This window comes from Pleuronectes platessa, chromosome 16 (assembly GCF_947347685.1).
Source record: "Pleuronectes platessa chromosome 16, fPlePla1.1, whole genome shotgun sequence".
NCBI lineage: Eukaryota > Metazoa > Chordata > Actinopteri > Pleuronectiformes > Pleuronectidae > Pleuronectes > Pleuronectes platessa.
In genome coordinates, this window is record NC_070641.1 from 18,356,291 (window position 1) to 18,500,149 (window position 143,859).

General features: G+C 41.7%; 6 protein-coding genes, 3 long non-coding RNA genes and 1 pseudogene across 19 annotated transcripts; 9 read left to right on the plus strand and 1 right to left on the minus strand.

Moving 5' to 3' along the window:
• Positions 1 to 238: 238 nt before the first annotated feature.
• On the minus strand, positions 239 to 783 carry LOC128457979 (uncharacterized). Its single transcript, XR_008341975.1, has 3 exons — positions 694 to 783; positions 419 to 464; positions 239 to 329 (listed from the first exon to the last, which is right to left on the minus strand). It is a non-coding gene; the product is annotated as an uncharacterized LOC128457979 (long non-coding RNA).
• Positions 784 to 17,478: 16,695 nt separating this feature from the next.
• LOC128457968 (interferon-induced protein 44-like) lies at positions 17,479 to 21,710 on the plus strand. Of its 2 annotated transcripts, none has more exons than XM_053442540.1 (8): positions 17,479 to 17,575; positions 18,655 to 18,713; positions 18,810 to 18,903; positions 19,103 to 19,301; positions 19,729 to 19,878; positions 20,244 to 20,415; positions 20,531 to 20,631; positions 20,736 to 21,710. In XM_053442540.1, the coding sequence occupies exons 2-8, from the start codon at positions 18,686 to 18,688 to the stop codon at positions 20,901 to 20,903; spliced, it is 912 nt and encodes a 303-aa protein (XP_053298515.1). In that variant the 5' UTR covers positions 17,479 to 17,575; positions 18,655 to 18,685; the 3' UTR covers positions 20,904 to 21,710. The 2 variants fall into 2 exon arrangements, with proteins under 2 accessions (XP_053298515.1, XP_053298516.1); XM_053442541.1 differs by having other exon boundaries at positions 17,509 to 17,608.
• Positions 21,711 to 31,769: 10,059 nt separating this feature from the next.
• On the plus strand, positions 31,770 to 66,022 carry LOC128457963 (uncharacterized). The gene is made up of 13 exons (XM_053442531.1): positions 31,770 to 31,928; positions 32,101 to 32,209; positions 54,803 to 55,001; positions 55,415 to 55,564; positions 56,080 to 56,251; positions 56,367 to 56,467; positions 57,834 to 57,864; positions 62,654 to 62,774; positions 62,971 to 63,169; positions 63,622 to 63,771; positions 64,159 to 64,330; positions 64,446 to 64,546; positions 64,652 to 66,022. Exons 1-13 carry the CDS (start codon positions 31,826 to 31,828, stop codon positions 64,817 to 64,819), a joined length of 1,776 nt encoding a protein of 591 aa, XP_053298506.1. The 5' UTR covers positions 31,770 to 31,825; the 3' UTR covers positions 64,820 to 66,022.
• Positions 40,544 to 44,866, plus strand: LOC128457965 (interferon-induced protein 44-like). The gene is made up of 8 exons (XM_053442533.1): positions 40,544 to 40,661; positions 41,943 to 41,954; positions 42,065 to 42,158; positions 42,359 to 42,557; positions 42,973 to 43,122; positions 43,448 to 43,619; positions 43,735 to 43,835; positions 43,941 to 44,866. Exons 1-8 carry the CDS (start codon positions 40,559 to 40,561, stop codon positions 44,100 to 44,102), a joined length of 993 nt encoding a protein of 330 aa, XP_053298508.1. The 5' UTR covers positions 40,544 to 40,558; the 3' UTR covers positions 44,103 to 44,866.
• Positions 53,022 to 54,472, plus strand: LOC128457978 (uncharacterized). The gene is made up of 3 exons (XR_008341974.1): positions 53,022 to 53,146; positions 53,641 to 53,671; positions 54,346 to 54,472. It is a non-coding gene; the product is annotated as an uncharacterized LOC128457978 (long non-coding RNA).
• LOC128457962 (uncharacterized) lies at positions 58,541 to 62,408 on the plus strand. Its single transcript, XM_053442530.1, has 2 exons — positions 58,541 to 61,478; positions 61,693 to 62,408. Exon 1 carries the CDS (start codon positions 59,077 to 59,079, stop codon positions 61,474 to 61,476), a length of 2,400 nt encoding a protein of 799 aa, XP_053298505.1. The 5' UTR covers positions 58,541 to 59,076; the 3' UTR covers positions 61,477 to 61,478; positions 61,693 to 62,408.
• A 1,069-nt stretch (positions 66,023 to 67,091) lies between the features above and the next one.
• Positions 67,092 to 74,059, plus strand: LOC128457970 (interferon-induced protein 44-like; annotated as a pseudogene).
• A 2,351-nt stretch (positions 74,060 to 76,410) lies between these two features.
• On the plus strand, positions 76,411 to 80,459 carry LOC128457977 (uncharacterized). Its single transcript, XR_008341973.1, has 3 exons — positions 76,411 to 76,460; positions 79,201 to 79,280; positions 79,522 to 80,459. It is a non-coding gene; the product is annotated as an uncharacterized LOC128457977 (long non-coding RNA).
• Positions 80,460 to 83,914: 3,455 nt separating this feature from the next.
• Positions 83,915 to 88,605, plus strand: LOC128457967 (interferon-induced protein 44-like). Of its 5 annotated transcripts, none has more exons than XM_053442536.1 (9): positions 83,915 to 84,110; positions 84,634 to 84,664; positions 85,325 to 85,450; positions 85,562 to 85,604; positions 85,796 to 85,997; positions 86,461 to 86,610; positions 86,922 to 87,093; positions 87,180 to 87,280; positions 87,373 to 88,605. In XM_053442536.1, the coding sequence occupies exons 3-9, from the start codon at positions 85,441 to 85,443 to the stop codon at positions 87,538 to 87,540; spliced, it is 846 nt and encodes a 281-aa protein (XP_053298511.1). In that variant the 5' UTR covers positions 83,915 to 84,110; positions 84,634 to 84,664; positions 85,325 to 85,440; the 3' UTR covers positions 87,541 to 88,605. The 5 variants fall into 5 exon arrangements, with proteins under 5 accessions (XP_053298511.1, XP_053298512.1, XP_053298509.1 ...); XM_053442537.1 differs by having other exon boundaries at positions 83,916 to 84,110; positions 85,439 to 85,450; XM_053442534.1 differs by lacking the exon at positions 83,915 to 84,110 and adding an exon at positions 84,427 to 84,507 and having other exon boundaries at positions 85,439 to 85,450.
• A 550-nt stretch (positions 88,606 to 89,155) lies between these two features.
• On the plus strand, positions 89,156 to 111,400 carry spag9a (sperm associated antigen 9a). Of its 6 annotated transcripts, none has more exons than XM_053442523.1 (31): positions 89,156 to 89,686; positions 93,117 to 93,237; positions 94,778 to 94,848; positions 94,947 to 95,035; positions 95,611 to 95,761; positions 98,261 to 98,347; positions 99,538 to 99,673; positions 99,864 to 99,957; positions 100,047 to 100,168; positions 100,680 to 100,691; positions 101,501 to 101,558; positions 101,818 to 101,970; positions 102,223 to 102,274; positions 102,373 to 102,503; positions 102,619 to 102,675; positions 103,539 to 103,703; positions 103,906 to 104,035; positions 104,651 to 104,740; positions 104,815 to 104,922; positions 105,050 to 105,236; positions 105,356 to 105,571; positions 105,679 to 105,889; positions 106,389 to 106,505; positions 106,648 to 106,728; positions 106,818 to 106,885; positions 107,003 to 107,154; positions 107,577 to 107,748; positions 107,942 to 108,055; positions 108,659 to 108,835; positions 109,189 to 109,326; positions 109,472 to 111,400. In XM_053442523.1, exons 1-31 carry the CDS (start codon positions 89,387 to 89,389, stop codon positions 109,588 to 109,590), a joined length of 3,879 nt encoding a protein of 1,292 aa, XP_053298498.1. In that variant the 5' UTR covers positions 89,156 to 89,386; the 3' UTR covers positions 109,591 to 111,400. The 6 variants fall into 6 exon arrangements, with proteins under 6 accessions (XP_053298498.1, XP_053298499.1, XP_053298501.1 ...); XM_053442524.1 differs by having other exon boundaries at positions 107,006 to 107,154; XM_053442526.1 differs by lacking the exon at positions 100,680 to 100,691 and having other exon boundaries at positions 89,157 to 89,686.
• The last annotated feature ends 32,459 nt before the right edge of the window (positions 111,401 to 143,859 follow it).

The window sequence follows — 143,859 nt, forward strand, 5'->3', positions numbered from 1 at the left end:
TGAATCTAACCTTACCCTCCTTCTCCTGAACTCCTCAATGCTGATGCAAGGTCCGGTTGGATGTACGGAAGCTCCTTCATACTGGCTCACAGTGGTTACGTCATAGTACCGGCAGCTGGAAAACAACATGAGTAACATGAGTTTATTATTAATAAATGGAAAATAGCCTCGCTGCATCACCGTTGGAAGATCCAAAGCAAAATTCCCCCCAAAAACTCCTAAACAGATACTTACGTACAATGGCGTCGTTTTCCCGCACTGCAAATGTGGACTTTCAGCGAGTCTCGGCGTAATGTGCAGTAACTGTCTCCTTGTGTGCTTGAATCAGGCTGTGAAAACACAACGATGAAAAAGATCAGATAAAGTAAACTGGAGAATGTGTTTTAAACAGCACAGCACATCTCTTCTTAAATCATACCCTCGCCGGCCATTTTCATCAGAGCTGTGAAGAGACGGAGAACTTCCTACAAAAATACAAACAGAGAAAAAAGTCAAGTTTATGAAAAAATGTACAGAGAACAAACTGTTCGATTTAATTAGTTCATACCTATTTAAACATGCACTAGTTCCATTTGAGCACTCAATGCTTTATTCTACTTTTAGCAACTTTTGCGCTAATCCCACAGCTGTTTTTTCAAATCTGAGAGTTAGCTTAGCAGTTAGCAATGGCTTCGCTCGTTGGCTGGGTCCCACCTTAATTTAGGGACTGTGCGCCCGTGTTCTCCGCCTCAACTCCTCCACACCGGACCCGCGGCTTTGCTTTCCCAGGCACTCATCTTCTCCTCCAGGGAAACAACATCGTGTCGACTTCAGCAAGTTATTTAAACCAAAAACAGTCACTCATATGAAACAAGCTTAACACGAAATAATGTGCATTGTTTCAATTTTTTTCATAGCATTGATTTTGCTCGTGGTATACAAAGTAATTAATTATAGCACACTTACTTACTTAAGAACAATTTACAATTTCAGGTTTTATATTTATTTTAAGCCTGGTGTACTTTCGCAAGATAGTTTAGAAAAAGGTGTTATCTGCTCAGAGGGAAACTGTCCTGATTTGCATTTGTAAAGCGCAGAGCATTGTCATTTGCATGTTAAAAGCCTCCCCTAGGCTTAGGAGAAGGGGGTCACCTCCCAACCTTCTCAGGCTTGAAAAACTGCAAGAAGCTGGTAACAGAAATTTCTCCAGGAATTTCCTACGACATGTTCTGGCACAAATTCTTCTTTTCATGCAGTGACTAGAGGGCACATTGGAGAATTCAGACCGTGTAGGACTACTGGAATTGCATGACATAAAAAATAGCATGCGACAATCGAGGAGGTTCCTGTTTTGTTAATTTTTAAGATTTACACAAACCCGCTGAGTGTGGCAGCGATTGATTCGCCATATTAGCGGGGAAAAAATACGATCCCCTGATCAAATTAACGCTGTAATGCAGCCTCTGCTGGTCTTGTTGAGTCAGTGCAGTGAGGAGTTCCAACGGAAATGATTCCTACATAAAGCAAAAGCATGTGTTTAATTGCAAAAACAAAACAAATACACAAACACAACAGAACTTCTACTGTGTGCATAGTGTGTAATGCGTTGGATCCAAGGGGCAACATCCTGGGCTGAGCGATGAGGCCGATACGGAAGTGTAAAAAGCTGCAGTTCACTGGGTGGCCACTTGAGGCTGGCTCCAAGAAACAGAAAGTCTCTTTGACTCCAATGTTAAAATGCCCAACTTTAGAGCAGATTTAAACCTGGTTACAGCATGGTTCAACCTCTGGTTTTAGTCTCAATCGCGAGGTTCTTCAGTCATGACAACTCTGAGGGGGGTGAATTTTTTTCTAACTCCCCCGTTTAAGCGATATTGAGGATTAAAAGTACGCATAATTAGGGGCGTGTCTATTGATTGACACCTGGGCACAGGCTACGATGCGGGCACAGCATGTTCTCATCAGGATTTATTTCAACTGAAAATTATAACAACAATATACATACAAGTTCTAGACACACAAAATAAGATAGTTTGTCTTTTGTTTACAGCCTGCACAGCAGTGTTAATTTTGGCAGCTATTTTTGATTTAGTCTTAGTCTTAGTCTTTTGACGAAAATGCATATTAGTTTTAGTCACCTTTTAGTCATTTTAATCCTTCTTAGTTTTAGTCTAGTTTTAGTCGACGAAAACAAATTCCATTTTAGTCTAGTTTTAGTCGACGAAAACAAATTCCATTTTAGTCTAGTTTTAGTCGACGAAAACTAATTCCATTTTAGTCTAGTTTTAGTCACATTTAATAGCCACATTAAACTCCTTTTCTATAAAAACATATAACTGCAGCCTAATAGCTTAAAAATATATATTTAATTTTAAATGTGAAAACAAAAAGGGAGAGCAGGTCAGACTGGAGCCGGACACAGAAACTGAACATCGGTACAAACCAACTGCAGCTTCTGCTCTGATGAAGAAGCTGAAGCGCTGATCTCTGAGCAGCTGAGACCAGAGAAACTCTGGTTTTCACTGTTTCCACTGTTAAGAAGCAGTCGGTCACTGAGAGGCTGCTCCACGAGAACGAGCTCTGCTTTCACTGTGTCTCTCTGAGCGAGTGCGCGAGGCGGGGGGCGGAGCTACGGACCGGAGCGCTATCTGGGGCGCACACACACACATACACAGACACACACAGACACACTCACTCGCCCGCTCCTGATACTTCATGACGGCCTGATACGATGATGTTTTAAAAATTATTGTGACTTAGTCAACCACCAACATTTTCGTCTCGTCTCGTCTCGTCAACGAAAATTAAAATAGATTTCGTCATAGTTTTTATTTTCAAAGATTCGTTTTCGTTACGTCTTCGTCTCGTCTTCGTCATGGAAAAAAGGTCGTTAACGAATATATTTCGTCATAGTCTTCGTCAACGAAATTAACACTGCTGCACAGTGCTAGTACAGAGAAGAAAAATCACTGGACACAGTCTTTTTTTTCTGCAAAATTTCAGACTGAATAATAAATACTGGACTGAACCGAGCTCCTGCATGAGCACCTGGATAGTTCTAAAGGGAATAAATGGATGGGGAATGTGCTCGTGTTTATTAAGTCCCTGAACTTTGTACACACATCGCTACTCCCCATTGGATGGTTAAGTGATGTCCTCAGATCGGCCCTGCCAGAGCCTGTCACGGCCCTGGCGGAGCGCTGAGAAGATGATCAAACTTGATTATCTAGAGGAAGTAAAACTCTTAACAAAGTTTCTGAAGTTGAACCTGCGGAGGGATCTTTACCCGTACAGCCTGCTCGACTCCGGTCTGCCAAGCTTCTCTCGAGGCAGGGGGCATGGGAGTGAGTGAGAGAGAGAGATGCGCCGTGCGTTGCTCCAGCCTCCACTGCTCAAGTAACAAGATAGTTTGAGAATCTGAGTATCTGAGAATCTGAATATCTGAGTTTAATAAGAGAAAATTGTGGGTCATCCAGTTTTTTATGTCCTTGACACATGCTCGAAGTTCAGTTAATTGATTACTTTGTTCAGGTTTTATTGACAAGTATAACTGGGTGTCATCCGCATAGCAGTGGAAATTTACCGAGTGTGTCCTGATAATGTTTCATAGTGGAAGCATATATAATGAGAATAAAATATGGCCGAGCACAGAGCCCTGTGGAACAGTATGGTTAACTTTGGTGCGCACAGATGACTCATCATTAATTTGCACGAATTGGGAGCGACCAGAAAAATAAGATTTAAACCAGTTAAGGGCGGTTCCTTTAATGTTTATTAACTGTTCTAGTCTCTGTAAAATGTAATGGTCAATTGTGTCTAATGCTGCACTGAGATCCAACAGAACGAGGACAGACACAAATCCCGGATCTGAGGCTATTAGAGGGTCATTAGTGACTTTTGCCAAGGCTGTCTCTGTACTGTGATTGGCTCTAAACCCTGACTGAAAGTCTTCATATATATTATTTACCTGGAGAAACTCACACAACTGATTGGCTACAACTTTTTCTAAGATTTTAGACATGAAGGGGAGATTGGATATTGGCCTGTAATTGGCTAAAACTATATATATTATATATTAACTATTTTGAGAAACAAATCCAGCAATGAAGAAACGCTGAATTCAGATAGGATGGTTAAAACACACTGACATGATTGTATGGATGTGTGCGTGTGTTTTCATGGCTGGCTACCACACATCACATGGCCTGAAAATAAAATCAGTCTTTCATTTATGCACAACTTATGTTTATTTGTTTTCTAGAGCCATTTTTATAAAGACAACAGCATTGGTAGCGTGTGTTTGATGCAAAGATATTCAACAACTACATGAACTATGGTTTTCCCCATTGTAAACATGGGCAACATATTTTTTCTGATATTATTAACCATCATATTCCACAGGAAAGGTAAGGATAAGGTTCAGAACGTTCAGTCACAGCATGAAGTGAAATGCAAAAAAAAATGTATTCTGTTGCTTGCTTGACCACCTGTATATTAAAGCATTTTTTTACCAAATATATGATGTATGAACGTAGGGGGAACCTGCATGTATCTCCTACTTACATTCCCTGGTCATCAAAGATGTCCAGAAGTCTTTTAAAAAAAAAACATTCTCTATGAAGTCTCTATGTCCCTGAAGTCTTTTCCAAGTGCTTCACGTGATCTGGACAGCTTTATCAACTGTGATGAGTGTGCGTCCAATGATAAAAACATTTCCTAATTCCACTTTAGTAATTCTAAAAAAGAGAGGATACAGTGTTCAAAGACATGTTAAATATGGTTGCTGCGGTGGTCAAGACAGACATTCTGATCACTTTCTCTTCACATATTACATGACAAAGAGATCAAAATGCATACAAATCGAAGATCTATTTAACTATTTTAATTTTAAAATCTTTTTAAAACTTCTTCCACAAGCAGCAGGTTCATTCACTCTCCAGTAACTGTAGTGAATGGGGGACACTGCAGGAGCTCTTTCACTTGAAGGTGAGACACTGGCTGCGATCCTGCTGCTGTGGCTCGGTGTGTTTCTGAATAATCCCTTAATTAGCAGGCACCTCTTACGAGAAACAAGTCTCACAAGTTTCTTAGAAGGAAACTGAATATTAGTTTTCAATAAAAACAACTCTAAAAATAGTCCAGGAACTGAAAGCTATTTTGTCTGAGACACACCTTGGATTCTCTCCATGCAGAACCTGAATGCAGCTAAGGGTGGGGGAATGAAATGAAAGTAAAGTGACACTCAATTTTTTATTGTGACATTATTCATCTAAAAGGAAAAAAAATCCCATAGGAACTAATTTGGTGCAAAAGAATAATTATGATTGCCAGTTTTATTGATGGATGTCGATAGAGGCTTTGCAGGGATCTATGTTGGAGCCTTCATTCAAACTATCTGTTCCCTTTAGATGTAGTAAAGTTATTGGTAAAAAACCTCAGTTTTTTGACCAGTATTTGATGCCCTGTTGAAGAGTCTTGAGGCTTCACTCTAACCTCTTAATACCAGCACCAGGTTTTATTTCCTGCAACGGCAACTTTTCAAACATATTTCAAAGCATCTGGGGAACATCACTAAAATGTTTTTTGGAATAAAGGTTTGACATTTGTAAAACGGGAGTAGCTTCGTCAAGCAGCACAGTGGTGGTATGGTAGTGTAAGAGCAAGTACCTGTGATGGAAATCTGGAGATACAAGAGGCTGGAAACAACAAAGTTATCTACGTGTATTTAATAAGGGGCTTTCTGCAGAAAGGATCAACACAGGGAGACCACAAGGATCTCAGAGTGAGGATGCAGAGCAGTCAAAAACACAGATCTTATATAGGAGGACTTAGGGCTGTCTCTCTGAACCAATCCAGACTGGTTCCATAGGATGGCGAAGGAGAGGAATCTAAACATTAGCAGCTGATTCACATGTGTTTCCTTAGGTGATAAGAAGTCATACACTCCTTCCTTTGATGGGTAATTAAGTCGTAAAAAGGTCTTTTACCTTATTCACGTTATAAACAGTTCCGACCATAAAACAGCTCAAGTCTTAAACATTTGGTGTATGTAAATACAAGTCATAAAAGTCTCTTACAAGGCTGCAAAAACTTACTATCCAAATACAAAATAGTTTGTCAACCATGTTTTGTTAATTTTTCTACTACATACCTGAAGGAAAAGGTACATTTTGGGGTTATTGCACAATGTCATTTTTCAGCATATAAGTCATGTTTGTTCATCGCTGTACGATAACTGATCAGCGTAAATGTTGTTACTTTGACTTAGGTTGAAAGGTTCCACCAGCTGCTGGGCCTTCCAATGAACTGCATCTTCCTTGTGAAGAACTACAGGGATGAAACTGAGTCAAATGACAAAATGAACGCTGTGACACTGTGTGCCCTGAAACAGAGTCTTTTGTATGGAGAAGAATTCCTCAACCACCTGGAAACATGAATACCTCTGAGGGGTTGGTTGTGCAGGCATAGACTGTATACAGGTTTTTCAGGTTGCGTAACCTTAAAGTGAAAGTTGTTAGATCCAAGTGTACAGCGTCAGTACAAAGTTCAAATATCCTCCCATGTTTGCAGGTCGGATGAAGTGTTTGTTGTTTTTAAGAATTTCTCCTCAGTGCACATTTTTGAGTCTTAGATTTTCTCTGTAGAAACAGAGAAAGTGTCCGCTTTCTCCGTTCTTTTGCTTGAAGGCTGAGGAGGGGGCTTCAACCTGTTGTGTAGAAGAACTGACCAACACCCTTGTCACATCTTATTTATACTCTCAAACTCTAAAGCTTACAAACTCATCAGTATGGAATGACTCACTACCTGTAGAAATGGCCGTTCTTGGACTAGGAACTAATATGGTAAAAATCCATTACTCTAAATAAGCAGACCAGCAATATAGTTGTACATGTTACTTTATGCTCTTATCTCATGTGTAAATGTCTATATATATATATATGTATAGACACATTTTAACGCATGTGCAAAATGACCCGCTCCCTGTACCCATATCCGTCCCCACTCAGTCGCTCCGAGTGACACATGCAGTGAGATCAGAGCTTGTTCCCGCTAAGCAGCCGGTTAGTGACTTTATAGAACAGGGGTCACTAACAGGCGGACTGCGGTCCGTGTCCGGACCCAGAAGCCGTCCCGTACGGAGTCGGACCTACAGCCAAAACAGAAGGTTATCATTTAAAACCTGACGGGGCGCTTCTATTTTTAACCGGCGTAGCTTTTTTTCTGCCGGTGAATTGCTTTGCAACACGCGCAACCCTTGGAGAACCATAAATTAAAACGAGTCCATTGACACAACTGCGTGAAAAGCCACAGCCGCTAGAGGCAAGTTACACATGAAAAGACGGTAGAAGGAAAATAATGATAGAAAACCAAGGGAGAGATTCAGACGACTGAACCGGAGAAAGGGAGAGAAACAGAGGAGTGAGACGGAGAAAATGAGAGAAACAGAAGAGTGAGACGGAGAAAGTGGAGAAACAGGAGTGACAGTGAAAATGAGAGAAACAGGAGTGAGACGGAGAAAATGAGAGAAGCAGGAGTGGGACGGAGAAAATGAGAGAAACAGGAGTGAGACGGAGAATGGGAGAGAAACAGAGAACTGACACGGAAAAGCTGAAACAAACAGGAGTGAGACAGAGAAAGGAAGAGAAGCAGAGGAGTGAGACGGAGAAACTGAGACAAACAGGAGTGAGACGGAGAAAGTGGAGAAACAGGAGTGAGACAGAGAATTGGAGAGAAACCCCCGTAGAAGTCATACCGAATCGCAGTCGTCTCTCAGCCACTGCCAGCCGGTACCACTCCAGCCTTCGAACCCACCACCACCGCTCCCCACCGAACAAGACAGCAAGCAGACTCGTTGCTGAGCTAGCAGCTTGTAGGCTCCACAGGCTAAACACAACAAACAACACTGAAGAAACACAGCAGCGTGGGATGCAAGGAAGAGAATGGGTCGTTGCACATTCCTCTTAGGATCATTACTGTTTGGGACCAGCAGATATGCTTCATTTCTAATGACGTGCCGTGTCGCTGTGCTCAGTACAAAGTAACCTAGATGTTACTCGTTACTCTGTGTTGAAACTCCTTTGTGAAACTCTGTACTGTAAGGACGGTGTAACTTACCATTCAGAAACATCCTGTTGTAACCGATGTAAATATATGGCTGTTTTTTTACAGAGTGACTTTCAGCTGTCTTTACAGCCAGAGATCGTCAAATGTGCCAGAATGAGACCAGTAATAGGCCTGGTCGCAGGGGCGGCTCCTGGCATATGCGACATAGGCGGTTTCCTAGGGCGCAAAATGCCAAGAGACGTGATACATATGTAAGCCCAGGCACATGCACAGACATTTGTGGGGGCAGATGCTCAAATAAAAAAAAAGGGCACCCATCGCCAAATTTTTTTATGAAATTTAAAATAATAATAAATAAAAAAAAGACACAGTAGGACATTTTCAACTTATATATTTATTTTTCTCAACAAACTAACTCAAATTGTCAAATTGAATAAATAAATGAATAACAGGCAAAACAGAAAAAACAAGGCCATATTGTATAATCAAATAATATCTTAAAAAATATGATTTATTTCGATGTCTTGCTCAATGGCAAGCAGGAGAAGGTCGGAGAGTCTTCCTTACCCCACAGAGACTCCTGAGCCTGTTCTTTATTATCTTCAGTTTTGAAGAGGATCTTTCCACTAAAGCTGTTGTCACTGGTAATGTTGCATAGATCCTTAGCATCTTCACAGATGTTGGAAAGATGAGCTGGCCAGTTTTCTCCTCCACACACATTTTTTTTTACTGTTTTCTGACAGAGTTGTTCTCACAAGAACTCAAATAAATGCCCCGTCAGATATCAAAACACATTTGGGGGGAATTGATGACAGAGAGAATCATTTTTTTCTTATATATTGTTTAATGAAGAAAAAATTGGGCTCCAACAGAAGGGGCACTTTTCTCATCCAGGGCAAAAGGGCTGGTGCTTGAGCACCACTAGGGGTCTATCTGTGCACATGCCTGTGTAAGCCTAACATACATAACATCACACCATCACCTGGAGACACAACGGAGGCAGAAGCACCACAAAGTGCCTCGAAAAGCTGTGCGCCTCCTTTCCACGCCCATGTTAATCAATCGGCACCGGCAGTGAAGCACCGGGAAGCTGATGAGGGGGTGAGGAGCCACAGGCAGCAGGTTCATTCACTCTCCAGTAACTGTAGTGAATGGGGGACACTGCAGGAGCTCTTTCACTTGAAGGTGAGACACTGGCTGGGATCTTGCTGCTGTGGCTCGGTGTGTTTCTGAATAATCCCTTTAATTAGCAGGCACCTCTTACGAGAAACAAGTCTCACAAGTTTCTTACAATGAAACTGAATATTAGGTTTCTATAAAAACAACTCTAAAAATAGTCCAGGAACTGAAAGCTATTTTGTCTGAGACACACCTTGGATTCTCTCCATGCAGAACCTGAATGCAGCTAAGGGTGGGGGAATGAAATGAAAGTAAATATTTTAATGGGCAAAGAGAAACGATTATAAAAATAACCATGACACTTGTTCACAGTGATGTCTCTTCTGTGCATCATACATGTACACATACAGTTAACCCATACATACATATGTTTGTTTTCTCTCATGTGTAGACTATTTTTTATTGATACGTTATTCATCTAAAAATAAATGAAATCCCATAGGAACTGATTTGGTGCAATAGAATAATTATTATTACCTGTTTTGTTGATAGAGGCTTTGCAGGGATCCATGTTAGAGCCTTCATTCAAACTATCTGTTCCTTTTAGATGTAGTCAAGTTATTGGTAAAAAATATTTGATGCCCTATTGAAGAGTCTTGAGGCTTCACTCTAACCTCCTAATACCCAGACACTGATCAAAGATGACATTAGAGAGCACCAGGTTTTATTTCGTGCAACGGCAACTTTCAAACATATTTCAAGGCTACTTAGGCACATCGCTAAAAGGTTTGTTAGAATAAAGGTTCGACATTTGTAAACAGGAAGTAGCTTCATCAAGCAGTACAGTGGTGGTATGGGAGGACTTCGTGTCTGTCGGGCCGTCAGTCCTCCAGGAACCTTCATCGCCATCTTGATCATTGACAGATGCTGGATTCCATGTTCAGAGAGCACCATGAAGTCTCTGTCCAAAATCTTGAACCATGAAGATCAGCCATAGAGCCTTCTCTCCTGCACAAACACACACACACACACACACGAGCAAAATGAAATCTCGCTATTGAAATACACATTGAATCCGTTTTTTCAAATTAAAACCAATGATTTATAATCTTCGGGGACAGATACCTAAAATTAAATCCCAGAAAAGGTATTAAATATGGGGCCTTGAAGTTAATTTTGTGTATTGGGAAATATCTCCTTATGCTATTATAACCTTAAATGTAATTGTTATTTCAGTGTAGTGCAATGATTCATTTGTTTAAACAACCCAATAAATAATGCTTTGTTTATGATGATGACTGTTTTGCTTTTTATTTATTTAGCTCCTTCAGCGCTCTTTTAGATGACATTGAGGGAGGTGTCACCTTCTTCAGCACTGTTAGAGCAGCCATGGAGGAAGGTGTCAGAGTGAGTTTGATCTAGCATTCAGCCAGTATAAACTCATCAGTATGCAATGACTCACTACCTATAGAAATGGCCATTCTTGGACCAGGAACTATTATGGTAAAGATCCATTACTGTATTAAACACGTTATTTTAAACATTATAAAAGGCTTAATAAGCAGACCAGAAATATAGGTCTACATGTTAATTTATGCTCTTAGCTCATGTGTATATACTATAAATATATACACACATGTATATGCAGCTGGTATTTACAATAGGAATTTGACAGAGGAATTTACTTATATAAAATATTTAATATTTATTAGGGCTTTCAAAATTTTAAAAATGTAACGCATGTGCAGAATGACCCGCTCCCTGTTCCCATATCCTTCTCCACTCAGTCGCTCAGAGCGACACAAGCAGTGAGATCAGAGCTCGTTCACGTTAAGCAGCCGGTCAGTGACTTTATAGAAGAACAGGGAAACACAGAGTTTCTCTGGTCTCAGCTGCACAGTGACCAGCTAGGTCATGATCAGAGCAGAAGCTACAGCTGGTTTGTACCGAGCTGGAGTTTATGTTTCCTCCTTCACTCTGCTCTCACTGGAACTAATAAACACTCATCACTGGTTATCAGGACCTGATGATTACATGAAGTAACTTAGTGTTTGTTTGATTCTCTCCAGAGTTTATGAGGCTGCATTTATATATCTTTTAGTTTGATTATATTTTATTTTTCAATCTTAATAACTATCATTTGGACTTGTTGTCAATAAAAAGTTAAATGTATATTTCAACCTTCTGTCATTTAATTTTCTTTTCCTACAACAATATATAGAGAAAATGGGAATTTTCGGGCATTTTGGAAATGGTGATTAATCGCGATTAATCACAGCTACCCTTTCATTAATCTGATTAAAAATTGTAATTGTTTTAAAGTCCTAATATTTATACAAAAACATTTACTTAAACAGAAAGAATACTCGGCTTTAACAAAACATAATAATGATAATAATTAATCTGAGACTCTAGAGATGAAACAAAACATGGGAGAAATATTCACTGGTTAAACAAGTTCTCCTGCTCTCTTTCTCTGGGCTGTGGCACAATGTCTTCCTCATTCTCTCCTTGCTGTTTCCCCATCTCCACATCCAACCCAAAACTTTCCAGCGGCTTTCCATGTGCAAAGAGCAAGTGGTAAGAAGGCCCAATTTACTATCGTAACATTCAGTATGCTGAATTGAACTTCCGGTCAGTCGCACTAACATCACACATCTCAAAGACTATGGAACGACTGCTTCTTCACATCCTCAGACCCCAGGTTCGCAATGCACTCGACCCGCTGCAGTTTGCCTACCAGGAGAAGGTGGGCGTGGAAGATGCCATCATCTACCTTATGCACAGGGCACACTCTTATCTGGACAAGGGGAAATGTGCTGTGAGAATCATGTTTTTTGATTTCTCCAGTGCCTTTAACACCATCCAGCCCCTTCGACTGAGTGACAAGCTCTTGCAGATGGTTGTGAACGTCCACCTGGTATCCTGGATCACTGACTACCTGACAGAGAGACCAAAGTTCGTCAGGCTGAAGGACTGCGTCTCTAAGACTGTGTTGTGCAGCTCCGGCGCTCTCACGAGTCCTGTTCACCCTGTACACATCTGACTTCAACTACAACTCGGAGTCATGCCACATCCAGAAGTTCTCTGATGACTCTGCTATTGTGGGATGTATCAGAGATAGCCAGGAGGGGGAGTACAGAAGCCAGGTGGATAACTTTGTGCAGTGGTGTACACATAAGAACCTGCAGCTGAACACCACTAAGACCAAGGAGATGGTGGTGGACTTTAGGAGGTCTCAGCCTCCTCTGCTCCAGTCTCCATCGAGGGGGTCAGTGTGGAGGTGGTCAACATCTTCAAATATTTAGGAGTCCATTTGGACAATAAACTGGACTGGTCAGCAAATGTGGATGCAATCTACAAAAAGGGTCAGAGCCGGCTCTACTTCTTGAGGAGGTTGAGGTCGTTTAATATATTCTGTGCAAAAAAAATAAAATCTTTGCTGAGAAGACGCAGCTTTACAGATATCCCTTTCTCTACTTAGTTTTCAATCAGTGTGGCAATCATGCTCTTATAATTTGTCTGTACTGTCCTAAATAAATTTCTTCTTCCGGGACCCTCTCAGTTTTACTTTCCTTCTTCCTGCATCAGCCAGGACCAGGCAGCTCCAGAAGAGACCTTCTTGTTAGTGGAAAGTCACAGGTAGGTACAGTAAAGCTTATTGAACACATTTGAAGCTATATAACGATGACATGCTGTTGCTATTTTGTTATTAGTTTGTGTGAGGGAGGCATAGTCATACACCCAGTTAGAATGATATATTCCACCACTGTGGAACAGATGTTGTCTGGATATATATATATATGTTTTTGTGTAAAAAGCATTAATCTATAGAATATATCTTATGATATTCATGACGCTGTATTTTCCAGCCTCACTTTATAAACAAAACATTGCGAGACACGAGTACTGTGGTGAATGAAAATGCATGTGGCTCATGTTGCTCTAATGGATTTGGATGGATTGATGACGAGACACAGGGACTGACTGGGCCTGTTCACCACGAGCACACTGAGCAGAATACACTGTGGCAATGCATTCTTCTGTATGATCCAAATACAGACTAAAGAAGCACTGATACACTAATAATACTGGTTCACTGAAGAAGTATCTGAGCAGGTCTCGGCTTCTACTCAGAACAATGTGCTTTCAGGCTCTGTTGCCCACAAAGGAAAGGACTCATAGAATCACTTACTGTTATCAACCGCTCACATCCGGCCGGAGCGAGACCGACTTTTCTTCAACGTTACAGATATCGTTCATGAGTTCAATGTTGAGGTATAGGTGCATGTAGTTCACTTTGTATTTCTACATCATGACATTAAACTACACTCCATCGATTTGACACCTTTAGTGAGACTTAAAGTAGCAATAAAACTACAACAGTGATTTGAAAATACCTTCATGGATTAAAGTAATACTTACAATAAAACTGTTTCAATGAGCCTCATCTTGACCAACTTAAATGCTGTTTACTCAAGGGAAGTTTTAATGAACTAAAATGTTATATAACAAAAAAGTACATTACCCACAGAAACCATTTTATACGTTTAGATACCTAAATACTTCACATTTCCAGGTTCTCCCACAGCTCTTTAATGTACAACATACATTATTGTCTATAAATGCTCACAAGTATGTGGATTGGAAAGAACAAAGGAGATATGTTTAAATCCCTCAGAAATGTTGATTGTTCTGAAAAGAGAACCTGTGGAAGCCTTCAGTTGTCACAAAAACACAAAATGTGTTTACTTTAAAATGCACTGTGAATGTGAGTGTCAGTTTGTGTACAGCATATACCGTCAGTACCTAATCCTGTATGTATTTGTTCAGGCAACAATACATTAGATTGATCTAATGAAATTAATATATAGTCAATAAAACCATTGTTGAACATTCAGATACAGCAGAGCTAACCCTGCTGCTGTCAACAGTGTAACTGCTGCACATTTACAAACTATTGTGTCAACAATGTTTAATTATGTTTGACGTTGCTGAGAGGTTTTGCAAATTAAGAATTTCATTGAACTGTGAGGCAGATTGTGTTTCCTGTACGTGTCATAAAATATAAATGAATTAAATTGAATTGAATACATTTGTACTTGTGGGAGAGTACCTTCACCTGCACCACAGAGGTGCCTCAAGAGGAGAGGAGAACTCAGACACTCAGGACTGAGAGCATCACAGGAGTGAGCTGTAAAGCTTGTCGCTTTAAATTTTAGTTTAGTTATGTTTGTTTAAGTGTGTTTGAGTAAATAAAAGATGTTAAAACATGAATGGTTTGTGTCTGGCTTCTGTGATGAGAGCACTGTGGCATGGTGAACTGCCACACACCCATTTAGATTTAAGGTTAACTCGTTCTAGAACTTGATACAAATCACCTGACCTCACCAAGTTCAAGTTTCCTTGGGTTGTCAGGCAGTTTCTCCAGCCTCCTGATCGGCCCACAGACAACTGCTGATATTTACTTTGATTCATTGATGTAAATAATTGCACCTTCTGCCTTACAGTACCATTGTTTTCAATGACATCATGAGCTTTGAGCAAGGATCTGACACTGGAGTCCCTGTGGAAGACGTCAAACAGGCCCTAAGAGGAAACGTGAAATATGGTTATGTTGTGCAATAGTAGGAGTAGAATTGACGTTGGCTAATTATTAATAATCATGAAATATGATTATTAAAAATAATCAAAAATGATAAAGCTATTAATTAAGAAATGTAACACATTTAATTAGAAATGATACGGTTATCCATTAATAATAGTTAAAATAATTAATGAAAACAATAAAATTATCAATTAAGAATAATACAAATCTGTAATCATTGCTTATTGTCGCGGGCCACCACCCTGGTTACAGGGACCAACGATTCAATCTTTAAATATCAGTCTCAATGATATAAGTTATATTAATAATCTCAATATTTTAGTATTAATGATTATATAATAAACAATGAAGGGTTTTAAGTTCGAGCACAGGCAATCATAATCCAGCTGCAATCACATACATATGCACAAATAATCACAGACTACAGATACTTTAATTACAAAAGCATTTATTAAAAAGGGGAAATAAAGTTATAATGTTATTCAATGATTCATCATTTTAACAAGCTCCGATATTTCAAAGATAAACACAGCAGCAGCACTTATCACAATTCAGAAAATACATGTAAAACCGGCGGTCTACCTATGTATGTCTGTCTCGGTGTGTGTGTGTGTGTCTGTGTCAAAGGGTCTCTCTGTGTGTGTGTGTCTATGTGTATGCATGTGAAATAAAGTTAGTGTTATTTAATGATTCATCATTTTAACAAACTCCCATATTTCAAAGATAACAACAGCAGCCGCTTATCACAATTTAGAAAAACACATGTATTCATCTATGTGTATCTGTGTGTGTGTGTATCTGTCTGTGTCTATCAATGTGTCTCTGTGTCTGTGTGGGTGTGTGTGTGTGTGTGTGTGTGTGTGTGAGAGAGCGAGAGAGAGAAAAAGAAGGGGGCGTGGCGATGACACAGTCACGTGGCGACGTCACATCTAAGATGGCGGCCGATCATGATTCGTGGAATCAAGGCCTAAAAACTCTCAAAATGGCGGATTGACTACAAAACAAGATGGCGGAGCCGTTATGAATTTAGAGCCAGAATGGGAGGAGAGGGAGAGAGGAGGCGTGGCAATAATAGACTCAAAATGGTGGTTTAACTTGCGTTATTCAAAATGGAGTCTATGTTAATGACACCATGTGGCCGGAGCTCACACTGGTGGTCGTCACATGAATTACACCAAGGGATTTTCAGACAAAGAGAATTCTTTGTCTCTGCTTTGGCGTTCGGCCGCATGGCTTCCAGATGTGTCCAGCCTCTCTAAATATAGATTTAACTATGTTACATGAACTGTATTCTAAATACAGATCGGATGTGTGTATAAACAGGTTTAGGAGAAAAGAGAAAGAGAGAGAGACAGAGATCAGGAAACATCGTCAGAGACAACTACTAGCGAAGCAGGCAGTCAAGTTACGTGAGATTTATCTTTTAACAGATGTAAATCTCCGCACAATATCTCTGACGGTAACACGTTAAAAGGAAGCGACGGCTCGTTACCGCGCGCTTCTCGAAAACACAGTTGACAAAGGAACCGGATGTGACGTCTCGGTCCGCCGTGTAACGGCTAAAAACAGATCAGCGATCTACAAACAAACATACAATCAAACAAATGACACGCTAAGTATTTAAACTAGTCTCTGCCCAGACAATAAAGCCTCTTACTGTGACCTTCACGGTGTTGCGTGCGCGTGTCGCGCGGATATTCCGGAAGTCCAGTGAATAATCGTGGCCGCTCAAGCTTGGCAGCGCTGGCTCCTCTGTCGCAGCGGCGTCGGCTGGGCCGAATAGGAGCGGATTCGTCTTGCTCCTCAACGGGATGACGTCGTTCTTCTGCAGTGATGAACAGCGGTGGCACAGTTGTGTTGGAGATCGTGAAAAAGAAAAGTCTTTGTCTCGGCCGGCGAATGAGCTTCCTGTTGCGCGGCCTTTCAAGTTAAAACAAAAATAGTCTCTATCAAAGTAAGATCAAACTTAAGATAAAAGACAATGAAAGAAATGAAAGAAAATAACTCTGGTTGCCCCCTTTAGCAACTAAATCATCTGGAAAGACCCGGAGGGGTCTGTTGACGTCTTCAGAGCAGGGTAAATGGCTGATAAACTAAAAGTTAAAGTTGCCCCCTTTAGCAACTGAATCAGCTGAAGACCCGAAGGGGTCTGGTGATGTCTTCAGTGCAGGGTAAATGGCAGCGATTATTGATGTCTCAGTGGTTTTGTTCTACCTGAGAGGTCCTCCTCCTTGAGGAGTTGGTCATAGGATGATGCTGGCTTTAAGCCAATTGAGTGTCAGAGGTCAGATCAGAGTGGGCGGGGCTTGGAACTGAGCAGGGGTTTCTGGGAAAACCCCAGGACATTTTTCCACCACCAGGGGGAGATTCTTGAGCCTGCAGGAGGATGTTTTCCCGCCCAAAGTTTAACAACCCTTTGTTCCTCCCGGCTCCAGTGTCTGGTGGTCCCCCCGCGTGGCTCTGGCCCAACAGTTACAAGGTACAACACTGTGAACTTCGACATTAATTATAGTCTAATTTGAACAAAACAAAAACAATATTTGATATATATGTATTAGTTATCAAAATTATTATTGAAATTTGACAAACGTGATGTGGACATTTCCTTTCTCAAAAAACTAAATTAATTTTTCTCACATTTCTTTTTGTCTGAAGTCACGTGCTTTCAGATAACCACGAGAGAGAATGAAAGTGAAAGTTGCTCATGTCCTATATAAGGGAGTGTCCAGAGCCACAAACTCAAAGGAAAGGACTGAAGGGGAAACATTTAGGTTCCCATAAAGGATCAAGATATTTTTCTCTTGGGTGAGTTCTCCTCATGCTATTATAACCTCAAGTGTAAGTGCTATTTCAGTGTATTGTAATGATTAATATGTTAAAACGAACCCATAAATAATAATATGTTTATGATGATGATATATGTTCTTTCTGTTTATCAGAATCCTCTTTAAGTAACCTTTCTCTGCATGGTCATAAAACCAGAAGCCACACTTAAGTCAAAGAAAAGCAAAACAGGGGCAGAACAGACAATTTTTTATAAAGATTTACATAACATTTATTTAAAGTTATTATAATGACAAATGAGGTGCCAGATCCAACCTGAAAATTATTGATTAAGAGTTATGTTTATGAGTTTCAGATGCTCGATAGGGTTACTGTTACTACTATTGAACTGAATGGAATACCTTTTATTTGAGTTCATTGATATTTTGACATGCATTTTTGTGAAGCCCTTTGTAACCTTGTTTATAGAAGTGCTGTACAAATAAAGTTATGATTCAAGTTATTATTATTACTATTACTGTGTGTGTCAAGATAAAGCTAATTTCTTTACTTCATCAAGTCAATAAAAATGAAAACCCCATGGGGTCATTTTTCTCACGTAAAACAAAATGCAGTACATACTGCTGTTAATAAGTTGGTCAATAGGAATTTGACAAAGGAATTCTTATTCATAAAAAAAATAGATTTTTTGTTGTTGTATTGGCAGTTATGCTTAAAGGTTCAGGGTGTAGAAAGTAGTGACATCTAGAGGTGAACTTGCATGTTGCAGCTGAACACCCGTTACCTCCCCTTTCAACATGATAGAAAACCTGTGGCAGTCTTCAGTTACCACAGGTTCAAACTCATAAGGTGTTTAGTCTGTCCAGTCTGAAAACATGGTGGCCTCAGTAGAGATGTTCCTTATATAAATTTAAAGTACTTAAATATAAAATAACCATTCAAGGGTAAAGAAGGAATAATTTGTAAAATTTTGATAAAAGCACACTAGTGAAAACATCACTAGGATTATTTTATAATCACTTCCTTCCAATAGATATCTTCAACCTACATCTTACACACTGGACCTTTAAGTTACAATCTGAATGCATCTTCCTCCATAGGGGTGAATTCCTGCATTAACAACTAGTCAAAATGTCCTTCCTTGGAGCATTTGGATCAGGTGAGTCCTGTTACATTTCCAGTTTCAATAAACAAATGAACAATAACAAAAAACGTTCTTAATAATCATAGTTTGGTCCTTTTTCACCTTTTTCAGGACACTTTTTGGGGCCAAAGAGGGACGTGCCACCTCCTCCAGTTTCACCACCTCCTCCACCACTCTTAGAGGAGCCATGGAGGGAGGTGTCGGAGTGAGTATGATCTAACATTCAGTCAGTGTGTTTCCATTGTGTCCTCAGTATTTGTGCTTCTGCTGCTCAACACATGACTTAAACATCTTGTTGTTGTGTGTGTGACAAAAAAAAAATCACAATTGCAATATTGTGCAATTATTAATAAAAGTAATACAGCACTTTATTCTGATTGTTTAAGATTTTCTGTAATTTACAGGAAGTACAAGGAAAATCTTGACTTTGTGAAATCTTACCAACCTGAAAACGAACAAGTCAAACATCTCAGGATTCTGCTTCATGGACCAGTTGGTGCTGGAAAGTCGAGCTTCATCAACTCTGTCGACACCGTTTTAAGAGGCAGATCTGCTGGTCGAGCACAGACAGATGCAATCTCTGGGAGCAGCTACACCAGAGAGGTATGAACAACAGGAAAGGACAAAACTCCATTGAGGGTAACAAACCACAGAAATTCATTTTCAATAGTAGTTCACTGATGAAAATACAGAGAAACTTCTACTAATATTAACATGTCAAAACAAATGTTGACTTTATGTTTCATAGCAATAAATTCTAGTCATCACAAAATAAATTAAATGAAACATTAAATCTTTCTAAATCTGTCTGTTGATCATCTTAGTTCTTAAGGTTTTTCACTCCTTATAGATTTGCACCCATTTCAATTTCAGGTTAATGTGTGAACTAGAGGCCCAGAGTTTTAATCTGTGGATGTTAATACAAATCACCTTTCTCCAGCATCCCCACACATTCCTGATCGGCCCACAGACAACTGCTGATATTTACTTTGATTCATTGATGTAAATAATTGCACCTTCTGCCTTACAGTACCGGACCTTCAAATTTCCCAAAAGTCCAGGGGTCAAATACTCTTTTGTGTTCAATGACATCATGGGCCTTGAGCAAGGATCTGACAGTGGAATCAATGTGAATGACCTCAAACTGGCCCTGAGAGGACACGTGAAAGACCGTTACAAGGTACAACACTGTGAACTTTAACATGAATTAAAGTCTAATTTTAACTATTAAAAAACATTATTTGTTTTGTATTCATCTCAGTTATCAAAATGATCACTGAAATTTGACAATGTGATGTGCATATTTCCTGTCTCATAAAACAAAGTAAATTGTTTTTACAATTCTTTTTCAAATATTAAACTTTTGGGGCACATGGCAGCCACCTGTACATCAATTAAATATTGTGAACAATGTCAGGAATGTGTGTCACATTAACAATATTAGCGTGTAGGTGTGTGAGTGCACGAGACAAACAAATGAGGTCAACCATAGAAAAACCTTTAGCAACATTAAATATTATCTGATTATATTTGATTCATTTATAGTTTGACCCTGACCAAGAACTGACGGAGGAGGATAATGGCTACAACTCCCATCCCACTTTGGAAGACAAAGTGCACGTTCTGGTGTGTGTGGTTCCTGCGGACGTAGTGTCTAGGTTAAGTGCTGAGATGGTGAAGAAGATTAGAGAGGTCAGACTGGTAGCCAGTAAACTGGGTGAGTGCACAACAACTGTTTCTCTGCATGGACTAACAGTGTCACATTGGATTGTCTGAGTCAAAATACCAGGACACAAATGTTTGAAATACTGATCAGGTTTCTTTATCGACAGGAATTCCCCAACTGGCTATTATCACCAGAGTTGATGAAGCCTGTCCCGAGGTTAAAAAGGACACAAGCAATATCTATAAGAGCAAGTACCTGAAGGAAAAGGTACATTTTGGATTTATTGCACAAAATCATTTTTCAGCATATAAGTCATGTTTGTTCATCATTATACGATTACTGATCACCATAATTGTGTTACTTTGACTTAGGTTGAAAGATTCCACCAGCAGCTGGGCCTTCCAATGAACTGCATCTTCCTTCTGAAGAACTACAGTCATGAAACTGAGTCAAATGACAAAGTAAACGCTGCGATAGTGTGCGCACTGAAACAGATGCTTCACTATGGAGACGACTACCTCAACGACCTGGAAACATGAATTCCCCTGAGGCAAAAACACAGTATGCGATTTTTAGGGGAATGAGGAAATATTCAGACAATGTTTACTGTCTTTGCAAGCAGGCAAGCTTGAAGCTTGAAATATGGAATAAAAATGCATAAAAATTAGGTCCTAAAGTCTTTACATAATTTCTCTCATTGAGACTTTGCACAATAGCAGGACCATGCGCTGTCATTACGTCGTTAGCTTGGTGTGACGTCGTCACGTGATCTGGTCAACAACTCAGCTGTTGTGATGGTGCCTTCATGTGCCGACCGAAAGAAGTGATTCAAAAGCTCTCGTTTTTATTGTTGAATCTCAGTATTTAAAACATCACCTGCTCTAACAAATCAATTTTGCATTCCTTGTTTGGTCTCTCGTTCATTATGTTTATCTAAAAAAATAAAATAAAATCAGACAAACATATGATTTTGCTAAAGAGACGAACAGACAAATATTATATATCATGTATAATATAATCTTCTCTATCCTGCGCTTTACCTCTCTGGGGACTCTTTGTATTCTTTTTCAGTTTGACCAATATTGTGATGTACTGTTAATTGATGTTCTTGCAATACAAGTTGATTAATTATATTGTCATTGTTGGGTTTGTATCATGTATCACTGAGTTCCTAGTGGTGGGAAGAAATTAAGCAAAAATATAAAAAGTATACTCTGCAAAAAAATGTAAATCTTTACTGAGAAGACGCAGCTTTACAGATATCCCTTTCTCTACTTAGTTTTCAGTGTGGCATCATGCTCTTATAATTTTTCTGTACTGTCTTCAATAAATGTCTTCTTCCGGGACCCTCTCAGTTTTACTCTCCTTCTTCCTGCATCAGTCAGGACCAGGCAGCTCCAGAAGAGACCTTCTTGTTAGTGGAAAGTCACAGGTAGGTACAGTAAAGCTTATTGAACACATTTTAAGCTATATAACGATGACATTTGTGTGAGGGAGGCATAGTCATACACCCAGTTAGAATGATATATTCCACCACTGTGGAACCGATGTTGTCTGGATATATATATATATATATGTTTTTGTGTAAAAAGCATTTGTTCTATAGAATATATCTTATGATATTCATGACGTTGTATTTTCCAGCCTCACTTTATAATCAAAACAGGGCGAGGCACGAATACTGTGGTGAATGAAAATGCATGTGGCTCATGTTGCTCTAATGGCTTTAGGATGGATTGATGACGAGACACAGGGACTGACTGGGCCTGTTCACCACGAGCACACTGAGCAGAATACACTGTGGCACTGCATTCTTCTATATGATCAAAATACAGACTACAGAAGCACTGACACACTAATAATACTGGTTCACTGAAGAAGTATCTGAGCAGGTCTCGGCTTCTACTCAGAACAATGTTTTTTCAGGCTCTGTTGCCCACAAAGGAAAGGACTCATAGAATCACTTGCTGTTATCAACCGCTCATTATCCGGCCGGAGCGAGACCGACTTTTCTTCAACGTTAAAGTTATTGTTCTTGAATTCAATGTTGAGGTATAGGTGCATGTAGTTCGCGTTGTATTTCTACATCATGACATTAAACTACGCTCCATCAATGTGACACCTTTAGTGAGACTTAAAGTAGCAATAAAACTACAACAGTGCTTTGAAAATACCTTCATGGATTAAAGTAATACTTACAATAAAACTGTTTCAATGAGCCTCATCTTGACCAACTTAAATGCTGTTTAGTCAAGGGAAGTTATAATGAACTAAAATGTTATATTGTGGCGTGCACTCAGGGGTGTGTCCTCTCACCCAGTGGGTTGATGGGTAATGTTAGAGGATGTAGCTATATATACAGTGCCTTGCATAAGTATTCACCCCCTTTGGACTTTTCTACATTTTGTCATGGTATAAACACAGATTAAAATTTATTTCATCGTGAGTTTATGTAATGGACCAACACAAAATAGTGCATCATTTGGAAGTGGGGGGAAATATTACATGGATTTCACAATTATTTACAAATAAAAATCTGAAAAGTTTTGAGTGCATATGTATTCACCCCCTTTACTGTGAAACCCCTAACAAAGATCTGGTGCGACCAATTGCATTCACAAGTCACATTTGCAAGTCACATAATTAGTAAATAGGGTCCACCTGTCTGCAATTTGATCTCAGTATAAATACACCTGTTCTGTGACGGACTCAGAGTTTGTTGGAGATCATTACTGAACAAACAGCATCATGAAGACCAAGGAGCTCACCAAACAGGTCAGGGATAAAGTTGTGGAGAAATATGAAGCAGGGTTAGGTTATAAAAAAATATCCAGAGCTTTGAACATCTCTCTGAGCACCATAAAATCCATCATAAGAAAATGGAAAGAATATGGCACAACCGCAAACCTACCAAGAGGAGGCCGTCCACCCAAACTGAAGAGTCGGACAAGGAGAAAATTAATCAGAGAAGCAACCAGGAGGCCCATGGTTACTCTGGAGGAGTTGCAGAGATCCACAGCTGAGGTGGGAGAATCTGTCCACAGGACAACTATTAGTCGTCTACTCCACAAATCTGGCCTTTATGGAAGAGTGGCAAGAAGAAAGCCATTGTTGAAAGGGATCCATAAAAAATCCCGTTTGGAGTTTGCCAGAAGCCATGTGGGAGACACAGCAAACATGTGGAAGAAGGTGCTCTGGTCAGATGAGACCAAAATTGAACTTTTTGGCCTCAATGCAAAACGCTATGTGTAGCGAAAACCCAACACTGCCCATTACCCTGAGCACACCATCCCAACAGTGAAACATGGTGGTGGTAGCATCATGCTGTGGGGATGCTTCTCTTCAGCAGGTACAGGGAAACTGGTCAGAATAGAGGGAAAGATGGATGGAGCCAAATACAGGGAAAGCCTTGAAGAAAATCTGATGCAGTCTGCAAAAGACTTGAGACTGGGGCGGAGGTTCATCTTCCAGCAGGACAATGACCCTAAACATACAGCCAGAGCTACAAAGGAATGGTTTGGATTAAAGAATGTTAATGTCCTAAAATGGCCCAGTCAAAGCCCAGACCTCAATCCAATAGAGAATCTATGGCAAGACTTGAAGATTGCGGTTCACAGACGGTCTCCATCCAATCTGACTGAGCTTCATCTTTTTTGCCAAGAAGAATGGACAAACCTTTCCATCTCTAGATGTGCAAAGCTGGTAGAGACATACCCCCAAAAGACATGCAGCTGTAAATGCAGCGAAAAGGGGTTCTACCAAGTATTGACACAGGGGGGTGAATACTTATGCACCCAACAGATGTCAACTTTTTTGTTCTCATTATTGTTTGTGTCACAATAAAATTTATTTTGCACCTCCAAAGTACTATGCATGTTTTGTTGATCAAACGGGAAAAAGTTTATTTAAGTCTATTTGAATTCCAGTTAGTAACAGTACATAATGGGAAAAAGTCCAAGGGGGGTGAATACTTGTGCAAGGCACTGTACTTGCCGTATGGGGAACATGTGAGTTCTTCCTTGTTACTGAATAAACCACAGTAAACAGTACCTGCGTCTCTGCCTTTCCTTGTCTTGCCATATTGGTGACCCCGTTTTTTGGACATGTTCGAGGTAGAGGAGGATAGTGTCCCTTCCTCATCGGGGGAAGACGTATTTTCTTCCCCGGCGCCCGTGGACCGTGTCTCCACAACGACCATGGCGCCGCAGCTTCCGCGACCGACCAGCTCCGCGACCGACCAGCTCCGCGGAGCACGTTAAACTGCCGGAGTTTTGGCAGAACGACCCCGCGCCGTGGTTTCTGCACGTCGAGGCTCTTTTCCATCTGCGAGGAGTAACGGCAGACGACTCCAGGTATTTTTTGGTGGTCGCGGCTTTGGACCAGCAATCCACCCGGCGCGTGATGCAGCTCCTGCGAGCCCCGCCGCTGCGCGGAAAGTACGCCGCCCTCAAGCAGCTTCTCCTCCGGCGCTACAGCTTGTCAGCCGCGGAGAGAGCGGACAAGCTACCCTAACCCGGTTTGGGCGATGGTTCGGCAGTGGACCTGATGGACGAAATGCTGTCGTTGCTGGGCTCCGAGGAGGATGGTTTCCTTTTCCCGCACATCTTTCTGCGCCAGCTCCCGCTGCAGGTGCGCGCAGCCCTCGCCAACTCTTCTTGTTTGGCGGCCGGCGACTTCCGTGGATTGGCTGAGCAGGTGGACCGGATCCTGCTGACTTCGAGGAACGTCTCCGTGCAGAGTGTGGCCGTGGAGTCCTTGCAGCCGACGTTGGAGGACGAGGTTCCGGCATTGACGGCTGCAGTTTCCACCCGCAGGCCAGCTGTGTTTCTTCCATCAGCGCTTCGGCAGCAAGGCGCGCCGCTGCGTTCCTCCGTGCGCGTTCGAGGCACCGGGAAACGGAAGAGCCGGCGCTCGGTAGCAGCCGTGGGCGCTGGCGAGCAAGAGGAGCTGCTGTTCGTTCATGACTCCATATCAGGTAATCAGTTCCTGGTGGACTCCGGCTCGCAGAAGAGCCTTCTCCCTCCTGCAGCTACGGACCTCTCGGCCTGTGGCAGTGGTCCGCGTCTGACAGCGGCTAACGGTTCGGCTATAGAGACGTTTGGTACAAAGTCTGTGACTGTGTGTTTCAATGGACGCACATTTCTGTGTGACTTTGTTGTAGCTTCCATTACGGTTCCTATTATCGGAGCAGATTTTCTGTGCACTAATGGGTTGTTAGTGGATGTAGCTAATCGCAGGCTCATTGATGCTGTGTCTTTTTCGTCTTTTCCGTGTCAGACAGGGGGACCCGGGCCGTTAACACACGCTAATTTCGCGGCGTCAAAGGATGTCTTCCAGCGCTTACTGGCGGAATTTCCTTCGCTGACAACGCCCGCATTTTCTGCCGCGGTTACTAAACACGGCGTGGAACATTTCATTCCCACTGCGGGTACGCCCGTTTTCGCACGTTCGCGTCGCCTCGACACCGTGAAGTTAGCCACTGGAAGGAGGAGTTTGCTACCATGGAGCGTTTGGGGATCGTTAGGCGGTCCAACAGCCCGTGGGCTTCGCCGCTCCACATGGTGCCCAAGGCGGACGGGTCTTGGCGGCCGTGCGGTGACTTCCGCCGTTTAAATAACATCACGGCCCATGACCGTTATCCCATTCCGCATGTGCAGGATTTTTCGATTCGTCTGGCGGGCATGACAATTTTTTCTAAAATCGATTTGGTGCGAGGTTATCATCAGGTGCCTGTGCGGGCAGAGGACGTGCCCAAGACTGCAGTCATTACACCGTTTGGGCTTTTCGAGTTCCTGCGAATGCCGTTCGGCCTTAAAGGCGCAGCGCAGACGTTTCAGCGCTTGATGGACTCGGTGTTACGTGACCTCGCGTTTGTTTTCGTCTATTTGGACGACATCTTGGTGGCCAGCCCGTCGGTTGATGAGCATTTGTCGCACCTTAGGCAGGTTTTCCAGCGCCTTGATGGACATGGTCTCATTGTCAACACAGCCAAGTGCCAGTTTGGGCTGTCTGTCATAGACTTTTTGGGCCATCGCATTTCGTCGCAGGGTGCGGTTCCTTTGCCCTCGAAGGTGCATGCAGTTGCGGATTTTCCCCGTCCGGTCTCGGTCAGGTCGCTACAGGAGTTTTTGGGCATGGTAAACTTTTACAATCGTTTCTTGCCTCGTGCGGCCCAACTCCTGCAACCATTGTATGGTGCTTTGAAGCTTAAGAAAGCCAAGGACCAGGTTGACTGGACCCCTGTGAGGATCCAGGCTTTTGAGGGGGCTAAGGCTGCCCTGGCTAACGCGGCGCTTCTGGCGCACCCCGCGTCTCGGGCGCCCATCGCCCTCACGACCGATGCTTCGGATGTGGCTGTCGGTGCAGTTGTTGAACAGCGTGTTGCGGGTGCGTGGCAGCCCCTTGCATTTTTTAGCCGCGGTTTGCGAGACAGTGAGCGAAAATACAGCGTGTTTGACCGGGAACTGTTAGCGTTGTACCTGGCTATGCGTCATTTCCGTTTCCTGCTGGAAGGCCGCCCTTTCACAGCCTATGTTGACCACAAACCATTGACGTTTGCTATGGCGAAGGTGACAGAGCCATCGTCTGCTCGCCAGCAGCGCCATCTAGCGGCGATCTCCGAATTCACAACGGACATCCAACATGTGGCGGGTAAAGCGAACCCGGTGGCAGACTGCCTGTCGCGGGTGCTGGTGGGCCCTGTGCATCTTGGGGTTGATTTTTCAGCACTGGCTGCCGATCAACCTGGGGACCCGGGTATCGTTGCACTGAGAGCTGCGAGTACCGGTCTGGAGCTGGAGGAGGCAGTGGTGCAAAATGGTGGGCCTGCCCTCCTTTGCGACGTCTCCACGGGCCGCCCCCGCCCGGTGGTGCCGGTTGCTTGGCGCCGTCGGGTCTTTGATATGGTGCACTCTCTTTCTCATCCGGGTGTCCGGGCGTCGGTGAAGTTGGTGTCTTCGAAGTTTGTGTGGCCTGGCCTTCGCAAAGAGGTCAAAGAGTTGGGCGGCCACATGTGTGGCGTGTCAGCGCGCAAAAGTTCCCCAGCACACTAGGGCGCCCCTTGAGCCATTTTTGATTCCGGCCAAGCGTTTTGATCATGTGCATATCGACCTTGTGGGGCCTCTTCCCCCTTCCCAGGGTTTTACACATCTCCTTACCATGGTAGATCGGACCACTAGGTGGCCAGAGGCGGTTCCTCTGTCTTCCAAGACATCTGCGGACGTGGCACGCGCTTTTCTTTCAGCTTGGGTCTCACGTTTTGGTGCGCCGTCTGATATCACCTCTGACAGAGGCCCGCAGTTCATTTCAGATCTCTGGTCGGCGCTAGCAAAGTCTCTGGGCACACAAGTTCACCGTACCACTGCCTACCACCCCCAGGCTAACGGCTTGTGTGAACGTTTTCACCGGTCGCTTAAGGTGTCATTGCGGGCTGCGCTCTCAGACGCGAACTGGTTGGATCGGTTGCCGTGGGTGATGCTCGGGTTGCGCTCGGCTCCTAAGGCTGACCTGGATGCCTCGCCTGCAGAGTTGGTGCTCGGTCAGCCGCTCCGCGTCCCAGGGGAGTTTCTGCCTCAGAGCTCGGCCCCCTTTCCGTTTCCTGTTGCGCGTCCTGCGTCACAGGCCGCTTGTGCACCGGTGCCCGTGCATCATTTTTCTCCTCGGTCTTTCGTGCCAACGGATCTCGCGACCACTCGGTTTGTTTTCGTGCGTCACGATGCTCACCGGTTTCCCCTCCAGCCCCCGTATGACGGCCCGTTTAGAGTGTTAGAGGCGGGCTCTAAAAGTTTCATTCTGGACATGGGCGGGCGCAGGGAGCGCGTTTCGTTAGACAGGCTTAAGCCAGCTCATCTGTTGGCCGGCGAAGAGGTGCTACCGGCCCGGGTTCCCCGTCGTGGTCGCCCCCCTTCTAAGACCCCTGTGTTGTTTTCTCCAGTTGTGCCTCCTGATCCTGTGCCTGTTGTAAATGATGTCCCTTCTGCCTGTTCCACCCCTGCGTTTGCGGACGGGGGTCGGCGTAGCCGTTATGGTCGCCTCGTTAAACCCCCTGAGAGGTACTGACTTTTGTCCCATTTTTTTTCTCCCTCTGGGTGTTCGGGGGGGGGGCTGTGTGGCGTGCACTCAGGGGTGTGTCCTCTCACACAGTGGGTTGATGGGTAATGTTAGAGGCTGTAGCTATATATACTTCCCGTATGGGGAACATGTGAGTTCTTCCTTGTTACTGAATAAACCACAGTAAACAGTACCTGCGTCTCTGCCTTTCCTTGTCTTGCCATAATATAACAAAAAAGTACATTACCGACAGAAACCATTTTATACGTTTGGTTACCTAAATACTTCACATTTCCAGGTTCTCCCACAGCTCTTTAATGTATAACATATATTATAGTCTATAAATGCTCACAAGTATGTGGATTGGAAAGAACAAAGGAGATATGTTTAAATCCCTCAGAAATGTTGATGGTTCTGAAAAGAGAACCTGTGGAAGCCTTCAGTTGTCACAAAAACACAAAATGTGTTTACTTTAAAATGCATTGTGAATGTGAGTGTCAGTTTGTGTCAAGCATATACCGTCAGTACCTAATCCTGTATGTATTTGTTCTGGCAACAATACATTAGATTGATCTAATGAAATTAATATATAGTCAATAAAACCATTGTTGAACATTCAGATACAGCAGAGCTAACCCTGTTGCTGTCAACAGTGTTACTGCTGCACATTTACAAATGATTGTGTCAACAATGTTTAATGATGTTTGACGTTGCTGAGAGGTTTCGCAAATTAAGAATTTCATTGAACTGTGAGGCACATTGTGTTTCCTTGACATGTCATAACATATAAATTGAATTGAATTGAATACATTCATACTTGTTCATTTAACAATGAATTTGACAATTTCATTTCATCCAGTCAGCAAATCTGAAGATGGAGATGGATATCCACCCCAGGTCTCAGCTCCACCATACCCATTCCTTCTTCATTTCACACCTTTGAAAAAAACTGTTTGTATAGTGTGTAAGCAACTTATGTACACTACTATACTGCTTTATACATTATTATGTATAGCGAGTTATATTTTAGTTGATATATGCAATTGCTATTATGTTTTGATCGGTGATTAATCTATATAACTGTTGTAAACCTTTCTTTCCCAGCGGCATCCTCCCTCTGCTCCAGTCCCCACGTCCTCAGTTGAGGAGATGTTTGCGTAAGTAAAACACAGTATAGATGTCTGTCCATTTCCCAGCACATGAGCATTCCCATTCATCTCTTTATATACAGACTATGACACATATGCTTGTATTAAAGGTTCATTGACACGCGTGAACTCACATCTGTGACGAGACAAACCAGTGAGGCAAAGAGTCCTTACAAAGTCAAGATGATGGAAAAACAGAGCGCTCATCACGATACAGACGACGATCCCCTGTTCAAATTACAGTTGTTATGCAGCCTCTGCTGGTCTTGTTGAGTCAGTGCAGTGTGGAGTACCAATGGAAATAATCCCAACAGTAAAACATAAAGAAAAAGCAAGTGTTTAAATACAAGAACAAAACAAATATACAAACACAACAGAACTTCTACTGTGTGCGTAGTGTGTAATGAGTTGCATCATACACAGCAGTTCAGGAATTGGTCTTGAAAAGGGACGCTGTGTAGTTTTTTTGTGTTAATTTCACCATGCTGTGCATTTCTCATCCTCAGTCACTCATGTGGACGTGACACCTGCACTGCAGGACGCCCCAGGACAAATGCTGTGTCCTAAATGCTACCAGACTGTGGTCACCACCACGGAGCACAAAGCAGGTCACCTGACGTGGGCCGTCTGCTGCGGCCTCACCATCTTTTGGTAAAAGGGATTGTTTTGATTAGAACTAGCTGCACATAGTTTCAATTGGATGGTATCTAATGGAAAACTGAGGGAGACGTCTTAAAATATAATCTAAAAATGTGTCAACTCAGGCTAAGAAAAAGTAAAGATACAAAAGTTTCTGTTTTAGAAGTTATTTTTGTAGGGACAAAATGGTTGTTAAGTCCTATCTCCCTTTGTTTTCCTCATAGATTCTATGCAGCTGCATCCCGTTCTGCATTGATTCTTGCAAAGGACTTAAAACTCTTAGTTTGTAATCTGACTTCTGAGCTGCTTGCAGCATTGCAGATTTACACTGTTGTTATTTCTATCTTGTTTTCATATCATTTGCTTTGGTAAAAAGAAAAGGTAAAATCTTTCTTTTCTGGTGCTAGTTTTATTTTAGGAGGATTATCTGCAAGGAAACAAGGTGAAATCAAAACTGTCTTTGTGATGCTTCAGTGCAGTTTCACAGACTTTTATTTTTGTCAAGGCTAACTGGCTTTAGATGGGACATTAGGACCTGGAAAATAAAAGGTCAAGCATTGAAAGAAATGGGACTCCTGGTTTCAATCCAACAATGTTCCATGCAGAAACTACACAAGGTGATGTTGAAGTAATACAAAATTCTTAATAACAACTTTGTAATAATTATGTAATTGTTAGAATAATTAACTTTTTGTCTTGGTTTGGTTATATTGGATCTTCCTGTGTCAACCACCAGGTGGTGCTATATCCTTGGTGCAGGCAGAGACTATATATAGGTTTTCCAGATTGCGGAAAAAGAAAGTGAAAGTGTTAGTTCCCAGTGTGCACAAGGAAACATGTTACTTTATGTTATTAGCTCATGCTTTAAGCGATGAGATCTCGATCTTTCTTGACAAAGTGTTTCCTATGAGAGCAATTTCTCCTGTTATTGTTTGCAGAGTCTCTCCCTCATGAGGCTTATGTCTCTTACTACAACTGTGACTGTCAAGCTAAAGCTGATTTCTTACTTTGACATAACAATCATTGCATCAAGTGAATGAAAAGCATGTGTAAGTGCAATTTACTATTTGTTTAAATTCTCAAAAGTGTGTGTACAAATGTATCCTCACATGATTGGTTACAAACACACACACACTGAGACTCTAGAGATAAAACAAAACATGGGAGAGATATTCGCTGATTAAACAAGTTCTCCTGCACTCTTTCTCTGGGCTGTGGCACAATGTCTCCCTCATTCTCTCAGTGCTGTTTCCCCATCTCCTCATCCAACCCATCACTTACCAGCTGCTTTCCATGTGCAGAATGCAAGTGAGAACAAGACCCAATTTACTATCGCAACAAAAATCATGTGCAAATAATTAATAAAAGACCCACCTTAAATGATGATAGAATACGTTAAATATTGTTGCTGTCAAACACTTTTACTGCATTGTGAACAATTGGCACATGTCTTGTCTTTCATTACACCCAGTAAAATGAAATATGAAACATAAACCTAGACACTAATATTGAAACAGAAAACAAGGTCCCATCCACCATTCAGGGGCCAGTGAGTAAGCATTAAAGTATCTGAAGTCACGTGCTTTCAGATAAACCATGTGAGAGAACGAAACTGAAAGTTGCTCATGTCCTATAAAAGGGAGTGTGCAGAGCCACAAACTCAAAGGAAAGGAGTGAAGGGGAGACATTTATGTTCCTATAAAGGATCAAGATATTTTCTTCTATCAGGTTAGTTCTACTCATGCTATTATAACCTTAAGTGTAAGTGTTATTTCAGTGTAGTGCAATGATTAATATGTTGAAACGAACCCATGAATAATAATATGATGATCTGAATGCATCTTCCTCCACTCGGGTGAATTCCTGGATTAACATCTAGTCTGAATGTTCTACTTTACAGCAATGGGATCAAGTCAGTCTAAAGCTACTCCCATACGTTCTGAGGAGCCACGGAGGGTGGTGTCACGACCTCCACCACTCTTAGAGCAGCCATGGAGGGAGGTGTCAAAGTGAGTATGATCCAACATTCAGTCAGTGTGATTCCATTGTGTCCTCAGTGTTTGTGCTTCTGCTGCTCAACACATGGTCTTAAACAGCTCATTTTTGTTTGTGTGACAGAAAAAAGATCCCTATTGCAATGTTGTGCAATCATAAATAAAACTAATACAGCACTTTATTCAGATTGTTTACAATGTTCTGTAATTTACAGGAAGTACAAGGAAAATCTTGAGTTTGTGAAATCTTACCAGCCTGAAAACGAGCAGGTCAAACAAATCAGGATTCTGCTTTATGGACCAATTGGTGCTGGAAAGTCGAGCTTCATCAACTCTGTCGACAGCCTTTTGAAAGGCAGACCTGCTGGTCGAGCTCAGACAGATGCAATCTCTGGGAAAAGCTTCACCAGACAGGTATGAACAACAGGAAAGTATAAAACTCCATTGAGGGTAACAAACCACAGGAATTCATTTTCAATAGTAGTTCACGGATTTAAATACAGAGAAACTTCTACTAATATTAACATGTCAAAACAGCAGCTTTCTATCAAATGTTTTGTTAAATTGTTGTCTGTATATTTAATAGCAACAAATTCTAGTCAGCACAAGCTAAATAAAATGAAACATCAAATCTTTCTAAATCTGTCTGTTGATCATCTGAGTACTTATTGTTAACCTCTTATAGCTTTGCACTCATTTCAATTTCAGGTTAATGTGTGAACTAGAGGCCCAGAGTTTCAATCTGTAGATGTTCATACAAATCACCTTTCTCCAGCCTCCCCACACATTCCTGATCGGCCCACAGATAACTGCTGATATTTACTTTGATTCATTGATGTAAATAATTGCACCTTCTGCCTTACAGTACAAGACCTTCAAATTTCGCAAAAGTCCAGGGGTCACTTACTCTTTTGTTTTCAATGACATCATGGGCCTTGAGCAAGGATCGGACACTGGAGTCTGTGAAGGAGACCTCAAACTGGCCCTGAGAGGACACGTGAGAGAAGGTTACAAGGTACAACACTGTGAACTTTAACATTAATTAAAGTCTATTTTAAACCAAAAAGACAATATTTGTTTCATATTTATCATAGTTATCGAAATTATTAGTGAAATTTGACAAACGTGATGAGCACATTTCCTGCCTCATAAAACAAAGTGATTTGCTCTTACATTTCTTTTTCAAATATCACAGTTTTCTATTGGCAAATTGCTGAGTTTGGGGCACATGGCAGCCACATGTACATCAGTTAAATAATCTGAACAACATCACGAATGTGTGTCACATTAACGATATGAGTAAATGTGAACGAGACAAACAAATGAGGTGAAACACAGAAAGACTTTAAGTTACATTAAACATGATCTGATTGTATTTGATTGATTTATAGTTTGACCCTGACCAAGAACTGAAGGAGGGTGATTATGGCTACAACTCCGATCCCACTTTGGAAGACAAAGTTCACGTTCTGGTGGGTGTTGTTGCTGCGGACACAATGTCTAGGTTAAGTGATGAGATGGTGAAGAAGATTAGAGAGGTCAGACTGGAAGCCAGTAAACTGGGTGAGTGCACAACAATTGTTTCTCTGCGTGGACTAACAGTGTCACATTGGATTGTATGAGTCAAAATACCAGGACACAAATGTTTGAAATACTGATCAGGTTTCTTTTTCGACAGGAATTCCCCAAATGGCTATTATCACCAAAGTTGATGAAGCCTGTCCCGAGGTTAAAAAGGACACATGCGATATCTATAAGAGCAAGTACCTGAAGGAAAAGGTACATTTTGGAGTTTTTGTAAAATATCATTTTTCTGCAGTACGATTACTCAAAACCATAATTGTGTTACTTTGACTTAGGTTGAAGGATTCCACCAGCAGCTGGGCATTCCAGAGAACTGCATCTTTCTTCTGAAGAACTACAGTCATGAAATTGAGTCAAATGACAAAGTGAACGCTGCGATAGTGTGCGCACTGAAACAGATGCTTCACTATGGAGACGACTACCTCAACGACCTGGAAACATGAATTCCCATGAGGCAAAAACACAGTAGGTGATTTTTAGGGGAATGAGGAAATATTCAGTCAATGTTTACTGTCTTTTTCAAGCAGGCATGCTTGAAGCATGAAATATGGAATAAAAATGCATAAAAATGTGGTCCTAAAGTCTTTAAATCATTTCTGTCATTGAGACTTTGCACAATAGCAGGACAATGCTCTGTCATTACGTCATTAGCTTGGTGTGACGTCATCACGTGATCTGGTCAACAACTCAGCTGTTGTGATGGTGCCTTGATGTGCCGCCTGAAAGATGTGATTCAAAAGCTCACATCTTTATTCTTGACTCCCAGTATTTAATACATCACCTGAGACGAACAAATAAATTCTACATTCCTTGCCTGGTATGTGCTTCATTTAGTTTATCTTAAAAAAACACATAAAAATCAGACAAACAAATGATTTTGCTTAAGAGACGAACAAACAAATATTATATATCATGTATAATATAATCATCTCTATCCTGCGCTTTACCTCTCTGGGGACTCTTTGTATTCTTTTTCAGTTTGACCAATATTGTGATGTACTGTTATTTGATGTTCTTGCAATCTAAGTTGATTAATTATGTTGTTATGTAGGCTTTGTACCATGTATCATTGAGTTCCTGGTGTAGGGAAGTAATGACGTACAAATATAAAAAATACACTCTGTGCAAAAAAAACTAACTTTAATGTTCAGTGTGGTACATCGGTGAAGCTTAAGAAGACGCAGCTTTACAGATTTCCCTTCCTCTACTTAGTTTTCAATCAGTGTGGCAATCATGCTCTAATTATGTTAATGTACTGTCCTTAATAAATTTCTTTTTCCGGGACTCTCTCAGTTTTATTCTCGTTCTTCCTGCATCAGTCAGGACCAGGCAGCTCCAGAAGAGACCTTCTTGTTAGTGGAAAGTCACAGGTAGGTACAGTGAAGCTAATTGAGCACATTTGAAGCTATATAACAATGACATGCTGTTGCTATTTTGTTAAAGTTATTTGTTTGTGTGAGGGAGGCATAGTCATACACCCAGTTAGAATGATATATATTCCACCACTGTGAAATAGATGTTGTCTTGATATATGTGTTTTTATGTCAAAACAGTTTTGTACTATAGAATATAACTTATAATAGTCATGTGGCTCATGTTGCTCTAATGGATTTAGGATCGATTGATGACAAGACACAGGGACTGACTGGGCCTGTTCACCACGAGCAGACTGAGCAGAATACACTGTGGCACTGCATTCTTCTGTATGATCCAAATACAGACTAAAGAAGCACTGAGACACTAATAATACTGGTTGTTTCACTGAAGAAGTATCTGAGCAGGTCTCAGCTTCTACTGTCAGAACAATGTGCTTTCAGGCTCTGTTGCTCACAAAGGAAATGAATCATAGAATCACTTGCTGTTATCAACCGCTCCCATCCGGCCGGAGCGAGACCGACTGTTCTTCAACGTTACAGATATCGTTCTTAAGTTCAATGTTGAGGTATAGGTGCATGTAGTTCACTTTGTATTTCTACATCATGACATTTAACTAGACTCCATCAATTTGACACCTTTAGTGAGACTTAAAGTAGCAATAAAACTACAACAGTGCTTTGAAAATACCTTCATGGATTAAAGTAATACTTACAATAAAACTGTTGCAATGAGCCTGTGGAGGGAAACTCAAGTTGAATTTCCATCACAAGCCTCATCTTGACCAACTAAAATAATGCTTACTCAAGGAACGTTATAATGAATTAAGATGTAACATAATAAAAAAGTACAATACCCACAGAAACTATTTTATACATTTAGATACCTAAATACTTAACCTTTCCAGGTTCTCCCACAGCTCTTTAATATACGACACAATATTGTCTATAAATGCTCAGAAGTATGTGGATTGGAAAGAACAAAAGAGACGTGAAAGTTTAAATCCCTCAGAAATGTTGATGGTTCTGCAAAGAGAACCTGTGGTAGCCTTCAGTTAAAATACATGTCCCTTTTCCTTCTTCATTTCAAACGTTCGAAAAAACCTCAACTGTTTGTATAGTGTGTAAGCAACTTATATGCACTGCTTTATACATTATTATGTTTAGCGAGTTATACGTTAGTTGATATATATAATTGCTGTTATGTTTTGATCGGTGATTAGTCTAAATATCTGTTGTAAATCTGTCTTTACCGATCGCATCCTCCTGCTCCAGTCCCAAAACCTCAGGTGAGGAGATGCGTGCGTATTTAAAAAAAAGTACAGACACCTGTCCATTTCCCAGCACATGTGAATGCACATTCATCTCTTTACAGTCTATGACACACATGCTTGTATTAAAGGTTCATGGACACGTGTGAACTCTCATCTGTGACAAAACAGACCAGTGAGGCGAAGTCGGTGGGTGAAATCCTCTGCTTATGACCAAACTGATCTGAAGATTAGTCCAATTGTAGCTCAACAATTAACCATTGTTCAGTGTTCTGTATGCGCACATTCACATTTTGAGGGTGTCTGTTTCCAATAAACAGATAATTAATAATATAACATCTCAGGATTCTGCTTCATGGACCAGTTGGTGCTGGAAAGTCGAGCTTCATCAACTCTGTCGACAGCGTTTTAAAAGGCAGGCTTGCATGACAAATGCAAACAATTGGAACACCTTCACCAGAAAGATATGAACAAGTGGAAAAGATAAAACTCTTTGGAGGATAACAAACCACAGGAATTCATTTGAAATAGTGGTTCACTGATGAAAATATAGAAAACTTCTACTAATATTGAAATGTTATCACAGAAGCTTTCCTTTAAATGTTTCTGTACAAACGTTGTCTTTATGTTTCATTGCAATACATTCTAGTCAACAAAAGCTAAAATGCTCTAAATCTGTCTCATGATCATCTTAGTACTTACTGTTTTTTACGCCTTATAGCTTTGCACACTTTGGAGATGAGAGGGCTGGGAGAGCTCCTTCACCTGCACCACAGAGGATCGATCAGCACAGGTGAGAGCTGTTAGCAGATCGATCCTCATGCTTAAAAGGCAGCGTCTGAGTTGCCTCAGGAGGAGAGGAGAACTCAGACACTCAGGATCAGAGAGGCCACAGGAGTGAGCTGTAAAGCTCGTCCCTTTAAGTTTAATTTTATTTATGTTTGTTCAAGTGTGTTTGAGTAAATAAAAGATGTTACAACGTGAATGGTTTGTCTCTGGCTTCTGTGATGAGAGCACTGTTGCATGGTAAACTGCCACACACCCATTTAGATTTAAGGTTAACTCGTTCTAGAACTTGATACAAATCACCTGACCTCACCAAGTTCAAGTTTCCTTGGGTTGTCAGGCAGTTTCTCCAGCCTCCTGATCGGCCCACAGACAACTGCTGATTTTTTTTTTACCATTGTCTTCAAGTCCCTTCAGTCCCTGTGGAAGACATGAAACAAGCCCTGAGAGGAAACGTGAAAGACGGTTACAAGGCACAACACTGTGAACTTCGACATTAATTAAAGTCAAATTTAACAAAAAAAAAACAATATTTGATATATATTTATATTAGTTATCAAAATTATTATTGAAATTTGACAAACGTGATGTGGACATTTCCTCTCAAAAAACTAAATTAATTTTTCTCACATTTCTTTTTGTCTGAAGTCACTTGCTTTCAGAAAACCACGGGAGAGAATGAAAGTGAAAGTTGCTCATGTCCTATATAAGGAAGTGTCCAGAGCCACAAACTGAAAGGAAAGGACTGAAGGGGAAACATGTAAGTTACCATAAATAAACAAAACATTACGAGGCACGAGTCCTGTGGTGAATAAAAATGCATGTGGCTCATGTTGCTCTCATGGATTTGGATGGATTGATGACAAGACACAGGGACTGACTGGGCCTGTTCACCACGAGCACACTGAGCAGAATACACTGTGGCACTGCATTCTTCTGTATGATCCTAATACAGACTAAAGAAGCACTGAGACACTAATAATACTGGTTCACTGAAGAAGTATCTGAGCAGGTCTCAGCTTCTACTGTCAGAACAATGTGCTTTCAGGCTCTGTTGCCCACAAAGGAAATGACTCATAGAATTACCTGCTGTTGTCAACCTCTCACATCCGGCCGGAGCGAGATCTACGTTTCTTCAACATTACAGATATCGCTCTTAAGTTCAATGTTGAGGTATAGGTGCATGTTGTTCACTTTGTATTTCTACATCATGACATTAAATCACACTCCATCAATTTGACACCTTTAGTGAGACTTAAAGTGGCAATAAAACTACAACAGTGCTTTGAAAATACCTTCATGGATTAAAGTAAAACTGTTTCAATGAGCCTCATCTTGACCAACTTAAATGCTGTTTAGTCAAGGGAAGTTATAATGAACTAAAATGTTATATAACAAAAAAGTACATTACCCACAGAAACCATTTTATACGTTTAGTTACCTAAATACTTCACATTTCCAGGTTTTCCAACAGCTCTTTAATGTACACTTCTACTGTGTGCGTAGTGTGTAATGAGTTGCATCATACACAGCAGTTCAGGAATTGGTCTTGAAAAGGGACGCTGTGTAATTTTTTTGTGTTAATTTCACCATGCTGTGCATTTCTCATCCTCAGTCACTCATATGGACGTGACACCTGCACTGCAGGACGCCCCAGGACAAATGCTGTGTCCTAATTGCTACCAGACTGTGGTCACCACCATGGAGCACAAAGCAGGCCTCACCATCTTTTGGTAAAAGGGATCGTTTTGATTAGATCTAGCTGTACATAGTTTCAATTGGATGGTATCTGATGGAAAACTGAGGGAGACGTCTTAAAATATAATCTAAAAATGTGTCAACTCAGGCTAAGAAAAAGTAAAGATACAAAAGTTTCTGTTTTAGAAGTTATTTTTGTAGGGACAAAATGGTTGTTAAGTCCTATCTCCCTTTGTTTTCCTCATAGATGTTTTCGATGCTGCTGCATCCCGTTCTGCATTGATTCCTGCAAAGGACTTAAAACTCTTAGTTTGTAATCTGACTTCTGAGCTGTTTGCAGCATTGCAGATTTACACTGTTGTTATTTCTATATTGTTTTCATATCATTTGCTTTGGTAAAAAGAAAAGGTAAAATCTTTCTTTTCTGGTGCTAGTTTTATTTTAGGAGGATTATCTGCAAGGAAACAAGGTGAAATCAAAACTGTCTTTGTGATGCTTCAGTGCAGTTTCACAGAGTTTTATTTTTGTAAAGGCTAACTGGCTTTAGATGGGACATTAGGACCTGGAAAATAAAAGGTCAAGCATTGAAAGAAATGGGACTCCTGGTTTCAATCCAACAATGTTCCATGCAGAAACTACACAAGGTGATGTTGAAGTAATACAAAATTCTTAATAACAACTTTGTAATAATTATGTAATTGTTAGAATAATTAACTTTTTGTCTTGGTTTGGTTATATTGGATCTTCCTGTGTCAACCACCAGGTGGTGCTATATCCTTGGTGCAGGCAGAGACTATATATAGGTTTTCCAGATTGCGGAAAAAGAAAGTGAAAGTGTTAGTATCCAGTGTACACAAGGAAACATGTTACTTTATGTTATTAGCTCATGCTTTAAGCGATGAGATCTCGATCTTTCTTGACAAAGTGTTTCCTATGAGAGCAGTTTCTCCTGTTATTGTTTGCAGAGTCTCTCCCTCATGAGGCTTATGTCTCTTACTACAACTGTGACTGTCAAGCTAAAGCTGATTTCTTACGTTGACATAACAATCATTGCATCAAGTGAATGAAAAGCATGTGTAAGTTCAATTCACTATTTGTTTAAATTCTCAAAAGTGTGTGTACAAATGTATCCTCACATGATTGGTTACAAACACACACACACTGAGACTCTAGAGATAAAACAAAACATGGGAGAGATATTCGCTGATTAAACAAGTTGTCCTGCACTCTTTCTCTGGGCTGTGGCACAATGTCTCCCTCATTCTCTCAGTGCTGTTTCCCCATCTCCTCATCCAACCCATCACTTACCAGCTGCTTTCCATGTGCAGAATGCAAGTGGGAACAACACCCAATTTACTATCGCAACAAAAATCATGTGCAAATAATCAATAAAAGACCCACCTTAAATGATGATAGAATACATTAATCATTGTTGCTGTCAAACACTTTTACTGCATTGTGAACAATTGGCACATGTCTTGTCTTTCATTACACCCAGTAAAATGAAATATGAAACATAAACCTCGACACTAATATTGAAACAGAAAAGAAGGTCCCATCCACCATTCAGGGGCCAGTGAGTAAGCATTAAAGTATCTGAAGTCCCGTGCTTTCTGAGAAACCATGTGAGAGAACGAAACTGAAAGTTGCTCATGTCCTATAAAAGGGAGTGTGCAGAGCCACAAGCTCAAAGGAAAGGACTGAAGGGGAAACATTTAAGTTCCCATAAAGGATCAAGTTATTTTTTGCTATTGGGTAAGTTCTCCTCATGCTATTCTAACCTCAAGTGTAAGTGTTATTTCAGTGTAGTGCAATGATTAATATGTTTTAACGAACCCATAAATAATCCTTTGTTTATGATGATGATATATGTTCTGTCTGCTTATCAACCGTCTAAGTAAACTTTCGGTCCTTGGTCCTAAAACGGGAGCCACACTAAAGTCAAAGAAACGCAAAACAGTGGCAGAACAGACAATTTTGAACAGAAGTACACAACATTTATTTAGCGATATTATAATGACAAATGAGGTACCAGATCCAACCTGGAAATTATTGATTGAGAGTTATGATTATGAGTTTCAGATGCTCGATAGGGTTACGATCATTTTAATTAGTTTGGTTTGATTTGGTTTGACCTTGGTCCCTGCCTTAAAAGGAAAGTCAAAGTGTTGCCTATAAAATCATCTTCTCCTCCTTGTTCCAGAGTCACTCTGTCCAGTGCCACATAAGCAAAGGTAAGGACTTCAATCTGTCTGTTACTACTATTGAACTGAATGGAATATCTTTTATTTTAGGTCATACATTTTTTGCCATGGACTTTTGTGAAGCCCTTTGTAACCTTGTTTATACAAGAGCTATACAAATAAAGTCATGATTAAAGTTTTTTTGTTACTGTGACTGTGACTGTCAAGCTTAAGCTTATTTATTTACTTCATCAAGTCAATAAACAGCAAAACTCCATGTGGTCATTTTTATCACATAATCAGTATATGCTACTTGTAATAAGTAGTTCAATAGGATTTGACAAGAGGAATTTTTACTCATATAAAATAAGATTTTTGTATTGTTGTATTAGCAGTTATGCTAAAAGGTTCAGGTTGTAGAATGTAGTGACCACTAGTTGTGAACTTGCATGTTGCAGCTGAACACCTGTTACCTCCCCTTTCATCATTAAATAAAACCTGTGGCAGTGATCAGTTACCACAGGTTCAAACTCATAAGGAGTTTAGTTTGTCCAGTCTGGGCTACTGTAAAAAACATGGCTGCCTCCGTAGAGAGGACCTGCTCCTTATGTCAATTTAAAGTATTTAAATTGAAAGGAACCATTTAAGGGTAAATAAACACAATAATTTGTACAATTTAGATGAAGCACACTGGTGAAAACATCACTAGGATTATTTTAAAATCAGTTTCTGCCAATCGATCCCTTTCACCATCATCTTACACACTGGACCTTTAAGTTACAATCTGATTGCATCTTCCTCCTCTGCGGTGAAATCCTGCATTAACATGTAATCTGACTCTTCTACTTTACAGCAATGGGAGGAGGTAAGTCCTGTTACATGTTCAGCTACTTGTAATACGATCCTAATATCCTGAATAAACAAATGAACAATCACAAAAAACATTCTCAATAATCACAGTTTGGTACTTTTTAGGTAATTCTACGCCATCGCAGCCGTCGCCGCCGCCACCAAGGCCGGTGACACCCCCTCCACCACTCTTTGAGGAGCCATGGAGGAAGGTGTCAGAGTGAGTATGATCTAACATTCAGTCAGTGTGATTCCATTGTGTCCTCAGAATTTGTGCTTCTGCTGCTCAACACATGACTTAAACATCTCGTTGTTGTGTGTGTGAAAAAAAAAAGATCACAATTGCAATGTTGTGCAATCATTAATTAAAGTAATACAGCACTTTATTCTGATTGATAAAAGATTTTCTGTAATTTACAGGAAGTACAGGGAAAATCTTGACTTTGTGAAAGATTTCCAGCCTGAAAACGAACAAGTCAAACATCTCAGGATTCTGCTTCATGGACCAGTTGGTGCTGGGAAGTCAAGCTTCATCAACTCTGTCGACACCGTTTTAAGAGGCAGATCTGCTGGTCGAGCTGCGACAGATGCAATCTCTGGGAGCAGTTACACCAAACAGGTATGAACAACAGGAAAGAATAAAACTCCATTCAGGGTAACAAACCACAGGAATTCATTTTCAATAGTAGTTCACTGATACAGAGAAACTTCTACTAATATTAAAATGTAAAAACAGAAGATTAATATTTAATGTTTTGTACAAATGTTGTCTTTATGTCTCAGAGCAATACATTCTAGTGAGCACAAAATAAATGAAATGAAACATTAAATCTTACAGAATCTGTATGTTGATAATCTGAGTACATTTAAATTTCAGGTTAATGTGTGAACTAGAGGCCCAGAGTTTTAATCTGTGGATGTTCATACAAATCACCTTTCTCCAGCCCCCCCACACATTCCTGATCGGCCAACAGACAACTGGTGATATTTACTTTGATTCATTCATGTAAATAATTGCACCTTCTGCCTTACAGTACAAGACCTTCAACTTTCGCAAAAGTCCAGGGGTCAAATACTCTTTTGTTTTCAATGACATCATGGGCCTTGAGCAAGATTCTGACAGTGGAATCAATGTGAATGACCTCAAACTGGCCCTGAGAGGACACGTGAAAGACGGTTACAAGGTACAACACTGTGGACTTTGACATTAAAGTCTAATTTTAACAAACCAAAAACATTGTTTGTTTTATATTTATCTTAGTTATCAAAATGATTACTGAAATTTGACAACGTGATGTGCACATTTCCTGTCTCATCAAACAAAGTAAATTGTTCTTACAATTCTTTTTCAAATATTAAACTTTTCTATTGGCAAATTGCTGAGTATGGGGCACATGGCAGCCACATGTACATCAGTTAAATCTTGTAAACGAGACAAACAAATGAGGTCAACCACAGAAAAAGAAGAATAAGTTAAATATTACCTGATTATATTTGATTGATTTATAGTTCAACCCTGACCAAGTACTGATGAGGGGTGATGATGGCTACAACTCCGATCCCACTTTGGAAGACAAAGTTCACGTTCTGGTGGGTGTTGTTCCTGCGGACGCAGTGTCTAGGTTAAGTGATGAGATGGTGAAGAAGATTAGAAAGGTCAGACTGGCAGCCAGTGAACTGGGTGAGTGCATAACAACTGTTTCTCTGCGAGGATTGATAGTGTCACATTGGATTGTATGAGTCAGAATACCAGGACACAAATGTTTGAAATACTGATCAGGTTTCTTTATCGACAGGAATTCCCCAACTGGCTATTATCACCAAAGTTGATGACGCCTGTCCCGAGGTTAAAAAGGACACAAGCAATATCTACAAGAGCAAGTACCTGAAGGAAAAGGTACATTGAGGATTTATTGAACAATGTCATTTTTCATTATATATGTCATGTTTGTTCATCACTGTACGATAACTGATCAACATAAATGTTGTTACTTTGACTTAGGTTGAACAATTTCACCATCTGCTGGGCCTTCCAATAAACTGCATATTCCTTGTGAAGAACTACAATGAGGAAACTGAGTCAAATGACAAAATTAACCCTGCGATAGTGTGCGCACTGAAACAGATGATTTTGTATGGAGACGACTACCTCAACGACCAGTAAACATGAATTCCCCTGAGGCAAAAACACAGTAGGCGATTTGTACAGGAATGAGAGAATATTAAGCCAATTTTTATTGTCTTTGCATGCAGGCAAGCTTTTAGCATAAAATGTTGAATAAAAATGCATACAAATTTGGTCCTAAAGTCTTTATATAATTTCTCTCATTGAGACTTTGCATGATAGCAGGACAATGCTCTGTCATTACGTCGTTAGCTTGGTGTGATGTCATCACTTGATCTGGTCAACAACTCAGCTGTTGTGATGGTGCCTTCACGTGCTGCAGGAAAGGAGTAATTCAAAAGCTCTCGTGTTTATTGTTGACTCCCAGTATTTAATACATCACCTGCTCTAACAAATTAATTCTGCATTCCTTGCTTGGTCTCTCGTTCATTTTGTTTATCTTAAAAAAACACGTTAAATTGATTTTGCTTTAAAGGCAAACAGACTAATATTATATATTATGTATAATTTAATCATTTCTATTCTGCGCTTTACCTCTCTGGGGACACTTTGTATTGTGATATACTGTTATTTGATGATCTTGCAATACATGTTGATTAATACTATTGTTATTTTTGGCTTTGTATCATGTATCATTGAGTTCCTGTTGGTGGGAAGTAATGAAGTACAAATATAAAGAATTAAATCTTTGCTGAAAGACGCAGCTTTACAGATATCCCTTCCTCTACTTAGTTTTCAATCAGTGTGACATCATGCTCTAATAATGTTTCTGTACTGTCCTCAATAAATGTCTTCTTCCGGGACTCTCTCAGTTTTACTCGCATTCTTCCTGCATCAGTCAGGACCAGGCAGCTTCAGAAGAGACCTTCTTGTTTGTGGAAGGTCACAGGTAGGTACAGTAAAGCTTATTGAACACATTTGAAGCTATATAACGATGACATGCTGTTGCTATTTTGTTAACGTAATTAGTTAGTGTGAGGGAGGCGTAGTCATTCACCCAGTTCAAATGATATATTCCACCACTGTGAAATAGATGTTGTCTGGATATATGCTCTAATGGATTTAGGATAGATTGATGACGAGACACAGGGACTGACTGGGCCTGTTCACCACGAGCACACTGAGCAGAATAGACTGTGGCAATGCATTCTTCTGTATGATCCAAATACAGACTAAAGAAGCACTGATACTCTAATAATACTGGTTCACTGAAGAAGTATCTGAGCAGGTCTCGGCTTCTACTGTCAGAACAATGTGCTTTCAGGCTCTGTTGCCCACAAAGGAAAATGACTCATAAAATCACCTGCTGTTGTCAACCGCTCACATCCGGCCAGAACGAGACCTACTTTACTTCAACGTTACAGATATCGTTCTTAAGTTCAATGTTGATGTATAGGTGCATGTAGTTCACTTTGTATTTCTACATCATGACATTTAACTACCCTCCATCAATTTGACACCTTTGGTAAGATTTAAAGTAGCAATAAAACTATAACAGTGCTTTGAAAATACCTGTTACTGCTGTAAATTTTGTCACGGTTTGGTATTTTCTATTGTTAAGGTTCTCCCTCTGTTTGAAGTGTTCTCTGTTTATTTAGTAAATCTCTGTTGTGTATGTCTGAGTTATTTCCTGTTTTCACTGTTTTATTTTGTAGTCTCTGTTCCTTGTGTGTTTTCTGTCTTCACTTCCTTTTGGTGATTGTCTGCGCCAGTCCTCATGTGTTTCACCTGTGTCTAATTGCCCCTGCCTTCCCTGTGTCTGTATATAAGTCCCTGTCAGTGTTGGGAAGGATACTTTCAAAACGTATTCCGTTACAAATATACATGCCTAAAAATCTAATCTGTAACATATTCCGTTACATTAACTAATCTGAGTAGCGTATTTGGAATACTTGAATTACTTCCACATTATATTGCATTTTATAAGTGTAGGAATGCGGTGTTGTTATAGTCAGTTGAGCAGGGGGCTTGTTTGTGAGCCCCACTACCATGGGGAAAAAACTGTTCTGTTGGCGTGAGGTTTTAGTCCTGATAGCCAGGAACCTTTTTCCGGATGGAAGTCTCTGAAAAAGGTGGTGACTGGGATGGGAAGGATCTGCAATGATCTTGCCTGCTCTCTTACTGGTCCTAGAGTGGAACAAGTCTATGAGAGCCGGCAGGTCACAGCCGATGACCTTCTTGGCTGACAGATTTATCCGCTGCAGTCTGCCCTTGTCTTTGGCAGTGGAGGCAGCAAACCAGACGGTAATTGATGAGGTGAGGATGGACTCAATGATGGCTGTTATAAACTCAACCATCACTTTCCATGGCATGTTTAATATTTTCAGTTGCCGCATGAAGAACATCCTCTGCTTGGCCTTCTTGATGGTGGAGGTGATGTTCTCGGCCCATCTCAGGTCCTGTGCGATGATCATCCCCTGGAATCTGAAAGACTGGGGAGTCGCACAGGGTGAGGGGGCGGTTTGGGCTGGGCTCCTCCTGAAGTCTGCTACCATCTCTACAGTTTTTAAAGCGTTCATCTCCAGGTAGTTCTGGCTGCACCAGGAAGCCAGGCTGTCAACTTCCTTTCAGTAGGTGGCCTCGTCCCCATTGGAGATTAATCCAATTAGGGTTGTGTCGTCGCCAAACTTCAGAGTTTGACAGAGTGGTGGCTGGAGGTGCAGTTGTTGTCCACTAAATCCATGGAACAGGCGAGAAAGTTGGGACATAAATCAGATGGTGTTGTGTCCCTGATGTTAAGAAGCTTGTCCATTGCGAAAATAATCTGAGTTGGGTCGCAATGAACAGAATGAAATACTAAAAACAATCACAGAAGTGCGCACCAACACACGAGGCAGCCGTTCGTGGCGCCATCTTTCTTCGCGCTAACGAAATTCTAACTAAAGGAATAAAGCTACTCATAATTTGTATTCTAAATACGTAACGCCGGTACATGTATCTTCTGTTACTCCCCAACACTGGTCTCTGTGCTTCCCTTTGTCCTGGTCGGTACGTCGTCGAAATGTTTATCTCCTGTGCTTCCTCTCCTGTGCTTTTTGATTTGCCTTTGCTCCTGAGCTCCCTTCCTCTGCATCTTCGTGGAAGCCTCCAGTGTTTTCCCCCGTGTGCTTTTTGTTGTTTTTTCCTGATAAACATACCTTTTGTTTAAAACTCTGCATCCTGGGTTCATCTGCTTCACAACTTCCCTGTCACAGTCATCCAAAACCAGTGGCGATTTAGCCTGAAATTTCTGGTGGGGCAATTTTGTATGACGTCATGTTCCTAGTGGAACATTCAACACAAATACACAGATAAGTAAAGTCATACATGTGCCAGGTTAACTCCTTAACATACTTACATGGTCAAAATAAAAGTTTATTACTTCAAAGTTCATCAGATTATAATCAATTCAGTTAAGGAAATAGGTGGTGGGTAATATTAACAATGTAAAAAACTGAATGAAGCAGACAATTTTAGTTTTCACTGTAACACGTTACAACACATCAACATCAATACTCTGAATAAAGAGCTTTAGGAGATGTAATGCTACTTTAAACAGCTGCTCTTAAAATGCAGATGTGACTTTAAATACTCACGTTTAAGTTGATCACTGTAAATGTGAAACAACTTTACATACCATTAGATATCTAACGTGGTGGAGCTTATTCTCCAGACACACACAGTCTCCTGTATCAGATTCATCCTCATAAACTGACGCTTCTCTCTGCTGGGGGACCGGCTCATGTCGGTTCATGTCGGGTCAATAACTCTGTACTGTCCCGTTAGCATCGCTGGTTTCTTGCCTGCAGGCTAGCGGAGCTAAGCTAACAAGCCAGGTACAGAGCTCTCGTTACCTGCGAATCACTTCTAACACATAAATAAAATACTAAACTTGATTACCACAGAAACGGGAGCTCAGACATGTCTAGCTTCTCCGTCAGGAGAACAAGCCGTACATCAAACCGTATTATTCATCTGATGTGTGAGTGAAATCTCTCCACAGTCTCAGGTCGTGTTCAATGACCGGGAATAATCTGTTAGATCAGGTGAAGCCGAGCAGGAAACAGGCTCGGAGCTGGAGTCGCGTTTCACATTGCTCGAGTCGAGGCAGATTTCGTGGAAAACATCCGAAAGTGCCCCCCCACCCAATGTTAACTTTGTCCTGTGTGGTTCAGGCTCATTGGTGTTTCCATGGCAACAGTCTTAAGTTTGGGCCTTTGCCCCCAGAGCAGAGACGGACGGCAAGAGAGAAGCTCATTTCAAAGAGCAAGCACACAGATAGAAACACAAACGAATCAAATGACTCCAAAACAAGACTATAATGATTGTGAATCAGGTTTATTCACACATACATTCACACTACTTTGCATATAAAATAAAATAAAATATATTTTGCCACAAAGTACAGATGTATTGAACTTTATGCACAACGGCGCCATCTGGTTTTGGTGGGGCAGTGTCCAACGTGCCCCTAATATAGAAACGCCACTGCCAAAAACCCATTGACAAAGTGCTGTGTGAACAATGTTAAGTGGGGTTTGAAATTGCTGAGAGGTTTCGCAAAATTAAGAATTTCACTGAACTATGAGGCAGAATGTGTTTCCTGTACATGTCATACAATTTGAATTAAATACATTCATACTCCAACTTCCTCTCATCCAGTCAGGAAATCAAGCGATGGAGGAGGGAAACCCAAAACAGGTCTCAGCTCCACCATACCCTGGACAACCCATGAACTACGGGGGTATGGTACATCCGCAAGAAATCTACCCTCAGCCGGGATTCTCACCGGCTGCACCTCCACCTGTTGTTTATCAAGGATGTGTGTGTCTGAGGTCGATGCTTAAGAAGATGTTGTTACTTTTCCTTCTTCATTTCACAGCTTTTGAAAAAAGCTCATCTGTTTGTATAGTGTGTAAGCCACTTATATACTAAACTGCTTTATACATTATTTCACGGAATTGTGGCTGATCGAAGCTACACCGGACTCCGCCGCACAGCTGACCGGCTTTCAACTGTTACGCACGGACCGCGTCCCGATCCTCTCACGCAATGCAAAAGGCGGAGGGATTTGTTTTTATATAAACCATGGCTGGTGCAGCGACGTGAAAGTAATTTTACAGTCCTGTTCTCCGGACCTGGAAACTTTTGTCATCACCTGCAGACCGTTCTCCTCTCCCCGTGAATTCACCTCTTTTATCCTGGCCGGTGTTTACATCCCCCCACAAGCTGACGTGCGCGAGGCTCAACGACAACTCGCTGAGCAGATACTAGGAATGGAGAGAAGGAGAGCGAAAACCTATTCCCCCGTTATTGTTGTTGGGGACTTTAATAAGGGGAACTTATCTCAGGAACTCCCAAATTACAAACAGTTTATAAAATGCCCGACCAGGGGGGAGAACACCCTAGACCACTGCTACAGCACCATCAGCAAGGCTTATCATGCAGTTTCCCGCGCTGCCCTGGGTCTATCCGACCACGCTCTCATTCACCTGATCCCGGCTTACAGACAGAAACTTAAACTTTCTAAACCTGCTGTGCTGAGATCTAAGAACTGGAGCAGCAGAGAAGCTGTGGAGGAGCTGCGTGACTGCCTTGACAACACTGACTGGGAAATGTTTAAAACTGCTTCTAACACCCTGGACGAATACACAGATGCTGTTACGTCCTACATCAGCTTCTGTGAAGAAAGATGTATTCTGACACGCACCAGGGTGAGCTACAACAACGACAAGCCCTGGTTCACAGCAAAACTCAAACAGCTTCTTTTGGAGAAGGAGGTGGCCTTCAAGAGTGGGGAGATGGATGGTTTCAGACTGGCTATTTACTTGTTTGACATTGTTTGATATTTACTCAATTCGACACAGCTGAGCGGGCCTGAGCCCACCTGCAGGTGGATCACTAACTTCCTGACCGACAGGAAGCAGCGCGTGAGTCTGGGGAAGCTTTGTCTCTGAGACCCGGACCATCAGCACTGGAGCCCCACAAGGTTGTGTGCTCTCTCCTCTCCTCTTCTCCCTCTAGACCAGGGGTAGGCAACCTTTACTATCGAAAGAGCCATTTCGCCCCCTCTTCCCCCAAATTAAATCTGTCTGGAGCCGCACAACATATTTGATAACACAGGTTATAAAGTTATACATATATATAGTTATACAATATATATAAAAACTATAGTTTGTTGCATTTATTAAATAATAGAACGACAATAAAAAAAACTGTTGACATTTAACTGCTATTTTTACCTGTTACAAAATAGGAAAACACCAAACTCTTATGAATTGGAGAACAAAATACATGTGTGGGCCTAGTTTGGAATAAATTAGACACAGAACTCAGCTTTTTTTGCTCATCTCCAGCTTGGTACTTTTCAGCAGATGCTGTGAGCTTGCTCTGGAAATATCTTTCATCATTACATTTCTTATTGTTTGCTAATTCCTCGCCACATATCAATCATACATGTAAGACAGCATCGGTGGCAGTGAAAGCAAATAAATCTGTCCACGCAGAATTAAACTCTATTTTCCTCCCAGACTTTTCTTTTCTGGGATTTATCCATGATTAGTTTACAGAGGCCGGGGGTCGGAACTATAGATTAGCGACCTGCAGGGAAGAGCGCCGGGACGTAATAGGATGTGACGCATATTTTAGTTGCTGAAATATTAAAACCAAACGTGAGAGCAGGTCAGACTGGAGGGCGACACAGAAACTGCAGATCGGTACAAACCACCTGCAGCTTCTGCTCTGATCAAGAAGCTTAGGCGCTGATCTCTGATCAGCTGAGACCAGAGAAACTTGTTGTGTTCACTGTTTCCACTGTTGAGAAGCAGCCGGTCAGTCACTTAGAGGCTGCTACACGTGAACGAGCTCCGATCTCACTGTGTATCTCTGAGCGAGTGAGCGGGGCTCAGGGCGGGGGGCGGAGCCCCCGGCTCTGTGTGTGTGTCGGCTATCTGGGAGTGCGCACACACACACACACACACATTCATCCGCTCCTGGTATTTCATGATGGCCTGATACAATGATTATTCACTCACGTTCATCATATGAAAGAACTGATTCGTTAAGTTCACCGTTCGCGAAAAATATGCGCAACTTGCATAGCACTTTACAGGGAGCCACTGCAGAGGAGCTGAAGAGCCGCATGCGGCTCCGGAGCCGCAGGTTGCCGAACGCTGCTCTAGACGAACAACTGCACCTCTAGCCATCCCTCTGTCAAACTCCTGAAGTCTGCTGACGACACAACCCTGATTGGATTAATTTCCAATTGGGACGAGGACGCCTACAGAGAGGAAGTCCCTCTCACCATGTGCAACTCCCCAGTTAAAACAGAGGAGTCTTTCAGATTCCTGGGGACGATCATCGCACAGGACCAGAGGTGGACGGAGAACATCACCTCCACCATAAAGAAGGCCCAGCAGAGGATGTTCTTCCTGCGGCAACTTAAGAAATTCAACATGCCGCGGGAAAGTGATGGTTGAGTTTTATACAGCCATCATTGAGTCCATCGTCACCTCATTCATCACCGTCTGGTTTCGCTGCCTCCACTGCCAAGGACAAGGGCAGACTGTAGCGGATCATTCTGGCTCTCCTAGACCTGTTCCACTCCAGGACCAGTAAGAGAGCAGGCAAGATCGTTGCTGATCCTTCTCATCCTGCTCATCTCCTTTTCCACAGACTTCAATCCGGAAAAAGGTTCCGGGCCATCAGGACTAAAACCTCGCGCCATCTGAACAGATTTTTCCCCTTGGCAGTGGGGCTCACAAACAAGCCCCCTGCATCACACTGACTCTACATCATGACTCTGCCAAACCCTCCCCCCCCCCCCCCCCCCCCCTCTACATAATTTATACTTGATATATTAGTGGCACTATCACCAATCTCTTAGCACCGCACGTGCCCATATCTCTGGTACTGTATATATTTTGTTCCATTTTGTTCCATATTGTGTTTTATGTTGTTTTTATATTGTTGCTTTTATATTGTTGTTTCTAAATTGTTGTTTTATGTGTATATGTTGTTTTTATATTGTTGTTTTTATATTGTTGTTTTATGTTCAGTGCACCAATGAATTTCCTGTATGTGCAATCATACTTGGCAATAAAAGAATTCTGATCTGATTCTGATTCTGTTTATGTTTAGAGAGTTATATTTTAGTTGATGTTTGCAATTGCTTTTATGTTTTGATTAATCTCACCGTGCTGTGCATTTCTCATCCTCAGTCACTCATGTGGATGTGACACCTGCACTGCAGGATGCCCCAGGACAAATGCTGTGTCCTAATTGCTACCAGACTGTGGTCACCACCACGGAGCACAAAGCAGGCCACCTGACGTGGGCCGTCTGCTGCATCCTCACCATCTTTGGGTAAATTGATCGTTTTGATTAAAACTTGCTGAACATAGCTTCAATTGGATGATATCTTTTGGAAAACACAGGGAGAAATTTGTTATGAAATTGTGTCAACTCAGGATAATAAATAGTAAAGATACAAAAGATCCTGTTTTAGAAGTTATTGTTGTAGGGAGAAAATGGTTGTTAAGTCCTGACTCCCTTTGTTTTCCTCATAGATTCTATGCAGCTGCATCCCGTTCTGCATTGATTCCTGCAAAGATGTGGAGCATCGCTGTCTATCCTGCCACAGAGACATCTACTTATACAAGTGAATGTGAAACTATCCTGACTGTGAATAAGAGATGGACTCAGAACCTACTCATGCAGTGGCTTATTAGTGGTTTGACTTGCTCTACAACATTGATCTATTACCAATCAAAAATGGTCTTGTGCATTTTTGGCCAATTATTTGAACAACTGATACATGTCTTGTCTTTCATTACAGGCAGTAATGAAAGTCTTAAATGATACAAAAAAACTAGACACTGAGTTTTATACTAGTTATCTAATATCCAAACAGAAAACAAAGTCCCACCCACAATACAGAGACCAGTGAGTGAGCATTAAAGTATCTAATGTCACGTGCTTTCAGATAAACCATCTGAGAAAATAAAAGTGAAAGCTGCTCATGTCCTATAAAAGGGAGTGTGCAGAGCCACAAACTCAATGGAAAGGACTGAAGGGGAAACATTTATGATAATTTTTTTTATTGGGTAAGTTCTCCTCATGCTATTCTAACCTCAAGTGTAAGTGTTATTTCAGTGTAGTGCAATGATTAATATGTTTTAACGAACCCATAAATAATACTTTGTTTATGATGGTGATATATGTTCTGTCTGTTTATAAACCTCCTATTTAAGTAACCTTTCTGTCCATGGTCCTAAAACGGAAGCCAAACTAAAGTCAAAGAGATGCAAAACAGTAGCAGAACAGACAATTTTGAATATAATTACACAAAATTAATTTAAAGATACTATAATGACAAATGAGGTGCCAGATCCAAGATTCAGATGCTCGATAGGGTTACGATCATTTTTATTAGTTTGTTTTGATTTGGTTTGACCTGGGTCCCTGTCAGCGAGTGAGTGGGTGTCTTAACAAAGAAAAGGTCTGGACTTTGTTCAAGTCACATTGTTGACTTCAGACTGAGCCTGAAAAGGCAAGCCAAAGTGTTGCCTATAAAATCATCTTCTCCTCCTTGTTCCAGAGTCACTCTTTCCAGAGCCACATAAGCAAAGGTAAGGACTTCAATCTGTCTGTTACTACTATTGAACTGAATGGAATAACTTTTATTTTAGTTCAGTCATTTTTTGCCATGGATTTTTGTGAAGACCTTTGAAACCTTGTTTATAGAAGTGCTATACAAATAAAGTTATGATTAAAGTTATAACCTTTACTGTGACTGTCAAGCTAACGCTAATTTCTTTACTGCAGCCGGTGAATAAACAGCAAAACTCCATAGGTTCATTTTTTTTCACATAACAAAATGCAGTATTTGCTTTTGGTAATAAGTAGTTCAATAGGAATATTAGATTAGATTAAAATTAGATTTTTGTATTGTTGTATTAGCAGTAATGCTTGAAGGTTCAGAGTGTAGACTGTATTGACATCTAGTGGAGAACTTGCATTTTGCAGCTGAACACCCATTACCTCCCCTTTCGACATGAAAGAAAAGCGTGGCAGCCTTCAGTTACCACAGGTTCAAACTCAAAATGAGTTTAGTTTGTCCAGTCTAGGCTACTGTAAAAAAACATGGCATTCTCCGTAGAGAGGATCTGCTCCTTATGTAAATTTAAAGTATTGAAATTTAAAGGAACCATTCAAGGGTAAATACACAATAATTTGCATAATTACAGTAGTACCCTAGTGAAAACATCACTAGGATTATTTCATAATCAGTTTCTGCCAATAGATCCCTTTCACCATCATCTTACACACTGGACCTTTAAGTTACAATCTGATTGCATCTTCCTCCACTTGGCTTAATTCCTGCATTAACATGTAGTCTGACTCTTCTACTTTACAGCAATGGAAAAACGTAAGTCCTGTTACATTTTCAGCTTCATGTAATACAATCCTAATATCCTGAATAAACAAATGAAAAATCACATAAAGCATTCTCAATCATCACAGTTTGGTTCTTTTTAGGTCTCTTTTGGTTTCATCCATTTATGAGGATGTTTCATCCACTCTTAGAGCAGCCATGGAGGGAGGTGTCAGAGTGAGTACGATCAAACATTCAGTCAGTGTGTTTACATTGGGTCCTCAGTGTTTGACAAAAAAAGATCACAATTGCAATGTTGTGCAATCATTAATAAAAGTAATACAGCACTTTATTCTGATTGTTTATGATTTCCTGTAATTTACAGGAAGTACAAGGACAATCTTGAGTTTGTGAAATCTTACCAGCCTCAAAACAAACAAGTCAAACATCTCAGGATTCTCCTTTATGGACCAGTTGGTGCTGGAAAGTCGAGCTTCATCAACTCTGTTGACACCGTTTTAAAAGGCAGATCTGCTGGTCGAGCTGCGACAGATGCAATCTCTGGGAGCAGCTTCACCTCAAATGTATGAACAACAGGAAAGGATGAACTCCATTCAGGGCAACAAACCACAGGACTTAATTTTCAATAGTAGTTCACTGATGAAAATACAGAGAAACTTCTATTCATATTAAAATGTCAAAACAGAAGATTTTATATTGAATTTTTTGTACAAATGTTATATATTGTCTTTATGTTTCAGAGCTATCAATTCTAGTCAGCACAAATAAAATGAAATGAAACATTAAATCTTTCTAAATCTGACAACATTTAAATTTCAGGTTAATGTGTGAATTAGAGGCCCAGAGTTTTAAACTGTGGATGTTCATACAAATCACCTTTCTCCAGCCTCCACACACATTCCTGATTGGCCCACAGACGACTGCCAACTTATACTTTGATTCATTGATGTAAATAATTGCACCTTCTGCCTTACAGTACAAGACCTTCAACTTTCGCAAAAGTCCAGGGGCCACTTACTCTTTTGTGTTCAATGACATCATGGGCCTTGAGCAAGATTCTGACAGTGGAATCAATGTGAATGACCTCAAACTGGCCCTGAGAGGACACGTGAGAGAAGGTTACAAGGTACAACACTGTGAATTTTGACATTAATTAAAGTCTAATTTTAACCAAAAATACAATATTTATTTTATATTTATCATAGTTGTCTCATAAAACAAAGTGAATTGTTTTTTCATTTCTTTTTCAAAATCAAACTTTTATATAGGTGAACTTTGACATTAATTAAAGTCAAATTTTAACTGAAAAAAATTATTGTTTTATATTTATCTTAATTATCAAAATGATTACTAAAATTTGACAACGTGATGTGCACATTTTATGTCTCATAAAACAAAGTTAATTGTTCTTATAATTCTTTTTCAAATATTAAACTTTTCTACTGGCAATTTGCTGAGTGTGGGGCACATGGCAGCCACATGTACATCAGTTAAATCTTGTGAACAACGTCAGGAATGTGTGTCACATTAACAATATGAGCGTGCATGTGTAAATGTGCACGAGACAAACAAATGAGGTGAAACATAGAGAAACTTTCAGTTACATTAAACATGATCTGATTGTATTTGATTGATATATAGTTTGACCCTGACAAATTACTGATGAGGGGTGATGATGGCTACAACTCCGATCCCACTTTGGAAGACAAAGTTCACGTTCTGGTGTGTGTTGTTGCTGCGGACAAAATGTCTAGGTTAAGTGATGAGATGGTGAAGAAGATTAGAAAGGTCAGAGAGGCCGCCAGTGAACTGAGTGAGTGCATAACAATTGTTTCTCTGCGTGTACGGATAGTGTCACATTGGATTGTATGAGTCAAAATACCAGGATACAAATGTTTGAAATACTGATCAGGTTTCTATATCGACAGGAATTCCCCAACTGGCTATTATCACCAAAGTTGATGAAGACTGTCCCAAGGTTAAAAAGGACACAAGCAATATCTACAAGAGCATGTACCTGAAAGAGCAGGTACATTTTGGAGTTCGTACAATGTAATTTTTCAGCATATATGACATGTTTCTTCATCGCTGTATGATTACTGATCAACATAAATGTTGTTACTTTGACTTAGGTTGAACAATTCCAGCAGCTGCTGGGCATTCCACTGGACTGCATCTTCCTTGTGAAGAACTACAATGATGAAATTGAGTCAAATGACAAAATGACCCCTGCGATAGTGTGCGCACTGAAACAGATGATTTTGTATGGAGAAGACTACCTCAATAACCTGTAAACATGAGACAAAAACACAGTAGGCGATTCGTAGGCGAATGAGGAAACATTCAGCCAATGTTTACTGTCTTTTTCAAGCAGGCACGCTTGAAGCATGAAATATGGAATAAAAATGCATACAAATTAGTCTGTATATATTTTTTCTCATTGAGACTTTGCATTATAGCAGGACAATGCTCTGTCATTACGTCGTTAGCTTGGTGTGATGTCATCACGTGATCTGGTTAACAACTCAGCTGTTGTGATGGTGCCTTCACGTGCCGCCAGAAAGGAGTCCTTCAAAAGCTCTCGTCTTTATTGTTGAACTTATGTTCTCTCTGCTTATCAACCTTCTCTTTAAGTAAACTTTCTGTCCTTTGTCCTAAAACAGAAGCCACACTAAAGTCAAAGAAACGCAAAACAGTGGCAGAACAGACAATTTTGAATAGAAGTACACTACATATATTATAAGATATATATATATAAGATATTCATCTTAAGATATTATAATGACAAATGAGGTACCAGATCCAGATCCAACCTGGAAATTATTGATTAAGAGTTGTGATTATGAGTTTCAGATGCTCGATAGGGTTACGATCATTTTAATTAGTTTGGTTTGATTTGGTTTGACCTGGGTCCCTGCCGGCGAGTGAGTGGGTGTCTGAACAAAGAAAAGGTCTGGACTTTGTTCAGGTCACATTGTTGATTTAAGATTAATATTAAGATGCATTTATTAGTCCCAAACACATGCACAGACATGCAGAGGCACACTCATGCAGGTAGGGAAATTTAACCTCTGCTGGTGCAGAACACACAGAGCAGTGAGCGACCATGTACGGCGCCCGGGGAGCAGATGTTGGGAGAATAAGGTGCCTTGCTCAGGGGCACTAGACAGGGTAGGGAGAATCCTCTTGGATTTTTGGGCAGATCAATCCATGTTTGTCTTTTGTTGTCTCTCCGTGGAGTCGAACCAGAGACAAACCAGAGACGAACCAGAGACCTTTTCTGCCCATAGTCCAAGTTTCTGCCACTAGACCACCACCTCTCCCTGAGACTGACTGAGACTGAAAAAGAAAGTGAAAGTGTTGCCTATAAAATTATCTTCTCCTCCTACTTCCAGAGTCACTCTGTCCAGAGCCACATAAGCAAAGGTAAGGACTTCAGTCTGTCTTTTACTTCTATTGAACTAAATGGAATACCTTTTATTTGAGATCATACATTTTTTGCCATGGACTTTTGTGAAGCCCTTTGTAACCTTGTTTATAGAAGTGCTATACAAACAAAGTTATGATTCAAGTTTTTTTTTATGAATATGACTGTGACTTTCAAGCTAAAGCTAATTTCTTTACTTCATCAATAAACAGCAAAACCCCATGGGGTCATTTTTATCACATAACCAGTGTATTCGGCTGGTAATAAGTAGTTCAATAGGAATTTGACAAGAGGAACTCTTTCTCATATCAAATTACATTTTTTATTGTTGTATTAGCAGTTATGCTTATAGGTTCATGGTGTAGAATGTAGTGATATCTATTGGTGAACTTGCATGTTGCAGCTGAACACCTGTTACCTCCTCTTTCATCATGAAATAAAACCTGTGGCAGTCTTCAGTTACCACAGGTTCAAACTCATAAGGAGTTTAGTTTTTCCAGTCTGGGCTACTGTAAAAAACATGGCTGCCTCCGTTGAGATGACCTGCTCCTTAAGTAAATTTTAAGTATTTCAATTTAAAGGAACCATTCAAGGGTAAATACAGGTCCGGTTCTACGGGGGTGCATAAGCATGCATTGCACCCCCAAAAAAATTGTTTGCACCCTCAATTGAAAAAAAATAAAGATTTTTTTTTTTTATAAATATGATAAAAATAATAAAATACTTGCTCACAAAACAAATTGTAATGAAACTTGTGACTATTTCCATTAAATACCGTTGAGATATGAGCATCCGACATCACTCTGACTGTTCAACAAACTGACAAAATCACTCCGCATTTATGTATGGTGTTTTGTTTATATGTTGCTTGGCAACAGTCCGCTCAGTGGGAATTTATTTTTGTTGCCGGAAGCAATTTCATTCGTTTATATGATTAAATAAACAAACAAATCACAATCTATTGTCAATTATTATTATTAACAGTACATTTTACTAGTATATATTTTGCTTTATACTGTTGTATAAAGCAATATCACACTCGAGGGCGCAATGTTGTCGCTCTATATGATTGGCCGCCGGCCGGCATCGTGTGTCATGCCGGCGTCGTTTGCAAAATGCACGCACCCATAGTATATCTATAGCGCGCACGGTAGTGACGTTGAACTTCTTCGGCAGCAACAGTTATATATCCGTTGGATATCCATTTAGGAATGGATATCCGAAAATGGTTAAAAAAGAACACAGCAGAAGACATTAACCGGAGCAGGGAGGAGGATGGAGACAATGTGGGTCACGCGGCAGCCGGAACAGTTGACGTTACTTTGGCTTCTGTCAACGTCAGCTCTATAACCGTTGTGGAGGCTAGCACTAGCAACGCCAGCTCAATCCTGCCCGACTCGCTGCCTTTGCCTGCGCCGCCCTCACTCCCGGACAAGCAGCCTTCGGCTTCGACACTGCCACCCGTTGGCGGCCCGCAAGTGCCAGGGGATCTCGGATCAACACAGCCTACCCAGGTATTTCTTAAAACATATCCGACTCGCCTGTACAGTGGGGTAAAGCGGTCCTTTTGCAGCTCGTGGTTTGCTGCTAGAGAATGGCTAGAGTATTCGTGTGAGAAAGATTCAATTTTCTGCTATGCCTGCAGAAACTTTGGGTCAAATAAAAACAGCACCGATGCTTTCACCATGACTGGCTACAACAACTGGCGCCATGCTCTTGTACGTGGAAAGGGGCTGGGAAGGCACGAGTCCAGCAAAGAGCACATGAAGTCAGTGGCATTGTGGAAGGAGAGGCGTACAAGGAGTGTGACTGGTACAGAGATCTCCACACTTGTAAATACAGCACAACTGGAGAGGAACCGCACCTATGTAGCAGCTATTGTTGACATCATTCAATTTATAGCTTTAAACCAGCTGCCTTTTCGTGGCTCAGATGATGCTTTGGATGCAAGAGGTGAGGTGGGCAGTGGCATTTTTCTTGCATTGATGGACTACACCCTTAAAAAGGACAAGGACCTTGCTAGGATTTTTAGCACCATCCCTGCGAATGCCACATACACATCACATCACATCCAAAATGAAATTATTGAAATCATGAGAACAATCATCACAGAGGAAATAGTGAAAGATATAGGAGAGGCTTGGTACACATTAAAGGTTGATGGCACCAAAGATCCCACTGGCTGCGAAAATATATCCATAGTGCTTCGCTACGTGGACACAAGCAACACTGTAAGGGAGCGACTTGTCTCAATGGCCACTACCAAACAATGTGATGCCAAGTCTCTGACTCAGCTGGTTTTGGCACAGTTGAGAGACATTGGGCTAAATACAGCGAAGGTGCTCAGTCAGTGTTACGATGGGGCAAGTGTCATGTCTGGAGTACACGGAGGGATGCAGAAAATCGTGCAGGAAGAATTGCAGAGAGAGGTGCCATACGTACACTGCTTTAATCATCAGTTGCATTTGGTTGTGGTGCACGCCATGTCTTCTGATTTCGCACTGGAAAACTTTTTCAGTGTATGCACCTCACTCTACAAGTACTTCAAGAAACCTACAGTGGCTGCAGTGTACACGGGCGAGAAGTTGAAGAGGTTGCTTGAGCAACGGTGGACAGGCCACCTGGCCACAGTGACGGTGATCCTGAAATCAATTGATAACATTGTCCACTTGCTTCGTGGGATCGAAGGCTCCCAAACCAGTGCAGCAGAGGTGCGAATGGAGGCCACAGGGCTTTTGAAGGCCATTACCCAGCCCAGCTTCCTGTTCATTGCCTGCATGACGCATCAAATATTGAGTTTGCTTGATCCTCCCAACACTGCACTCCAAGCCAAATCCACAGACCTCTACACTGGTGTCAGACTGGTCCAAAGTGCCTTGGCGTGTGTTGAGAAGCTGAGATGTGATACTCAGTTTGACACATTTTGGGAGAAATTCTCTCAAGACAGACAGACCTCAGAACCTCCTGCAGCAGCACCCCCACAGAAACGACCAAGAAATTTGAGCCACTTGAGTGACTATGTGGTGGACACCACAGTTGGTCACCGTCAAAAGGAAGCGGAAGAGAGGACTGGGTGTAAAAGACTGTATTTCAGTACATTGGATGCTGTAGTGGGAGAGATTAAAGCAAGATTCAGCATAAGAAACAGCCAACTGGTGCAGGCCCTCTGCACCTTACACCCAGGGAGTGAAGATTTCCTGAACACAAACAAAGTGAGACCACTGCTTGACCTAACAGGCACAGAGATGAAGGAAGCTGAGTTTGCTGTAGCACAGCAGTTTCTGCAGGACGAAATGGCCAAATCAAATGAAAACTGGACTACACAGGACATTTTGATACGATACTGTGAGCCTCTAGCAGCCATGCCTACTGTGCTAAAAACACTCAAGCTGAGCCTTACCTTCGGTGCATCAACTGCAACATGTGAAAATTCATTTTCAACTCTCAAAAATGTGTTCAGTGAACACAGAAGGAGCATGCTCCACAAAAGAAAAGCCTGTCTCATCCAGATTGCTGTGGAGAAGGACCTCACCAAGAAGTTAACTGGAGAGTGGAAAGAGACGCTGCTAAGAAGATTCAGCACAGCTTCAAGGAGGCTGCAGCTCTTCTGAGGGTAAGAAATATTTTTTGTAATCACATTTCAGATTTTATTGTATCAAGTATTATGTTTATTTTAACATGATTATGTATCCTACACTGCTATAGTTGTTGGGTAATGTTAGTCATTTTATTCTACTGAGGGGGGAATACCTCGTTTGTATTAAATATAATAATGTACAATTTGTTATGTACATAGTTTAACCTTTGACTTTTGACTGTCCAACAAGGATCCTGTGCCCCCTGGTGGATCAAGTGTGCCCCTGTCTTGGAACCTGGGACAGTTTGAGAAAATGGCTGCTGACAGCCTGATGTCTACATACTGGTAGTTGTTACAATTTGAATGACATTGTAAAATTATTTGTTCATATATGTCAACAACAGCTTCTTTTATTAATGTATTAAATGTATTATGTTCATAAGAACCCATATTTCTTTTTATTGTATTTATTTACTGTTATGTTAACTTTAAGAATTATACTGATTACTTTTTGGACAAAGTTCAAAATCTGAAAGTGTTCTTTCCTTGTTCAGCTAAAATCTGTTTTATTTTTAAGTGGCAATGTAAAATTATTTGTTATGTCAAATATCCTGCCCCAATTTATAAAAAATAAACGTTATTTTTGAATTGCAGTCACATGTTTTTTTTTTTGTGTAGAATTCTGTTCTTTTTTACAACTCACACATCACACATATCAAAAACCTATCTCATATTCAAAGCTATCTAAGATATCAATAAGCAAATGTTGCAGCTGAAATGTTCTCCACATCACAAGACATGATATGATACCATCTTTTAAGCACAGTAATTGTTTGTTGTCTCAACATGTCAGTAGAACTACACAGAAGTGCTTGTCTATGGTAGAAAGGCCTGTGTGTAAAAAAGCGAAGTCTGAACTGAAGCTGGGTAGCTGGTTTGTATAGTACTGGTGCACCCCCTGTAATCTCAGATGCACCCCAAGGCATTCTGTTCTGGAACCGGGCCTGGGTAAATACACAATCATTTGCATAATTTAGATGAAACACACTGGTGTAAACATCACTAGGATTACTTTATAATCAGTTTCTGCCAATAGATCCCTTTCACCATCATCTTACACACTGGACCTTTAAGTAAACAATCTGAATTCATCTTCCTCCACTATGCTGAATTCCTGCATTAAAATCTAGTCTGAATGTCCTACTTTACAGCAATGGGATCAAGTGAGTCTAAAGCTACTCCCGCACGTTCTGAGGAGCCACGGAGGGTGGTGTCACCACCTCCTTCACCTCCTCCACCACTCTTACAGCAGCCATGGAGGGAGGTGTCAAAGTGAGTATGATCCAACATTCAGTCAGTGTGTTTCCATTGTCTCCTCAGTGTTTGTGCTTCTGCTGCTCAGAACATGGTGTTGAACAACTCACTTTTGTTTGTGTGACAGAAAATCACTATTGCAATATTGTGCAATCATTAATAAAACTAATACAGCACTTTATTCAGATTGTTTAAAGTTTTCTGTAATTTACAGGAAGTACAAGGAAAATCTTGAGTTTGTGAAATCTTACCAGCCTGAAAACGAACAGGTCAAACAACTCAGGATTCTCCTTTATGGACCAATTGGTGCTGGAAAGTCGAGCTTCATCAACTCTGTCGTCAGCGTTTTAAAAGACAGACCTGCTGGTCGAGCTCAGACAGATGCAATCTCTGGGAAAAGCTTCACCAGACAGGTATGAACAACAGGAAAGGATAAAACTCCATTGAGGGCAACAAACCACAGGAATTCATTTTTAATAGTAGTTCACTGATGAAAATACAGAGAAACTTCTACCAATATTAAAATGTCAAAACAGCAGCTTTCTATCAAATGGTTTGTTAAATTGTTGTCTGTATATTTAATAGCATTAGATTCTAGTCACCACAAGCTAAATGAAATGAAACATCAAATCTTTCTAAATCTGTCTGTTGATCATCTGAGTACTTATTGTTAACCTCTTATAGCTTTGTAACCATTTAAATTGTCAGGTTAATGTGTGAACTAGAGGCCCAGAGTTTTAATCTGTGGATGTTCATACAAATCACCTTTCTCCAGCCTCCCCACACATTACTGATCGGCCCACAGACAACTGCTGATATTTACTTTGATTCATTGATGTAAATTATTGCACCTTCTGCCTTACAGTACAAGACCTTCAAATTTCGCAAAGGTCCAGGGGTCACTTACTCTTTTGTTTTCAATGACATCATGGGCCTTGAGCAAGGATCTGACACTGGAGTCTGTGAAGGAGACCTCAAACTGGCCCTGAGAGGACACGTGAGAGAAGGTTACAAGGTACAACACTGTGAATTTTGACATTAATTAAAGTCTAATTTTAACCAAAAATACAATATTTATTTTATATTTATCATAGTTAGCGAAATTATTATTGAAATTTGACAAACGTGATGAGTACATTTCCTGTCTCATAAAACAATGAGAATTGTTTTTTCATTTCTTTTTCAAATATCAAACTTTTATATAGGTAAATTGCTGAGTTTGGGGTACATGGCCGCCACATGTACATCAGTTAAATAATGTGAACAACTTCAGGAATGTGTGTCACATTAACAATATGAGCGTGCAGGTGTAAATGTGCACGAGACAAACAAATGAGGTGAAACACAGAAAAACTTTTAAGTAACACTTAATAGTGTCTGATTGTATTTGATTGATTTCTAGTTTGACCCTGACCAAGAACTGAAGGAGGGTGATTATGGCTACAACTCCGATCCCAGTTTGGAAGACAAAGTTCACGTTCTGGTGGGTGTTGTTGCTGCGGATGCAGTGTCTAGGTTAAGTGCTGAGATGGTGAAGAAGATAAGAGATGTCAGACTGGCAGCCAGTGCACTGAGTGAGTGCACAACTATTGTTTCTCTGCTTGGACTAACAGTGTCACATTGGATTGTATGAGTCAGAATACCAGGACACAAATGTTTGAAATACTGATCAGGTTTCTTTATCGACAGATATTCCCCAAATGGTTATTATCACCAAAGTTGATAACGCCTGTCCCGAGGTTAAAAAGGAGACATGCGATATCTATAGGAGCAAGTACCTGAAGGAAAAGGTACATTTTTGAGTTTTTGTACAATGTCATTTTTCTGCATATATGTCATGTTTGTTCATCGCTGTAAGATTACTGATCCACATAAATGTTGTTATTTTGACTTAGGTTGAACAATTCCACCAGCTGCTGGGCATTCCAGAGAACTGCATCTTCCTTCTGAAGAACTACAGTCATGAAACTGAGTCAAATGACAAAGTGAACGCTGCGATAGTGTGCGCACTCAAACAGATGCTTCACTACGGAGACGACTACCTCAACGACCTGGAAACATGAATACCCCTGAGGCAAATACACAGTAGGCCATTTGTCGGGGAATGAGGAAATATTCAGCCAATTTTTACTGTCTTTGTGAAGCAAGCAAGCTTGAATCATGAAATATGGAATAAAAATGCACAAAAATTAAGTCCTAAACTCTTTATATAATTTCTGTCATTGAGACTTTGCACAATAGCAGGACAATGCTCTGTCATTACTTTGTTAGCTTGGTGTGATGTCATCACGTGATCTGGTCAACAACTCAGCTGTTGTGATGGTGCCTTCACGTGCCGCCCGGAAGAAGTGATTCAAAAGCTCATGATCTTATTGTTGAATCACAGTATTTAATACATCACCTGCTCTAACAAATTAATTCTACATTCCTTGCTTGGTATTATGTATAATATATAATATTTATATTTATATAGCAATCCTGCGCTTTACCTCTCTGGGTTCTCTTTGTATTCTTTTTCAGTTTGACCAATATTGTGATGATTCATTAAATGTTCCCAATCTGAATCACACAGTATTAAACACTATATGGCCCAGCTGGAAGTCTAAGTAGAGTCCTCACAAAGTAAAGCTGAAAAACAGAGCGCTCATCACGATACAGACGACAATCCCCTGTTAAATTACAGTGGTTGTGCAGCCTCTGCTGGTCTTGTTGAGTCAGTGCAGTGAGGAATACCAATGGAAATTATCTCAACCAAACGAAATGATCCAAACAGTAAAACATAAAGCAAAAGCATGTGTTTAAATACGAGAACAAAACAAATACATAAACACAACAGAACATCTAATGTGTGCGTAGTGTGTAATGAGTTGGATCATACACAGCAGTTCAGAAGATGGTCTTGAAAAGGGACACCGTATAATTTTTTTTTTCTTAATTTCAATTGTTAATTAATTGTTTGTCTTTTAAACAAAGGACTTAAAACTCTTGTAAGCTAGCTTTCGCACTTATTGCAGCATTGCAGATTTACACTGTTGTTATTTTATATTGTTTTCATATCATTTGCTTTGGAAAAAAGAAAAGTTAAAATTTTTCTTTTCTGGTGCTAGTTTTATTTTAAGAGGATAATTTGCAAGGCAACAAAGTGAAATCAAAACTGTCTTTGTGAGGTTTCAGCGCAATTTCACAGAGTTTTGTTTTTGTCAAGGCTAACTGGTTTTAAATGAGACATTATGACGTGGAAAATAAAAGGTCAAGCATTGAAAGAATTGGGACTCCTGGTTTCAGTCCAACTATGTTACATGCAGAAACTACTTGAGGTGATGTTGAAGTAATACAAAATGATTAATAACAACTTTGCAATAATTAACTTTTTGATTTGGTTTGGTTATATTTCAGTTAACTGTCATAACCATGAAACTCACGATTTGGATCTTCCTGTGTCCACCACCAGGCAGTGCTATATCCTTGGTGCAGGCAGAGACTGTACATAGGTTTTTCAGGTTGTGGAAAAAGAAAATGAAAGTGTTAGTTCCCAGTGTATACAAGGAAACATGTTACTTTCTATTCTTAGCTCATGCTTTAAGCGATGAGACCTCGATCTTTCTTGACAAAGTGTTTCCTATTAAAGCAACTTCTCCTGTTATTGTTTGAAGAGTCTCTCCCTCATGAGGCTTATGAGGACTTACATCTGACTCTAACTACAACTGTGACTGTCAAGCTGAAGCTGATTTCTCACTTTGATATAACGATCATTGCATCAAGTGAATGAAAAGCATGTGTTAGTGCAATTTACTATTTGTTTAAATTCTCAAAAGTGTGTGTACAAATGTATCCTTACATGATTGGTTACAATTAGGTTAATCTGCTTTGTTCACCTCTAAATGCCCTTGGTCCATTTTGTACACCTTAACCCCCCACACATCCACACACACACACACACACACACACACACACACACACAACCACACACACACACACACACACACCCACACACACACACGACTGTCAATTGACGTTTAGAGGGGCAGGTGCTCAAATTTAAAAAAGGAGCCACATGGAAAAAGGCTCCTCTGCCAACTAAGCTACAAGTTGTTGCTGCTGGAGTCCATAATACATTAATCATTGTTGCTGTCAAACAATTTTACTGCATTTTGAACAATTGGTACATTTCTTGTCTTTCATTACAGGCAGTAAAATGAAAAATGAAACATAAGCCTAGACACTAATACTAGTATGTAGTCCCACTCACCATGCAGAGGCCAGTGAGCCAGCATTAAAGTATCTGAATTCACATGCTTTCAGATAAACCATGAGAGAGAATGAAAGTGAAAGTTGCTCATGTCCTATAAAAGCGAGTGTGCAGAGCCACAAACTCAAAGGAAGGAGTGAAGGGGAGACATTTATGTTCCTATAAAGGATCAATATATTTTCTTGTATCAGGTAAGTTCTACTCATGCTATTGTAACCTTAAGTGTAAGTGTTATTTCAGTGTAGTGCAATGATTAATATGTTGAAACGAACCCATCTCATCGTCATCCGCTTATCCGGGGTCGGGTCGCGGGGGGAGCAGCTCAAGCAGGGGGCCCCAGACTTCCCTTTCCCGGGCCACATTGACCAGCTCTGACGGGGGGATCCCGAGGCGTTCCCAGGCCAGGGTTGAGATATAATCTCTCCACCTAGTCCTGGGTCTTCCCCGAGGTCTCCTCCCCACTGGACGTGCCTGAAACACCTCCCAAGGGAGGCGCCCAGTGGGCATCCTTACCAGATGCCCGAACCACCTCAGCTGACTCCTTTCTAAGTAAAGGAGCAGCGGCTCTAATCCGAGTCCCTCACGGATGACTGAGCTTCTCACCCTATCCCTAAGGGAGACGCCAGCCACCCTTCTGAGAAAACTCATCTCGGCCGCTTGTACCCGCGATCTCGTCCTTTCGGTCATCACCCAGCCCTCATGACCATAGGTGAGGATAGGAACGAAGATCGACCGGTAGATCGAGAGCTTTGCCTTGCGGCTCAGCTCTCTTTTCGTTACAACGGTGCGGTAAAGCAAACGCAATACCGCCCCCGCTGCTCCGATTCTCCGGCCAATCTCACGCTCCATAGTACCCTCACTCGAGAACAAGACCCCGAGGTACTTGAACTCCTTCACTTGGGCTAAGGACTCATTTCCTAAGGACTCATTTCCTACCCGGAGTAAGCAATCCATCGGTTTCCTGCTAAGAGTCATGGCCTCAGATTTAGCGGTGCTGATCCTCATCCCAGCCGCTTCACACTCGGCCGCCAGCCGATCCAGTGAGTGCTGAAGGTCACAAGCCGATGATCCAATGAGGACCACATCATCCGCAAAAAGCAGTGACGAGATCCTCAGACCACCGAACTGCAACCCCTCCCCACCACGACTACGCCTCGATATCCTGTCCATGTATATCACAAACAGGATTGGTGACAAGGCGCAGCCCTGGCGGAGACCAGCACCCACTGAGAACGAAACTGACTGGCTGCCGAGGACCCGAACACAGCTCTCGCTTTGGGAGTACAGAGATTGGATGGCCCTGAGGAGAGACCCCCTTACCCCATACTCCCGCAGCACCTCCCACAGTTTCTCCCGGGGGACCCGGTCATACGCCTTCTCCAGATCCACAAAACACAAGTGGACCGGATGGGCATACTCCCAGGCCCCCTCCAGGATCCTTGCGAGAGTGAAGAGCTGGTCCGTAGTTCCACGTCCGGGGCGAAAACCGCATTGTTCCTCTTCAATCTGAGGTTCGACGATCGGCCGAACCCTCCTTTCCAGCACCTTGGAGTAGACTTTACCAGGGAGGCTGAGGAGTGTGATACCCCGATAATTGGTACACACTCTCTGGTCCCCCTTTTTGAACAGGGGAACCACCACCCCGGTTTGCCACTCCTTTGGCACTGTACCCGACTCCCACGCGATGTTGAATAGGCGTGTCAACCATGACAGCCCCTCAACACCCAGAGCCTTTAGCATTTCTGGCTGGATCTCATCAATCCCTGGGGCTTTGCCACTGCGGAGATGTTTGACTACCTCAGTGACCTCCACCAGGGAAATTGACGACGAAACACCATCAACCTCGAGCTCTGCCTCCAACATAGAGGGCGTGTTATTCGGATTCAGGAGTTCCTCAAAGTGTTCCTTCCAACGTCCGACGACCTCCTCAGTTGAGGTCAACAGAGTCCCATCCTTACGGTACACAGCTTGGATGGTTCCCCGTTTCCCCCTCCTGAGGTGCCGGATAGTCTTCCAGAAACACTTTGGTGCCGACCGAAAGTCCTTCTCCATGACCTCTCCGAACTTCTCCCACACCCGCTGCTTAGCCTCCGACACGGCAGCAGCTGCAGCCCTTCAGGCCTGTCGGTACCCTGCAACCGAGTCAGGAGTCCTCCAGGATATCATATCCCGGAAGGCCTCCTTCTTCAATCGGACGGCTTCCCTGACCACCGGTGTCCACCACGGTGTCCGAGGGTTACCGCCCCTTGAGGAACCTAAGACCCTGAGGCCACAGCTAGCCGCCGCAGCTTCAGCAATGGAGGCTTTGAACACTGCCCACTCCGGCTCAATGTCCCCAACCTCCACAGGAATGCCAGAAAAACTCCGCCGGAGGTGTGAGTTGAAGATACCTAGGACGGGGGCCTCCTCCAGACGTTCCCAGTTCACCCGCACTACTCGTTTGGGCTTACCAGGTCTATCCGGAAATTTCCCCCATTCCCTGATCCAACTCACAACCAGATGGTGGTCGGTTGACAGTTCCGCCCCTCTCTTTACCCGAGTGTCCAAAACATGCGGCCTCAGATCAGATGACACGATCACAAAATCGATCATTGATCTTCGGCCTAGGGTACTCTGGTACCAGGTACACTTATGAGCACCCTTATGTTCGAACATGGTGTTTGTTATGGATAATCCATGACTAGCACAGAAGTCCAATAACAAACGACCGCTCGGGTTCAGATCAGGGAGGCCGTTCCTCCCCACCACGCCTCTCCAGGTATCTCCATCGTTGCCCACGTGGGCGTTGAAGTCACCCAGCAGAACTACGGAGTCCCCTACTGGAGCCCCATGCAGGACTCCATTCAGGGTCTCCAAGAAGGCCGAGTACTCTGAGCTGCTGTTTGGTGCATACGCACAAACAACAGTCAGAGTTTTCCCCCCTACAACCCTTAGGCGCAGGGAGGCGACCCTCTCGTCTACCGGGGTAAACTCCAACACCGCGGCGCTCAGCCGGGGATTTGTGAGTATCCCCACACCCGCCCGGCGCCTCACGCCCTTGGCAACTCCGGAGAAGAATAGAGTCCAACCCTTATCCAGGAGTACGGTACCAGAGCCGAGACTGTGCGTGGAGGTAAGCCCCACCAGATGTAACTGGTAGCGCTCCACCTCCCTCACAAGCTCCGGCTCCTTTCCCCACAGCGAGGTGACGTTCCACGTCCCCAGAGCCAGCTTCTGCCGCCCGGGTCTGGTCCGTCGAGACCCCTGACCTTCGCTGCCACCCATGTGGCTGCGCACCCGACCCCAACGGGTCTTCCCACAGGTGGTGGGCCCATGAGATGAAGAGAGGGGGGGTGCCACGTAGTTTCTTCGGGCTGTGCCCGACCGGGCTCCGTGGCAAACCCGGCCACCAGGCGCTCGCCATCGAGCCCTCCGTCTGGGCCTAGCTCCAGACGGGGGCCCTGGGCTTCCTCCGGGCCGGGTCACATCTCCTCTTCCGTCGATATTCATTGAGGCTTTTTGAACCATTCTTAGTCTGGCCCCTCACCTGAGACCACTCTGCCATGAGAGACCCTACCAGGAGCACAAGGCTCCAGACAACACAGCCCTCAGGTTCACAGGGACACGCAAACCTCTCCACCACGATAAGGTGACGGTTCCAGGAGAGGCCATGAATAATAATATGTTTATGATGATGACATATGTTCTGTCTATTTATCAACCTCCTCTTTAAGTAACCTTTCTGTCCATGGTCCTAAAACAGAAGGCACGCTAAAGTCAGAGAAAAACAAAACAGTGGCAGAACAGACAATTTTGAATAGAATTACACAACATTTATTTGAAGATATTATAATGACAAATGAGGTACCAGATCCAAGCTAGAAATTATTGATTAAGAGTTATGATTATGAGTTTCAGATGCTCGATAGGGTTACTGTTACTACTATTGAACTGAATGGAATACCTTTTATTTGAGTTCATTGATATTTTGACATGCATTTTTGTGAAGCCCTTTGTAACCATGTTTATAGAAGTGCTGTACAAATAAAGTTATGATTCAAGTTATTATTATTATTACTATTACTGTGACTGTCAAGCTAAAGCTAATTTCTTTACTTCATCAAGTCAATAAAAATGAAAACCCCTTGGGGTCATTTTTCCCACGTAACAAAATGCAGTACATACTGGTAATAAGTTGGTCAATAGGAATTTGACAAAGGAATTCTTATTTATATAAAAAAAAATAATTGTTGTTGTTGTATTGGCAATTATGCTTAAAGGTTCAGGGTGTAGAAAGTAGTGACATCTAGAAGTGAACTTGCATGTTGCAGCTGAACACTCGTTACCTCCCCTTCCAAACATGAATGAAAACTTCCTTATGTAAATTTAAAATATTTAAATATAAAAACATGAAAAAAAACCTGTGGCAGTCTTCAGTTACCACAGGTTCAAACTCATAAGGTGTTTAGTCTGTCCAGTCTGGGCTGCTGTAAAAAACATGGTGGCCTCAGTAGAGATGTTCCTTATGTAAATTTAAAGTACTTAAATATAAAATAACCATTCAAGGGTAAAGAAGGAATAATTTGTAAAATTTTAATAAAAGCACACTAGTGAAAACATCACTAGGATTATTTTATAATCACTTCCTTCCAATAGATCTCTTCAACCTACATCTTACACACTGGACCTTTAAGTTACAATCTGAATGCATCTTCCTCCATAGGGGTGAATTTCCTGCATTAACAAAATGTCCTTCCTTGAAGCAATAAGATCAGGTAAGTCCTGTTACATTTCCAGTTTCAATAAACAAATGAACAATAACAAAAAACTTTCTTAATAATCATAGTTTGGTCCTTTTTCACCTTTTTCAGCACTCTTTTTGGTGCCAAAGAGGGACGTGCCACCTCCTCCAGTGTCACAACCTCCTCCACCACTCTTAGAGGAGCCATGGAGGGAGGTGTCAGAGTGAGTATGATCTAACATTCAGTCAGTGTGTTTCCATTGTGTCCTCAGTATTTGTGCTTCTGCTGCTCAACACATGACTTAAACATCTCATTGTTGTGTGTGTTACAAAAAAAAGATCACAATTGCAATATTGTGCAATTATTAATAAAAGTAATACAGCACTTTATTCTGATTGTTTAAGATTTTCTGTAATTTACAGGAATTACAAGGAAAATCTTGACTTTGTGAAATCTTACCAACCTGAAAACGAACAAGTCAAACATCTCAGGATTCTGCTTTATGGACCAGTTGGTGCTGGAAAGTCGAGCTTCATCAACTCTGTCGACACCGTTTTAAGAGGCAGATCTGCTGGTCGAGCTCAGACAGATGCAATCTCTGGGAGCAGCTACACCAGAGAGGTATGAACAACAGGAAAGAATAAAACTCCATTCAGGGAAACAAACCACAGGAATTCATTTTCAATAGTAGTTCACTGATGAAAATACAGAGAAACTTCTATTAATATTAACATGTCAAAACAAATGTTGTCTTTATGTTTCATAGCAATAAATTCTAGTCATCACAAAATAAATTAAATTAAACATTAAATCTTTTAAATCTGTCTGTTGATCATCTGAGTACTTATTGTTAACCTCTTATAGCTTTGCACCCATTTCAATTTCAGGTTAATGTGTGAACTAGAGGCCCAGAGTTTTAATCTGTGGATGTTCATACAAATCACCTTTCTCCAGCCTCTCCACACATTCCTGATCGGCCCACAGACAACTGCTGATATTTACTTTGATTCATTGATGTAAATAATTGCACCTTCTGCCTTACAGTACAAGACCTTCACATTTCCCAAAAGTCCAGGGGTCAAATACTCTTTTGTGTTCAATGACATCATGGGCCTTGAGCAAGATTCTGACAATGGAATCAATGTGAATGACCTCAAACAGGCCCTGAGAGGACACGTGAAAGAAGGTTACAAGGTACAACACTGTGAACTTTGACATTAATTAAAGTCTAATTTTAACTATTAAAAACATTATTTGTTTTGTATTCATCTCAGTTATCAAAATGATCACTGAAGTTTGACAATGTGATGTGCACATTTCCTGTTTCATAAAACAAAGTAAATTCTTTTTACAATTCTTTTTCAAATATTAAACTTTGGGGCACATGGCAGCCACCTGTACATCAATTAAATATTGTGAACAACATCAGGAATGTGTGTCACATTAACAATATTAGCGTATAGGTGTGTGAGTGCATGAGACAAACAAATGAGGTCAACCATAGAAAAACCTTTAGCAACATTAAATATTATCTGATTATATTTGATTGATTTATAGTTTGACCCTGACCAAGAACTGACGGAGGAGGATAATGGCTACAACTCCCATCCCACAAAGTGCACGTTCTGGTGTGTGTGGTTCCTGCGAATGTAGTGTCTAGGTTAAGTGCTGAGATGGTGAAGAAGATTAGAGAGGTCAGACTGGCAGCCAGTAAACTGGGTGAGTGCACAACAACTGTTTCTCTGCGTGGACTAACAGTGTCAACATTGGATTGTATGAGTCAAAATACCAGGACACAAATGTTTGAAATACTGATCAGGTTTCTTTATCGATAGGAATTCCCCAAATGGCTATTATCACCAAAGTTGATGAAGACTGTCCCGAGGTTAAAAAGGACACAAGCAATATCTATAAGAGCAAGTACCTGAAGGAAAAGGTACATTTTGGATTTATTGCACAAAATCATTTTTCAGCATATAAGTCATGTTTGTTTATCATTGTACGATTACTGATCACCATAATTGTGTTACTTTGACTTAGGTTGAACAATTCCACCAGCAGCTGGGTCTTCCAATGAACTGCATCTTCCTTCTGAAGAACAGTCATGAAACTGAGTCAAATGACAAAGTGAATGCTGCGATAGTGTGCGCACTGAAACAGATGCTTCACTATGGAGACGACTACCTCAACGACCTGGAAAAATGAATACCTCTGAGGCAAAAACACAGTAGGCCATTTGTCGGGGAATGAGGAAATATTCAGACAATGTTTACTGTCTTTGGCAAGCAGGCAAGCTTGAAGAATGAAATATGGAATAAAAATGCATAAAATTAGGTCCTAAAGTCTTTATGTCGTTAGCTTGTGTCAACAACTCAGCTGTTGTGATGGTGCCTGCACCTTCTCCAACAAATAAATTCTACATTCCTTGCTTGGTCTGTACTTCATTTTGTTTATCTTAAAAAAACACATAAAAATCAGACAAACAAATGAATTTGCTTTAAGAGACGAACACCAAATATATATTATGCATGATATAATTATCTCAATCCTGCGCTTTACCTCTGGGGACTCTTTGTATTCTTTTTCCGTTTGACCAATATTGTGATGCACTGTTATTTGATGATATTGCAAAACAAGTTGATTAATTATATTGTTATTGTTGGCTGTGTATCATGTATCATCAGTAAAAGGTCAAGCTTTGAAAGAATTGGGTATCCTGGTTTCAGTCCAACAATGTCAAATGTAGAAACCACTTGAGGTGATGTTGAAGTAATACAAAATACTTAATAATAACTTTGTAATAATTCTGTTATTGTTAGACTAGTTAACTTTTTAACGGTCCTTGGTGCAGGCAAAGACTGTATGTAGGTTTTTCAGGTTACGGTAAAAGAAAATTTAATTGTTTGTTCCCAGTGTATCCCAGTAAAGGGTCAGTACAAACATCTTATTTGAGGCAGGTCGGATGCAGTGTTTCTTCAGAGTACAATTGCAATCTACACACTCGTTGGTTATTTCTCTATTTAAAGAATCTATCCTCAGTGCGCATTTTCCAAGTCGTAGATTTTCTCTGTAGAAACTTTCTCTTAGTTGAGAAGTGTCTGCTTTCTCCATTCTTTATCTTGTAGGCTGAGGAGGGCTCTTCAACCTGTTGTGTAGAAGAACTGATCAACACCCTTCTCACATCTTATTCTCTCTCAAACTCTAAAGCTTACAAAGTCATCAGTAAGCAATGATTCAGTATCTATAGAAATGGCCGTTCTTGGACCAGGAACTAATATGGTAAAAATCAAGCATCTTTCTAACACACATATTCAACATCATGCCAACCTTTGACATGATGTCGCCCTGCACCTCATGGTTATATCACTGTTGAAGGTGGGATGTAAATGAGCGGTTTGAGCGCGGTGGAAAAAAAACTCTCAGGAAGACTTAGCGATGAAGGTGTCAAATGGGATTATTTATTGTCCCATATTAAGGCCGACAAGGCAGAATTAACTAGGAAAATATATAATAATAAAAAAAGAAAAGAGCAAAAAAAACAAAAACACTTGCAAATAAGAAAATAAAGTGGCACCAATACAATACAATTTCAATATACTTCTCAGGAAAAACCCTTCTCCGGCGAGCTCTCAGACTTACGTCTTTCCAACAGCAGCCCCCCATACAGACTGAACAGCCTGGCTTAAATGTTACCTAGCCCGCGCCCACAATTGGAACAGACCAACATATCATTATACCCAGGGGTGTCACAGGTAAGGCCATGCCAGAAGCTTTAACAGCTTATCCCAAAAAATCCTTATGACTGGAAAACACATTTACAACATATCTATCATCCATTGCTCTATGAAGGCATAGCCCATTAATAATATACAGCATAAACAACATTAAAATACCCCACGGGTTCACTTCCGGCTAACCCGGAAGTCGAGCGGCTATTTACTTCCGGGTCACCGGCCGCTCGCCTTTCACAACAAACAGACGCGACGCTGAACCACGGTAAAACCAACGCTGTTTAATATGGAATTAATGTGACCTTTTAAACTAATTAAACGGAACATTTATAACTAGTGGTGGCGAGATGAAGCTTCATGAAGCTTTGAAGCTTTCCATCCAATTGGTTCGCTCATGGGCCGAAGCTTCATGGTGCTTCATTTGCTCTACTGCGCCATCAAGTGGACATTAAATGTAATGTAATTATAATGAAACCATGGCTTTGGTGTGTGAAGCTTTGAATTGAATAAACGAATTAATGATGTTTGTGGTGCCAATACACGTACACGTACAAAATGGATAACAGTTAATTTATTTTTATTTAAAAACAACAGCTTCTCAACAGTGCTGGGTTTCAGGCGGATTAATTTTTTTGAAATAATTTCGCCTGCTTTAGAAACTATCATTTCACAGCGCACAGATGATGCTGGGGTACAAAGAAAAGATACCGAAAGTTTGTACAACTTAGGAAATAAATTCCTTTTCTCCCTGCAATACTCAGAATATATTGCAAGCAAACGCACAATAAAGTCCCAAGACAAGTAGTGTGGGGGGGAATCCATTGCGTTTCGCGGCCCCTTTTATTTTGAATCGCACACCAAACCCGCGAACCCTTTCCTGAATCAGTGACGTGCTCGGCCGGCTCGCGAGAAGACTAGATGTCTTCCGGCGGAGTCTAGAACGTCATCACTGGCGGCCATCTTGCCACAGGCAGGCTTTCTGGAAGGATCTGTGGAACCTGAGGTAGGGTCAGTGATCTGCTCAAACACTTATACTCTTACCTCGCTGAAATCTTGACGGATTTACAAATGGTTTGGTTTCTTACAAACGTTATTAATGTGGTTATAATTCTGGATGCTTGAACATGTTGAAATCGCAGCTTTTCTCTCCGAAAAACGACTTAATCGTGCAGCTTAGTTGTGTACCACGGCTAGGCTAGGCTAGGCTAGTACAGAGTAATTTTACATTTATGGGAGAGGCAGAATTGTTCTTTCTTTTCAATATAACTTAAGCTGCACATGATTTAACTGAGGTTTCACATCTTGCATTATGATTTATACAGGAAATTGCTGACTTTATTGCCAGTGGACAAGACCAGCTTCTTCCCGGCTGCAACTGACCCCCACCTGTCTTTGACTCTTATCCCCACGCCTCAATTCTGTATTACATTTCAGTGTTTCCCCCAGTAAATGTCTCAGTCAAGGTGGTAAGCAGGTGGCGGTGCTGTTGGCGCGGTGTGTAGCGGTGCTGTTGGCGCGGCGCGGCGAAAATTTTTGGGGGTATTTTGCTCAAAGATGCCAGTACGCATGAATGAAATAAACAACTGTTTATTTCAATATAAATAAACAACAGTAGGTACAAATGTTGTGGAAAACATGCAGACACTACAAAATAAAATTAAAGAACAGTGCAAATTAAATACAAATAATGGACAATACACTTAACTTTTGTATGCACATAAAAGGACAAATTCAACTATTTACAGTTCCTTTCTGGATCTTCTTATTTGCGGCACAGCTGACAAGAGGCATCAGTGCATGCTATTCTGCGTGGCTGTGCAAAGAACAGTTCCAGCGCCCTGCTGAAATTAAACTTAGACACTGGTGGGCCATTGATGCTGATCTTCATGCAGGCTGTAAGACTCTTGCCCTGCAGCCTGTTTCGCAGGTCTGTCTTTATCTACACATAGAGTGAATGAAGTCAATGTTGTATTTAATATTTTAAATTTTGAACTAAGATAGTGAGAAGATGATGGGCTTACCCTATTCATGGCAGAAAAATCTCGCTCACAATTGACACTTGCCACTGGTATCGTGAGCGCGATCGCTGACAGGAGGGACAGGTTTGGATACAGCTGATGTAGCTCATCATACTGCATAAGCCTTTACGTTACATATCATTCATGGACCAATTAAAATCGAGATATTACTAGACATTTACGCAGCTTAGGCCAACGTCATTACGTTGGCTATGCTCATTCACGTCGCGTTACCCCCGCGGATTTTTAAGTCAACATTGCAGCTGCCGTGTCCGTGCCCGCAGATATTTCAGACTGGAGGAATTTTAACAAATTGGATTATAATTTAAAAAGGAACAGAATGAATAGCAAGAGAAAGGCCTGCGCCAGCCTTGGACGGTGTACAGCAGCAACAGGGACAAACAATGTTCGAGCATTTCAAACGGACAGGTAGCCTACATGAACGGAAGGATGCTAGCTAGCTGTGCTGTCAGTCAGACTGTCACTGGATTACTATCGTATTGCTTATTTCTACAGCCAGGGAGTCAGATTGGTGAGTCAGAAACTTTTTGGGGGTTTATTTAATAATAAAGTTGGATGAATTGATACCGAGTGCAATCCATTCTGCATTTTATATTCAATTGAGCAGTTGTGTTTTCATTGTTACTGACGGACAAACCTAAGCTCTGCAATGTGGATAAATGGTTACATTCTGATGCTGGACAGGTCCATGGGGCATATGCTACTGGTACTATATCTATTAAGATAAAGTTTATGGAGTGGAGTTGCCATCAGTTATGCTGTAGTCCTACATAATGATGAATGCTGTCTTTTATTTTTAAGTTGAATAGAAGTAGTACCGGTAGTTTGAATCGGCGAAGGTTTGACTTGTTGCCTTACGTTTATTCTGCCCTCGGTGTGAGGGACGGGTCCGTTAAGTCGATGGATGCGATGTTTAATCATTTAGACCAAACTACAGTAGGCTACGGGCAAACCTGAAGTCACCGTCGTGACATTTCATATACGTCCCGTCTGTGTGTGTGAGTGAGTGAGTGAGTGAGAGAGAAAGAAAGAAAGAAAGGGAGGAACTTATTTGAAATCGGCCGTGCGTGCCTGTTTGTTGTTTATTGTTTTTGATTTAACAATATATAGGTTTAGAGAAATCTGGCTTTCAGAACTCAGTGCCTACCCACTCACTGACCTCACCGCACGTCACTGGCGGTAGATTGACAGGTGACTATGATAGACTATGCAACAATATATTCAACCACCAGATGTCGCCGTCTCAATTACACTCAAAAAACTTTATTGGCACGACTAATGTTGTAAACAGTATTACCTGAGTATTATCAATGCCATTTTTTTTTTTTTTTTTTTCAACTTTTTTTTTTTTTTTCAATACATTGGTAGTCAAGGCGGGACCCTAGTCTTGTTAAGGCGGCCGCCTTAACAAGATAGTGCTGGGGGAAACCCTGCATTTACACACACTACAGTTTATTGCATATTGCACATCCTCATTCTGTTCTGTTTTGCATTTACATCTTGTATTAATTTTATTTTGTTTGTTTCATGTATAGTTATTTCTTTCTTATGTGAAGTCCTTATTGTGTTTTTGTAGTACTTATTGTTTTGTTTTTTTTGTTTTTTTTGTTAAATGTATGCACCTTTTTTACCAAAGAAAAATTCCAGGTAGGTGTAAACCTACTGGGCAATAAATCCTTTCTGATTCTGATTCTGATTCTTAAGATACCAGACTTTTGTGCCGCCTACGGATGCTCCAATCGCCGATGTCTCGAAACGAGAACCCGTGGGATCACCTTTCACCCGTAGGATATTACAATATTATGATTTAGTTTTAGGATAATCGTTAGTTACTCATTGGAAGTATGTACAGGAACAGCGGGGCTATGGCATAATAGTATTGCTAGATTGTTTGGACACCTTTTTATTGTTTTTAGTGTGGTTCTTATTCTTAATTTACATATATACATACATAAATGAAAATGCGGAATGAAAATGTTGACAATAATTTAAATATCTGGGTACATTTCTCACTTTTTTTTTAAGGTTTCCCAAAACCAGAGAGAGGAGGAGGACGTGGGAGGTTGCCCTAAGAAGGGACGGTTTTGTTGCTTCTGACAGGACGCTGCTCTGCAGTGAGGACTTCAGGAGTGGAGGGCATTAGCCAAATGTTACCACGGTTTTACAGAACTGATCTTTGCACCACACTTTTGGTTTCCTGCGCTGTTTTACCGATCAGCATCAAACATTGTTATTTACAGACGTACAGCTAGGTACTAAAGCAACATATCTTTAGAAAGCTAAGATTTTTCTGATTTCACTGATGTAAACCATTTCAAGATCCGATCACCACAGCCGGTACAATCAACGTCTCAGTCAGACCGGAAATAGAAAAAATAACGTTCACAAAGTCGATGCGACTCACCTAAGAATCACCATTATCATATCATATCAGCGTTTTAGGCGAATATCACCAGCCTCTTTAGAGGTTAGTAAATATTATAGATTTGTATTGATTTCCTCCATCTGTATACCTCCACAGTAGTCTAGTTCTCTCTAGAGAGGGTGGGAATTTTCATTTATATTTTATTTATATTTGTAAATGGAAATCTTACACCTTTTTTTTACTGCAAAGAAATGTCACTTTTATAAAAAGGATATTACTAATATAATACAATAATTTGAATTATTACTTGTTTAAACTAAACATGTAATAATTCAAATTATTTTATTATATTAGTAATATTCCTATTATAAAAGTATACATATGTCTCATGTTGCCATTCTGTATGTTGAGTTTTAGTTGCCTGTATATTCACTTAACATAAAAATCTTGTGCATGTGTGTATTTATGGCCCCATCTGTCCTGTTTCATTATTTTCATATGAAAACCCATGGTTATAATTATTCATAAGTATACATCTCTGTAAAGGGTGAGGATTTTCAACTTGCAGCATTTCTTTATGTATATTTGTAAATGGAACTCTTACACCTTTTTTTTTTAATGCAAATAAATGTCACTTTTATAAAAAGAATGTTACTAATATAATACAATAATTTGAATTATGACTTGTTTAAACTAAACATGTGATAATTCAAATTATTTTATTATATTAGTAATATTCCTATTATAAAAGTATACATATATCTCATGTTGCCATTCTGTATGTTGAGTTTTAGTAGCCTATATATTGATTTAACATAAAAACCTTGTGCATTTGTGTATTTATTGCCCCTATCTATTCTGTTTAATGATATTTCCATATGAAAACCCATGGTTATAATTATTCATAAGTATACATCTCATTTGTAGAGGGAAATTTTGTACCTATTTTAAGAACATTATTCTATTTTTTAGAACATAACATAATTATTAATAAGTATGCAGTGTCATAACTACATCTCCAGCGTTTATAACAAACCAAACCGTTTAAAAATCGGTTGAAAATTGAGCAAGTTATAGTTAATTAAAAAGTACATGTTCCACTACCAACACAATGTTATGGGTGAGCGAGCTGCCTGTGGCAAGATGGCCGCCATGTGCGGACGTTCGACTCCATTGGCCGGCAACGCGGACGAGACATCTAGTGTTTAGCTCGCGAGGCTTCGAACGTCATCACATACGTCATCAACACAAGCCTCGATACGCGCTTCATAAAAATCATCCTCGATTACTCGACACACGCTTCGAAGCCTCGACACGGGAGGACACATCACTATTTATAACACAAGACATTGTATGGAGTGGTGATTTTAACGGAAAACTGACGGGTACAAAGGTATATAAACTAGCGGTGTAATTGGTGGAAGGAAGCTTTTGCACTATGCACGGACGTTTGGATGGAAACGAATGGGTTAATAAACATAAACATGGTAAACGGACCCGGACAACAGACATGCAACACGTAGTTAACATTTGTACAGATACGTGTAAACGATGCAGTGTATCATTGCGTGACGGTCGCCGTGCGCACCGTCACAATCACACACCGCACTTTGACATGTATAATAGATAAAACACATTTATATGGAGCCAGAACAGTCTCAAAAGGATTAAATGCACACAGAAATGAATACATGCGCAAAAAAGATCCACAAATAAATGTTCAATGCACACACAAATATGTTTCATTCCATATATAAGTAAAAAAAATTCACATGTAAAATATAAGATTCATAAACATATTTCCGATGCACACACAAATAGAAAAAAAATTCACAAATATATGCATGTAAAAGTATTTGCAATCTTCATCAAATACATATTTGGAGCTTGTTACATTCATATATAAACTGTTGGACCTGCATTTACAAAGTGCTTTTAATTTGTAAACCTCGCTGCATTGGTGTGTGAGACTTTTGAGACTTTTGAGACTCCCCTGACGTGTCTCTGTTTCACGAATGCGTTTTTTCTAAGAGGGGATCGTCTGTAGCCAATCAGATGTCTCACTCCTGTACAGCCAATCACGTGAGTGCCATTACACGACGTCATTAAAACGCGCGCAGGCAGCCTGGAGGTTTTTAGCCCGCCAGCCAATAGACATAGAATTGGTAGACGCTGATCCCCGGCTCCTCACACACAGTGAACAACAGAAAAAGGATGTTGATGACGCGACAGTTTTGCTGAAATAAAGTGACACCCAGCGGGTCAAAGTGCTTTTGTTATCGTGTCTTAACGCAGCGGTTCCCCGGTCTTGTTTCCAAACTGCGTTGCTAATTCAACAGCTGCAACAGCTTGAAGCTACACGGAGGCAGTTAGCTCCCCCACACAGTCAGCACGGACACCCGATACTAACTACTACCAAGTGTTTGCTTCTAACCTGACGGTGTTTGAGAAACAGTGTCATGAGAGCCTTGGGATTAAGTCAGCGGGTTTTGGTGCTGTTCCCACCGCAGTTAGCATGGTGGCTAGCCCGCTATCCCCGTTACCAAAGTTCGTTATAACCGTATGTGACCGTACACACATGCTGTAAGTGCTCTAACCAGCCACAGTCAGCCGGACAACGCCGCTGATTAGTGTGACAAGTGTGTTGAGCCAGCGGCGTTGTCCGGCTGATTGTGTGTGGAAGCTGGGGGGAAGCTAGCTGCCTCCGTGTAGCTTCAAGCTGTTGAATTAGCAACGCAGTTTGGAAACAATACCGGGGAACCGCTGCGTTAAGACACGATAACATAAGCACTTTGACCCGCTGGGTGTCACTTTATTTCAGCAAAACTTTCGCGTCATTAACAGCCCTTTTCTGTTGTCATCGTTCACTGTGTGTGAGGAGCCGGGGATCAGCGTCTACCAATTCTATGTCTATTGGCTGGCGGGCTAAAAACCTCCAGGCTGCCTGCGCGCGTTTTAATGACGTCGTGTAATGGCACTCACGTGATTGGCTGTACAGGAGTGAGACATCTGATTGGCTACAGACGATCCCCTCTTAGAAAAAACGCATTCGTGAAACAGAGACACGTCAGGGGAGTCTCAAAAGTCTCAAAAGTCTCACACACAAATGCAGCGAGGTTTACAAATTAAAAGCACTTTGTAAATGCAGGTCCAACAGTTTATATATGAATGTAACAAGCTCCAAATATGTATTTGATGAAGATTGCAAATACTTTTACATGCATATATTTGTGAATTTTTTTTCTATTTGTGTGTGCATCGGAAATATGTTTATGAATCTTATATTTTACATGTGAATTTTTTTTACTTATATATGGAATGAAACATATTTGTGTGTGCATTGAAAATGTATTTGTGGATCTTTTTTGCACATGTATTCATTTCTGTGTGCATTTAATCCTTTTGAGACTGTTCTGGCTCCATACATTTAAAGCAAGTTAATCATTAAACCATTACTCATAACCAATTAAAACTTCTGATTACACCTCCAACTTTTTCCTCAGGGGTTTACTTCATATGACTTGATCCATTACTGTATTAAACACGCTATTTTAAACATTATAAAAGGTAGGGGACGTTGAAAAAGGCTCATCTGCCGACAAAGCTACAAGTTACTGTTGATGCTTTTGCTGGAGTCTGTAGTGATCTGAGACTCTAGAGATAAAACAAAACATGGGAGAGATATTCGCTGATTATACAAGTTGTCCTGCACTCTTTCTCTGGGCTGTGGCACAAAGTCTCCCTCATTCTCTCCTTGCTTTTTCCCCATCTCCTCATCCGACCCATCACTTACCAGCTGCTTTCCATCTGCAGAAAGTAAGTGGGAACAAGGCCCAATTTACTTTCGCAGCATTAATCATGACCATAATCATCTACTTTTGCAACTAATCAATAATAGACCACCCTTAAATGATGATAGAATACATTCATTTGTATTGTTGTCTAAAAATTGTTCTGCATTGAAAACAACTGTGTCTTGTCTGTCATTACAGGCAGTAATGAAAGTAAAAAATTACTAGTTATCTAATATCCAAACAGAAAACAAGGTCCCACCCACCATGCAGAGGCCAGTGAGCCAGTAATAGCGTTTCTGATGACACGTGCTTCACAGTAAACCATGTGAGAGAAAGTAAGTGAAAGTTGCTCATGTCCTATAAAAGGAAGTGTTCAGAGCCGCAAACTCAAAGGAATGGACTGAAGGGGAAACATTGAAGTTAGCATAAAGGATCAAGTTAATTTTTTCTATTGGGTAAGTTCTCCTCATGCTATTATAACCTAAAGTGTAAGTGTTATTTCAGTGTAGTATAATGATTAATATGTAGAAAAGAAACCCATAAATAATAATATGTTTATGATGATGATATGTGTTCTGTCTTTTTATCGACCTCCTCTTTAAGTAACCTTTCTGTACATGGTCCTAAAACAGAAGCCACACGAAAGTCAGAAAAAACAAAACATTGGCAGAACAGACAATTTTGAATAGAATTACACAACATTAATTTAAAGATATTATAATAACAAATGAGGTGCCAGATCCAACCTGGAAATTATTAATTCAGAGTTATGATGATGAGTTTGAGATGCTCGTTAGGGTTACGATCATTTGTATTAGTTTGATTTGGTTTGACCTGGGTCCCTGCCAGCGAGTGAGTGGGTGTCTGAACAAATAAAAGGTCTGGACTTTGTTCAAGTCACATTGTTGACTTCAGACTGAACGTGAAAAAGGAACTCAAAGTGTTGTCTATAAAATCATCTTCTCCTCCTTGTTCCAGAGTCACTCTGTCCAGAGCCACATAAGCAAAGGTAAGGACTTCAATCTGTCTATCACTACTATTGAACTGAATGGAATACCTTTTATTTTAATTCATTCATTTTTTGCCACGCATTTCTGTGAAGCCCTTTGTAACCTTGTTTATAGAAGTGCTATACAAATAAAGTTATGATTCAAGTTATTATTATTACTATTACTGTGACTGTCAAGCTAAAGCTAATTTCTTTACTTCATCAACTCAATATACAACAAAGTCCCAACAAAATGCAGTATTTGCTGTTGGTGATAAGTAGTTCAATAGGAATTTGACAAGAAGAATTCTTACTCATATAAAATTTGATTTCGTATTGTTGTATTGGCAGTTATGCTTAAAGGTTCAGGGTGTAGAATGTAGTGATATCTAGTGGTGAACTTGCATGTTGCAGCTGAACACTTGTTACCTCCCCTTCCAAACATGAATGAAAACTTCCTTATGTAAATTTAAAATATTTAAATATAAAAACATGAAAAAAAAACTGTGGCAGTCTTCAGTTACCACAGATTCAAACTCAAAAGGACTTTAGTTTTTCGAGTCTGGGCTACTGTAACAAACATGGCTGCTTCCATAGAGAGGACCCGCTTCTTATGTCAATTTAAAGTATTTAAATATAAAGGGTCCATTCAAGGGTAAAGAATCAATAATTTGTCAATAGATCCCTTTCACCATCATCTTACACACTGGACCTTTAAGTGAACAATATGAATGCATCTTCCTCCACTCGGGTAAATTCCTGCATTGACATGTAGTCTGATATCCTACTTTACAGCAATGGGAGGAGGTAAGTCCTGTTACATTTTCAGCTTCTTGTCAAACGTTACAAATATCCTGAATAAACAAATGAACAATAACAAAAAGCATTCTTAAATAATCACTGCTCGGTCCTTTTTAGCTCCTTCAGCACTCTTTGAGCAGCCATGGAGGGAGGTGTCAGAGTGAGTATGATCCAACATTCAGTCAGTGTGTTTCCATTGTGTCCTCAGTGTTTGTGCTTCTGCTGCTCAACACATGATCTTAAACAGCTCGTTGTTGTGTGTGTGTGACAAAAAATAAAATCCCTACAGCACTTTACTTTTAAAAGTAGAACACCACTTTATTCTGAATTTTTATTCACCGTAATTTACAGGAAGTACAAGGACAATCGTGAGTTTGTGAAATCTTACCAGCCTCAAAACAAACAAGTCAAACATATCAGGATTCTGCTTCATGGACCAGTTGGTGCTGGAAAGTCGAGCTTCATCAACTCTGTCGACACCGTTTTAAAAGGCAGACCTGCTGGTCGAGCTGCGACAAATGCAAGCTATGCTGGGAGCAGCTTCACCAAACAGGTATGAACAACAGGAAAGGATAAAACTCCATTGAGGGTAACAAACCACAGGAATTCATTTTCAATTGTAGTTCACTGATGCAAATACAGAGCAACTTCTACTAATATTAAAATGTCATAACAGAAGATTTCTAACAAATGTTTTGTACAAATGTTGTTTTTATGTTTCATAGCAATACATTGTAGTCACAAGATAAATGAAATGAAACATTAAATCTTTCTAAATCTGTCTGTTGATCATCTGAGTACAATTATTATTTTTTTTTTTTTACCTTTTATAGCTTTGCAATCATTTACATTTCAGTTGTGTAATGTATGACCTAGAGGCCCAGAGTTTTAATCTGTGGATATTTACACAAATCACCTTTCTCCAGCCTCCCCACACATTCCTTGTCAGCCCACAGACAACTGCTGATATTTACTTTGATTCATTGATGTAAATAATTGTACCTTCTGCCCTACAGTACAAGACCTTCAAATTTCACAAAAATCCAGAGGCCACTTACTCTTTTGTTCTCAATGACGTCATGGGCCTTGAGGAGGATTCTGACAGTGGAGTCTCTGTGGAAGACGTCAAACAGGCCCTGAGAGGACACGTGAAAGAAGGTTACAAGGTACAACACGGTGAACTTTGACATTAATTAAAGTCTAATCTTAACTCAAAAAAACTATATTTTTTTTATATTTATCTTAGTTATCAAAATTATGATTGAAATTTGCCAAACATGCAAATTTCCTGTCTCATCAAACAAAGTGAGTTGTTGTTCTGGCAGCCACATGTACATCAGTTAAATAATGTGAACAATGTCAGGAATGTGTGTCACATTAACAATTTGAGGAAATGTGCACTAGACAAACAAATGAGGACACAGAGAAACGTTGTGTTACATTAAACATTATCTGAATGTATTTGATTGATTTATAGTTCAACCCTGACCAAGAACTGAAGGAGGGTGTTAATGGCTACAACTCCGATCCCACTTTGGGAGACAAAGTTCACGTTCTGGTGTGTGTTATTCCTGTGGACTCAGTGTGTTTGTTAAGTGACAAAGTTGTGGAGAAAGTTAAAGAGGTCAGAATGGCAGCCAGTGAACTGGGTGAGTGCAAAACAATTTTTTCTCTGCGTGGTCAAAATACCAGGACACAAATTTTTGAAATACTGATCAGGTTTCTTTATCAACAGGAATTCCTCAACTGGCTATTCTCACCAGAGTCGATGAAGCCTGTCCTGAGGTTAAAAAGGACACAAGCAATATCTATAAGAGCAAGTACCTGAAGGAAAAGGTACATTTTGGTAAATTTTTTCAGCATAAATGTCTTGTTTTTTCATCACTGTACGATTACTGATCAACATAAATGTTGTTACTTTAACTTAGGTTGACATATTCCACCAGCTGCTGGGCCTTCCAATAAACTGCATCTTCCTTGTGAGGAACTACAATCCGGAAATTGAGTCAAATGACAAAATGAACGCTGCGATAGTGTGCGCACTGAAACAGATGCTTTTGTATGGAGAAGACTTCCTCAACGACCTGGAAACATGAATACTCCGGAGGCAAAAACCCAGTAGGCGATTTGTAGGGGAATGAGGAAATATTAAGCCAATGTTTACTGTCTTTTTCAAGCAGGCAAGCTTGAAGCGTGAAATATGAAATAAAAATGTATAAAAATTAGCTCCCAAACTTTTTATATAATTTCTCTCATTGAGACCTTGCACAATAGCAGGACAATGCTCTGTCATTACGTCGTTAGCTTGGTGTGACGTCATCACGTGATCTGGTCAACAACTCAGCTGTTGTGATGGTGCCTTCACGTGCCGCCGGGAAGGAGTAATTCAAAAGCTCTCGTCTTTATTGTTGACTCCCAGTGTTTAATACACCATCTGCTCTAACAAATTAATTCTGCATTCCTTGGTTGGTTTGTGCTTCAGTTTTGTGTTTGTAAAAAAAAAATCGGACAAAAAATGATTTTGCTAAAGAGACGAACAGACAAATGTTATATATTATGTTGTGATGGAAATCTGTAAATACTCGAGGCTGGAACACCACATTTGTCTATATGTGTTTTAATAGGGGCTTTCTGCAGAAATGATTAACACAGAGAGTCACAGGGATCTCAGAGTGTTGATTGAGAACAGTCAAATGCAAGGATATTATAGAACTAAGGCTGATTGTCTGAGCCAGTTCAGACTGGTTCTGTAGGGTTTCCTTAGAAGATTAAGCAGACAGGAATTCAATTATTGGACAGTCAATAAGTAATGGAAAGGTCCTAAAGGTATTAGAAAGGTCACATAGGTTTCAGGTCACAAACAGTTCAGGTCATACAAGTTTCAGACAGGTATGCAAAAAGTTAATTATCCACTACAATGTACAATATAATCATCTCATCCTTTCATCCTCTTTACCTCCCTGGGACTCTATATTCTTTTTCAGTTTGACCAGAATTACTATAAGTACTGTTATATGATTGTCTTGCAATATACGCTGATTAATAATATGGTTACTGTTGCCTTTGAATCATGTATCGTGAGTTCCTGGTCGTGGGAAGCAATGAAGTACAAATATAAAGCTTATATTTTGTGTAAAAAAATTAAAAATTTGCTTTTAACCCTTGTTTGTAGTATTTATTTTTATTGTTATTGGATTTGAAGCAGGAGTGTTTTAATTTAAGCAGTTATTGAAGTAATTAAATGTGACCTGTGGCCCTCAGAGTGGCACTTTTTACTTTAATACTTACAGCACATTTAACAGCCTTTACTTTATATTCTTCTACTTGAGCAAATAGGTTGAATCAAAATGTATACTTTGACTTGAACTATTCTTGACACAAGAACCTTTACTTTTACTCGAGTCATGAATGGGGGGACTTTTGCCATCTCCGTGCAGGACTTTAAATACAGATCTTGCTTTAACCCCTGTTTGTAGTATTTTTTTTATATTTTTATTTGGTTTGGCCCTACGAGTGGTACTTTTTACTTTTATTCTTCGAGTAAATTTCAGGGCATTGTACTTTTATACTGGAATAAAGACATTGAATCAATACGTATACTTTGACTTAAATTACCTGTACTTCTACTAGCCCCCCCCCCCCCCACCCCCTTTGAGATACCCGCCGATTCCCATTCCCACTGTTCAGCATGGTCCATCGATGAAGCTAAGAAGACGCAGCTTTACAGGCGCCTGTGAACGCAGCATTTGACGAGGCAGAGGAGGAAATCCACGTAGCTCGTCTCGCGGGGTCCGGTCGTGTTGTGTCCTCGATGTGTCGGCCCGTGCGAAGAGACGCTGCTTTTCCACTCGGCGGATAAAGGCGTCCATAGTGGCGGGGAGACGCGGGGCTGCCCACACCGGTGCTGTTTGCTGAAAGCGGGGGGAGAGGACAGCGGGGAAAATGGAGCTGGAAGACGGAGTGGTGTACCAGGACGACCCGGGGACGTCCGCGATGATGTCGGAGCGGGTGTCGGGCCTGGCCAACTCCATCTACCGCGAGTTCGAGCGGCTCATCGGGAAGTACGACGAGGACGTGGTGAAGGAGCTGATGCCGCTGGTGGTGGCCGTGCTGGAGAACCTGGACTCGGTGTTCGCGGAGAACCAGGAGCACGAAGTGGAGCTGGAGCTGCTGAAGGAGGACAACGAGCAGCTCATCACCCAGTACGAGCGGGAGAAGGCGCTGAGGAAGCACGCGGAGGAGGTGAGTGATGGTCCGACACCTCCGGGCTCCTGGAGGAGGCGGGGAGACGTCGGCTTCGGGCGCTCCCCGCCTCCTCCTGCATCCCTCGGCTGTGAATTCACCTGCACACGTGCCCGAGCAGCGGCCACGGTGCTCGGAAGGGGATGTAAACAAGGCAGCGTCGTGGCTCACGTCAGACTCGACCACGGGCCCTGGTGCTGGCTGTGGATGCCCACTGACATGACAACACTGGAACCACTGGTCCGAGCATGTGAGCCCCCTCAGCAGCAGCAGCTGCTTCATCCTGACAAACAAAACAAACACACCTATAGCCGCTCTATTCATCCCTATTGCATCAGATAACAGTGGAGTCCCAGCAGGAGAAGTGACTCAGCATTGTGGGCCATCACTGTGACTTTATGTTTATTGCATCTAAACAGTCACAAGGTGCCCGACAAGTTAAAGATTACAAATTGAACACAAACGATAGGAAACGGTTAAAAGAAGAAACAATTTAAAGATTCAGTTTGTAGAATTTAGTGACACCTACTGGTGAAGTTGCATGGCGTTCTCTATAGACAGCCGCTGTGCAACTTCAACCTGTGGTAGACTTCAGTTGTCATAAAAAGTCTTAGCTACTGTGAAAAACATGGCGGCCTCCGTAAAGAGGACCGGCTCACGATGTAAGTATATAGTATTAAAATATAAAGGGCCCATTCTAGGTTAAAAACAAAAACAATTCGTACAATTTAGATGAAACACGCTAGTGAACACATCACTAGGATTATATTATTTTCAAATTCTGTCAGATCCATTTCCCCTAAATCTTTTACACTATTGTTAGCGATTTAAAGATCACGTGGCATAGGAGCACAGATGCAGAAATAATAAAATGATACAGATGAGAAAAGAGTAAGAATAGGATTAAAATGGAGAGGATAGGGAATCTCCTCGGGGAGATGGTTCCGGAGAGTGGGAGCTCGGACGTGATGGCAGATTTGCTTGTTAAATAGCGGCTCTAAGTATAAATGGGTTAAAAAGTTAAAACCTCCCACCACAGCTTTATGATCATATAGAGTCCACCACTACTACCAACTCCCTGCACTGCCGGCAAGTCTTCATTCCACTTTTGGTCCAACATTAAAAGTCAAGCTGTTTGTTTGCTACCGCATCTTTTACAGAGGAAAGTCACAAACGTGCATCACAAACGGGCAATTGTTTAAATTCAGCAAGAAAAAAGATGTGACGATATAAGATCCGACCAGAGTGGCACTCGGAGAGCTCATACTGGATCTGCACCAAAATGTAATGGGTTCTTACCTGACCTGTAAGGCATCATGCACCACCAAGCGTTGAGCTAATTCGTCCCGTAGAGTTCGCGTAATCCTGCCGTCGAAGGGAAACAACAACCTTATTTAGGTTAAGGTAATCAGAAAATACTGTTTACATGGCTGTGTCTTGGTCAGGTTAATATTGGACCCTCGGTGTCCATGTAAATGTGTCTGTTATTCAGATGATGACAGGCTGCACATGTGTGTCAGATTTTCCGCCTCCTGGCCCTCAGCCTCTGTATGAAGGGCGACGTGATGTGACTCAGACCATCTGTCTCAGATCGGTTCTCTGACTAAAGGCGTCAGTACAGCAGGGACCCCTGTGTATGTACAGTGACATTGAAGCAGAATGGCGACCAATCACACAAATAGTCAAACTGACAGTTGCATCCTGCACGTTTGTGGTGTCACACTTTCATTTATATACACATATACTGATAAAGCCAGTGTTTGTGGGATTGTCCTGGCAAAGATTATTTGTCCACAGACCTGAGGAGGAGTGAGCAGGGGGGTACAACCAGCCTGCTGGAGAGGCGAGGGATTACTTCCAGGTCATGTGCTCCTTTGTCAGAAATTAACAGAAAGGGAGTGCTCCTCAGTTTGCATTCATAATTTCTTCTCACGCCTCTTTTTTGGTCTGGAATTTTATGGTAAAAATCTTGCATTTCTGACCTAAACCCTGCTTCACACTTTGCAAGAGTAGCAAAGGGGGTCACATTTCTATTTTTTTTAGGGGGAGGGGGGGGGCTGCTTCTAGATGAGAAGAGGACCATCCATTCATCACTTGTCAACTGAATATGGATTTTTGGCTAGGTGTACAATCACAAAACAACTATATTTTAGCTGCCCAGTTTCCAATAAGCTCTGGTGTCGTTTGAGGTCATGTACACAAAATGAAATTGTGTAGTTTTTTGTGATAACCATGACTGTGGAAGTCATTGATGACGATTGAGCCTGAGGCATCTTGCCAGCTGTTCCTACCATTTAAAACCGCTTTTCAGTTTTACTCCAGTTTCTCATTGGTTGCTATTTTTGCTGCCTATCATGACTCAAAACATCCCTTGTTTGGTCTGACCCCAAAACCTTCAGCTAGATTTAAGAAGAAGAAAAAGAAAAAAATCACATTTGAGAATCTAAAATCTGTGAACCTTTGGTATTTTTGCGAAAATAATTTTGTGAAGGATTAAGTCAATGTCACAGATTTATTTTCTGTTAATCAGCTAATGGATTTTTGTTGTTTCAGCTCTGAATAAATGTAATGTTTGATTTGAAGTTAGATAACTTTGACACAACATTTGTCAAACATGAATTGGTTGAACCTGAATGAAAACCCCTTGAGTGGCTACTTCAAATCTGGAGCAATCACATTGAGCCTTAGACAAAATGCGTGTTTCATTTTGCAGTAATTTAGTAATAAGCAGTCTGTAACGTGCGTTTGTATGTCAAAGCAGAGTAACTCGTGTGCCCAGAGGAAGAAGGGCAGCCACTTTAGGGCCTCAGCTGGACAGGATGTGGAGGCTGACACAAACACAAACACACTCTTCCATTCAGAGGTCTGGCCAGGAGGAAAATGGGAGCAACCGGAATTTCCGGATGAAGCAATAACTTAAAATCCTGCCTCTGTTGTCATGATTCAGAGCCACTGTATGTTCACAAGTACACAGCACATGTTGCCTTTGCTGTTAAGTCAATATATGTCAGAAGAAATGAAAACGTTTTTTCCCACCAACTCTCATTTGAGAAACTTTAAAACAGAGGATCTTTGGCTTTGTTTTCTCAATTTTGGCAAACAGCTGAAAAAGTTAATTTCTTATTTAAAAAAGCAGCTTGCTTTGGTGAAACTGAATTGGTTTGCAATAAAGTACACTTGCATTATAGTGCTTGATTGGTGCATATAAAGATAGTGAAACCTTTTTTAGGTGGTGCATTCATGGTTTCATCAATTTAGTAACATTAACAGAAGACTACAGAAGAAATTAGCTGTGGGAGCTTATGTAGAATAAAGACCAGATCACCATTTTCAACTGCATCAGGTTATCAATTGGAAATTAAGTTTCAGGGAGTCTGACCAAGTCTTTCTTTCTCTCTTTCTGTGTGTGTTTGTATGTGTGTGTGAGTAGAAGTTCATTGAGTTTGAGGACACTCACGAACAGGAGAAGAAGGACCTGCAGAACCATGTGGACAGAAGGGAATCGCACTCCCGGCAACTGGAGCTCAAGATCAAGAACTATGCAGACCAGAGTACGCACGCAAGCTATTTTGTTTTTGTCATTTTTATTTTTATTATGTCGTCTTCTACACTACTTGATCTCTCTTTCTCATGGCTTATTGCACATACACACACACACACACACACACACATACACACTCTCCTCCCTCTTCGCGGGGTTAACAGTAATGGGATTATGGGATTTCTGTTATTCCCACCCTCTTAATGCAGTGGTGCTCCACGGCCCATCATATTGGTGGATTAATGGAGGCAATGCTCTTGGTTGAGATTTTCTGTCATGTGCATCATGCAATTACACAAAGCTGTGAGATGAAAACATGAATTTCATAGAAGCTAAGTTTTTGGCACATTCTGGTTAATCAGATACATTCTTTGTGATTGTTTCTATCGTCAACCCCCCCAAAAGAGATCCTTGAGCTTTCACCTTCCATTTAACTAGTCCGTGTGTCAAGCCGTCCTTCTGCCAGTCCCATTGAATGGTAAATCATTTATTTATTTTTATATGTGGCAGCACATGAGCGGATTGCATCCCAAGACTTCAAGGACAGAGTCCACATCTACTTTGGAGTAAATAAGATGATGACAGAATTGATTTGATTTTTTTTTTTAAGCCATTCTTCTGGCTTTGTGTTGGATTTAGTTCCAGTATCCTACCATTAAATAATAAGTTAATTTTGTTCTGAAGTTATGTCGCTTTATTTCTGTCCCAGAATGAACTTTTGAAACTCATGTGCAACGATGCGTGTTATTAATCTAATGTGTGGAAAACATGTCGATAAAATATAGATTTATACATTTTTTGCAAACTGGACAGCGCTGTTGTGTGTGGTATTCCTATTTAAGTAGGAAACCAGCTCTCCCGGTGTCATAAGGGCGAGTTGATCTTTGACCACTGTCTGCAGATGTTTGTGGGAGCATGATGTTTGGTTCTTCTGAAGAAATGAAGACTTCTATCATTTCTATGATTAACTAACTAACAAACATAGACAAACCCCGCCCCCCCCCCCTGCTGTACTTAATTAAAGAAATAATACCTTAAGAAAGTTACATTATTTTATCTTAAGATTTGATATTCAGCCGCAGATTCAGCTTCCACACTCCGTTATTTATCACTAATTCAAATGTACAGGAGGGATTACTTCAGACTTCACTTCATTACATGTCTTAGGGAATCTGATGAGTCACAAATAAGCAAAATTAAACCTCCTGGTAGTGTGAAAGTACACACATGGACGAGACATCATCACACGGCATGCAGATGCTTTAGCTGCTGTAATTGATAAAATCCGGGCTTTATATATCTGTCTGCCACAGCAGCTCTCAGTGTGGCTCAGGCTAAACCTGACACACTAATAGGGGATTAGATGTTTTGTCACTCCCTAAGTCAGCCCAACACTGAAGCCCATTTGAGTGAGATTACACCAAAACTCACAAAAAACGATTTTAAATAACTCTGCATCATAAACTTTCATTCCTAGTTCCTGTTTATTTTTCTTTCTATTTTTTTATAATTTGCATTTTGAAAATAATTCACTCACGATACTGTTTCAGTCGGCAGGTTAGAAGAACGAGAGCTGGAGATCAAGAAGGAATACAACTCCCTCCATCAGAGACACTCTGAGGTAAGTGAGGGAGGAAGGAAGGAAATGCTGTCGAGTTGTGATCCTCAACGATATTCATGACTAGTGTCCATTGCGCCTTTTTGCTTTGACTTCTGCAGATGATCCATAATTATATGGAGCATGTAGAGAGGATCAAACTGCAGCAGATTAACGAGACTTCGGATTCGAGCGCACTGGGCCGAGTCAGGTAAGGTCCTTTGTGATAAGGAACAAATGTGGAGCGCTCCATGAAGAAGAATGTTTTTGTTTGACAAAAATATCATGAACCAAACCTGAGAACAATTAGACCTATGTTATATATTTGTGTTGACTTGTGCATTTATATTATCACATAAAAAATTTCAGAAATGTTCAAACCCAGAGAAATCCCCAAATGTTTTCAAGGTAATAGGATGTTTCATTTTGGTCGCCTCGTAAGTATGTCCATCGCTGCTATAACTTCCACTGTGTTGGTATTGATCACCTGTAATGGATCGTGATTGGTCATTGCCGTTTGCTGCGTATTGTGAGTCCAAATTTGATACATTACCTCATCAGTGACTATGTGCGAGAGTCGAGTAAGGTACATTTTCATCCACTCCCATGATCCCACACTGCTTCACAACAGAGTCAAACTAGATCTTTTGTTATTGTTTTGATGAAGTGACCCCTAGCAGCAGAATTACATATTGCAGGTTTAAGTGGTTACGACGGAATCAACTGAGAAAGTTTGAGAAAGCGTGATTAGAAAGTTTTTTCTTAAATCTTTTTTTACCACTCCAGGAGAGAACGGCCTCTTTCTTTGGGGATATTCCCCTCGCCTGGTGGGGCGTCTCTACTCATCCCAGACCCGCAGGCCAAAGCCGAGACGCCGGGCACAGAACGATGGAGGTTCACTGACCCAACACAACCACGGTCCAACACTAGCCTCAAGGTGGGTGTGTCTGTGTGCCTTTTTTATTTCTGCAGAAAATAAACTCATGTCAGGGTCAGACTACATGAAATCAGCCTCATGACTCACATAGGGAATTTAGAAAAGATCTGACTCAAAGACCAACTTGTCTTTTTTGATCATGTCCTAGCTTTTTCTTCATAATTTGTTAATCAGTTACGTGTCTTATATGGTGAAGTGTCAAATGCTAATTGTCTTGTCTAAATTCTGTTCATTGTAAATGAAACAAACAAAATAGAGACGTTTACATTGACACCAATATACCAAATATCATTCAGATTAAAACAATAGTACAATTGAGACATTTAAACAGCATTTTCTGATTGCCTAAACCATATTGAGGTCATACTCATAATAAATAACGAGTTAAAACGAAAACACTCAAAAGAGAATACGGTAGCATCGATTGAACAGTAGTTCACATTCAGAGTTATCTCACAAAACCTTTCTGTTCTTTATCTATAGAATACAAAAAATCTAAATCGGGAAAATGAGATCTCTGAATTGTAATTGCTCTGCCTGACTGAGTGTTTCCAGCTCTCCTGTCTTGAGTTTTGAAGGTTTGGCTGTGGGTCCATTTAAAAATAGAGAGCCTTTGATAAGGCTCAGGCGTGCACAGGCGTATTTTAGTAGGCATCTGACAAGACAATCTCTGTTTTCAGACATCCTCCTCTTTAGCCATTGATGAATATGCAAACTTCCACCAGGGCAGCAGTCAAAAGAGATCATTAAATGTATCTCATGAATATTCAGGATGGTGACAATTTACTTTTTAATGCAGGTGCAATTTATGATACTGAGCTTTGTCCTATGATGTGTATTTTAAGTGATTTCAGCTCAAGTTGAATTCTGCACAAAACACTTTGTTCCATCAGCTGCTATGTAAGTGACACTCTCCAAAACACCTCTGTTATGTGAGCCCTGTTTGTGTCGGTGGCAGTTATGACTTGGAGGGTGACAATATTTGTTCATACCACTGCTGCGTTTTTGTTTAAACTGGGGCATCGGCTCAGCAGCACAGTGCATGATGGGAGTGATGCCGCTGTATGGCTCGAAGCCAGTCACTGAGGGAGAAAGGGGGCCAGCTGGAATGTGATTGGTTCTTATGTAATAGCCGCTACAGGACGTTTATTGTCGAGCCGAGGTCTTTTGAACACGAATGGCTTTGATATTCAGACTAGCTCTCTGAGTTGAGCATGAGATGTCATATTTATTTTAAGGAGTGGGTGTTGTTGCCTTGGCGAGTGAGAAAAATAACGACAGGTTAATGACGTGCATTAGCTCGCATGGCAGCCATGATCTAATTTCCATCCACAATATGAGTCATAACGCAAAACCATCTCATTGCCCATAAATTTGGCATAATTATTATTATATTCACAGTACATATATTAGAGTTGGTTTCAATTAAAGGGACCCTGACAAAGAAATTGCTCTATAAAGGATGAGCTCTTATTTTAAACCAATACTTACATGCCCATGTGTTATTTTTTGGTGGCTCATCCTCTTGGCCGCAAAGAGATCATTCTAAAAAAATGTTTTCAGTGTAAGTGCTGTGGCGACTTCACACTCATCTTTGTGTGTAAAACTGTCAATTAGTCAGATCAAGAAGAGACCAAATGTCTGTTTAGTACCAAACTCCCTCTTGATGTTTCTGTGACTCAGCAGCAAAATACTGTCTAAACATAAAGAGGGAAATTCAAAAATAAAATGTGGAAATTCAAATTCTGAAGACCTTTTAGGACTGCGCCTTTGGTCCGCCTTCACTTATGTTAAATTTATTTTAGGAGGTGAACTCTTTGTGCGCAAAATTACCGAGGACCATTAACCAGTATGGTTTTAACCTATCCTTTAAATAAATATAAACACCTCTATGGAGTAATAGTGTCACTTGTTTAAGTGCAGCAGCAACTCTTAATTACAAGATGACATCATGAAATGTCATGTTTTCTCTACACAACAAACAAATTCTATCACATAAGTCAAAGAAAGGCAGATTTATGCTCAAAACGAGTTTTCCGTCAACTTATAAGCAGACATGCGTATCCACCTTCTCTCACTGTACAGAAATGAAAGGCAAAGTTCGGACCTGATTCTGGACTTTACCTGCAGGTGATGTCTGAGAAGCTACGGAGGACGCAGCCTATTATGACCTATACTGCAGCCGACCTCCAGGGGGATGCTCTGGGGAGCTGTCATGTCGTTCACATTATTTATTCATATACAAAAATTATAACTTATATACAGAAAGCGATTGTCAAGAAAAGAGCTGTTAACTAGATGAAGAAATAATCTGTTTTTTGTTAATTAGCCACGTGCTGAAAACCCACAGGCTCACACACATCTTTATATTTTGCCTCACACAATACGACTGTTATATTCACGTCAGAGACATGCACACTTTGAGGTGTATGGATTTCTCTTTTCCTGCTTCTGCACATTTGAGCTTCATTCTTACTCCCCCCCCCCCCCCACAAGCAGTTGGACTATGTCGACCCCCCAAGGGACAGGGAGGGTAAGAGTGCGCAGGACTCTACTTGGGGAAATTCACTGGCAGACGACTGCAAGGTAGTTGGATGAGCGGTGTGTGCCCGCATCAGTAGACCCCTTCACGCCGCTGTTTCATCTTTTCAAAAGCCTCGCTCTCACCTTGTGCATTTATTCACCTTCACTTCATAGACCACCCGCGCTAGAGTGTGCTACATGCAACCATGTCTGAAAGCTACGTCGAGCTCTTTCAAAGTAAGTGCACACGACAATCAGCTGTGTCACAGATGGAACTGGTTAATTATTCATCCGTCAGATTCAATAACAGCATGGTTGCATCTGGCCCTTTTCATTTCAGTTAAAAATATACATGTTTTTTTATTTCACCTGCTTCTTTGCTTCACTCATGTAGATCTTTGCTGATCACTCATTGCACAATAACATGACATTAAACATTGTAGTTGTGTAACATTAGACGTAGTGCATTTAAAATGTCACTCTTTCTTTCTGGATCCTGTGTCAGTTGTGTTGTGTTGTGTATTAGAGGTAGAATGGCAGCTCTCATTGTGGCCATGATTTATGTTCAGTTGATGTTGTGTGACGCCGCCGCTCCCCCCCCCCCCCCCCCCCCCCCCCCCTGCAATCTGTGTGGCTCTCTGTGGACTTTGTGTTTGTGTTGCTCATGTTTGAGACATAGAACTATCCTCAATATTTTCACATCTTTTATTGAGAGTTTCAAGTTCTTTTTTTTGTTTTAATTTACCTTTAATTTAAAGTAGTAGCTTAGCATTTCAGATTTAGCTTTTCATGGTCCAATACGATTTTATTTTTACAGAGAGCCGAAAGACAAATCAGAAAATCTATTTTAGAACTAGACTTTCACTTTGACATCCTTTGGAGCTCTCCTCTGTGATACTGCATGTGTAGTTTATTTAGTGAATCGCCAGCCTTTTTTAGATTAAGATTATAATTATTATTTTATTTATAAAGGGACCATGTACAATATTGTACATAAATGTTTGTTACCTTGTACCAGAGTTAGCTTAAAGCTAATTTACATCTGGAGTCCCTTAGCCCTTTCTCTGTTCTTACAACAGCCCACTGAAGTGGAACATCTGTGTTGTTATGTTGTTGTTTTCTTTGTGTTGCATATATGTTCAGTATGTGGTTATTTCTTCATTGCGCCACTGGTTCATTGAACTTTTCATCTTCAACCTTAACTTAGCAGCCACCTGTAAATGTTGCCATAAACCCATCCCCCGTGCTTCCAGGATGAGCTGTCGGACTTGACCGGCTCCAAGTCGGCCACACCAATGTCCACGACCGCCTCTGACATGGAGAGGGAAAATGGGAACAGTAAGAGCACTGAGGTGCAGGCGGCTCCAGGGACCAGATCCATATCAGTGGGTACGTTCAAACATCACGAAACTGGCTTTTTTTGTTCTTTACCATAGTGGATATAAATGTTTGTGTTAAATCTGTAAAGGTGTCATAGAATAATCTTTAATCTATAATCACCACAGAGAAGGGCACTTTTCACAATTTTGTTTGTCCATCCTTCTCTCGGGTAATCTGGCTCATTCTGTGTCTCCTGAAGGTTCACCTGAAAACAAAGACAGCTCAGACGTGCAGGACATCATTGAGTCCACCCCTGAACTGGACATGGATCTCACTGGATACAAGCTCTGCAGGTACGACAGAGAACCTGCTGTAGGGCAGAATCCAAACTCCGTTCAAATGTAGTGCAAAACATCAACCCCTGTTCTTATCACTGTTCCAGTACTCCCACCAAAGGCATCGAGAACATGGCCTTTGACCGCAATACAGACTCTCTGTTTGAGGAGCTGTCATCTGCGGGCACTGGGATAATAGGGGATGTGGATGAAGGGGCAGATCTTCTGGGTGAGTGAGATCTCTGTCTTCATTGGAACAATAATAGACATTCAATCTAGATATATTTCATCTGTATTGTTGTGACATAGGCTGTAATCTAAGTGGCTATGGTGTAATAATACACATTGAGGAGCCCCGATATAGAAAATAATACTCTGTGAAGCATAGATTACTTTACACCAGGCTGTGATTTTCTTTGCCAAAGTTTATTGACATCAGATAATTTGTTCTTACTGTAGGTGACTGCAACTGTGTTTATTGAGGTCAATGCATACAAATGAATACATAACAACCCTGAATATTTCTTCTCAATGTATCACCGCTTTTCTGGGGGTTTTCAAAACGTTGTACTGAAGCTCTGCTGCCATGTTTTCATACTGATGGCACTAGTTCACAACTCTCTGTTCCTCCAACACCTGCTTGCTTTGGTCCAGATGTGATAGTGTTAGCATCTGCCCATGGTAACATCACCTCTCTCTCTCCCCGTGTCTCATCCTCTGGCTTTTGTCCATAATCCCAGTGGAGTACTCTGGTGTGTATGACCTCCAACCTTTCCTTAGCTCAAATATTTTTTTGTTACGTCCCTTTTGAGCCCTACTCATTTTTCACTTCCTGCCATATTTGCCATCGATACAGCTCATAGCTTCCTCTTCATTATGTTGGTAATGCTTAGCTTTTAGTAGTAGTTCTCAGTTTATAGTTTTACAATTGACTGCTCTTGACAGAGTTTGGTGCATGAGGGATGGGAGTTTAACGCTTCCTTTGTTGGCCTAACTTTTCTTTTTACAGCTTAAAATATTTTTTTGCCCTTGTGTTTTCCTCCTTGCTTTCTCTCTACTGTTGTGACTGTCATATTTAACTAGTCTTAGAGATTCGGCAGCATCTCCTTCCTGTTTTGCTTGTGGAGTCAACAGCTACACGTTCAGCTCTGGCTCCTCCATTGTTTGGTCATTCCACTGTCTCAAACTGTTTCCGCATTTCTCTCTCTCTCTCCCTTATTCTTTCCGCCTGACTTGGATTGCATGGTTATCTCAGACCTTAGTTTGATTGGTAAGACCTCACCCACTCTATCCATCCTTCTCCTGTACTGTGACGTGCTGTGGGTTTGTGTGTTGTGTGGTAGTTTCTTGTGCTGTGAAACCTACAGTGACAAATATCTCACTAGGAGATATTTCACATCTCACGTTTGTAGTGCCTTGTTCCATTTTTGATCTTAGTACAAATAATCAACAGTGTGTATTTGTATATGTAGTAAGTGTGTAGTCACTGATCCAGCTTGTTGTCAGATTGATTTCAGCTTTTTTAAGAATATATTCTAACGTCATGTTCCATTTTGGTCAGGTATGGGCCGGGAAGTTGAAAATCTAATTCAGGAGAATTCGCAACTGCTTGAGACAAAGTAAGAACAAAATTCATAGTGTTTTTGTTTAATGCATAGAGCTTATGTAAAGATGGACGACACGTCTACACTTCCTACCACTATCCCTAATGTTAACATGGAGGAGGCAGGATTAATGGCTCCACTTTGGGAAGCAGTCATGCCATCCATCTTTATAAACAGTCTATTGTTTAATGGCTTTTATTTGTCTCAGTCCCCAGAGGACACATAAATATAAATGTGCTGAATTATTATCCTAAAATATCATCTGCCTCTCTAGGAACGCCCTGAACGTGGTGAACAAAGACTTAATATTGAAGGTGGACGAGTTGACCTGTGAGAAGGAGATGTTGCAGGGAGAAATGGATGCTGTGATGCAGGCCAAGGCCAAGCTGGAGGACAAGAACAAAGACCTGGAGGAGGAACTCAAAAAGTGAGTAACGTTTTCTATCTACTATACCCACATTTGTTTTTTTTGTTTTTTTTCTTTTCCTTTTCTGTCGTGTCTGAGCAGTTCTGTATGTTTTGTGTTATGAGAAAATGTAATAAAAAATATTATTTAAAAAAAAAAAGTGAGTAACGGCGATAACAGCAAGTTTGAGATACTTTGCTGCAGCCCTCGTGAGTAGTCGAATACCAGAATGTTTCCTATGATCTCACATTTGTAATAAATGGTCTCTTCCAGAGTGCGAGTGGAGATGGAGGAAGTGAAACACAAAACTAAAGATGAAGAAGATGTGAGTCTTCCCCACCTTTTTATGTTTGAGATCCTAGCTCAATCCTTAAATACTGAATCTGTGAGGTCATGTGTGGGTGTAATTGTGTGTTGCCACAGAGCGATGTACCTACAGCCCAGAGGAAGCGTTTCACCAGAGTGGAAATGGCCCGAGTGCTGATGGAGAGAAACCAGTACAAGGAGAGACTGATGGAGCTGCAGGAAGCAGTGCGGTGGACAGAGATGATCAGGTGCAGAACAAAAAGCTGCAAATTCACACATGTTCACAATCCCATATTTATTCAAATGTGAGTTACTTTTTTCCACCTGTACCTTAAAACTGAGTTAACGTGAGCTCTTCTTTAGGGCCTCGAGGGAAAATCCAACACTAACAGAAAAGAAGAAGTCGAGCATCTGGCAGTTGTGAGTGCTTTTAAAATGAACTACAACATTATCTACCTTTTTCGTCAGGGCTTTAGTTTTGACAACCAAGTTAACTCGCTCAATCAAATCATTCACACGCACTTTTTTCCCCCATCTCCTCCGCGATGTGCTTTTGATTTGGCAGCATTGGGTAAAGATGATGTAAAAAACTTCCTCCCTGAACTGCTCCTCCATTACAAACGGATCCAACTCTGATGTGTGTCTTTATCCATAATCGTTTACTCTCCTTGCAGTGTATAAGTTCTTGTTATCACAAACTGCTCAGACGTGACTCTCCCTGTGCCCCTGGGCTCTCCTGTCTCCTGCCTGCTGTGTGTTTTCCTGCTCCCTCTGCTCATAAGCAGCTAAAGAGGGACAGAGCTTCCCCAGCAGCCTCGACACATGTTCATGTTCTGTCTTAGGTCGAGCGGAGTCAGTCATTTTATCTTCAGATTTAGATTACGTGTCGAAAAATAAGCTAAAGCCAGACAGTTGTGGGACATTACATCATATAGATAGCTGGAGACACGTCAGTTTTTAAACCATTTTCTCCATATCTTTATATATATACATGGATATATACTGCTTCTCATAGGGACTTTCGCAATTTATTAACACTGGAACAATGACATCTAGAGTTGATGCTGTTGATACTTGGTGAGGACACAAATGGAACACGATAGGAAGTGCTCAGCTAAACCACAACTCCCAGCATGCTCTATGTCACTGTACAGTAATTGTTGTTGGAAGTTCCTCGGTTGTCTGGTTGGTTGATGACCCCCCTCCCCTCCCTTGCTTTTTCCCCTGCACTCCTGTGTGCTCTGTTTTTCCCTCTTGGCTTTCTGTTACTTCACCACCTGCAGCTTCAGCAGACTGTTTAGCTCCTCCTCCAGTCCCCCCGCTGGGAAGAAGATGGAGTCCCAGTCCAACGTGAAGTACAATGCCCCGGGCGGCATGGTGAAGAGGAGCAGCACCTTCTCCCAGTTCCCCACAGAGAAGTCCAAGACCTTTGACTTCCTCAATGAAGAGTGAGTAACGGAGTCAAGTCACTGCGAATGTGGTGCATTTTATCAATGTGGACATGCCCAGTGAAATTCAGAAAAAGACACAACATCTTGCATAAAGTCTGTCATGACTCATTACAACATTTGTATGAATTTATATCCCATAATGCCCCGTGACAATGAAAATGTACAATATAATGTATATGTGTATTTACTTTTCTTGTAGAAAGGACCAGTGTAGTTCACCATCGCGTAAAGAGCAGAAACGAGCCCAGTACAGACAGGTCAAGGCCCACATGCAGAAGGAGGATGGACGAGTCACTGCACACGGCTGGAGCCTGCCCAGCAAATACAAGGTGGGTAGGGAATAAGGAGTTAAAGTAAAACAAATAAGATATTTATAACCATATAATATGATAAACTTTATTTATTTAGCACCTTACACACTCACACGGTGCTTTACAAGTTAGAATTCAACAGGTAAAAGCAATTTGAAGATCACGTAGAATTAGAGCAGAAATACAAGAGATATTTTTTCAGATAACTATCCAGCAGATGGAGCTGGACACGCACTGAGGCCACAGTGACATAAAAATAACTTTCTGACTGTTCAGGAGCAGTTTTCCAGGCTCTGACTGACTTGCTTAATATTACATTTGATTGACTTGGGTATGAATGGTTATTGATATTTCTCTCTACTGTGTTGATGGGTGCTTCTGCTCTATTTGTGTTGTTTATCTATGGGAATGTTTTCTGAAACTAGTAATTTGTAAAAAATATAAAGTTACGTGTCCATATCTATGTAGTTAGTTACAAATATACCCAGCACCACATTTAATATGGTTTAGATATTTCAGCATAAGCCCAGTAGTTCTATTCCGTCTGTTTCAAGAATGCTTGCTTTAAGTGGTGTTGATTGTGTTACCTTTTCCTTTTTTTTTGTATGGCTTTTGCATCTTCTACTTATACAGGTGGCAAATGGTGGACAGGTGGAGAACAAAGTGAACTTACCTGTACCGGTGTACTTGAGACCTCTCGATCAGAAAGATGCTTCTATGAAGGTAGTAGATTTAAGAAACTTCTATACCGCAAACTAGAAGCATGAGATTAAGTTTGATCCCTCTCTGTTTCCCAGCTGTGGTGTGCTGCAGGGGTCAACCTGTGTGGGGGGAGGATATCAGAGCTCACGAAGCAGACGAAGGGTTCTCAGTTTAGCCTGGATCAGCTGGAGCAAGAGAATAAGGTAAGGCTAAATACTTAGAGTAAGAGGTTGGTCTTTGTATTATTTGTAGTAGGTTCGTTGAGTTTCTCACGCTTTGCTCTTTAAATTCTGTCAAAGCTGTAGACTGACTTCCATTTCCCTCTCTAAGGATCAGGAGAAAGTGGAGCAGGAGAAGGAGCTGATACTTCAGGATGAGACGTCCAGTCGGGTGTGGGTGTGCACCAGCACCCACTCCTCCACCAAGGTTATGGTGCTGGATGCAAGTCAGCCATCTGACCTACTTGACAGCTTCTATGCCTGCAACACCCACGTTGTCTGCATTGCCAGTGTGCCTGGTACGCTCCATGGGGACATTTTTAGTTTTGTGGTCGTTGGTTTAGTGGGTTTCTCTCTATTTGACATCGATTCAATCAGTATTGAATGTCGACAGTGACGTTATTTGTCTGTTTTTCAGGGGTGTTGGAGTCAGATTTTTCGACAGGTGAGGAGGTACCACAGGACGTGGACGCTAACCAGGGTGATGTGGTGTCACTGGCCGGCAGTGTGGCCAGTGTGGGATCTACAGGCAGCGATGGAGCCATGGCAGCAGAAGGGACCACTGCAATCCCACAGATAGCCAGCTCAGGTATTACAGACCAGCTGGCGGAGCACAGCGCCATCTCTGGCTCAGGTAAATTGAAATCACCTCAATGATTTTCATTTCCCTTGTGTGTTTGAACCCTCACTAAAACAAATCCTTTATCATTCCGTCTCCCCATTATTTCAAACCGCCCACAGTTGAGCTATCCAGAGAGTCGAGTCCAGCAGAAGACGGGATTCCTCCGGCAGAGGAGGCAACAGAAGCAACAGAAGCTAACGCTGGTGTGGGTGAAGAAGGAGAGGAGGACCAGGGGGCTGAACAAAACCAGCCGGGAATCTACACAGAGCATGTGTTCACCGACCCGCTGGGGTTGGGACCCACTGACTCCTCGCCTACTGACGCACAGAGGTTAGGACTGTTACTCTGGATCATAACCTATGATATGTGGAATTAAGATTGTTTGTTACTTTGTTTCATTATTAAGTTCTCATGGTGAAATTCACAATCGCAGGAGAATATAAGAACTCAAATTTAGAGATGTTCAGTTGACTGACTGGGAGAGATCATTAAGGCCCTCAGACGTTAATGAGATTTCATTACCTAATTTTTAGCCCAATGAAGACACACGTTTGAGAACCAACACGTTATTTATAAAGTCAGTGTAAATGAGGCAGTTCTACAGTGTCACACACCCTCAACAACACAAATGCTGTCTGTAGTGTCCCTACTGGTCTTGACTTTCCCAACCTGCATGTCCCACAGGTATTGTGTATAGACTACATTTATTAAAAAATGGCAGTCTTAAATCATTTCTTCCCCTGGTAGACTGTACAAAATGGAGAGGCCACATTATGAGTCATGAGTGTGAGACTGCTGCCTGATGAAACTTGTGTCTCCTGTGATCCAGGGGCACCGGGCAGGATGGAGAGGATTCCTTTCCTCCAGACTCGGACCCGTCGGAGGGGGATGTCCTGAGGATGAGCAGCGCCCTCCCCACCATGTGGCTCGGAGCTCAGAATGGATGGTGAGCATGGGAATGACCACTGGAGGGAGCTATTATTGTGTTCACCTAATAGTGGTTCTGTTGTTGTCATTTTGTGCAAAGAGTTTCACATATACTTTCACCAGTAACGTTTTCCCTCTCTATCCATCTCTTCATTTTCAAGTCTGTATGTCCACTCGTCCGTGGCACGATGGAGGAAGTGTCTGCATGCCATCAAGCTCAAAGACTCCATCCTCAGCATAGTGTGAGTACAAAGTTGGTTGTGTAGTGATGAATATATATATATATATATGGTTTTTTTTTTACCTATAACAGCATATTGTTGTGTTGCAGGCATGTTAAAGGGAGAGTCCTGGTAGCGTTGGCTGATGGGACATTAGCAATTTTCCACAGAAACATTAGTAAGTGTGTGGCATAGCACTCAACCTACAGGCTGCTACATTCATTTAATGTTAATGTAATAAATGAATACATCTTGTCCTCATATGTATATTGTTCATGCCTGTGTCTCTCCCCAGCAGATGGACAGTGGGACCTAACTAACTATCACCTGTTGGATCTGGGCCGGCCCCACCACTCTATCCGCTGTATGACTGTAGTCCATGACAAGGTGTGGTGCGGCTACAGGAACAAGATCTACGTCGTCCAGCCCAAGGCCATGAGGATAGAGGTAAAGCTGCAGCCAATCAAACGCCTGTCCGGCCTGTTGTTACTGTTAACTCATTAAGACCGGGTGCCACATTTGCTTGCCTCTCCCTTTAGAGTGATGAAGCTGATTCAGACCTAGACAATGTTCGTTCTGACCCACTGACCAAGGCTTAGTCGGTTAGAGGCTTGTTTGTGGAGTAGGAGGAAGATGGAGGAAATCTACATTTCTTTTTTTTATGTTGCAAGCTCGTCAGAAAACTCTCAGGTTTTAGGTGGTTGTTTTCAAATAGTGCTTCGAGAGTGCGTTTCTATTTGGCACCTTAGGTTTTAATGGGTTAAAGGGAAATAACTTGTTTAAACTTGCGTTTATATAAAACACGTCTTCATTTAACATTTTCACAATATTCTAACTTCACCTCCTCTCATTCTGCCGTGTCAAACCAGAAGTCCTTTGACGTTCATCCTCGTAAGGAGAGCCAGGTGCGGCAGCTGGCCTGGGTTGGAGACGGTATCTGGGTGTCCATCCGACTGGATTCAACCCTTCGCTTGTTTCACGCCCACACCTACCAGCACCTCCAGGACGTAGACATCGAGCCCTACGTCAGCAAAATGCTCGGTAACCTGTCCCCCCCTCTCTCAGAAAACCTTATCTAATCTCTGACCAGATCCTTTTCCTTTTAAGGAATGCTCATTGGCTTAAGTTCCCAGAGATCCCTTCAATCTGAAGTTATGTAATTTGATCACAATAGATATAAAAATGTTAGGGAATCGTACATATAATGTTGTGTTGATGTTAATGTGTGTTGCAGGTACTGGAAAACTGGGTTTCTCCTTCGTGAGAATCACAGCTCTTGTGGTGTCCTGCAGTCGTCTGTGGGTGGGCACAGGAAACGGTGTCATCATCTCCATCCCGTTGTCTGAAGGTATCACACTCCTGCACGGCATCACCAGCCCACTGTGTATTTCTGTATTACCCCCACCACAGTAATGGACAGAGCTAAATAGAAACATGTGAGACCTGGACCCTGGTGTTAAAGAGGTAGCGAGTTGGAAGGCTAAACTTTCAATAAACATTCCAACCTTCACCTTCGACTAGAGTGACCAAAAGAATGAGATCACGTATGAGAGAGTAGAGCCGCTGCTCCACCTCTTCACCTCTCTCTCAGTCCTGGCTGCCGTACTTCCTTTTCTGTCACTTCTCACGTTCCTCTCGAGGCCCATTCAGCAAATGTTACCTCCCTGACGCTACTTGTTGAATAAGAGATGACTGGGTTGCCATGGATTCAGGCCTCACAGTGACTGCGTGGCTCACACAACACCGTTTGGAAAGTGTATGCTGCACGGCAGTGGAAATGGTGGAGAGCTGGGTCCTTTTACTTTGTTTTGTTTCATTTCTTACTCTTTCATCTGTTTGTTAATTGATCATTTTGCAGTAACATTTCTTTATTTGCACAATCTATCTTCATTGTTGCGCAAAACCTATATCAACAACAGGTTTAATCATTTCTGTCTTTCTCGATCTGCAGCCAACAAGACAACGGGATTAGTGCCAAATCGGCCCGGCAGCGCTGTCCGGGTTTACGGTGATGACGCCTCAGACTGTGCGATGCCAGGCAGCTTCGTGCCATACTGCTCCATGGCCCACGCCCAGCTGTGTTTCCATGGGCACAGAGATGCTGTCAAGTTTTTTGTCACCGTGCCAGGTAAGCAACAACAGCAGAAAAATGTTGGTTGGTGTGAAAAAATGCTGCACAATTATCAGCTGTTAATCAATAAATATTGACTTAGTAGTCTATATTACTAATCGGTTGTATTTATTATTATTGAAGCAAAATGTTGTTTGCAGCAAATTTGAGGTTTAGCAGCTTTCCTCGGTTTAATATCACATTAAAGTGAATATCTTTCAAAGTGTTGATCACACAACACTATGCCTTTGTGGAACTTTTTACCTTCAGCCTTGTGTTTAATCTTTATTATGATACATTTTTGACCCTCCGATAATCAGGTATCAAGAGTCAGATTTAGAGTATTGGTTATATGATTGTGTTTGTCCCAGGTCAGGCAATGCCTCCTCCAGGTAGCGCAGATTCAGGCTCCGATGACCCCCCGTCTGAATCCTCTGACACAGCGACCTCAGAGCCCAAAACACACCTGGTCATGAGTGGAGGTGAAGGCTACATTGACTTCAGAATGGGTGAGAACATCATGTCTCCAACACAAAATATGAATAGAAGTCCATCTGTATATCCTGTCCATGGTTAAAACTGGTTAAATCAATTCCACCTCTCCACTGAGACTCCCCTGGTGTTGGTTTAACTCTGCGTCTTCCTCCTCCTCAGGTGATGAAGGTGGCGAGTCGGACGGTTTATCAGAGCCGACAGCCGACCAGCAGTCGGCCCCCACCAAGGCTGAGCAGAGCCACCTCATCGTCTGGCAGGTCACAACTTCTAATGATTGAAAAAGAAAAAACTGACATACTGTTGTCAGGGCCTCCCTCCAATCCTCGCATGTCCTCTAAGTTTTACATTTGATATTACTGATTGTTCTTAATGCCTGAGTAGTTGACTACTTTGTAAAAAAACAACAATTATTTTTAGTCCATGTTTTGTACAGTTTATTGTTTATGAATTTGAAAAAAAGTGAGGTTTGTGTCGGCTTAAAGAAAACGTCCACGGTTCGAGTGTTTCCCTCTGCCGGGGGTGCATGTTGGAAAAGCAGGTGCACGCGGGAAAAAGCTAAAGTCAGGTCAGGAGAAGGTGTGAGATACCTCAGTGTGATCGTTTGTCTCCAAAACGTCAAAAACGGGTTTGATGTGAAAGACGAAAAGGAAAAGGTACTTGAAGGATTTAGGAGAAGTCGTTGAAAAGGGACCAGGGAGTTTTCATTTGAATGAAATATATTTTATGTTACACACATAAGACTTTTACATTTGTAAACCACACGTGAGAATGGAGTCATGAATTCTATCCTGTGTTAAGCATTTTTTTTATTATCCATACTATTATAGCTGGATGTGTAAATGTGACACCTACAGGTCAGAATACATTCATGCAGACAGGCTGATTACTGCTCGGTCTGCTAAGTAGAAAACCAGTTTTCACTAACAAGCGATCCACAAACATTTCCTCTGAACTAATTGTACTTTTATTGAGTAAAAGCTGTACGATAAAACATTATCTTAGAGGTCTTATTTAATTAAATGAAACCGAGCTGCAGGATTAAGTTTAGGAATGTTAATCATATCAGAGCAGTTAGGGTACTGTAAGGTTTCCTGTGAATATAGGACCCAGCTTACTGTACTGTAGGTTAGCATTAACCGGAATGAAGGAAATCCTGTATCCTTGTGTGTGTTCGCCTTCTCTGCCATTTTACAGCTCAACCCTCATCTATTTGCCCGAGAAGAATCCACCCATGCCACCATCTCGGTCCTTGCTGTTTGCTTCCGCTAATTGGCACTTTAAGATGTTAGATGTTATCCGCGTGACATTGGGAATAACACTGGTTGTGATGCACACTGCACCGCCATGTACTACATTTATTTATTTATTCGGTTTAAATAACAGGAACAATGCTCATTAATCAACATTTTTGTAAAAGGGAACCTAATGGACAAGTCTTTATAGGGAGGTGACACCCCAGTAACCAAAGGACGAAAGAAGATGCACCGTGAAACTATTTGTTTTTTGTTTTATCTTTTAAACGTCTCATGAGTAATAATTTGAAGGTTTTAAATGTATGTTTTGTTGAAAAAAATAGGCTTGAATAAGGGAATTGGACTAAAAGTAACATTTCCGTGTGGCATCTTCTAACGGACACACAGCACTAAAGAGTGTCTCTCCCGAATGACTCATCATTCCTTGTTTTGTTGTTACAAATACATTTTGAGGCCTGGAAGGCAAATTTTGTCATTATTTTTTCTGTTGCTTTGGGCATCGTGCGTGTTTTGTATTCATCTGTGAGACACTTTCATTAAGTGAAGACTATTTTGTTGACATGACCGAAGGATTCCAATATCGAGCAAGTGTTTTAATTTGTTTTTTATATCTGAAAACTTGGACCACTGTTGGTCTTCAGTCTATTTCAAAATATTAACTTTATAATGTGCTTTACTTTTCTGCCATTCCAGTATTTATTTCCTTTGTTATGGAGCCTATCTTGGTTCAGAATGTAACTTTCTACATAAGTATAATAGGAGGCTATTGTAAACGGAATAGTCCAATGCGTTTACACGATTGTTAATAATGGCTAAATAAAAGAAATCAATGTTATCCTGTTGGGAATTTTTGACAAAGATCAAAGTGTGCAAACAATAACTTCTCATACAACCCGTTCATGTTCTAAGCTATGCATGTTTTTGTTTTTTTTAAGAGAACAATGCAAAGTCAGCGGCTAAACCTCTGTTAATGCCACCGTTTTGGGTGGGATGGATGTCTATAGTGTGTGTGTGTACAGTACATGTGTGTGGACATGTAGGAATGAATGACATTTGTCAGTGTGTGTATTGACATTGTTGGTGTGTGTGTGTGTGTGTGTGTGTGTGTGTGTGTGTGTGTGTGTGTGTGTGTGTGTGTGTGTGTGTGTGTGTGTGTGTGTGTGTGTGTGTGTGTGTGTGTGTGTGTGTGTGTGTGTGTGTGTGTGTGTGTGCACGTTCATTCACTCTGTGTCCATCTGTAAAACCCAATAGACACCATGACGGTGGTTCCTCTGGTCAGTGTTTGCTAAGACAGCATCATAGCCTTATTTTTAACAATCTATTAAATCAGTTTCATGGAGAAGTTGCTGTTATCACGTGATTTATTTGTGTATCAGAGTTGTGTGTATTTAAGTGTTTATTTATCTTCTCATTGGTTTGAGGTGGGCGGGGCTCCATTACATACAGTGTGTAACCAAAGCCACTGGATTGTCCCCTGGTGGCTGGCTGCAGTAGAGGTCATAAACCCCACCTCATCCATGTTAGTGGTTGGGATGTGGAAGAAACCCAAATCATTTATGTTAATAAGAAATAATATGGTGCAATTTTTTCGATAATTAGATTGTTAAACACCATGATTGGCAACTGAGACTGACTTACGGCTGCGTCGTTTGCATTTATCGCTGGGACCTCGATACTCCAATCACTACTCGGCTATCGCTGACCCCTAACGTGCTAAAGAGCATCTCTCATCTCTGGGATATTTTGGCTTCATTACTGGATAGAATGAGGAACGTGTGGTCCATCTATACAAACAGTTTATGTCACTGTCAATCAAATCTCTTAAAAAACACATCATCACACAGTAGATAACAGAACCAGCAGATAAACTTAGTTTTTGAGTGATAAATAATGAGTACTGATATCCAAGAAAAATAAAACCTACCCCAGCAGTGGACTGGTCTGACATGTAAACACTGACTTTTGCTCATTGGAACCAGAACTTCTACTATTTCCCTTTGCACCACGTCATCTGTGAACTGTTTACCTCTGTAGTGTAATGAAAAGTCTCTTCTGATATTAACAAGGCGTAAATTAAGAAGATATTCAAGTTTCAAAAGTTAGTAATCACCAACACATGACACAACTGAAAAACACTGTACCACCAGAGGGTGCTATGTGTTTGTTCTTTAAAAAAAGCATCCTCTCAGTTCTACCGTCTCATATAATAACAATAATAATCTATAGTTTTCAAAATACATCAGTGATATACTGTTTAAAACCAGCACTACATGTCAGTGACCTACTGTTTTTATTTCATCATCTTTTCTGCTGCCTTAGCAAACTGCTGGTGAGTTTAACGATTAGAGCAAAGCAACCCAAGAATCAGCAAAATGAAAATGTGACTATTCTCTCAGAACTGGTTTCAGGTTCACTTGTACGTGGACGTCTCAAAGAGGGAATGTCTGCTGAGGCTCAGGACGTGAGGAGGCAACACGAGGATCATGTGTTTACAGTCAGAAGCTCTGCTGTGTGGTGTTCTCCTCGGCCAATAGGAGGCGGCCCTGCTCCAAGCTCCTGTCGAGCGCATCATCATCACCACATAATAATTTCCATGAAATTACATCACAGCGGAAAGCCCTCCTCCCGCCTCCATCTCCCTCTCTCCTCTCTCCCTCTCCCCTGCCCACCTCATCCACCCCTCCTCCTCTTAAGCCATGCGGGGGCCGACAGCGAGGCCTGCGCACAAAGAGGGTTCTGACGTCACAGTGTGTGTTGTGTTCTCAGACAGGGAACTCTGAGGATGTGACACGCCTGGCTTGTGCTCTGCTGCATCACATATGGGATGCTGCAAAAGGAGAAGTGATCTCAACTTCCTGTGTCGGAGCCGTGTAGACTGTAAATAAAAGGGTCAGAGTTTGATGCTAAGTGAACGGGGGCTGGGACAGAATGTACTGTCAACACACGAGTAAAGAAATGCTCCGAGCAGGGAGAGATGCATGTAAAACTGTTGCACACCTGAAATCCAACGTGTTCTATTATTATGGGGCTTGACTTGATTCATATTAAGATTAATAATTAAGAATGCATGATTTCTCTGTTATATAACAGCTGCCTCCTATTCGTCTCTCTCCTCTGCTCCTTGAAGGTCATTCTCCTGTCAAAGGTTAAACCCTGTTGTTCTGCCTCGCTCTCTATTTATTGGCGATCGCAGAAAGTCAATCTTTAGCTCAAAGCTATAGGTTACCCTCTTGTGTTCTTTTATGTGCAGTTTGGGTTTTTAATCTGAAAGTCGACACCTTCACTTACAACAGGCCACATGGGCTGTGAAATCAATGGTGTGATCACGTTGTGTGTGAACAAGCCCTTAAGAACTTCACAGGGAGACCTTCAGGGCTGTTTGTGATCTTAGTGCTTGGTCCCGAGCGCAGGGAGCAATTGCATCTAACATTCTCACAAAACCAGCTACATGATTCAAAAGGGTTTCACTTCATGTGCATTTACGTGCTCCTAGGAATGTCCTATTTTCCCCAGTTGTGTCGTAAACAAAATGTGTTGCATTTTATGTGTTCAGAGCATTTGAACAAAACTTTGAAACTCTTTATAATATTTGCACAATAAGAGAATTAGACATATGAAGAATATGAAAGATCTTTTGATCTGGTGTTTTGACTTTGGTTTTGTATTTTTGTATTTTTATATCTTGGTTTGCAATCTTCCTGTTTTACTTTGAAGCCTCTTTCCTTGTGTGTCTCTCTTACTTTACTTCCTGTCTCTGTTTGCTTCCCCTCTTTGCTCAATCATGTCATCACTCAAGATGTCAGATGGCTGCAGGTGCATTTGCAATTCAAACATGGACGCCGGACAGGAACATGGCAACTGCTTTCGTTTGAAACAAGCGAAGACACTTGTATCTAAAGTGGAATAGAAAATAAACAACAAGTAACTGCTTTTATAATATTGAATTTCTCATCTTATCATCCGCTTCATAACATCTGTGATGAAAGCTTTCTTCCGATGGCGTGTTCGGGTGGGATTGGCTGGTCCTTCTGAAAAGATGCCCGTGTTATGTCATTTCAAAATGAAGGTCGTTCTTGGCCAGGCAGGCGGTGGAGTGGACGGAAGCAAAGAAAGGAAATCCACAAAGTCTGGAAAGACTGAGAGGGTGGGGAGAGAAGGGAGAGTGAGGGAAGATGAGACTTTCCTGAGAGAGACTAGTGGCAGTGGTGAAGACAGAGAAAGAGCTGCATCCCATAATAACCCTCAGGACCCCCCCCCCCCCCCCCCCTTCTCTGTCAGTAGCTTGGTCCCAGTGCACGATGCTCTCTTCAGGCCTGTGCTTGGAGAAAGACAAATACTCAAAATCGTTGAGGTTCACACTATATATATAGATATAGATATTTCCTCTAACACTGCTGTGACACCTGCCTGGATCTGGTGTCTGAAAACATGTCAGTACAAGTGACCATTTTGTCTTTGTAGGATCTGCTCTTCATTTCAAACATCTGAGGCATCAATCAAGTCAATCATCTCCACTCTGGGCCAGAGAAACTCTGCCATGGAAGTGTCACGGTGAAAAAAGATTTCAGAGCCGCAAAAAAAATCCGGAGCGCTAAACTCAATCTGCCAGGTCAACATTTGAGAGGTCACATCTGTTGAATACACAGGAGGTCATTCGCCAACCGTTGTTGTCTCATAAGCATCAACAGGACACAACCAGAAGGTTCAGATAAATTAATTTAGCTGTTGAATAGACCACACGAGTATTTGTATTGTTTCCACCTATATACCTTATCCTGCGTCAGTTCACGTTAATGTATCTAGATTTTCTCGATGATGAAGTCAAGCCTCGTCTCATCTGATCGAAAAACATCAATGCTCTTTGGCTCCATCAGGTGGCGACAAAGAGCATTTGTGTTCTTCCGGAATTTCAAGGGATAGTTAAACATCTTGTTGGGGGGGAAGTAAGAACTAGTAAATACACATGTAATTGCTTGACAATGTTACACATATGCAGTGAATCCCCCCCCCCCCCCCCCCCCCCCCCCCCACAAATACACAGTTTGACTGGAGTAAACACTTTTCCCCCTGTGTGTACATTCGGAGGAAGTCCTCTGCTGTTTATAGCACAGGCAGCAGGTTGAGCTGCCATGAAGCGATAATGAATCATTTCATATAGGGAGAGAACTTACAGTCTATAACCGGATATGTGTCCTGTTCCCCTGACTGCAGGACCGTATGTGCTGTGGTCTGTTCCTCCCCGTGCGTGTCTGTGTGTGTGTCTGTGTGTTTGTGGATATGTGATCCAATGTGATTTAAAAGCCTCCCTCGGTCCCGTTGAGAGTGCCCTTGGCCTCCTGTGGAGGTGCGCAGTATTTCACTGAAATGGGCTCTAAGCATTTTCTGAGCCAGTACAGTAACACAACACAGCATTGGTAGAGAGCACAACAAGAAGCCAACACAAGCCTGCAGGTGAAACAGCTGGAATCTGCTTTAACGGGAAAACAGTAAATAGACGTAATGAATTGGTGGCTGTGGTGATTGTCTGTGTGTACGTCTATTTATAACAAATAAATCAAAGGCTGAGGGGACTGGGAGTTTAGTGTGACACCATGTGCTGGCAGGCAGTGAGGCGGAGATCATATATGGGTGCAAACCAGTCAGCTCCTCATCCTCCTTCTCTCTCCTCCTGCTCCTCCCGTCCTATATTTAGTGAGAGCCTCTGAAGTACACAAGTGTGTGGTGTAACCTTGTTTGTGTAAAAGAGCCCGGAGTCTTGATACCCATCCACCCAAGTGTTGAAGCAAGACTCCAAAGGTTTTCAGTCACAGCTCAGCCAAAGACGAAGAAAAACTTGTGTGTGTGGAGCAAAGCAAAAGTCCAGCTTTGGTTCTCTTGTGTGTGTGCGTGCGCGTGTGTGTTTGTGTGTGTGTGTGTGTGTGTGTGTGTGTGGGTGTGTGTGTGTGCGTGTGTGTGTGTGTGTTAAAGCTCTTGGCCATCGCTGCATTGACACTGTACCATGAATCATTGAGCAGACAGATATTGACAAGGAGTCATGTGCATGTGTGTTTTAAATTTACAGGCTGCGTGTTTAATAGTCAAGCATCTGCAGTGTGTATGTATGTGTGTGTGTGTGCGTGTGTGTGTGCGTGAATTTACATACTCCTGTCATGTTTGTGTCTGTCAGTGAGGGCCAGGGCCAGTGAACCCCTCTGCAGTCTCAGTGACATCACTGACCAGCAGAGCATGACAGGCAGCAAGGCCACAAGCAGCAGGGAAATGTGGGTAATATTACCCACAGTCCTCGCTGCTTTATTTATCCGCTCTGCCCTGCGGGTCTGGTTACTCTTTCACCGATGACGTAGACATAATGCTCTTGTCGCTCTCCTTCTCGCTCCTTTTCATTTCTCTCTCTTGTGTGTGTTGTATGCATTCAGCAACTGGATGGATTTAGCCTTATGCGTCTCTCTCTCTCTCTCTCTCTCTCTCTCTCTCTCTCTCTCTCTCTCTCTCTCTCTCTCTCTCAGCCTTTCGAATTCTATGATTCATGCAGCCGGCAGTTGTTTGCTCTCTGAAGAGGCACTTTAGGCTTTCAGGCGCTCTGCATTCTACTTCTGCGATTGAGCTTCGTAACGTCTCGAGGTGAAAAACAGCTGCTAATAAAAAGTGATTTTTATTAGTAAATGTGATTTATGCTATAATAGGCCCAGACAAGTTCAAATCATATTTATTTTCAGTAAAGTAAATGGTGTCTAAACTATACGATACAATTTGACTGAAACACAACACAAGAAAATTCCATCTGTCTTGTCTGGATATGGATTTATAGGCTTCTGTGGTCCTGCTTAGGATTTATGAAGGATTCAAGGATTTGTTCATCGACAATCTTATACTGAAAAACACTATTACCTCCGACATAGAGATACGTTTTTGTCGGTTGTTTCGATTCATTAAACAATAACTACCACATGGATTACCATGAAACTTGGATGCATTATGGGTCAGGAAAGAACCCATTCATCTGGATCAGTGGGCAGATCCAGGGATATTTTATTTCCTCTAAACGTTGTGAGCGTTTTTGTGTCTGTGTAATTAAGTGTCATTAGGTGCCTATTCAAATAAATTCATTGCTTCATTGCAGCCTCACCCTGCCACCTCTCTCCTCCCTCTTACCCCCGTCTCCTCCCCCTCCCTCTCAACCTCTCCTACTGTGCTTCTTGTCATCTGTCCATCCTCCACCTCTCCAGGGCTCAGTCCTCCTTGATGCCCCTCAGCAAAGTCTCAGTGGTGGGTGGGCTGCATATAGCTCGGGCTCCCTCACTGTTTTATCTAATGTGGCCCCACCAGGGCCCTGAGCTGTGCTGGCCTTTCCCAGGGGCCCTCCCATGTCACGTTCATCTGGAGAAACCTCAGGGGAGATGCTGGGGGAATTATTGAACTCTTCCATCATAAAAAGCAGCAACAACATGACATCTCTCTGTGTGTGTGTGTGTGCGTGTGTGTGTGTGTGTGTGTGTGTGTGTGTGTGTGTGTGTGTGTGTGTGTATGTGTGTGTGTGTGTGTGTGTGTGTCTGTGTCTGTGTGTGTCTGTGTTTGTGTGAGGGCGGGTGACACAGTTACAAAACGCATTGTGATCTGTGTGTGTCATTGTTTTTATTGCTGTTTTTCTTCATTTCAGTCTTGAGGTTGTCTGTTGGTTAATACTGATCTGTCCAGATCTCAGTGAGGTGTTGTCCTCCTGGGTCCTGAAGCTCTCGACTCTGGAGTATCCATCATCACTCTGGGTGAGAGGGCAGTTGGATTAATGCCACTAACCTCTGTATTTGGCTAACCTTGTAAAATTAAACGTATTATTCCCGGTACATTGATGACATGTGTGTCTCAGCTTGGGATGCAATATGCAAAATGACAGAAAACACGAGTGCAACAGTTGAAATTTTAAACGTTTTAGGACCATAACGGACGTTTAGTTTTACAATTTCTCCCCCTGGTGGTTGCTTGTGAGTAGAGCACTATTATTTTGTATCATGTTTCTTTTCATTGGTTGTTTTAGTCACGTGACACAGCCAGGTCGGAGTTCAGAGTTTCCAAACAGGTAATCCTGTCGTGTTGAGGACTGAATAGTTAAATGATTAAGATCCATTCAAGCGTACTCCTAGACCTCAGGTTATTACATGTTTGCCTTTTCCGCAGAAACACTGGATAAGCAGAGAATTCAAATCTGGTTTCAATGAAAAGCTTCGATCATATGAGCGACTGAAAGATTACTCGCACATTTTCCTCAACTGAAAGTCTGCAATCATACTTTCTGCTTGTCAACCAAAACATATTGGAAGGCAAACACAGTTTTACAGTGCATGCATGTACGAGGGCATCGTATTTATAGGTCAGCAGTGAAAATGGGAGCATTAAAGATGGCACGCTGTTAACTGAATATTATCCAGCGCCGGCCATTTAACAATCTTTTGCAATTATACTCCTCCTGAATGCATAACGCAGCCCACATGTCTTCCTGCGGGGCCACATGAGAAATGAAATGTGATAGATGTTCTATAGTCCTCCTCAAGATCAATTTCATGAGTTACAGTTATGGGATGGCTCATTAAAATGCAAATGTGTTCATTTATAAGAACAACTGATATAATGTCTGTCCTTGAATGTGACTTCTGTTACGGAGCCTTTCATCTCAGCAGCTCTTGTTGGCTGCTGTTTTTAAACATGGAGCCGCTGTGGGTCAGGCTGAATGCACTTCAAGTTAAAATTAATAACAATAATAATAATAGTAGTCTCTGGTTTACAGAACAGATTCATGTTGCTGTCTGATGTCTGAAGTCAATCAGCCTCTGCAAATCACATGTGCCCCCAGAAACTACATCCATGTCCTTGCCAGACCACGGAGATGACAAACCCTGATGTGACAAGGTCAGTTGTGACTTTAATGTCAAGGTAACGTAATGGCGTCAGGAGAACAGTGCCTCATATGTTTTATACCGCCTGTTTCAATATAAAAATATTCGTCAGTATTATTACTGTGATTGTGGTCTTAGATTCCAGGGGTCGTCTTATCGAGCAGCTCAGATGTTGAGATGTTTTCTTCACACAAAGTGTCTCTGATGTGTATTCAGTTTTCTTATTGATTCTACCGTGGAGCTAGTTAGCTTAGCATAAAAACAGGGGGGGGGGGGTAGCATGGTTCTACCTAGGTAATGCAATTTGCCTACTAACTCTTGTTTTGTCTTGTACAAAAACCAAATGGAAAAAATACAGTTTGGTCGCTTGACAAGGTTTTTCATATAATGTGTTTGTGCAAAATTTGCTGATCCAAATAATTATGATTTTCAATAAGAAGTCACCAAATGTTACGTGAAGTTATTTCGTGGTGAAGCATCATATGCCAACGTATCCCTGGATTCACCTCCCTCCCTCCTGACAGACTCTGTAATACAGACGTGTCTCCCACTATCTCCCTGTTAACTTATTTATGACGTCCTCCTGTGTATTATGGTTCGTCTTTACCTGAAGGCCACAGGCACAGATGCTCTGCTCCACAGTCGCTGCTGCGCCTGAACTCTGGGATGGCTGAGAAAACTAGATTATGACAGTTTGTGCCTCGGACGCCTCGGGACCGAATGGAATAAATAGATAAAGAAAGAAAAAAAAGTCTGAGTAAAGAAATCCTCACTTCACTATATCCTGCATTGTGTTTCTGAAAAACTGCCCGAAACACAGAATATTGCTGACCACATGTTTTGAAAAAATAAAATTAAGACAGGATCATATTTCATCTATAAAAGCAAGTAGTATGCATTGTAATAAAAAAAAAAAGATGATGAAGCTAGACTAGAAAAATAACTTGCCACTGCCAGCTCCATTATGCCCACTCATGGTTTTCATTAACAACACATTGAAGTGGCAGGTGTACGTACACTGGAATGTGGATAGAAAAGTGTGCATTGCTCAGACACACACAAACAATACACACATGCAGGCGAATGTTTTGGCTTCTTTCACCACGATGTGATTACTGAGCATCTCTAGGTGCAGTTGCAGGCGTGTGGTGAGATGGAGTCATAAATCTGGATCAGGGAGACTGAATCGGCAAAACCTTTACTGTTGGAACACCACATGACCTTTGGCAGTGAGATGATCTTTAATGTGCTGTTAGACAGGAGCAGTTAACATTTGGTTTTGATTTTCCATTCAAGGGTTTTTAGATTTTTTTTTTTTTTCAGGCAAACAAATCTACAAAATGCAGAGGTTTGAGTCGGAGCTTTGGCATTTTTGGTCTTCAGGCTCATTCATACTCGATGATGGGGGGGGGGGGGGGGGTAAAGAAATTTGCTATGCGGCATATGGTGGAAGAGACCTTGAAGTGCATAGGGAGGTACATTATCACAACTTCCTACACTTTGTCCATGGTTATTGTTGGCAGAAACGGTTATCTATGTGCCGCCCTCTAGTGGATGTATTGGATAAAAATCGTGGGATCGTAAAGAACACATGGGAGAATATGGGCAGTCAGATTTAAGGGAATATTTAGACTCATTGAGAAATTCGGTTTCTTGCCCAGCTGCAATAAATGTAAAGCTACCATGTGCGTGATTAGCTTAGCATAAACCCGGGCTCTGTCCAACAGCACCAAACTCCACCTACCAGCATCTTTAAAGCTCACTAGTTGGCATGTTTTATCTTGTTTGCTAAGTCGGTATTTATTGTAACCATTTGCCCTGTTCCATATGCTAAGTTATGCTAAACTAACCAACTGCTGCAGCTTCTAAACTATCACGAGTGTGGTATCAATCTACTCATTCAGCTCTCAGCAATAAAAGAGATGAGACATATTCCACCTAATCTTAGGAATCTTAAACTGTTTCCTTAAGACTGTCATTTTTGTATCTTTTTCACCGATGCAGGAAAAGTCCCTCAACACAGTCATTGGAAATCTGCGTTGAAAATGAAAAAAAAGTGTCATTTGAACATATTAGAAATCTGCTAAATCTGTCCCTGTCATCAATAATTCTGTCGACAGTACAAAGCGTACAGATGAATCATCCGGTCACGGTGTCACGATGATTTCATCCGTCCTGCTCTGCTGCCCGTCACGCTCGGCCCTTCTGCTTTTAGTTATAATTTGTTTTATATATATCTTTCTGACGCCTGACACCTTCCGAGCCTCCTGAGTGAGTTTCTGTGTCTTTGCTGCTCAGTGTGAGCTGGGGAGACTGTCAAAGACGAGTTCCCATGACAACGTCCATCAGGCATTAGCAGGATGAAGTGTCGGGAAAGATCCGAGTGTGTTTGTGTGAAAGAGAGCGACGGACAAGTAATGGACAGCGGATGTGAGTGGAAGCATCTTGAACATACACGTGCGGGTGAAAGGTGATCATTTTTATTTCCACTATAGAGTTCTTAGTACACAAGCTATCATTATTATGTCCATATATGTATTATTGGTATATATTTTTTTTTTTTTTTCGCAAGTACCAGATATCCCCGTCAACACGAATCCAAAAGGACTTCTACAGGTGTTGCTATGCTGTAAGGCATTTCCTCATTGAAATCATTGAGAATTCACAGTATCCTTGATATAATTAACATTTTACGCAAGCAACGGGGAAAACATGTTATTGTGTACCGACATGACTGTTTGCCTCTATGAGATTATCATCTACAGTTTGATTAGCAAATATAGGTCACAGTTGGTGGTGTTGTGTCGTCTTGTGAAACATGTCAAGTTGTGACATGTCATTGGAAGAAGCCTCCCACTATATTGTATCTACCTGTCTCCCCCTTCCACTGTGGGTGTTGCTTTCAATCTCACTCTCACCACTTTTCTCTTTTCCTTGAACCTCTCTGATCCACTCTTTTCAAGCTGCTCCCGCTCAGTCTTCAAATCTCAGTTACATGGAAGTGCAAACTCTCGTATCTGTTAATGATTTGCGGGCCTCGAAAAAATCTTGAGAGTATTTCTTATTCGTTTTTTCGTTTAACACAGAACTCCTGCAAAACCACATCATGCATCTTCAAAGCTGCAATTTTTGAGATACCGTGTAGATGAAACTCCAATTTATAAACCTTCAGGGATGTGAACCTGTATTTCATATATGTCAAAGTAAATTAATCCCTGGCCGCTACTGCCCTCATCTGTGTCTGCTGCTTTCTCTCGCCGACACATGAAATACTGCAGGAAGAATCATGGCTTTTGGGGTTTTACTGGATGACCCCCCCCACACACACACACACACATACATGCAACTGCAGGCCTAAAAGACATAGAGCAGGGCAGAGGGGGAATTCAATTTACTAATTTTATCTGCCAAGGTTGAGCTGCAGCCGTGCAACATGGCTGCCTGACCTCTGGGATGCCTCGCAGGAGCATCAGTCTCCTTCATGTCAAGCTGAGGTGAAGAACCAGTACATCTTAGCCCAGAGGGGAGGATAGGATTTCAGCGTGCAGCGGCATCCTCTTTTTTTGTGATATAGGAAGAGATTGATGATAGATTGAAAATCAATGCACCATGGTGTCAGATGTGCTGTTCGGGTGTTTGGGGCGGAGAATAGTCTGGTTTCATTTCATGTGTTGTAATTTTGATGAACGGTGTGAAAAGTAATGATAATTGGTGAAGATTGAAATGATAAAATGGATAACATTTGCGTGTCAGATCATGCACACCTCCCTGGACTGGAAAGTTCAGGTTTAGTTTGATGAAAATCTCATTTTCATAATCACACAAATCTTGCACAACAGAAACAGGTTATTTCATTTTATATATTCTTTTCACTGTATTTATTCAACTATATATAGCTCTGTACTGTAATCTTCAAACAAGAATTTCCTTCGGGATAAATGAGTCATAATTTAAGCCCTATCTTATCTTTATTATAATATATATTTGTGAAACTGTTTGGTGTAGAACCAGGTTAGAGGCAGTTTTTACGTCTGTTTATTGCTGCCACTGACTTTTGATTTTCATTCAGTGGTTGCACCTTGAGACAGGGCCATGCTGGCTGTTTCCAGTCTAAGCTAAGCTAACTGGCTGTTTACTATATCAACAGGAAAACTCAAACTAAAACACATCAGGTACACTGTCGACCCCCATAAGGACACGTGAACTCTTCTCTGATTGAATTGTGCTAATCAGCCGCTTAGCTAGATCTGCGACGCAGAGAATCTGACCAGTCACATCCTTGAGGAGAGCGACTGAGAAGGACCCAGAGAGTAGCTTTGGTTGGGTATGAATAGCAAGGCTAATCGCCCCAGGCCATGGGAACCAGCTAGCTGCAGGGCTAATAATATGCCGGATTGCTGCTTCGTGTCACAAGTCAGAGAGCCGCTCTGCCAGGGAAGACGGTGACCCACGGTGGGAGGGGATTGAGGTCAGCTCGATACTTTCTGCCACCAAAGCTAGCTCAAGCTTATACCAGGGGAATAAGGAGCACTGGAAGCTATTATAGTGCATGTACCAGGCAGATGGAGAAAATTGTTTTTCAATTATCCTATTGTGAGTTTGCAGGAAGTGTAACTTTATATAATGGTTGAACTGCAGGAACAGTCCAAATCCCAGAGAGAAAGAAAAGGATCAGATCTAACATTGACTGGATTAGTTTTAAGAGCACTGCCTTGTTGTAATTGTTTCCTGTGCCTCTGCATTCAGGAACCCACTGCAGTGTATTTCATTAGTGGACCTGATGTGTGCTATTTAATGTGAATGACAATCTCCTCTGCTCAGTGAGGATCATATTGTCTTTCATCTACAAAGGACAACATGGCAAGTTAGATTTCTGTCTGTTTTTGCGTGTTGTTTACATTTGAACGATTTATGCCTTCACCGCAAGCTTCCTGTCACGTGACTTCTTGGCTCTTGTGTCAAAATGCAGCTTTCATTTCAAGAAAAAAAACAAAAAAACACTCAAAATGTGATCCTGCAAAGTGAAAAGTCTCTCTCGCGATGAACCTGCAGTGAATATCAAGACGCTCAGTAAAAAAACAATCGTTACCGGTCGGTGCTCAGTTCCTTCAGGATCGAAGAAATCCTAACGGCATGTGACCTTCAGTGATCACCCCCTCGACTCGAGAAACGTGTTGGCTCTAATTGAATCCTGTCATTCTGCACCTGATACGGTGGCGCTGCCTCTCAAGCCTTCTACCCGGTCACTGTCCATAAATATTTCATTCAGTATTGACTCCCCCTGTCAATATTTCTGCTCATACGTAAAAGGGGCTGTTAAAATTCATGAAGGGTGTGCAGGTCACAGAGCAGACACTCTTTGAAGTCAGAGGCCATTTTTCGCAATAATAGGTACTTCAAGCTTTTTACACTTTTGCGAAACACCAAATTACGTTTTAAGTAATAATGAGAGACACCTCTTCACCAAAAAAATTATAATCTGGCTGCCTCTTCTTTTTCAGAGGCTGGTCGTGGATCTGAAATAAGAGAAAGTGGAGTAAGACAAAAAAACAACAGAAGAGAAATTGAAGCCAAGTTTAAAGTGGAAACAAGTTGGCTCTCCTGCCAGCTTCACTCTGCTCTGCCTCTAATTCATTCGCTTTTCTATGATTCATATTCAACCATTGCAGCCTGAGAAAAAATTGCTAATAAAAAAATTCCTTTTCTTGCTCTGCTGTGGAAGATTTCAACTCACACATGTTTGCAAACCACTGATATATATTATTCCTCCCTGGTTAATATTTAGGATAGCGACTGTGTTTTGGACAGGATCAGTTTGACCTGCGCCTGGACCGGGGTCACTACACACTCGTAGGCGTCAGCAGAGCGGACGTATAGCTACGCTCCATCCGTCCTCGGTTTTGCAGCGCTCCACGGTGCTTGCCAAATCATCAACATCAGGGAGAGTAGTGGCTTTCTCTTCCGACAGCTGCATGATATTTATTTCCTCTCTTTCTCGGCTTCTATCTTCCTTTCTTTATGGTTCCTCCCTCCCTCTCTCCCTTCTCCAGCATCCTACCTTTTTGATTTCCTACTCCATTTCTCTTTCACTTAATCCTCAATTTTTTTTTCAAACTTTGCACATGAAATGTCTCTGTTACTGTTTTTCTGTGTCTCTCTTCATTCTCTCCTCATTTCCTTTCTGGAGACTATAAACCTTTTACGGGGAAAGCTGCAGGCTGCCATTGCTCTCAAAACAAGCAAACATTCAGCCCCCGGAAGTGAACTCTCTTTCTCCCTTTTTTTATTATAGTCATTAGCTGAATGGAAGCAGGCAGCAGTTCTGTGAATAAGTGGGAACGCGAGAGTAATTTCATCAGCACTTAATACATTTGTGAAACACCAAACGAACGTGAAACACAAATGCTGCAAAGCCATCACCATCCATCTGAAAAGTACTCTACGCATCTCACATTTTCAGAGAAACGACTGTTGATTCATCACCGTGAAGAACATTGGCTTCTGCAGCTCTGTGTACTTACAGTGTTTTCATCCCTGTCTGCAGTGTTGACAAAGTAAACAGGAGAGGCACGCCGGCCTCCGCATCAGTCAATGCCACACGACCAGTTTGCACTCTTGATTTTGTTCATATTAGTTCTGATTATGTCTGTTTCTCTGGTTCTAAAAAAAGCCAGCGCTGATGCAAAACTAGAACCCAGTAGAGTGTAAACCTCCTCCAAGGCCAAGTCCCCAACAAACCACATTTAAATCCATTTAGATCTAGACCTTTATTTGGATCTGCACCAGACACACTTACAAATCCCGGTTTCCTGAATGGGCGAGATCCGTGACTTCTCTGAGAAATCTACAAAAATTTGGAAAAACATCCTTGATCCCCCCCCCCCCCCATCCAGAACCATGCCAACATTTTACAGGTTCCTCCCTGATCCATTCCCCGTCCTTCCACCAAGTTTCATGGAAATCATGTAATTAGTTTTTATAAAATTCTGCTAACAAACAGATTCTGATGAAAACGCAACCTCCCATGCCCAAATACAATAATATACTATATTAAAAACATTTAATTCGAATTTTTTTTTTTTTACAGTGTATGCCGGCTATGTGCATTACTATTCACTAACATTTTTGTCTGTTTTGACACAGCTCAAAAACAAGGCAAGTGATTTCTTTTCACTTTGCACGGCAGGTTTCACTGCTTTGCTGACGCCGTCCCTTCCAATCTAAACACAGATCGTTTTGTGTATTCCGAATGATGCTGAGCAAACGTTAGCTAAATGGATTAAAATGTGACTGACTTTACTGGGTAAACATTGTTGGACATCTTGACGGAGGAAGCAGGCCCCATCTCACTCCTCCTCAAACAGCATGTTTGAGTAAAGAAATGACTTGTTTCACATCGATAGCTGAGCAAAAGCTGGAGATACACAGGCGGTGTCTCAGTCGAAGGGGCCACATTCAATAGAATCCATTTGGCCTACAATAATAAACATGGACGGGTGAAGAGACACTAGAATAATAATAATCAAAGTGGGATATTTCATTATTTTTATTTAATCCAATATTGTGGCTCACAGCGTTTATACTGCAACATAATGATTTCAACTGACCTGTAATTGTCTGTGATGACGTCTGTGCCTGACGACTTTAAAACACTGTGGGAGCGTGGAGCCTGCATGAAATAGAATGTAAACATGAACGCTGGGCTCGCAGTACAGTCAGTCATGTTTAGATGTTTTACGGCACATAACTCTCGCCTCTGCACATTGCACCCTGAGGTGTCGGAGCAGTGCTTTACGACTTTTCCAGAGAGGCTGAAAGATTGGATGGACACGCCTTAATACCTTGAAGGTCACCATGTTGGAATACAGAACTCTGATGTAAAGGGGAAACAGAAATGAACAGAAGTCCTGTAGAATAATGTCTTGAACTGTTATTCGAGAGAGAAACGACTAAACCAGAACAAAGAGCCTGTTTTCAGAGTTGAGAGCTGGGTTGTGTTAAAGCGAGCATTGTTTTTTCTTTTTATTATTTTCATCAGCTCAATACTGTGGGATTTATACCGCCCCTGTCAAAAAGTGCCCTGGCCCTGTGCTTTATGGCACTAATATCAATCAGAGCTGGGGTGCAGAGAGCATAGGGAGTGTAATATGTGTCCTGGTTCTCCTCCAGCGAGCCCATCACTCTGCCCCTGCTGTCTGAGATCACTGTGTTTATGGATGGTGAAAATGTAAGAGCTAAATATATAAAGACTTTAGCTTTATAATTATATACTTCATAAAATTTGAATTATTACAAATATGAAGTTCATAAATTAACATTTCTATTTTGGGTGATAAATATCTATTATTTTAATTCTTTATACAGAGAGTAACAAGTTTATTTGATTTAAAGTGTTTTTTTACTATAATATGTTTACATCATATGCAAACATTCACATGATGGATAAAGACTTTTAAAGCCATTGGTTTACTCCATGTATTATCTCCGTATGAATTTATGACACAATAGCTTTAATGCTAAAGGTCTCAGTGAATTCATATAATTCTCGTGCCTATGATTCAGCAGTTGATGTAAATGCTTTGAGGAAATGGAAGAAACGCTCCAATGATTGTCCAGCATCCAATCAGACCGGCCGTCTGGATCTTACTGAATCTGAAAAGACCTATATATATATACAGTATATAAAGATGGATGAAACATCGCCACAAGCCAAAATATTCTGGAAATGAACATCTTTCACTTTTTAACCAAAATCTGAGGAGGGTGGAGCTGTGGTAGCAAGGTCCTGCCGATACAAGCGCTCGGCCAATCACGACTAAGTCTCATCACTCAAGCTTGAGGTTTCACCTCGTCTTTATAGCATCAAATAACTAAATAAAAAACAAATTATCATTAATATGAGCAAAAGAACAAACATCAGTGTGATGAGAACTACCATAAACAACAAAGTATTGTATTTCACATACATTTTGACATTTTAGTTTGGCCAATTTCCCATTCACTTACATGGAGGAGACAGGGTTTTATGGCCAGTGCTGCAGCCAGCCAGTAGTGGGTGACTTGGACATTGCTGGGAGCTGTCATGTCGGCCATCTTTCCATACAGTCGACTCTGATGCTCCTATAATCCAGTTGAGGGAGCATCAGTGATGCTGTTCCACAGCCTTTCCTCTGTGAAGCACCAGCTCAGTGCGACCAAATGAACTCTGGTTATCTCTTCATTTAACAACATGTTTTATGTTCAATTGTGCTTTTATGGTGGGACCATAAACAGAGTTTTATTCAACACTATTAATCATACCGAAGTGGACATTGTTACACTGATTGTAATGCAATTACAATGGTTGATTTTGAAGGTTGCGTTTGTATAAACCTACTTGCAGTGGAGGGAGCTGGATGTTTCAACCATTATTTATATTCATATTTTTTCATTTTGTATCAATCATTTGATTTGTTAGTGTCGCTGCATCTGTCTCCTGACCAAAGAGGCGGGAGGCGGTTGGGACTGACAGTCATCCAGTGACGGACAGAAGACGCTCTGCAGGGCTAAGCCTTGGGATTATTGAAGAGACGGTGGGATGTAGATTTGTCAGACTGAAATATGAGCCTCATCTCACCTGCATTGTAAACATGTGCTTGTGTTTCCTCAGCGATGAACTTGTGTCTCATCCTGTAAGTGGCCTGACCTGGCCTCTCGCCCCCTGCACTCAATTAGAGGGATATGATCCCACTGAGCTGAGGCCAAACAGGCTGCACTAAATAATTTCATTATGCTAAAACCACAGTTTCAAAGCATCCTTTTTTCTCCACGGATCTTGTTATCTTTTGATCATCGCACCAGCATGGAAAATTGAACCTCAGACAGTCCATTCAAATATTCAAATTCACAATCCCTTGATGTGCAGCCTGTGTATGTATTTACACCTACACTGATTTACATCTCTATGGCTGCTGGAGGGGGGATATGAATGTGAGCGGCAACAAACCAGTGCGGCATAGTGTTCCTGCACGGATCACTTGTACTGCACATTTTAATTGAAACATTAAAGTGCCAGGTTGTGTCTCTGACATCAGAGGCAGGCAGAAGCCCTAATTTCTCATTCTGCCTTCACACACACACACACACACACACACACAAACACACCTACACAAGCGCACACACACACTAGTACACACGGTCACTTAATGTTCAAGGTAAACAATTGTCAGTACATGTTGTGCCCTTGAAGCATGTTGTCTATTCCAACCTAATGTTCTCTGCCACTTGTTACCCATTCATCAAGTGCACATGAGTTAAGCTCCATATGTCTGACAACATAACGCAAACACACAAAAGCGCACACCCGGATCGCACGTACAATTTCCTATATAATTTCCAATAACAGCAATACAGTCTCATCAACATGCTTTGTCTCGAACACGACAATCTGGTCAAGACCTCAACATTTTTAAATGAAAAGCCACTTTCTGGTCGTAACAAATGAGAGATGGATGTCCAATAGGAAAGGTGCTTTTAATCTGAATCAATAAGAAGAAGCCCCAGTCCATCAACATGCAGGCGGCTTCAACATGTTCTCTTGACCTTTCCAACGCAGCACGTCTCTAATAATGATGATTCAAAGGTTTCATTGGGACGTTAAGAAGAGCAGGCCCGTTTGACGTGCAAATGTCAGACCTCCCCTCAGAGCAAAACATTGGTTAATAATTAGTGCTTTTTATCACATGTGCTTTACTCCGGCTTAATCTAAACTGGATGAAAGATAGTCAGCTGCGTTAGCCTGTGTTGTTTACTTTTCCTTCCCCTGTTTTTTTTTATTATTTCCGTACCCCTCCATCTGTCCCTCAGTGATTCCTCAGCTTGAGAATAAGAGCAGATGCTGCCTGATGATGCCAGGAGTTCAGGCTATGGACAGTGTACGTTTAGGGCAGTGGTTGTGGGGGGGTGTGTGTGTGTGTGTGTGTGAATGCTTGTTTTGCAGAGGAGGAGAAGGTGTACTCCTGTGGTCACAGCACAGCGGTGCAGTCTGCTCCGACCTGCGATAAGACAAACGCTGACCCCTCCCTGAGCTGCACGGGAAAGTGATGTGTATTTTTCCACGTCTTTGACCTTGCTCACAGTGGATGGACTGAGAAAGCACCTGATGTTGTTTTCTGTTTTTGTTATTTTCTTTGCTCATTATCCTCTCAGATGTTATGCTTTTCCTAATCTCCCAGGGCTGCCATTAAAAGACGGGGGCAGCTGTTTCTCTCAGTGAGTATGAAAATGAAAAAGAGTTTATTTTACAACACTCTCTCTTGTCTCATCTTATAAAGCAACAGCACGCACACCACCATGAATAAAACATGAGAGCAGTGTCATAACTAATTCTGACTGCTGCTTCATCTCCCACTGAACCAAAGATCAGATGCTTTACTTCTGCATTCCCCCGCTCGGCTTAATGCATTGCTTGCATATTAAACATGGCAGTGGTTTGTCCGGACGTCTGTCTTTACTGACGGCGTTGGAGGAAAACTAATCTCAACTGTCCACCTCCTCTGCCTCCTCCTCCCCCGGCCCTCCTCCTCTGCCTCCTCCTCCCCCGGCCCTCCTCCTGTGCCTGCTCCTTCCCGGCCCTCCTCCTCTGCTCCTTCTTTGGGATCAACCGGTGTATCTGGAAGGACATCAGATAGCCGGGCAGACAGCTTGAGCACACAAATACAGACACGCACTGTCTGAACAAACCAGCTCCCATCTGCATCGCTCAACCCGTCTTGCTCATGCTCTCCTCCATAGTATAATTGGTTAAAGTGTAAAATTGTGTCTGTGTAAAGAGGAAACTTCCCAGGGAGTTTAATTAGCCTGCTCTCAGGCAGCGAGGTGAGGAAGTCAGGTGGATGACTCGGTTCCACGGGCAACCTGGCGATGCAGCTCCTCCCTCCTTCGTTCTTTCAACCCACGCTCCAGGCTCTGGCAGCCTTGCCCTGTGTGTGTGTGAGTGTGTGTGTGAGTGTGTGCACAGGTAGGTATGTGGGTGTGGGTGTGTGTGTTAGTTTAAGGGGAAGACCATGCCAGGGGCAGGCTGAGCGATGCAGCGCCCTATTGGAAGCAGGCCCGTAGAAGGGGGGGGGGGGGGGGGGGGGGGGGTGGGGGCAGACGATGTATCAGCAGGGAACAGCCTCCACTTACATGGCAAGGGCCAACCGGGCCAATTCCTGTTATTTACCCAAAGGCAAGATGACCATTTTTATCTATTTGAAAATTGTTCTTGCCTCGTGTTGTAGGTTTGACATTTTAAAAAGTGTAACAGAATCAACATGTTCAGGGGCCTTAACATTGTAGGTTCCCATTTCAGAAAGAAAACAACATGTGCATGTGACACTATGACAGTTTCCAGTTTATGCTTTGTGACATTTGTTCCAAACCGCCTCCCCCCTGTGTGCATCACAGATCGGGCATCCCTCCCAGCAGTTCTAATATTTGATTTTTACTTTAACTATTTGCTGATGGCTGTGGGGCATGGACATGTGCAACCACACTGTTTATTAATGCATGATCCAAACTTCTCTATCAGCATTGAGACCATATACCTGCTGAAGAAGAAGATTTTCACTGAGCTCGTCGGGGCCAAGTGACAGAAACAACGACAAACAATGATACTTACAGTAAAATAAATGTAAAAAATTAAAGAGCAAAGAAATACGAGGTTACAGCATTTGTCCCCAAAATGACATTTCTGTTTTGTGAGAAGAGGTTTATGTTGAAGAGGAAAAAAAACGTGTTCCAGCCATTGACCGCGTGATGTAACGTGATTATCAGTCGTCTGAATCGACTCTGATGTTGAGAGATTAAGCCTCAGCACAACAACATCTGTTTTCATCTGTGTTACGACACCGACTGCAGGGTTACCCATGCCAACTAATTAGAGATTGAGGAGGAGGGATTAGGAGGAGGGGGGGATTCGAGGTGAGGTGGGCTGCGTGTCGTGACGGAGGAGCAGGTGGCAGCAGCCGAGAACATCTCCTTCACAGAAAACCCGTCTCTCCTCTGCTGAGGCTTGAGAGTCCAGCAGGTTGAGGGAGGATTACATTATGTAACCACCCGGTGCTGATGCTGAACATCAGAGCCGATGGGGAAGCCAGGGAGCAGGTAGTTCCAGACTCTCTGAATCACGCCCTCATCTCAGAGTGTGTCGAGTAATACATCTTGTGATCCGTCTGGTGTTATTAAAAGCATTGATAATGACTGCGTTTCAATCAGCGGGGGGGCCAGAGCCAGAGCCCTGCTGTGCATGCTGGGTAATGGGTGAACCTGAATGGATCGGGAGGCGGCGCTGATGTTATTAGTTACACTCTCCCTGTTATGACAAGACAAAGTGTCGGCACCACATTTATCTGACAGCTTCACTTACTTTACAGATTAATGTTTCACATGCATATGTTGAATCGGATGCAGTGCTGTGCTTTTAAAGTAACCAATAAAGCACCATGACTGACTGGCACCTCAGTAACAACATGTATTGTTATTCAAAACACCTCACAGAGCAGTGTCCCTGTATGATAAATAATATCTGTTCTTACTTTTACTGTGACGAGTGTAAAACCCTCCACACATTTAAGTGAATATCCCTCTATATACTCACTATGTATTAACAGGCCACCCGCTCTTTCATTGGTGTGTGTGTGTGTCACGACATCCTTTATTGTCATTTAGATTTTGCCAATCTCTAAAAATGTTATTCCGTGAAGACTGAGCCATTGAAATTCAAACGTCAGCAGTTTTCAGGCATGAACTCTAGAAAAGTTAGTAAAAATCGCGCCTGGATATTTTCCAGTGTTCACCTTTCACATACGAAGAGAGCAGCGGGAGATTTCTGCTGTGACTCTTTCACAATAAGAGAAAAAATGAAGAGAACATTCAAGTGGCAGTAGGCAGATCGTAAATCTCATGGTTTTAGTTTATGGAACTTTTACACCAGCGTCGGCCCTTTTCACCAAAAGCTCTCAGATCTTATCGTCGTTCTTGGCATGTTCTATGTGTCTGGCAGCTATTTATTCATCCTGAGATATTTGTATTCTTGTAGTTGCATGTTGGTCACATGTTGAAACATCACCCACTCCTGTGAATCTTCCTGCAGCTGACATGTTCGCAGCAACTGACTGGGACAGTTGTGTCATGACAGCAGCTACAACTGAAAGACGTTTAAGTTCTCATGGATGATTAACACACGTAACAGCTCTTTATCTCCATCACTGTCATGTGTCCCTTAGTGAGTCTGTCTCTCTGGCTGCGGTGCATTCAAGGGTCTGTCCTCAGGGGAGAAAGGATCTGTCAACTTATGCAGAGATAAGATAGAGAATGGGGGGGTTGAGGAAAGTAAACTTGGCTTTTGAAACCTAGTTGAGTGGAGTTTAACACGACAGATGTTGGATCAGATGACCTAGGCCTCTGTTCTCTATCTTTAGCAGCAGCCAAACCGATCGCAAATACCTGGCCCCAGAGCAGTTGTTAGGGTTTGCTTTCCACTGCCTGTTTGTGACAGCCGGCTGAGCTCAGAGAAGACACCAGCGATCCAAGAGGCCGGGCCGTCAGCACGCCATCAGCCAATCACAGCGAGGGGTGGAGATGTGCTTCTACCCGGCAACAGGCCTAGAGGGTCTCCCATTGCTCAGTCGGACTCAGGTGGGCTAACAGAACAGCCTTGGGCCTGAGAGGAACTCAGTTTGGCCCCGTGTCATCACATCAGTCATTGTGCATGTTGAAAGGTCTGACGTTCAGACTCGAGGAGAGAAGGGGGGGGGTGGGGGGGGGGGGGGGGGGGGGGGAGAAACTCACTCACTTAGAAAAATCACTCTCCTGAATCTATGAGCAGCGCTTGTGCCTGAGAGTGACACAGCAAAGAGGGAGAGGAGAACACGAGGCGGCAGAAGTGCTTATTGCTGCACATGACGGGCAGTTATCGAAAATGTCATGCAGGAAGGAAAAGAGAGTGAGGAGGGAGAGAGAGGTTGTGTTTGCTCAAGCAGCCCCCCCCCCCCCCGCCCCCCCCCCCCCCCCCCCCTCCAAGAGGCCCTACAGTGCATTTTTAGGAACTTGGCAGATAGACTGGCAGAGTGAGTGAAACATTAACACTCCTCAACCTTTGTTACTGCCAAACAAACTACAGCTGGAGCCGAGACAAGAGGAGAGCTCGAGAGTGTGTGTGTGTGTGTGTGTGTGTGTGTGTGTGTGTGTGTGTGTGTGTGTGTGTGGATGTGTGTGTGTGTGTGTGTGTGTGGCAGCCCAGCTTCTGCACATTTATGCACAAATTTAATGAATAGGGCTGAGATCAAGAAATATCTGTCTTTCTATTTGCCTTCACCATCAGATCAGTCCAAACCTCACATGCGTTATCAGGAGGCACCACGGCCTGATGCACCTTCTGGTATAATTGCATCAGTGCTGCAGGGTTTCAATTATAATTCTGAACTTTTCCACAGCGCTCACTCTCATCTCGGCAGATATCCGCACATTAAAGAGAGTTTTACTTCACGCAGAGCATTTGTGCATGAAAATATGGCTCCTGTGTTGTGCACGAAGGCATATTAACTTCTGGACCATTTGTTGGTCGTTGCTGACACCCTTCTTAATGCTGAAACTGTAAATCACTGAGCGCGGGTGACAGCGGTGACATTACCAATCATGCAATTACGGAGATTGCTGAGCAAACGCACAAAGAATATGCAATCTACACACTGCACATTTTGCAAGTTATGTTTTTCCACCCCCTACCTTTCATGCTATTCCATTACTCTGCGGCAAGGCAATCACACTTCATCAGCACCAGGATTTGTTTAAGGGACAACAGTACTCAGAATTGTTTTAATGTTGCCACAAAGTTATTACTTTCCACTTTTTTGTCCTAGCAAAAACGTCAGTAGCCTCACACAGTGACTCTCGGATCAATCAGTGGTATTTAGACACTCTGATGGAGCAGATGCACACAGTGAAAGAGTAGCACGGAGCAGAAGAGTGCGTTGCTCAGTTGTGTAGATGAAATGGCTCAAAATACTAACTTGAGAATGATGGACGTGCCTGTGGTGCAAGGAGAAACATTACTGGAGCTGGTTGTGCTTACATTGATTTCCATGCACTCTCATTTTAATTCAGCACACAAGTCTTTTCTCCCCAGACGGGCATGTTGTGTTTGTGACTGGAATTTGGTGTGATTATCTAGCTGTCAAACAAAAGCCAGAGACTGTAGCTGTGAGCTGTAGATTCACAGCTTCTATGCAGAACATTACGTTATCAGGGAGCTGGACAGTGCACGGCCTCTGTTCCTCCCGGCAGCTGCCTCCATCTCGCTCCGACTCACCCGTGGTCCGGGTCTGCCGCTGCCTGCAGCTGCTGCAGACGTCCTCACCACGTGGACAGAACAACTTGACGCTATGGACTGATTTTATCCAGGGGGGGCAGTGAGAAAGCCAAGAGCGCTCACTCAGCAGCTACTTTGCACACTGGCGGCAAAACCAAAATCCGAATAATCCCTCGACAGGAAGAGTCTCAGTTGACTGTGGCATCACCAACAGATGAATATTTGACTTTAGGCTGTTATGTTTGTCAGAAAAACCTTGAGACGATGATGATGAGTCATTTCATCAAACGGCTCCTCTGTGGCGACTCCATGTTTTGTCAGCACTAAGGAAATTGTTTCTACTCACATATACACTGTCTAATCTTCTCCAAATTTAATATGTTTGATAAGAGCCCCAGCCAGAAGTCATCTACATGCTGAAATTCTGTCAAAGCGCCACCTACTGGCAACAGAAGGCAGCCGTCATGCCTAAATCACGATTCCAATTACATTGGTCTGGTCTGTAAATAGCAACATTAGTGCATTATCTCCAGGAGCAAATATTAGACCCTGGAAGTGAGACACAATGTTAATTTATGTCTCTCAAGCCACACACATCAGCAAAAAATGACATTGTACTCATTTGCATATTGTCCGATGATACGCTTCCTGTCTGTACCATCGACATGCATGGCAGTGAAAGGGCCTTTTGCTGTTTTTTCATATTTATTTTCAGGAATAGTTAAGAATTTTGATTTGAATGTATGTTGAAAGCTCTTGGTTTGTTAGAGATTGACCTCGGTCATGATTGAATAAACATTGACTCTGAAGTTTGACTGACCACTCCAGCCACCCTGACTTTCCTCTATATGCAGATTAGTTTGCTGGAAAGTAACCTGCCACTGCCTCCTCGGAGGAATCCCATCATCACCAACACTTTTCGGGAGAGTGCTGTGGCCTTTGATTAATCCGTCAAGTGTCCAGATACAAGTTTTACAAGAAGTCATCAACTGAAAATATATAAGAGCAGAGCAGCTGCAGGCTGGAGTGGCTCAGACAGACTGTGTATGAGAAATAAGAGGAGATATCAGACAAATTGCCACCTCAGGGCTCAGAGTTTGCAGCAGCAGCAGTGTTTGTGCAGCCCAACTTTAATTGGACCACAACATTGCTTCAAAATGCTCAAACGCTGACTGCATGGCAGGGGGTCTTTACCAAACTTGTAAAACTTTGTGGCTTAATTTATGGAAATGAGAGCATTCGTGCCATCCAATTACTTATTTAGGACAAAGAGTCTCTCAGATGGCTATATATAAACTCCTAATGTTTCTAATGAGAACGTGAGGATTAAAAGAAACAGGTCCCGCCCTGTCTAAGGTGTTGCCTGATTTCAAAGACTCTATTGTGTGAATGTGGAGGCCACAGGCTTTTTTCCTCCTTGTCCAAACACAACATCGGCCCGAGCTTCAGCTCAATCCTCTGCACAGAGAATATTTCTGTCCACAGGATGTGTGGTAGAGGGTCACTTCCTAAAAAGGCTTCCAAGTACAGACACAGATGTGTCCTTGATTTGGGCCTGCATCAGTTCATTCATAAATGTCCACTACTAAGAAGACCACAGAGAAATCTGGCACCATTACATTTTTTTTTTTTTTTCTCTGACACGTCTCAGCGTCTTTATTATCTGAGCAGCTGAAGGCAACCAGAGGACGATGAGTCCAGCATTGAAAGCAGCTCTCTGCTGGCTAACGCCCATAAGATCTGAGTCAAGGTCTGGGCTTGCTCACTGACTTGTTATCAGCATCGCATGTAGTCAGGGCAGAACTTTGCATTGCCCTACAGCAGGAGTGTGTACAACTGACAGTGTAGGTAAGAAATGACTGAGGGATCATTTTGAATCCCGCAGCTTATCTGCACGAGGAGAAATAAAACCGGCGCTTCAACATTCACTGTGAAAACAACACAGCACGCACGGTCCTGGCTCATTTGCGTCTTTTTACAATGCATTTTTCTCTCAGTAAGAATGGCAACATGACCAGAACTGGTCTGAAAGAACCAGTGTCACCAAAGATGGTGAATGCCTGTCTTTGTTACAGGGGAAGAGGGAAGGAGTTTGGGCTATTTATGCAAGCGCAGCCTCTTTTTGCAATACAGTCCATCTCTGTGGTTGATCTCTATGAATGTGTAACAAGTGGCAGGATGGCAGTCGAATGTGATCTGTGAATTTGTCCGAATTCGCTGGAAACCCAAAAAGCTGCAATGTTGCCACAATGCAAATAAAAGATACAGCAAATCTATATGTTTGCATCCCTGTAGACGTGGTTTGTAAATTAAAGAAGCCCTCTAACTCTTTCCTCTTTTTCATGTTGACCAACACAAGTGCTTTGCAGCGGCTGCTTGATAAACCCTGGCACGGCGGTGTCAGAACTGATGCCACTCCTCAGGTGCCTTGCAGGCTTTTAACAGAACAAGAAAATGGCCTCCAATGGCAGTGTGCTGTCCGATGCCCCGAGGTATTGATTATATGTTCAGAAGTCAGAGGAAAACAATGACTCAGCTTTTTACCCTCATCCCCTGGCCCATGTTGGACCACGTCTTTGATAACATAACATCTTTCTCTTTACTCCTCCAGACACTCACTGTGGGTTTTAACAGCAGCGGGGGGGGGGGAATCCTCGTCGCTCTGTGCACAGGCTGTTGACACTGCTGCTGTTCACTGTGGAAGAAAACAAATACAAGTGTTGGGATGACAGAAAAGTGTAATAATGTGTGTGATGACTTAAGTGCTGCTGCGGGAGCCGTCGCGTGGCCCATGCAAACACTGACACGGGCGCACACGTGCACGTGGCGTAATGACACACACTCGGGAGGCAGCGGCAACGCACCGCGGGACTCCTCATCCTTATTTAATGGGGTCGTTAGTGTGTCCTTGGAGATGAGGTGGACTCTGATGTAATAGGTGATGTATCTGGGCTGCGGCGATAATGAAATTGTCTCCAGGATGAATGAAGTAGTGGACAGGAGGGCTGATTGTTTGAACTTCAAGTATCCTCCCTCCCAGGCTGTTGGTATTAGACATCATCAAACATTGCTTTCATCAGCTATTATCGGGCCTGTGGTACTGAGTGTGTGTGTGTGTGTGTGTGTGTGTATATAAAGAGATGGATGAAAACTGGCCCAAAGCATGTGTTGGAAAGGTGTGTAGTAAGTTGGCATTGTAAGGCTTTTCTAATAAATAAAAAAAAAGAGCTGTGGTCGGTTGGAGCTCTTCGGAGACAACACCTTATTATCTGTTGTTTTAAACCCCCCGGAATCACAAGCATGAAATACACTCATATTTAGATTTGCTCTACTCGTGACAAACACAGTGACAAAAGAGGCAAAGAATGAATAGATTTGACAGGAGCATTTTTCTTTCTCTCTGCATGAATTATTTCTCCTTGAGCCTGTTGCTGTCTTTCAGAGCCCCGGGCTGTTTTACATACGTGACGTTCATCCAAACCATTCAGCCGTTACAGATATGAGCCCTGTGAAAAAAGACACATTGTTCCCTCATCTCAAGGTAACGTGAGCCCTGTCACTGTAGCCGAGGCTTTCCTGAGGGTTAGTGACAGTCTCTTCCTTTCACCAGTACATCCTTCATTTGAGCTGTCTGTCTTCAGTTACATTTATATCATCCAGGAGCATCCATCCCGGTGTCACTTAGAAAAGAACATTATTCTTACAAATTATGGAAAATCTGTTTTTGATTAATTAATTAGGAACATATATATATATAATATTTTAGTGATGGTGCTGCATTTATGGATTATGATGATGTTGTGGTATAATATAACGATTGCGGATGAAGAGCTGATAATGATTAATGGATTCATTTCCCTTTCAAAATAAGATGGGAAACGAGAGTTCAGGGTCTCTCAGTCCAAAACAGCAACAAAAGACCAAGTGAAATCACATTGTGAAGCAGCGTGGGATTATGGGAGTTGTTGATGTCACCATGGCGTGTCATGGAAAATCTACCATGACACTCACAACTCAGGTAGTGTGTTTTGTTCACCTCGTTCACAAAGACAATCAACAAAACTCATAACGAGGGACCAGCACAGGTGAGCAGTGTGTTTTTACGTTGTCATAGGTCAATTGTGTTACATCTGCAATCGAGTTATCTGTGATTTGTCTGCGTTTGAAGATTGTTAGAAGCATTTTGGATAAAGACAACCAAAGTATACAACATAGCTCTACTTGTTTTAATGAAGTATTGTTACATTTTCATCTTTAAATCCAAGAATACATACATTTTTTTTTTTTTCATCATATTTAACTTGAACTTTTGTCTTTACTTGCCCACCCCCCCCCCCCCCCCCCCTTTTTTTGTTGTTATTCGTCAAGGAGGATGCAGCTTTCTGGCTGGAGGAAGTACTCAGGGGGCCAAAGAAGAAAGAGAGTGGAACAAGGCCGAGAGCAGAACTGCTGATGGAAACCACGCTGATGGAAACCACTATTGAGTTTTGAGTACTGAATTATGTTGAGGTTGTGGGATGGAGTCCTCCAAGAGTAAAAAAACAAACACTTGTTGCACAGATTTTTCCAGAGTGCTGAAATGTTGTGTGCAGTGTTTTTTATTGTGTATGGAATTAGAACAGATGATTATTTACCATCCAGGTCTCTGCTGGGGTCCTTGTGTCGAGTTTGTTTGTTCTCCCTGTGTCTGCGTGGGCTTTTTCTACCCCGGGTAAAACAGTTTCCTCCCACTGTTTCTGTTTGCCGCTAGGTTAGTTGCAGACCCTAAATCGACTGTAGGTATGAAAGGTTATTTATCTCAGTATTACAGCCCCACGATACACTGGCAACATGCACACCACCTCTTTCTCAATGTCAAATGTCCAGTGGCTACAGCCAATCCCTGCTGACGTACTGGTGAAAGACCAAGACCACTTCGAACCGTGCACCAAATAAGACACCTGGGAATTTGGCCTGTAAAAGAATAAGGGAGATCAACAACTCCAATTACATTGTAATAAATCTCAATTTATTTTTATAATGTTTCCCATGGCAGCAGGTTGATGGCACACAGTAGATATACCAGTTCATCTGACTTATACTGCGAAATGTGAGTCTCTTATTTCAGCAGTGCATGAGAAGCTTTCATGCACTGCATATGAAGAAGTAAATGGAGCGGTGGTTCATCAGTAATGTGAGATGGTGCTGTCAGATCACTAAATGTTGCCTTTATTGTTGAACCTTTTCTAATTTCCAGTGCTCATATTTCACCTTGCAGATGCTCGGCCATACACTAGCTCCAAGTTCCATTTTATATTGATTGTATCTGCTCCTGTAGTGTTTTTTTTTTTTTATTGGCGTGAGCACCTTGGAGGTAAGCCACAATTTGTTTGGCCCTCCATTGTCCTTGAGGGTGCTCTGTCATTACATGCTGCTCGTGTTCCAGCCGGAGGCCTTCAAAGCCTGAAACCTTGAATACGTCAAACACAAATTGGATTTTTCTTTCTTCTTGAAATGTTGATATACACATTTTCTTTAGCTTTACCTTACCCTGAAGTCTGGACATCTTCCTGAACTTTTCCAGAAGGGGCTGTATATGAAAATGTAAACGTCTGAGTCAGTTGCACCGGGCATTTTCTGGCAGGCCCCTGTAGTAAAATGACCGGCAAATGTCGGCACGAGCCCAGCAGGAAATTATTCGGAAAAAAGTGAGCGATTGGAAGTGTTTACGATGTTTCTGGCACGCAGCGCAGATGGAGATGTCAACCTGGATGGACAACGGGATTCAAGAGCTTTAAGAGATAAGGACAAGGGGCCCAGGCTATACCCCTGTTCACAAAGACACTTAGATTTCTGCAGCAGATTTTATACATCATGTCCTGCCTCCTCCACCCCTCGCCTAAGTGTTCTCAACACAGTCTCCTGCTACGTCTGAGAGGACTTCATTGTGTGTTTGCGTGGCCGTGCGCACTCTCTGCATCAGAGCGTCTCCAAACAGACTCATTAGGTGAGAGGTAAACACACACACACGCAAACAGGATAATGATAGGATCCTTGAACACAGGATGCATGATGTGCAAGAATAGAAACGGCATAATGATCGCTGCTGATCCCAAAGGCACGGAGATATCTGGCTTCACCAGCGTCACAGAGGCCGAGACAATTTCCCTCCTCCAATGTTTGTCCTCCCCCCCCCCCCCGCTCCTGTCATTGTCCCTCTCCAATCCAAAGCTGTTCCACGGTTTGACGGGCAACAGGGCTCTTCCTCCTCTCTGACGCTTCCCCTTCCTTCCCCTCTCCTGCCTGTCAGCTCAGGCAGAGACGGCCACAGACTCGTGCTCTGCTCTTCCCTCAGTGGCTCGGTCCAGTTCCCCCCCAACACAACAAACCCTGCTTAACAAACAAACATTGCAACAAAGGTCAACCGCTCTTTCCACACTCGTCCACTGTCCGTCTTCCCCCCCATGCTGCCGCTTCACTTGTCCTTGCCAGTAATAATCTGACCTGAAACAGCCCTCAGTGCTCAGATAATGATTTTTCCACTTGCCCCCCCCCCCCCCCCCCCCCCCACCCACCCCCGCCCTCTCCTGTTCCTCGTCCCATCTCCGGTGGCTCTGCAGTGTTTCTATGCGCGCTGATTATTCACAAGGACCTTACACACCAGCGACCTGTCCTCGTTACCTTTCACCCCCCACCCCCCCACCCCCCCCGTACATCCATCCATGTTTTTTATTTATGCACAAAGGAACAAATTTAACTGCTGCCTCCACGAAGCCTCGCTTCTAGGGCACTGGCTCCGAACAAGGAGACCATTGAGCGGCCTGGTAGGAGGAGGGGCAGCTGGGCCGTCCTGGCATTCGGGCTCACATTTGACATTGGGCTGATCAAAGCCTGCGAGACTTTGTCTGAAACACTGGCTGCAGAACGGGCGCTAATGGGACACATGCATCGCTGAACTCAACTGTGGGCATGTGTAAAAACCCAGGATCCTGTTCCCATCACTAGTTTTCCAAGGTGGATGTAATTGTGTAAGAGGGATGTGGAGCTAATGGAGGCAGCGCCCGGTTCCTTAATCCAAAAGGCATCACTCTACGACAGGTTGAAAGCCCCCGGTGATTAAATACTTGGGAGGAATTAACTTCTGTATTTCATTTAAATGCAGCGGAGGTTTTTCATGTCTAGGTTTTAAATTCGGTTCACACGACCCTTGGCTGACCGCCACCTCAATTTTCTGCCTGTGTGTGTGTTCAGATTCCCTCCCCCCCTTCCCCCCTCCCCTTCACCATTCTTACATCATGCCTTATTATTCCCGTGAACCCTCTCTTCATCGCTTTGTCTTTTTGTGCTGCTTTTCGCCTTCTGCTTTTCTTTTTTACTGCCAGAGCCTCCCCGGTTGTTTATCATTCTGTCCGTTTGTCTCTTATTCTGTCTGCTCTCATGAGGAACATTCATTTTCCACTCGTCTGATTTCAACGCAGCCGTTTTTCTTGCACATGCTGTACAGACCTCTGTGTAAATACAGTGGGATTGAAATTGTTTGTTGTAGTACAACAGTGTTAACCAGGTCATTGTATGTTCACGTTGCATAACCCATGAGCTGGATGTGAGCGCGGCTGCTGAGACCCGGCCTCTGAATGACCGCTGTGTGGTCACCACGACCGAATAGAGCAAAATAAAAATCACACTAACAGAAAAAACTAAACAAAAAGTTGAATAATTTAGATAGCAACATTTCTCATGTTTTGTTTAGTTTTAGTTTATTTACTTTGGCTTATTATCTTTACATATCAGTTATTTCATCAACCGCCCCTCATATAGTTCTGGTCTTTACTTGTGATAATTTGTAAATAATACCATTTTATATGTGTGTGTATGTGTTTGTATATATATATATATATTTAAATCATGGTGACATATTAAGCCACCGACCCACACCTCACACTGCGTAATGCAACACAGCCTGTAATGCATATGTTCTCATGATGGAACCAGCACAACCGGGTCTGAGCCTGGGGATGGGAGGGGTTGGGAGGGGTTGGGAGGGGGTGGGCGTCTCCCCTGATGGCGCTCGCTAAAAATAAATATTTGTTTTTACAT

Excerpts from the sequence above, each read along its gene's own strand:
- LOC128457968 (XM_053442540.1), top strand. The coding sequence starts at position 18,686 with ATGTCCTTCCTTGGAGCATTTGGATCAG. Across the intron at positions 20,416-20,530 it reads ACTGGTAGCCAGTAAACTGG|GAATTCCCCAACTGGCTATT; the intron begins GTGAGTGCACAA and ends CTTTATCGACAG. Across the intron at positions 20,632-20,735 it reads GCAAGTACCTGAAGGAAAAG|GTTGAAAGATTCCACCAGCA; the intron begins GTACATTTTGGA and ends ACTTTGACTTAG.
- LOC128457963 (XM_053442531.1), top strand. The coding sequence starts at position 31,826 with ATGTCCTATAAAAGGGAGTGTGCAGAGCCACAAACTCAAAGGAAAGGA. Across the intron at positions 56,468-57,833 it reads GCATGTACCTGAAAGAGCAG|AGTCACTCTGTCCAGAGCCA; the intron begins GTACATTTTGGA and ends TCCTACTTCCAG. Across the intron at positions 64,547-64,651 it reads GCAAGTACCTGAAGGAAAAG|GTTGAACAATTCCACCAGCT; the intron begins GTACATTTTTGA and ends ATTTTGACTTAG.
- LOC128457965 (XM_053442533.1), top strand. The coding sequence starts at position 40,559 with ATGTCCTATAAAAGGGAGTGTGCAGAGCCACAAGCTCAAAGGAAAGGA. Across the intron at positions 42,558-42,972 it reads GGAGCAGTTACACCAAACAG|TACAAGACCTTCAACTTTCG; the intron begins GTATGAACAACA and ends TCTGCCTTACAG. Across the intron at positions 43,620-43,734 it reads ACTGGCAGCCAGTGAACTGG|GAATTCCCCAACTGGCTATT; the intron begins GTGAGTGCATAA and ends CTTTATCGACAG.
- LOC128457962 (XM_053442530.1), top strand. The coding sequence starts at position 59,077 with ATGGATATCCGAAAATGGTTAAAAAAGAACACAGCAGAAGACATTAAC.
- LOC128457967 (XM_053442534.1), top strand. The coding sequence starts at position 84,442 with ATGCTCGTTAGGGTTACGATCATTTGTATTAGTTTGATTTGGTTTGAC. Across the intron at positions 86,611-86,921 it reads ACGTGAAAGAAGGTTACAAG|TTCAACCCTGACCAAGAACT; the intron begins GTACAACACGGT and ends ATTGATTTATAG. Across the intron at positions 87,281-87,372 it reads GCAAGTACCTGAAGGAAAAG|GTTGACATATTCCACCAGCT; the intron begins GTACATTTTGGT and ends ACTTTAACTTAG.
- spag9a (XM_053442523.1), top strand. The coding sequence starts at position 89,387 with ATGGAGCTGGAAGACGGAGTGGTGTACCAGGACGACCCGGGGACGTCC. Across the intron at positions 101,559-101,817 it reads TCGCAACTGCTTGAGACAAA|GAACGCCCTGAACGTGGTGA; the intron begins GTAAGAACAAAA and ends CTGCCTCTCTAG. Across the intron at positions 102,504-102,618 it reads CGGTGGACAGAGATGATCAG|GGCCTCGAGGGAAAATCCAA; the intron begins GTGCAGAACAAA and ends GCTCTTCTTTAG.